Raw genomic sequence first — 140,449 nt, forward strand, 5'->3', positions numbered from 1 at the left:
GAACAAATAGGAACAAATACAATAACAATCATTTTGCTCTGCTTTAAAAGCTCTGATGATCTTCTCTGAAGTCCACTGAGTCTTTCCTTATGAGACCACAATAACATAATGTGCGTATGTAACAAATCACCGTACACGTAACGAGTGCAAGTTGTTATGCGAGGACAGGTAACTTACATTTATTCATATAGCAGACACTTCTCCACAGTGATGTACAACTTGTGGTAAACAAAAGCGCTTTAGATGCAGACTTACAGTTGTCAAAGTACAGTTTGTCGAACCTTTTTTGCTGGTGTACATTACTGGAATTGCTGCGTATAGAATTGAGAGGCGGACAAGAAATGTGAAGATGATCATGACAGATGGTGTGATGCAAATTTATGTAGCTGTCAGAAGATCGGGAGACAAGAGGTTCTGAAATGATGGGTGGATGTAATGCTGAAGGGATTCAGTAGTTTAGGAAAAATACAATTTAGATGGATGTACAGCAGTTTACTCTTCTCCATTCATAATCAAGTGTGAAACGAGGTATGCCTGGTGACTGTGCGGTCATTTTGGTACTACCTGACATTCAGAACTCAGTGTTCACTATCTTTTTAGACCCTACATTGAGAACAGAGGACCGGATGACCCACCGATGTTCCCAGTGTCAGCTGTGCTTTTGTTCGGAGGTATTGTAGTCAATGAAAATACAACAGGAAGAATATCTATTTTTAGAGAAACAATATGCTATTTCACATCACTGCCTTCTCAGCGCAGTACCCCTTTAAGTACATGGATGTTGTATAAATGTGAGCTGCCCTTAATCCCCTGCAAAGGAACATGGCTCGTCTTCTCCGAACAGAGAGCACTTAATAAGTGACGCGCTCCAGGCTTGTGGTGGTGGGGGAGGGCGGTGACACGTATCAAAGAATAGAGCTGGAACCCCGAGTATAATTTCAAGTAAGTACTGCAGCCACAAAATCTTCCGCGCTGACAACCTGTCCTTACAGTGTGACCTCCAGTTGTCTGTCACGCAGATACAGAATGACCCAAGAGCGACACGTCGGTCACAGTGTGCGATGCATTTCAGAAGTCAAGGATGACGAAAGCACTGTGATAAGCAAAAAAGTTACACACAAGGACAGGTGGCAGTACGTGTTGCCAATCTATTCGGAGTATGAGGCAAACGGCTTCACGAATGTTCTGGGAGGTGACTTTGGGTGGTGTCTGCTCCTGTTGGCAAAAATTTTGTTAAAGCTCATGGAGAACTCAGCTATGGTTGGGGGTGGAAACAACTGTGTTCTTATCATAGGGACCCTTTGCTATAACTCGTTGTCATTTTACTGTGATGGTTTATTTTTTTATCTCAGTGTTCAGCTGAGACTTTTATCCAAATGGATTGTCATTTTGGGCCATCTATAACATGTATACTTTTTTACCGGAGTAAGATTAAGACCTTTACAGGGCCCACTGGAAGTAAAGTAAATTGCTATATTGTTATCAGCATTACTGGTACATTTTTCCATGAAACTTAGTAGTGGCTGTTGATACAGCTTGCAACAGAGATTTAGAACATTTCTCAAGGTTAGAGCAGCAGGATCACTTGGATCTGAACCAGTGAAAACCTGGTTGTGTGTGTGTGTGTGTGTGGGGGGAGGACTCTGAATGGGTACTCTGTGCTATATCTTTTGTGTCTAATGTGTTCAAAATAATGTCGCTAATGAGCATCCATCAATAGTAGCCCAGCGACCACCCGGACATGGCAGGTATAATTTTTTCCCATATCAGTGGCAACAGGAGCTAGACATGTCATGGGCACATAGGATCAGGTAACCCAAACATTTCTTAACTGGCACTATGAGTTCACTATAGGCAGCCCAAATTTTGAAGGGTGATGCCTACATATTGTGACATTTTAAATAACCAATGAAAATATTGAAAATGGCACATTTTCAGGTTTTAGGACCATAGGCCAGGGCTTAAAAACAACGTCGCCAAAAGGTACACTCTCACAAAATGCCATATACACGTTCTTTGACCCATTTTGTCCCAGGAGGCGACGACAATAATAAAAGGACAACAAACGGAATTTCTTGTGTACACAAAGAGGGGAACACGCAAAGGCGCGCACACACCTGTGCACACGCACTGAGCGCACGCTCACAAACAAGGCAGAGGAGAAGCACGTGCGCGCGCACCCTGCGGCGGGCTTCCTGTGGGTCTGGCGGAGCCGCGCTTCCTTCGGTGTTTGTCGACCGCGGTTAACTCTTTAGGGCACCACGGTGGGGTAGCCGGACTGCTTCGCTTCGGTTCACTGCCGTAAAGTATGACTTTGAAATGGGCTCCGTCGTAATCGGAAGGGAAAATCACGGCTCACTGTTACTGTAACCAATCTGCCGCGTGTCGGTTATTAAAATAACGATTAATTTAATAACATGTACGGACACGCAGTTCACCGTGGTTGTCGCACGGCACTAGACTAGTGAAATCCCAGAAGTGGTGAAATTTCACAGCCGATCATGGACCAAACATAAAAACTTCAGTCGTTAATCGTGCGAGCCGACGGCAGCGACTGATGTCGCGTGCCTTACTCGTAGTTATACTATATAGACAGCGCTTCGAATCCGTGCTAAATGCTCTTATTCTGGCTACATTTGCATTTATAGACTATAATAATGAGTTTATGTTAGGAAAGGGCATTCCCTTTTGAGACGAATAATGAATAAATACTAACAGCGTGCCTCGCAAAGCTCATCCCCCTCGAGCCGTATCTATGGCAACGTTGCGAAAGGTAAACGCTTCCCTTTGTTGTGCGGAGGATTTAGGTCCTACGGGACTGTTGTCAATAATATGACATTAAAGTTAAACTGCTTGTTAATGCGCAGACGGACGTTTTCCACTTTCCCCCCGTTGCTGAAGCACAAGAACACAGCAGCCATGCATTGCCAAGGTCACTGCTCCCCCGAACAGCTGGGCTGAGCTCTCCCACAATGCACCGCGCGGAAGAGTGCCGCTCCGCACGTATACCTCCTCGTCCCGTGTGTGTGTGTGTGTGAGAGAGAGAGAGAGGCGGGGGTTGAGAGCGCGCAGGCATATTTTGTAACATAATATGTGTAAATATAAATATTTTTGGATATGGTCTGGAAAAAAACGTCAGATCAAATATTTCCCTTGACAAACAAGAGGTTACAATGAACTTGCGCTGTTTCTTCACTGCTTATGAAATGCGCAAAAATCAGTAATACGATAAAATTGGGAGAATTTTGAAGGTTTTGCCACAGAGTAACTAGCTTTCGCATTCCAGAGAGGCAGCTGTCCTTACATGAAGGTGTGTGGAAAAAATACGTTAATATGCAGTGTGGCTCTAGAAAGAACACGTCAGTGGCGTGTGATGATGGCTGTGGTCATCGCCGATGGAGGAGGAGGAGGAGAGAGTAGAGCAGCTGAGACTGCGGACAGCGGGGAAACACCACTGTAATAATGGATATAAATAGTGTGTTTTTAGTGAGAGTGGGAGGGAAGGAGAGATTGATGGGATGGGATGGCAGATACTCTGAACCACTTCAGTGGGAAGATCAGTGGAGAGAGTGGTGGTACAGCTGAGAAATACCACATTCTGCTTGAATATGGGTCATATGGTACTTTTACATTGAGTGCTGAGGTGGTAAAGAGGAACTTTGCAATCCTGCAGAAGATTCTGAGAGTGATCCTCTAGTCAAATCTTGCAGTTTGGTAACCGGAAGATTGCAGGTTTAAGATGCGCTCATTGGTGTTGCCGTGGTACCCTTGAGCCAACTCTGAATGAACCCAGTACAAATACCCACACACACACACACACACACACACATTTTCTGAACCGCTTATTTAATAAAGTTATCAATAATACACACAACCAAAACACACACATTTTCTGAACCGCTTGTCCCGTACAGGGTCGCGGAGCCTACCCAGCAACACAGGACATAAGGCCGGAGGGGGAGGGGACACACCCAGGACGGGACACCAGTCCGTCGCAAGGCACCCCAAGTGGGACTCAAACCCCAGACCCACTGGAGAGCAGGACCCGGTCCAATCCGGTCCAACCCACTGCACCACTGAACCCCCTGACAACCAAAACAATACATTAAAAATCCACAATCAGACAAACCCAACACCATTTTCCTGCAGTTGGTCAACAAAATTACTAAACAACTATTACATAAAATACATTGTCAAGACAAAGTCTTTCCCATAACAATCCCCTTTCTGGCTTCAAAAAATATAACTGACCCATGTCTTCCCCACACCAACATACCCGCAAAAGGACTGTCCCCCAATAGCAGCTCAACCGAAGTCATCATATCATAATACATGCTTCCTTCAAAACAAATAAAATACTTCTAAATTACAGTATAAAACTTGATCATACCCCTACACACATTGACTGAAGCTGCTTGTCCCAGACGGGGTTGTGGTGAGCTGGAGCCTAGCCCGGTGGTGCAGGGTGCGGGGCTGGAGGGGTGAGGGGACACACCCAGGGTGGGACAGCTGTCCATTGCAAGGCACCCCAAGTGGGATTCGAACCCCAGACAGAGCAGGCACAGGCGAAACTCGCAGTGCCACTGCACCCCCCTAATAAAAATACCCTTCTGTATAAATAGGTTCAATACTGTTAGACACTTTTAATAAAATAGAGGTTATGGGTAATAATAATATTAATAATTGTCATTCTCAAAATGATAATTATCTCTTTTAACCATTAGAAATAACTACTTGCCCAATGCAGGATCTCAGCAGTATGGAAACTTTTCCAGATCAACAACAAGAATAGTATACAATAGTATTGTTATTATACTCTTACAGGTTTTGCAGAAATATTAGACATTTTAATAAGTGAAATTTCATCCATTTGAAATTAAACGTTTCCATATTATCAATCGTACATTTGGCAACACAACCAATAAATCTGTAGTCTCATCTATAGAGATCCAGCACAGTGTGTGATGCCTTTCAGCTGGAGTCATTTGCTGCTGTGTAAGAACTATAACCACCCTCCGTGAGAGAACGTAAAAGGCACTCAACTGTTCGTTTTGTTGAGTGGAAGACCTTGATACTGTAAGGATCAAAGACGTTTCTCTTCAAGTGGCCGTACACCTCAGTGGTAATGGGTGTACTGTGAAGGAGGCCACTGTAAACAATGCTCGCTGTTGCTATGGGACCCACAGCAAAAGAAGCACGAGAAGGTCATGTCCAGGCTGGGAACCTGATGGAATGAATGTTGTTCCTAAGCACTTCCTCGAACCCTTCTTAAAAATTTCCTGCTTAGTCATTTTCATCTAAAAACTTGTTATTTTTTTCATGTTCTTGCTCAGAGAATTCTGCTCTTAGTCTTCACAGACGCACAGGATACTTGAGCAATAGATCACTTTGTCCTCCACAGTCCATGAAAATTTTATTGAGTAATACCTGCAGTGAATAAAATGGAAAGTAGCTCTATTGAAAATACTAAAACAATACATTTACAATCAACTTAATACATGTATGTTTGAGATGAGAACATAATTATATTGCATAAATCCAAGTGAAATTCAACAGTCATCGAAAAGCGGTATGATTACGCTGCAATAAAATATTCCAATCTATTTAGACTTCTAACAGACGGTATTCACTCAACATGATTTTTAGTGCTTGTTCAATTTACTTGATTAAAATTAGTTAATGCAACACAATTCTTTTACATTTTGTCTCGACTTAATTTCATTGTGTACAACCCATCTAAATTCACTTAATCCAGTTGTGTTGGGACTATGTGAATAATATTTGTTGGGTCAGTGTATTGCTGAAAGTGAACTGAAAAAGGAAGGCTCTATTAAAAATATATATCTATTTATATAGTATATTGTATTATATATAGTTATAATTTATCATATAGTTTAACATTCTATCACTATTAAATATATATGAATGACAATTAATAAGAAAAATAATTAATAATGTAATGCAGATGGGGGGGTGCGGTGGCGCAGTGGGTTGGACCGCAGTCCTACTCTCCGGTGGGTCTGGGGTTCGAGTCCCGCTTGGGGTGCCTTGTGACGGACTGGCGTCCCGTCCTGGGTGTGTCCCCTTCCCCCTCCGGCCTTACGCCCTGTGTTGCCGGGTAGGCTCCGGTTCCCCGTGACCCCGTAAGGGACAAGCGGTTCTGAAGATGTGTGTGTGTGTGTGTGTAATGCAGATGACATAGGGATACATTTTTTTTTCTGTCTTGTTTTCTTAAAAAAAGAAAACCTCAAGCTTCTTTTCGAGATGATAAAAACAACAAGACAGAAAATGTTGGCTTCAGTGAGTATGTTTCGAGTCTCAACTGTTTGAAAATGCGTTTCCAAGGTTTATCACAGCTTCATTTCTATGGGAAAAAAAAAAATTAGATGAACTTCTGTTGAAATGCTGCCCATGTATTTAGCTTGTATTCAATAAATATCAAGTTTATTCTTCACACATTTTTGTCTCTGCCTTCTGCGAGTTTTTTTTTTTTCCGTTTGCGCGGGAGCAACTTCAAAGCGAGCGAGCGCGCGTGCGCTTTGCAAAACGCTACTGTTGGTGTGGAGAGCGACAACTGAGGGGACCTGGTAACTCAGTAGAAGGTAAGAATTGCAATAAAAATCTGACAGTATTCTGATAAAAGCTTCCCACCTAACTTTAAATACAAGAAATTATATAATTATGTATAAAGTTATAAATTAATAATAACTTTCTTAAATGAAGTGAAAAAAATACAAGAAATTGTGTTTTAAGAAAACCCTACACTTTTTTTTATATAATGTCGATCGTTAACAGATTAGGACAATAGCTTCGCCCAGTGTCGTGATCATCGTATTGCTATCGCGATAGTCGTGACAGTTCCCGCGATCACGATAGTCTCGACAGTGGTTGTGATAGTCGCGATCGCGATAGTCCCAACAGTTCCCGCCGTCGCGATAGTCGCGACAGTGGCCACGACAATTGTGACAGTTGGTTGCTATCGCGATAGTTGCAAGACAGTTTCTGCCGTCACGATAGTCGCGACAGCCAATCGTGATCACAATAGTTGCGACAGTGGCCGCAATAATCGTGACAGTTGGTCGCGATCGCGATAGTCGCGACAGTTGATCGCAATTGCGATAGTCGTGACAGTTGGTCGCGATCGCAATAGTTGTGACAGTTGATCACAATCGCGATAGTCGCGACAGTGGCCGTGATAGTTGCGACAGTCGATGCGATTGCAATAGTCGCGATAGTCAATCGCGATCATGATAATCGTGACAGTTGGTCGCGATCGCGATAGTCGTGACAGTGGCTGTGATTGTCATGACAGTTGATGCGATCGCAATAGTCGCGACAGTGGCTGGGATTGCGATAATTGTGACAGTCGAATGCGATCATGATAATCAGACAGTTGGTCGCAATCGCGATAGTCGCGACAGTGGCCGTTATAGTTGCGACGGTCGATGCGATCGCAATAGTCGCGACAGTGGTCGAGATCGCGATAGTCGTGACAGTCAATCACGATCACGATAATTGTGACAGTTGGTCACTATCGCAATAGTCATGACAGTTGATCGCAATCGTGATAGTCGCGACGGTGGCTGTGATAGTCGCGACAGTCGATGCGATCGCAATAGTTGTGACAGTGGCCGGGATCACGATAGTTGCGACAGTCGATTGCGATCACGATAATCGTGACAGTTGATCGCAATCGTGATAGTCGCGACGGTGGCCGTGATAGTCGCGACAGTCGATGCGATCGCAATAGTTGTGACAGTGGCCGGGATCACGATAGTTGCGACAGTCGATTGCGATCACGATAATCGTGACAGTTGATCGCAATCGTGATAGTCGCGACGGTGGCCGTGATAGTCGCGACAGTCGATGCGATCGCAATAGTTGTGACAGTGGCCGGGATCACGATAGTTGCGACAGTCGATTGCGATCACGATAATCGTGACAGTTGATCGCAATCGTGATAGTCGCGACGGTGGCCGTGATAGTCGCGACAGTCGATGCGATCGCAATAGTTGTGACAGTGGCTGGGATCACGATAGTTGCGACAGTCGATTGCGATCACGATAATCGTGACAGTTGATCGCAATCGTGATAGTCGCGACGGTGGCCGTGATAGTCGTGACAGTTGATGCGATCGCAATAGTCACGACAGTGGCCGGGATCGCTATAATCGTGACAGTTGGTCGCGATTGTGATAGTCGAGACAGTTGATCGCAGTCTCGATAGTCGCAAGAGTGGCTGTGATAGTCATGACAGTCAATGCGATCGCAATAGCGATAACTGTACATTTATAGAAATGTTTATTTCTCAGCTTAATACATTTTTCGTCATTTTGCATGTATTGATTCTGAAGAGTATAAAGGAACTTTTTTGCATTTAAAAACTTCTATAAAAAATATTGGTCTTAATCCCTTTGTCATGGCAGTTTTTGACAAATTGTAATTGTAATACTTTTTTTTGTGTGCATCACATTCCTGAACCATGTGTGTACCATCCTGAACAATTTTACTGTTAATAAAAATGCAGACAGTTAGCATTTTGCCATTACACTGTATGCATGTATTTGAATGGTAAAATGGAATAAATGAATTTCAACAGTGTAACCCAAATAATGTCACTTAGGTATCATTTCGGTATATGCTGTGTACAGTGTTTGTTTTTATTTCACCCACACCCCTTCTTTCACACCTGAGCTCCATGTCTGCTATAAGCGATGAGCACTGAGCCAAGAGGTCCTTACTGGCTTATCGCCTGCTCAGCCTTATGGCTCCATTTGTGCCGGAGATCATGAGTTATGAAATTTTCAGACGGTCTGGGGTGTGTTCTGTGCAGCAGTGCTGCAGTGCAACACACCCAGGGTTTCCACGCAGCCAGGAAGCGACCCTTCAACCTTTGCAGCCTGGGAACCCTGTGTGGAACACACTGAGCGGAGGGGTGTTTTCCCCGTTTCCTGTCGGCGCAGCAGACCTGGGAAATACGTATATATTTATGTATGAGCGCGTTTTGTATGTTTGGGTGGCCGGCTGCGCTCTACAGTGAGAACACTTTGCAATGTTTTGGCTGTGATTCACTGCAGCCTGGAACTGTCGCTGTCACTTTGAACTAAAGCAGTTTTCATAGCAATCACTGCACTGACTCATGGCCATATTGCGCTAGGATGTATCGAATTTTTCCGACGCCCAAAACTATTGCACAAGCACTTCTCCTTTAATTTACCATAAATGAAAATCGGAAATTTGTTAGCCTACTGTTGACAGCGGTGGTTCTCAAAATAATCATGGCTGTTGATGGAACTGAACAGAAGTGCTATCCAGCGGTTCCACCCCCCCCCCCCCGAAACATCTGGTTTGAAACAGTGAGAGAATGAGCAGTAAGTACTGTACTGATTTCGGTTGGAGTTGTTGAAAACAAATCCAGTGAGGAGTCCTCTAGCACCACCTTCTGCTTGCAGTGGCAGGGCAGCTGACTTTTGGCTTGCCTGCAAAACTCAGAGCAGAATGAAATCCAACAGGAGCAGTTTGTAGGCCACCGGAAGAGAGGAGAATGTCTTAGCAAGGAGATACCAGACAGATTGTTGTGTTTGGCCCCTTATTATTATCTATTTATCCATTATGAGACTGTTACACTACTCCACCTCTGCTCACTTGGCAATCCCACGCACAGAAGGTCCTTGGTTCTGGCTTCGATGTGGTGGAACGACCTCCCCCTCTCACTCAGAACTGCTGAATCTTTGTCCACAATTAAAAAGGGTCTTAAAACTCACCTCTTCCGGACTTACTCCACCCACGTTCTCTTAAGTTCATGTAACTGAATTGAATTGAAGGCTTTATTGTACTGCTGTGCAATACAACGAAATTGTTGAATTTTAAACTGTTGAATAACGGATAAACCTTCACGAAACTACTCGTGTAATGTAAAGTAAATGTTTATATTTAAAAAATTGTTAGGAATTTGATTAGGAATCGTCGATATATGAATAAAGTTTTATACAACTATTCCTGTCTTGTAAATTGGTTCATATGTTGGAAAGTAACTAACTGCACTTTAGAATCACAGATGTACGTCGCTTTGGAGAAAAGCATCTGCTAAATGAATAAATGTAAATGTATTAATAATTGCTTGTCAAATGCAGTATTGCAGCTGTTCAGAGCCCTTCCCAGAAGCACAGGGTGTGAGACAGGGCCCACCTTGGATGGGATACCAGTCCATCATCACAGGACAATAGTACACACACACACACACACAGAGTGGATTTCAGTCCCCCGAAACACATGTCTGTGGACTGTGGGAGGAAACCGGAGCACCCAAAAATGGGGAGAACATGCAAAATCCACAAAGTGAGCCATGTTCTAACCCAGGTCCACATCCAGAGCCCATCTTTTGTTGCATTATTTTATTTAGAAGACACTTTTCTCCAAAGCAACTTCCAATGAACTCTATGTAGTGTTATCAGCCCACACACCTTATTCACTGTGGTGACTTACACTGCTAGATACACTACTTACGCTGGGTCACTCATCCATACATCAGTGGAACACACTCTCTCCATCATTCACACACTGTGGATGAGCCTAAACAGCATGTCTTTGGACTGTGCAAGGAAACCAGAGCACCCAGAGCAAACCCATGCGGACACAGGGAGGACATGCAAACTCCACACAGACTGAGTGGGGATCAAACCCATGCCCTCTCGTACCACCCACGCGCAGTGAGAGAGCAGTGCTACCAGCTGTGCCGCTGTGCTACCGGCTGTGTCACACTACCGCCCTTCTTCTTGTTCTGCTTCTTGTTTTTCTCCCTTTCATTATTATTGTGAGTGGTAGTATTAATAGGACATGTCTAGTATTTCTGATTATTCATTTTCTTTATAATTATAAAGTGAGTGTGGGGAAGTTCAGCGTACACTGGCGATGCATCCACATTGAACCACCAGAGGTCATTATTTTCCGACAATAAACTGCGCTCGGTGCTGCTCCAGTCAACGGCTGCAAAGCGTTCAACAGAAAGGGAGGAGCGCACCCCCACACCCGGCGGCATTGCAGTTGTATCATCACACTATATTTGTGCACAGAAAGTTTACTCAGAACAATCAGCTCTACTTTGTACGTGCTGTCTTGTCAATAGTTCTTTCATAGTGCTCATGCTGTGTTGGATTTTTAAAATGTTTTTCTTACTTTTCCCTAAGGAAATGTACCGTAGTAAGAAACAAATAAAAATTTTATAGAAATCATGTTCCTGAAGACATCCGAACTGCAACTGAACTGCCATTTGCGTAGTGGGAATAGCTCATTTCTTGCAATAGAAAGACCTGGGTTCAAAATGCCACCTGCTACCATGGTACCCCTGAGCAAGGTACTTTCTTTGAACTAATAGAGTAAAAATAACCCAGCTGTACACATGGGTAAGTGACAGTCCGTAGTTTAATACATGAAATTAACACTGTACTGTGTACCGGAGCAACAGTAATAATGGAGAACAACAGCAGGTCCCAGGACTCAGAATGATAAACTATATCCGTGCCCTTAACCACTGTCTTACCTGTTTCCTAGAGTGGAGTGTCTTTTTAAACTGATATGTATGAAACAACCACAGCTATGATGCCGTGAAGATGAGATACTACTCTTTGTCATGTACTTTAACCTAAATGAAGTGTCTAATCGGGTGATCAGATGGGCGATTCAAACGCGTTGTCCGTTTCTGTGAAAAGTGACCGTTCCCGTTGCCTGCTTAATGACCAAGTGCCGTCCCGCCGCCCTCATTGTTCTCTTTTTATTCGTCCAGCCCGACTCAAGTTATGTCTGCCAAGCACATGCCTCTCAGAAGCTCTTCTGAGCTCATATCCATTGCTGCGGTAATACTGTCTGTCCATGGCAGCCTCTGCCGCCCCGTTCTCCTTCTGCCCTCACAAATTTCCTCCGACAACGCAGCTCAAAGGCGTCAAGTTTCCGGAATATTTTGCCGTGCTGTTTTGTATGTAGTGCTTTTACTCACATCCTTCCTTTGCGAAACAAGCTGTGCATGTGGGGATCAGTGTTCCATGACAAAGAGGCCATAATGAAAAAGTCGCTCTGCACTGGACGGCAGTCAGTCCCAAGTCCCCAGTTCTCTTGCACGGCACATGTCTGGAAGGCAAGAACTAGCAACGGAACCAAGCTGAAATCCATATGAATACATGGAGAAAATACAAGATATTTAGGCACAGTTGAGTCTGGGGTCGAACCCGCTGCCTAGGAGCTGTGAGCTCGTGTTGTCACCAGCCACTGCCTTCTCAGGCTGCAGCTCCAAACTTCTCTGCAAATTATCTAGATGATCTGTGTGGGACGAGAACAGGTTCTGTTCCTCATTCTGGCACCGGGAGGCGTTTGCTGCAACCGTCGCAGTTTCTGCGCTCGCAGCGGTGTTTGTACAAACGTCACAGTCACGCCTGTTTCTGAGACCACTCCACCCTATGAACCACGCTGATGTTTAATGAGCCACGTCTACAGCTAGACCTCTGCCTTGACCTGTCATTGCAAATTATGGCATAACTGAGATTGTTTTCATATTTTATTCAGTCACGTACCGGAATCCAGCAGAGCAGGAAGAAGGGGCAGGAAAGAGAATGTGAGGGTTTGGCTCGTTATTTGTTTGCTCATGCTGGGCACTTGTGCCATCTGGTTTTGCCATTTATGTCATTGTCTCTCCGCAGCCTAACCGCCTGGATCACATGATCCATCCATCCATCCATCCATCCATCCATCCATCCATCCATCCATCCATCCATCCATCCATCAACATTAACTACTTGCCCATTGCAGGGATTCGGTGGTCCTAAGTCTATCCTAGAAGCATAGGGTGGACGGCAGGGTACACCCTGGATGGGGAGCTAGTCCATTGCAGGGCAATTATACGCGCTCATTCACTCAGACATACGCACACTACTTTAGGACAATTTAGAGTCATAACTTCACCTGAAACCCACATAAACATGGGGAGAACAAGGGGAGACACGCAAACTGAACACAGACCGACTGGGGACCGAACCCACGTCCAATTGCACAGCCCAAGCACTTTAAGCCAGCAGAGCCACCTGCTGCCGGTCAACTGCAAGAAGTGTTTTAGAAAAAGAGAAAGGCGATGAATCATTGCCCAGCTAAGCTTCTTTTTGATGGTTCGAGGCCAGTCTGGTTTTTGTTGGCTGCTTAGTCTTCTTTCGCTGTTTTAGGATCCTGGTTGTTACGGTTCCGGTCAGAATAACGAGGACATTGAATAAATGTCATGTAAATGCATGTGGTGGGAGGTATGTTGCTAACTTTGGCTGTGTCGTGGGCATTGTCTGGAACATCACATTCATCCTCTCAGGTATGTTGTTCTTCATGGGCTAATTATGGTGGAAGTTGAGAGGTGTGCCCTGAGGTGTGGTGTTATGTAGAAACGTGTCTACTGTTCCAACTGTGAACTTCCTCCAGGCTTTTCTCTTTTCTTTGTTTCTTTTTTCTCTCTAAGCCGCTTGGCAAGCCGGAGACACCAGAATGTTTTCCTCCGCAGTTGTTTGTGATCCCCTCCCTTCTCCATCCTATCCCCAACGATGAGCCAATAGCCCCGGTGCCCCGCAAAACTTTGCGTTGTAGCGTTTTGACATTTTTGCCTTCGTTGGGGAAACTCGTATCATTTCCCAGTCCAACAACATCAAAAAGTGGCGTGTGCCTGCATCACCTCGGATTAAGATTCTTCCTTTGGAAGCCTTAAAAAAAAAGTACCTCTCTTTAAGTGGAACGTGACAAAAGCTTTAGTGTTCCACTGGCTGTGTTTGCGACACCTGTTGCTATGAATCTCAGCAGCTGAGAAGTGCAGGTAGCGTTAAAAAAAAGCTCGGTGAATCTGTACAGCCATTATAAATAACTGCTTGTCAAGCGCAGTGTCACAGCGGTCAAGGGCCAATCCCAGACGGACCAGACCGGACGCCAGCTCACTGCAGGGTCATCACATTTGACGCAGTCACGCACTACAGCAAATCTAGAGTCACCGCTTCACCTAAAACTCAAGTCTTTGGACTATGGGAAGAAACTCATACCCAACACAAAAACATAACATTTGAACCCACATGTCAGGAGCAGTGAGGCACTAGTGCTTCTGCCATGCCTGAGCACTGCCTACCCCTATGAGTATGTCCTCTAAGCAGCATTTAGACGAGTTTAGACTGCAAGGTTTTTTTCATTGCTGTTCCTTCATACGCGGAAGGGGAACCGTCCCAGGTGGCTTTTCTGCAGATCAGCAAAGGTGGATTAACGAAATGGCTCAAAGAGTGGAAGCGTGCAATTAAAATGCAGCCCGCATTAAAGAGGAAGAAAGCAAAAGGGAGGAAAGCCCACTTTATCCCGGCTTCCGCACCAGCCGCGCGCCGAATGAACAATCGGTCCTACGTGAAGGCGGTTATGCTCGCCGACAGGCCCCGAGCACCGCAGGTTCTGATTTCACAGGGACTTCAGTTGAATGCAGTTAACATGCCCCGTGTGTCACATCACATCATGCTTTCATTCCACCTATCAAAGCACCTCGCACAGGTCTATAATGCAGTGAGCTCATCTGGGCTTTATTATTGCCATTCTTTCATTGTTCATTTTACCCATTCAAAGTACATTTCAAAGAAGCGGTTTTAAGTTTCTTTAAGTACTTTCCTCAAGTGTACAAAAGCAGTAGCAGTGTCCTCCCAGAGACACGAACCAGCATTCGTCAAGTCACAAGGCTCAGTCCTTAATGACAGCGCCACCTGCTGCCCTAATTGCATTGTTGTTGTCCTTTATTTTTACCTGTCCATTATATCTATAAGTGGGGGCACGGTGGCGCAGCGGGCTCGACTGGGCCCTGCTGCGTGGCGGGTCTGGGGTTCGGGTCCCGCTTGGGGTGCCCTGTGGCAGACTGTTGTCCCATCCTGGGTGTGTCCCCTCCCCCTCCAGCCTTGCGCCCTGTGTTGCTGGGTTAGGTTCGCTGCGACCCCGCTTGGGACAAGCAGCGTGTGTGTGCGCGCGTGCATTACGTCTACAATCGTCGCCCTTTTTCTGTATTCTTCTTGCTTTTTTGTTGCCTGCCCTTAACAGACGTGTCCCTTTTTACCGTCATTTCACTATCAGGAAATGTAAATGAAAACATGTAATTCTGTTCCCCCTTCCACTCAAAGGCTCTGGGTTTGAATCCCACCTTGTGCTGTAGGACCCTCCTTGAGCAATTAAGGTACTGACCCTGAATTGATACGGGACAAATAAACCAGCTCTAAATGGATAAATGACTGTGAGTAGTTTAGTGTAGACGTTTAATATCGTTAATCTCTTTGGAGAGAAGTGTGTGGTTATAACTGAATGGACATACAGTATATACGTACACCACAGGTTTTGTACTGTGGAATATGCCTGAAATGCAACAAGTGCACCGCGAATGACACGATACGAGGACGGTAAGGCGCTCGCGCATGGCAGCATTTCTAGACGAACTGTTTCACTTCTGCTGGGAGGAAGGAGAAAGCAGCAGGCACAGCTTGTGTCCCCCCTGCCTGTGACAGTAAACTACAGGATGAAAAAGTTAGATGTGTTATTGTTTAGATAAAACTCCTCCGCTGCCACCCCGCTGGCTGTTATCCCTTCGCCCTGTAATGGGACATGTTTCGGGATGCGTTCTTGAAGGGCTGGGAACGGGAGCCGCTGAGCGGAGGCCCCTTACGAGAGCTCTTTTCGAACTGTTGAAACAATCTTTGGCTTTCCCTCGACCTGAGCGGAGGAGAGCAACGCACCCCGCAGCGGTCTTCCACAGAGGGGCTCAGTCACCCACGCCAAGGTCTTCTAGGAAGAGACTCGGCTGATGATCTCTTGGAAAAAACTGAAGTCTCCAGGGCATCTTGTCTCCCTGTTGCTCCCTGCTCACTTTTCAGGGACCTCATTGTCTCCAGTGATTTAAAAAATATCAGGCGTGATACTGACTAAATATATGTGAAAGGATATACTAAATATATTTTTCGACAGCTTGCGGCTGTCAATATGAATACGAATAGATGTACAACAGTTTAATAACAACAATTATGGTGACAATAATAATGTGCACTTCATGTATTTAATGTGTACTTGTATACCCTCACTTTTACATTTGCATTAACATTTACATTTATTCATTTAGCTGATGCTTTTCTCCAAAAAGCAACTTACAATGTTAAGCTCCTAACAACTATTTACCCATTTATACAGCTGGACAGTTTTTTTTGGGGGGCTGATTTGACTTTGATTATTCTAGGGAGTACATAGCTTCTATAGTGATTCCCTCACATTTTCCAAAATCAGTTTCTCAGCTGACTTGCACCCGAGCCCAGCCCAGTGGAGACATCACAACCTATGAAGATGTACACGTATGCAGCCCTCACGTTTTCCATGATTACGGGCTTGGCTTTGAAAAGCCTCGCACGTCCGTCTGCTGAGGTCACTGCTGCAGTTGCTATGGCGATGAGTTTTGCCCATAAATTCTGCTGCATGGTGATTCTATTCTGAGACATCGCTGTCATCACTCTCAGACTGAGGTAACAATAATAGCATAATCAAAACCTGCTTCCTCAGCGTCTCACATACACACTCATACACACATTCACACATAGCATCCTGAGCAGTTTCCAGTGTGAGGCAAATAAAAGCTCCTGTTATGTCGAGACAGGCTGAGCACTGCTGGAAATATGCTTATAGTGTGAAATATGATATTTTTTAATAAATTGTGCGTCAAACATAGGCCCTTATCACCTTCAGACAAATCTAAGAATACGTACGGGCAGAGCATGTGCTTGTTTGACAAGAACGTGCTTCGTCTGTGATACGACGCAATAGTATGACGTAATTAATGCAGTAAATTACGTTTGTGGGAACTGCCATTTGACTTGATATTTTTCCATCAGAAGCTGATGCGTACATACACATGCACATACGCCGACAAACTGTTAAAATGGTCCTGTCAAGCGCTGATGATGTGTAAAGTGAAATTTTGCATGTTGGTCATAGCTGCGTCACACCCGGAGGGGCTCATCGGTGATGCTCGCATTGGCCGTGCCCTTTCACCGGGTGGGTGCCGGTGGATCCGAAGAAGAGCGGCATAGATCTCTGGGGGAGCGTAGGCGGGATGCGGTCTGGCGTCTCGCGCCAGTGCGGACGTGTAGTGCCCGTGGCTCTGTTTCTTCTCACATCTCGGTGTGTGTTTCGTGTAGTTGCGCGTGTACGGAGTTCGGGAAGCCTGCATCGAGGGGCGAATGGGTGTGCGTTCGTTGCTCGTTTGCGCGTACGTCACATCTCGCGTGCAGACTATTTATGCCTGTGTTTGTATCTTTAAAATTGTTTGCGTAAGAAGGTTGTTTGAATGTTTGTGCGTTTAAGTATCTGTAGAAACAGCAGCCTGAACATGTGTGTGAATGTATGTATGAGAGTCTATACAGATGGGTGAATGTGTGTGTGTGTGTTTAGGAGGGTGGGAGTGTAGGCTGTTATGCATGCATATTTGTGTGTGGGTCATTGTCTACGGTGTCTGTGTATATTTTCAGGGTTAGGCTCCTAAAGCCCTTGTTATCTATCCTGTGGCAGTGGAGACAGGGGCCCATGGAGTCTGGTGCAGATGGGAAAGGGCTTAATGATCCCAGGAGGCCGTTCCCACGGGACCACCCTGCAGACACACAGGGGCTCAGACATGGCGACCCCTCAGTTGACCCGCACATCGAGTCCCACCAAGCCCGCACCTCTGTGCTCCTCCTTCTCACTGCACCTGATCTTCTCACTCGCTGCTCCCTTACCAAGGCCTCCAAGTACCTCCTTCTCATCATGTGTCCCTTTTCACCTTACACTCCTCTATGTCTGCCATATTTCTCCTCTGTATCCATTTTTTTCATCCCATACTTGTCCTGTTTGTATCACTACCTCATGCTCTTGTGTCTTAGGGTATGCGAAAACAATGCTAGGTTTTAAAAAATAGCCATATGATGTGGAATAAATCCTATTCGCATTCAATAGCGTAGTTTGATTTCCTCTCTTTGCATTAAAGCACATCAGTGTTGTCACGTCCACGCCCACAACTCAACCGACAGCACCCGATGATGCTCCTGCACTTGATTGATCACTCACCCTTTAAAAGACCCTCCTCAGTTCCCATGACTTTGCGGAATCTCGTCAGGGACAACCGCCCTTCTTCGTGACCCTTTGCTCACACGCTTCGCTAGCTCTCGGATCACGTTCTCCGGTTTTCGACTCCTCGCTTCGTTTCCCGACCACATCCACGGATCCTCACTCCTGTCCTGTTCGCCGCTCGACCGACCCTTCGCTAAGTCCCCTGACCTCTCTCATGGCTCTTCGCTCTGACCCTGACCGCCGATCGACCGACCCTTCGCCTGTCCCCGACACCGAGAACTCGCCTCATCCCTCGATTCCGGACAAACGACGCTGCACTTGGGTCCGGCCGTCCAGGGTCCCTATGTTTCGCGTGACAAGCGTACAGGTTAACATGCCATTGGCCACAAGTGTAAATGCAACCGCGGACACTTCCAAAGTAAACAACAAATAAACATTAGTATGAGCCATCTGTAAATGAAACCATGCTATTTCTTAAATATAAACTGGATTGAAACAAAGAAATCCATAACTAAATACGTGCAGCACTGAACAATTGGTATTCTTGTAAAGGAAATATGGAATATAGATTAGTTTTTAAAGACCAAAGTTTTTTATTTGAGCCCATTGCTGTGTTACCGCCCAGGATTTGAACCACACCAGCACCCACAATGCCCTCATCTACCCTGCTCTTGCCTGCAGCGTGGCTAAGCGGCCTACAGGCATCTTCTCTGCTGCTGCGTGGTTGGAGCAGGGATTATCCAGGGAAGTAGGGCAGCCCGGAACAGCCCGGAACAGCCCGGAACAGCGGCCTACAGCCACGTTAGTGGAGTCGATAAAGGGGATTATAACACCACGTGGTTCTAAGGGTGGGACTGGATGAGTTCCATGGGTAGCAGAGCTCCATCAGGCTCAATCCGCTCACCGGTACCTGTTACTCAGTAGGCTATGGTGGAAAACATTAAGCCTGGGTATGTAGATCCAGGACTGGCTGGAACAGTCATCTCATTTTAACAAGACCAAGCAAAAGCATTTTGCCATTTTTTTGCGCTTTCATGTTTGTTTGGTGAAATCAGTAACTGGACAACATGAGTTTTTTGAATGCGGACAAAGTCTTTAGGCAGATGAAGGCTCATCATTCAAACCATGGAGGAGAAGACTGAAGCCTACACTGAGATTGAAAAGCTTATCTTCTTGAGGCCTTCTTCTGTTTCCTGGAAACAACCATAGATTACTAAATCTGGAAGAAGTGTTACCCTCATTGCCTGTTTGTCTGCTTCTGGTTCCCAGTGTTTAGTCTGACCCACCAGAAAATGCCAGAGGACAGGTTCTTCTGGACCTTCTGTGCGTTCTAAGGCCTGTGAATCTGTTACGGCCCGGAGACGGGGTTAAAATCTTGTTGTCTTTTAATTTTATGAGAAACATGAAAAAATTTAGCCAGAGAAAGAATATTAAAGAGGCTTTACTGGTTTAAAGAAACCAGGAGCACTTCATCCTGGGGACTCAGCAGCAAAATGAAGGGTTTAATCTGAAATAATTTTTATAATATCGCTCCGTATCCCAAACTGGGCCTGTTCAGCTTCCCATGCAATGCTTTCCTTTCACGAGTCCCCAGGCATGTGGGACTATAGCCAGACGTTTCTGGTAGGTTCTTGCCTTACGCACGTCCAAGCTGTGTACCTAAGGAACTGTATCTTAAAGAGGGGAGGGTAATTACAGATTCATTCTAATGAAAAACATATTTTATATTGAATCATCTACCAAACAACGACCCATTGTTTTAACATGTGTTTACTTCTGTTTTTTAACAGGTAACCAAGAATTTCCAAAATACAGAAAGTACATGACTTGTGCTGCCAGGGAAGGCAGAAGGCTTGCTTAGTATTGAACCGTTGTCAAAGCCACACACACCACTCAGTCCCTTTTGCTGCTGTGTGACACTAAGACCACACAGTGGTCCAACTCACACCCACATACAAAGAAAAACTGGAATGTGTCAAACTGGTCATTTTAAGGAGGAAAGGGTGGATCACACACACACTGGCTACAGCCGCTTGTCCCAAGTTGGGTTGCGGTGAACCAGAGCCTAACCCGACAACACAGGGTGCAAGGCTGGAGGGGGAGGGGACACACCCTGGACGGGACGCCAGCCTGCCGCAAGGTCTCCTAAGCAGGACTGGAACCCCTCACCCACCACATGGCAGGCCCCGGCCAAACCCGCTGCGCCACTGTGCCCCCCAGAAGGTGGCTCAGTGAAGCTATTAAAAAGCCACAGAGCTGCTTTGAACGCAGACTGGTGCTTATATAAGGATCCCACCAGCAGCCTAGACAAATGCACAGACAGATGTCACAGATCCTTTTTCATGAGGACAGTCACACTCTCACAATGATTACAGTTAGACATAATGAAAAGCCATGGTTTACAGCCAAACTAAGGCTGTAAACTAACAGAATACAGCAAAGACTTTGCACTGGCAACAGAGTATATATTCTAAAACAATACATTTATTGAAGCATCACCAATTACCTCTCTTTATGTTATCTCATCATCTATGGTCATATTACTTAAGTAACAACAGAGGAGCAGGAGCATAGTAAGAGTCACCACCTTTGCACTTGAATTACTCACATTGAAATCCCTCCTCCTACTGTAGTACTCAAGGTACTTAACCTGAATTGCTCCAGTGATTTATCCTTCTGCATAAATGGGTAAATCACTGTAAGGAGCTTAACATTTAGTTGCTTTGGAAAAATCCACCGGCTAAATGAATAAATGTATGTAAATATGGACATATACATCCCTGTAAATAACTGTTTTGTCCTTGTTACATATACTTTGTTTATAGTAACTATATCAGTGTCTGATTTCATGCTTCATAACTTCATGATTTTCATGAATTGGAAATGCCAAACTGCCCATAGTGTGTACACGAACTGAACTGCTTGTATATGTATTATTTATGACCATTAAATATAATAGCATAAGTCAGCATGAAAAGCAAAAATGCAAATTACTGTTGATTTATTTTTTATTTAATCTGAACAATAGAATGGTGAGTGTAACTGTTATACACAAATGATTAAAAGAAATAACAAAAATTAAAGACATGCTTCCTAACAGAACTGTTGATCTGACCCACACCACACTGAAGCACAAGAGGTGTGAAGTACTAAGAATGGGGCAAATATGTGACCAGCAACACAAGGGGTTTGGTATCCACATGAGATTGTTGTTGCCATAGTGATACAGGGGGTGGTTATACCAACGTGACTCCCCTAAAGGGATATTTTGCATCATTCTTACATTGAAAACCGTAAGACTAAGATTACATTTGATACAAACATTTCAACTCTATTCGGAGTTCCTTCAATTCTTGAATTTCATGGAGACAAGTTAAAAATAAGATGTAAATCCTAAATCTGAAATTGAAAAATCAGATTTGACAGGATAGCACTTTGGATACAATTTAAGAGCCCATGAAGGTTTTAGGAAGGTGCTGAGTAGGTCTTATGAAATATGGCCCAGAGTTAATTCTTCATGTGTGGAAGTCATTGTGTTCCATTATTGGATACATGGATCACAGGGTTCATATGAAAGAGAAGACTTTTATACAGGGCTAAACTGGGAAACTAATAATAATAAGCTACTCGAACCTCATACAATAATCTAATAAAATTCTGTATGAAAATAGGCAATCACACATAATTCCACATAAACACCCAAAATGATAAAAGCTAAATAATGAATAAAGTTAAAAAATAAAAAAAAAACAATAACAGCTTTGCAACATTAACTCCAGAAAATGTTTTGATGAACACACTGGGGTAAAAAGTACAGCACAATGGCCAGCTACCAGTTTTTACCAGGTGAATATTCTCATTTTTCTCTTGATATTGTTCTGTAGCAAAGAAAAATAATTTCACATGGTACCTGAAGTATTAAGTGCCTCTGTTCCCAACAACTAGTGCTATATAACACTTCTCTCTGCTAGAGGACCTGTATTGACATAATTCACATCACACACACACACACACACACACACACACACACACATCTTCAGAGCCGCTCGTCCCATATGGGGTCACGGGGAACCGGAGCCTACCCGGCAACACAGGGCGTAAGGCTGGAGGGGGAGGGGACACACCCAGGACGGGACGCCAGTCCGTCGCAAGGTACCCCAAGCGAGACTCGAACCCCAGACCCACCAGACAGCAGGACTGCGGTCCAACCCACTGCGCCACCGCACCCCCCCTATAATTCACATCATTTAGCACATTTCAATCCTGGACTAACACACTATTACATCTAGCTACTCCAGTGTCACTGGTCCTCAAATTCATCTTCATAGTCATAGAGTTCCTCTTGTACTACTGATCATACACTTGCATACAGGAATTTTGCCCCCAGTGAAAAATGAAACAATGTGGAAAGAAAAACTTTGTTATGAAGGAATTGCAATTATATTGTCATCCACTAAGGGTTGCTGCATACCCCACCATCAAGGATAATGGTGACATTTATTGATTTCCCCTTCCCCCATCTTTAGTTGCTCAGCTGGGAAAGGGTCTGTGGGGTGCCAACAGGTTGCCTGCTGCACCAGCACGGGGTTGATGCGGAGCTGACGCATAAGTACGTACGGCTGGGGAGGATGGGGAGGACAGGCAGGGGCAGTGACGACACGCTCACTAATATCAGCTATTCTTAGAACACCATTTTTGGCCTTGTCTGGAATACAGATCTTGATGAACAGCAGTACACAAAGGTCCCGGTTCATTACATGACAGAGTTACAGTAGCACGGCTTCCTAGTAGAGGAGCCTTGGGCTTTCAGAACCATAAATGTACAAAGGAGATATGTTCAGATGCATTGACAGAACTGTACTCAGTATCTAGCATTTTATACATTTCCTGCCAATGAAGTAATTTGGAAGGAACTAACTACAGAGAATATAAATTAAATCTGTACAATTTTACAGAAGTTGAAAAAGCAGAATCGGGGGCGCGGTGGTACAGCAGGTTTGGCCGGGTCCTGCTGTCTGGTGGGTGTGGAGTTCGAGTCCCGTTTGGATGCCCTGCGACGGACTGGCGTCCCATCCCGGGTGTGTCCCCTCCCCCTCCAGCCTTGCGCCCTGAGTTGCCGGGTTAGGCTCCGGTTCACCGCGACCCCACTTGGGATAAGCTGCTTCAGACAATGTGTGTGTGTGTGTACAAAAGCAGAAGTCATTTCGATTGGTTGGTGAAAAGGCTGGAAACAAACCGTGTTTTGCGGAAACCCGAATGTACACCGATATTCTTGTCTATGTGATTTACTTGAAAAAAAAAATCCAAATAACTTTTCTTTTTCAACATCAGTTGCAGGTATTGTTATGCATTCACCACAAGCATTAGTACTCAAAGACACTTTTATCCAGTATGGGCAGCAAGTTGTATTTCTAGCTACATACATATTGAGAGCATGAAAAAAGTTTCGCCCTTTCAACGTGGTAGCACTGAGGGACACTGCTTAAGCATGCCATCACTAAGAGCAATATGGTTCCACTTGTTTTTTCACAGCCTTTTAAGATTTAAATGATGCTCTAATCCCATATTTCAAGAAATGACCTGGTGACTCCACCTTCTGCCTTTGAAGAACTTGTTTGCCTGGGCTTGTTTCATAATTTCTATCTGCATTCAGACCTGTCTTTCTATGCATGTCATCAATGACATTTTATGACCTCAAATAATTCAGTCCTAATTTGAAAGGTTAGTACTACCTGAATAGTTTCAATTCACTGTCTTTCTCAGGGGGGGGTGCGGTGGGTTGGACCAGGTCCTGCTCTCTGGTGGGTCTGGGGTTCGAATCCCGCTTGGGGTGCCTTGCGACGGACTGGCGTCCCATCCCGGGTGTGTCCCCTCCCCCTCCGGCCTTACGCCCTGAGTTGCCGGGTAGGCTCCGGTTCCCCGCGACCCCGTATGGGACAAGACAAGGGGTTCAGAAAGTGTGTGTGTGTGTGTCTTTCTCTAAACCTGGGTTGATGGTCCCCTTGGAGGTCTGTGGGTAGGCTTCAGGGGGCCTGTGAAGCAGGGACTTGCTTTGAAAATAGCACTAAGAAAATCAAAAGAAAAAAACAAAATTATTGCTATCCCTGCCATGATTCTGTGTCAAGGTGATACGTTTTCAGTGCAGTAAACTGAGCGCAGTTTTTTTTCTGAATTTTTACGGACATTCGTAGTGGTTTTCTTAGCTTTCTTCGGATTCCGACAGCGGTCTGTGGCCAATAAATGGTTAAGAACCTCTGAGATAAAGAAAGAACTGCAGAAAGGAGTCTTAGATAAGAACAGGTGGTTTTGATAGCAGTTACAATGGAATTCTCAAATACAGACAAGCTCACACCCTGCGTGTGGACAAAAAGAGCAGTTTATGCATTGTGTCCCAAGGGACTGCCAGGTGCTGGGCACTGCCTTGATCCACACAAGCGTCTGACCTTGAGCAAAGGGCCTGTAAACAGAAGTGAAGGAGACACAAGGATGGTCACAAGCACCGTCACATGTTTGCCACTTGAGGAATGCCTAATGATGCATGTGGCCATTCCAGCATGAGCAGTAAAGGAGCTGGGAGTTTTGGAGACTTTCTTGCACACGTGACACTCAGTTCATGCCATGGGGGGGGCCTGCAGCTGCTGATACAGTGCTTCTATCTTTATTACATATTAGCCCAAGAGGGCAGCTTAATAGCTCAAAGAGCACAGCAGCTAGATCCAGGACTGGGGTTTCAAAACTGGCAAAGACTTGCCTGGAAGCTGGTTCTGCTGGATTTCTAGTACATAACAAAACGTATTGTTCAGGGAAACTGAAATGTAGGTTTGGAGATTTGTTTTCACGTGTATACCCTGCAGCGGACTAGGATCCCAACTAGAGTGTCCTCTGCCTTTCCCTCAACGACCAAAACGGATAAGGATCAATTGAAAATGGATGGATGGACAGGTTACCTTACCGGATGCACCTTGGATGCTTTGTACCTACATTGGACCACGTTCCAAAGTGCATATGTGTAATATTATTATTCACTTTAATACCTCAGCACCTCCCTTCAGCCTTTGGTAACATACCTCAAACCACTAGACCAGTATTGTTACCCATTTATGTTTATCTGACACATTTCTTTATTTGGATGGACTATTTCCTTTGTTTTGTGTTCTTCTAGGCACTCCACTGTAGGTTACCTTGCCTTCACAGCCACACTTTGCTGCGGTATACATTGGTTTCCTTCCAAGGATATGATGAGTTGGCAGTACATCTTGTGAAATTTGGCTATGCCCTGATAAGTAAGTATTTCAACGAGACTTTGCCACCTTTGATTATTGAAGCATGAAAAATTCAGGCAAAGTCACATCGATGCAAGTTAAGTTGTTTGTGATGTGTTGCAGAGTTAATGCTGACCAAAAAGTTCAACCTCAAACCCCAGGCCAGTCTCCCTGGTTGCTGGAGTGCTGGGATCAAAGACAAGCTGGTTTGAGGGGTGTTTGTGCGGACAAGGCGGTGCAGAGAGTGCGGTTCTGTGTTGTCGTCATCTTTGGCACTGGGGTTTGTTGTTTGCTTCATGAAGGCTTTCCCTGTTTTGAGTTTGTGCAGGAAAAGCCACAGAATGTTCTTTTAAGACAAAGCAAAAAAAAAAAAAAAAAAAAAGGAACATTTAGTATCACTGCAAGAATATCAGCTGAAAAATATTCAGTAACTGGCAGAAATGATGCACCTACTCCAGTGTGTTTACTAAGTGTTTGGTCATACACTGGATGGAAATAGAAGTGGAAAGAAAAACAATTTTTGCTGAGCAGAGAACCAGATGAGCTCGGGCACTTTAGCGAAATTCGTCGTGACTCATTAATAAAGGGAAGGAAGGAAAATGTGGCCAATCTACAACAAGAGTGCTATAGTATTATAACATTTACGCAGAGGAGTCACGAAAACTGTGGAAGGGATAAAGGAAAGGCAAAGGAAGGCTGAATGAAGGATGAAGGGAGACTGACCTCTGAAAGAATGTGATCTTTGAGTTGGGAGCGAGGAGAAGTGGGCGTGGCACGGAGGGCGTGATGCTCTCAGCCAATGGCAGGCAGCCCTGTGCTTCTCATTAGCGTAGCATGGTTTTACCCCAGGTGGCTGGGTTACCTCCGGCTTTGTACCATCCGTCACACATTTGACAGCCCCTCTTGTGTAACTTCATGTTGCACAACATATCTTTTTCTTCTGTTTTTTTGTACGTTTTCCACTAGGGTAGGCAGCATGTACGTGTGTGTGTCCATGTGCAGGACTGCGTGGGTGCTCGTATGCTGGACTTCTCAGGTTACAAATTCCTTGTCCGCCCTGACAGTACGAGAACAACTGTGAGGTGTTGTTAAGAACAACTTTGAGCCAACTCCCATTTGTGCACATCAGCTGGGTCAGCAGGAATCTCAGATGAAAGGTATGTGATGTACTGACATCATCTCTCCCTTAAGCATTTACTGTACCCACCACCTTATAGGATCTCATTGAATCAGAACCAAGCAACTTTTCACTTCTCACTCAGCCTACAAGAATTGCAGGAATGTTTCGCCTTAACTCCTGAAATATACTTTTAACAGTCAGATGCATAAGCAAAATGATTCATCACCATTGGAAAGAACCAGGGACATGTAAACAGGCTCTGATTTGATTATGCAACCGAAAAAAGGTGATATCAGAAACGCTGGAACAGAAACAGCCAATCGGAGTGGCAGGGGGTGTGGGGAATCAATGCAAGGTCTGTGGGTTCATCAGCAGTGCATGCCAAGATTTTTCTGACGGAACCACAACTCAAGGAATAGCACACATGCTGAGCTCTTGCCTTCCTAATATTAGAGATGTAAAAGAAAGGGAGTAAAAGAAGGAATGATGAGAAATTATTAAATTATGAGAGGTCTGATTTTGTTGATAATGCCCACTTTTAGAGGGGTGTGGTGTGGTGTGGTGTGGTGTGGTGTGGTGTGGTGTGGTGTGGTGTGGTGTGGTGTGGTGTGGTGTGGTGTGGTGTGGTGTGGTGTGGTGTGGTGTGGTGTGGTGTGGTGTGGTGTGGTGTGGTGTGGTGTGGTGTGGTGTGGTGTGGTGTGGTGTGGTGTGGTGTGGTGTGGTGTGGTGTGGTGTGGTGTGGTGTGGTGTGGTGTGGTGTGGTGTGGTGTGGTGTGGTGTGGTGTGGTGGGTTTGGCCAGTGCCCACTATGTAGCAGGTCTGGGGTTCGAGCCCTGCTTGGGGTGCCTTGTGGTGGACTGGTGTCCCATCCAGGGAGGGACCCCCCTTTGGCCTTGCGCCCTGTTTTTGCCAGATCAGGTTCAGGACGAGCGGTTGTAGACGTTGGTTGTTCTCTTTTATGCAACTTATTATTCTCTGGAGATCTCAGTTAAGACATGATTCCCATAATGAACAAGGCAAAGGGTAAAAAACTGCTCCAGTTCCTATGAGTAATGTGTTTGTGTTATGTTGCATAAACAAAGCATACAGGGCAGTTTTCTATGCAGCATACCAAAATCTAAGCGCATACACATTGTTCCTGCATTTCATATCATGTTTAATGTTGGAAAAAGCACATCATGAATCGTCATAAGTTCCTCTTGATTCTTAAACAAACTATACAGTTACAAATACCTCACTATTTGAATGGCTGGCTCGGTTATTACTAGCTGAAATTTTAAACAAACATTTGAGAGGAAATTTCAAGATGGGCCCTAAATTATGAAATATACCAAATCTGGCCACAAATGCGCACACGCACTCTACAATCTCTACAGACCAAGCTGAAAAACAAGCAGTAGAACCTAGATAAGGTGTTTGAGACGTGCAGTAGTGGTGGGGTTATGGACTCAGACTTGTACCCTGAAATTTAACCCTAAATCTCAGCACTAACTCTCCTGTTCTATCCTTGGGAAAGGTGCACAGCTTGAACTTCTCCGCTAAAATACACAGCTGTTTAAATGAATAAAACTGTAAAATTGAGGAGGATACAACTGTCAGAAAAGCAACAGAAGGGTAATATGCTAAATTGGGATGTTAGCCAAAAAAAACCGGCTGAAATTGGTTGTGCGCCAGTCCCTTCATTTCGTCTGGGGTGCATTAAATACCTGGGTCAACAAAGGCGTCACAAGGCCAGGAATCACACGTTAAGGTCAAGTAAAACTGTAACCTGTTAGAAGCAGAGCTCATATGACCTCGTGTTCTGCCTGAATTGTGGATTATGTGGTTTTAGCTGATAAAAGCACGAACAGCAAAAGTGACATTGTGAAGCATTAACTTTGCATTGTTGCAAGAGAAGGTAAACATGTAATTGCTCTGCAGTTGATTATGAAGGCCATACTGTTATCAGGTGGGCTGGTAGCCCATGCCAGATATATCCCTAGTTACAAACCGCCTCCGTCAGCTCTCTGCCCTCGCAAAGCATTAACTGAAAAAACATATTGTCCTCTGTTACCCTGGTGTAACTGGTGCTCTGGCACTCACGCAACGTGCTTTGCTGCTTCTCTGTAATGGATAGAGCAAAGGCAAAGGAAGGCAGATACTGAAAGCGCATGGTCTTATTTGAAGCTTACCTCTTCTATATGTATTGCTCACCCACCTTTATGCACCTCTTGACACAAGTCTGAAAAATCCTAAAAAAAAAACTAACTCAGAATACAATCAAACTCTAAGCACAGATAATATTTTCTTAGGTCAGCAGGAAAATTTTTAAACGCACATTTACGTTTACATTTATTCATTTAGCAGACGCTTTTCTCCAACGCGACGTACATCTCCTTGAGAAAATACAATTTTTGCATTACATTAGGAGAAAGAGAGACGTAGGTGCAGACATGTGATTCTTAAGTAAACCTAGTTTGTTCCCACTTTATGCACCGATGTTCATCGCTCGAGTAGGTGCACAAAACTCCAGATAGACTAATCCTGATCACCAAGGTACACAAACATTTACATACAATACAGGAGTAGCAACTGTGTAAAGGCTTATCTGGGCATGATCAACAAACTTAACACATCCCTGACTGTATGATACTAATTAAATTCCAAAATACTCAACTCCTGGCCCCAGTAGAAATATGATACACCCCTAAGCCTAAACAAGCTTTGAGATTCATGCTCAGCTTTCCCTGCTTTTTCAAGCCGCTTTCCCGTACATCTCAGCCTGTTATTACAGCTCAAACCACAAATCTCCAGCTGACCTTGTCATTTCCCATCTTCAGATCCCTTGAGGTTTGTACCAGATGTCCTCAGAGCCCAAGGGTAAGAGGTAGGTGTACACAGATGGGTTTGTAAGTGGTCATACAGCAGCGTGGCGACTTTTTTCCCAGCCTGCTCTTCATGCCATTCAGAGCTTGTATCTCCAGGTTAAAGTTTTACACACCAGATATTTTGATATTGTGCTTTTTCCAGTATTGATACAACTGTCAGCATTGTCTCTTCCCATTTTGTCCCCCTCCCTGGGAACAAAACTCATTTGATCCCTTCTCCCCCCCAGGAACAAGACACACTCAAACCATTAATATTATTAATTATTCACATAATTGACACAACAATTGTATGAACCTTCAGGCTCAAAAACAAGTGCATATGTGCCGGCAACATTGGGACTGAGTGCGTTTACGCACAGGTATGAACAAGTACAGGTTCATTTGCTGAATCCGTGAATCTGCTTTCACAAAACAGACGCAAAAAAGCGGTGTTTCCGTGTTCAGACACATCTCTGAGCCCTGGATTAATGGATTCCTTAGAGAAGTTGCACGCTGCTCGGGGATTCACTGTTCCCATCCCTTTGGACAGGACCTATGCATTGTTGAACCAAGACAACAACAGCGGCCCGAGAGTTAGGTTACCTCTTGCTGATGTGTAAATGTTTGGAGATGCCTCCGGTTCACAGTCGACAATGGGGTTAGGGTTAATGAGCTGCAGAGCACCTCATGTCCGGATCCGGCAGGAGAGCAGAATGAAAAGAACAGCAGAGCAACGCCACCCAGCAAGTATCTGAAATACATCTTTGTCAAATTTTGCAAATTTGTGTCAATGCCAGTGAATAAATTTGCAGAGGAATGATGTGCTAGATGATGTTCTATTCATGCAAATTCAACGGAGTGGAACAGATCAACCCTTTGTACCGCAATTCTGCATACAGGTCTACTGCAGAGTTACAGAAGTGTGGGATGGTACCATGAAAGAGTTTAACGGAATGGAATTTGCTGTTCAAAATGTCACATCCAATAAACGAGCCATAACAACATTTTTCGATAACCTCCCGCACCCTACCCCAGAGTTCCATATTCCTTCCACATTCTCACGCTTTTGCCCGAGGGGTAACAAAAAGAGCACTCATGCTTTACCCTCAACCCTCTGCAGTCAAACTGTGACTCGTGCTCTGACCCGCACCACATGGGTCTTACACCGCGACTCGACGCCTTTTCGGGACTTAATACCGTGCTATGTGTTGCAAAAATATGTCATTGTTTGATTGCTAACAAAGGGATAAAAAGATTTTCTTCTCTGGTTTTATTTAATTAGGAGATAACATCAGAGTCAATTTATTATATTATCCATTTTTAGGACTACATGTAAAATGCTTATTGAAATTTGGGACAACTGTGTGAGTATGAAAGACATTATACTTGCATGTCTTATATATGTGCATAAAATATTAATGGTTTTATGTACCTTGGTTCTAAAGTTCATAAATCAATCTGTAACTTCAAAGTATTTCAGTGTATGCACTAAGGCAAAGGGTGTGTTTTTCTTTGTTTTGACTTTGTGTGGCAGACATCAGAAGATTTTACTGTATAATGGTGACACAGCAATTTCAGTCCGACTGGTGTTCAAACTGCTGACTCACTGTGTGGTTTTCATACAGGACAGTTTACACAAAGGGTCTCCCTTTAACTCTGCCCGTTTTGTAATGATTTCTCCATCGTTCTCCGACGTCTTATCTTTGTTGGAAATTCTCCTCAGCCTTTCGCTATAAACATGGAGCGGATCCTGTTTGGGTTACTGCCGGCCAACAGCTGCCACTGAAAGCTCTGTGTTTCGAACGAGCATGGGAACTAGAGAAGGGGTAATAGTGGAAGAAGGTAGTGCCTCCAGCTCCCTACTGCTGCTACCTCCCTCCCTTATGCCCAAAACTACCAATTCTCACGACACCAAACACCGTACTGCATTGTCGAAGACCTTTCCTGTGTCCCAGTTACTGGGGTCACATGACCCCCTATCGCTTTCGTGGAGCAACTCCAGACTGTGTGTACAGACAGCCTTTCATGGCACAGTGCACATCTACTGATGAATAAAGTCTCTATTTTGCTTATCTTCATAAATACATTCTTTCAGTGAACGTCTTCTTGCGATCTCATTTTATTTATTGCACGGTGAATTTTTACACATGCACTTTGTTTCATCAGGAGTTTTATTTGAATGTTTCACTATCGCAGAACAAACTCCAAATAGGATGGTCAACTTTAGCATATGGGGAAAAAGGATCAACACTTACAGCTTAGTTTCCGCTTGCACCACTGAGGACTGAGTGGGTATCGTTACATCTGTGACTCACACAATTATTAACACTTTTCCATCTGTGAATGAATATACACAGTGAGGCCTTGTGAAATCATACAGTTGGTATAGGACACATTTTTAAATATATGAAATTCATTTTAAGGATTGTTATGCAGTGTATATGCCAATAATTTCAACAATGTATTCATTTTCAGCAACATTAATATCAGTAAATATAAATTTCATGTAATATAACTGATGGAGTACATTTTACAATAGACTACAGTATAATTGAAATATTTAAGATAAGTAATATGTAAACCCTCACCTTCTAACACCCTGAAATAAATACAGGTATCACCTGTAATACAGATCTAATTTGTTTCTGAAATTGGTTAGTATAGCAAGAGTCTGTAAACTGGAAGGTTGGACCTCATGGATATGCCCAAATATTTCCACAAACACCCTGTAAAAACTTAAAAACAGTCTGAAGAAGTAGTGATCAAAACATTAGGATGATAAAATAAGATAACCATTAAAATAATAAAGAAGGAGAGAAGGAAGGGAAATTAACAAAAATTAAATTAGGGTAGAAATTTCATTTTTTACTAAACTGCTGTACAGTACATGTAAACATACAGAAGATTTACACTGTATATTTACATTTACATTTATTAATTTAGCTGATGCTTTTCTCCAAAACAACATACATCTCAAAGAACAGTACAGAGTGCATTACCAACAGAAGGAGAGATTTGGATGCAAACACATGATTCTTGAAAATGGTCAGTTTGTTTCATACAACACTATGAGTAGTTGAATATAGGCTTTTACATTATGAAATAAATTGTTTTTTTTTTTAAATTTAACATAACAAAGACATCAACCTTTATTGAGAACTTAGGGTTCAGGGGAGAAGTGAATCTGAACAAGGTGAGTTTTGAAACCCCTCTTAATATAGAGAGGTACGTGAACAAAAACACAAAGAATAAAAGGGAAGCATTTCTCAAAACTGTAATAACACAACTTGCAAAAAGCAAGCTACATTAAGAAGAGTTTACCATAGATAGTTGAAAAGTCTGCATCTCACTGGCTCATGACTTCTATGTCATCCTGGAAAAATATGCCTTAAACACCAGGAGAAAGGTTTGTATAATGGGAGCAAAAACTCCGTATACTGAACATGGATACAACATTTATAGGACCGTTATACTGAAAGACCGTAAACTGGGAGTCTGCATACCAGGATATACCTGCATACTGATGTATAATCCCTGTGACATTTTGCCTTATTTGAAGCACATTTTAACTGAAGGGGCATTGCTGGTGAACATTACTGACACTAAGTCAAGTCTCCTGAGAACGAGGAGCAGCGATGAAGCAGGTATGTGTGGTTTGATGGAGACATTGCCATCCCTACCCTGTGTTTTTACGGAAAGCTCGTGTTTCAGGATTATACACTATGCCTCCAGTCTGTACTACAGAAACACTCTGCCACAGCAGGATTGGGAGGACGATGTGTTCGTTGTGTTTTTTAACACCATGTTTGCAGCAGAATGGCCTACAAATTAACGTTCTTGTGCAAAAGCTTCCAAAGATGTTTCAAGGAAACCAGAAGATTGTTTTCTGCAGATGATACTTGCAGAAATACTGCTGGGCTGGTGAGGTATGTCTGATAATTTACAACCAGAAAGACTGCGCTTTGTTCTTCATGGGCAATAAGAGCAGGACTTTCATATTCATGTACTGAATACCTGTGAGTTCAGGTGGGCGAACTGTCTGGGGGGGGGCAGCCTCGGTGGGGTCAGATGGAAACATAACAAAGTAAATTAAAGAACAAAAAACAACTGTTGGCGATGGGAGTTGAAGGACAGAGAGCTTCTGATTGGACCTCTGCATTTTTTTTTCTGTCCTTCCAGCTTCTTGAACGTCATATTTTTGGCCGGCTCAAATAAAAACACACATATCCTCGTTTCATACATACCTAGATGCATATAATTTGAGTTCCTAGGTTATTTGAGTGTTACCTCAGGAATGAACATGTTGAAAACAGGAAGAGTGTAGGTTTTCAGCTGAATTGCATGTCTCTGGGCTCCCTGACCATTGACCCCTATAATATTATTTACAAAGTGGTGAAGGATTCTCAAAATTCCAGATGTATACAAGTCTCTTAGACTACCATTGACCTTGCCTCCACAAACACAGGTTTCTGTTGTTATGTGAATTATTATCTTGCCTCAAGGACCGAAGATAACATATTCCAGCTGTAGTCCAGCATCCAAGTCACCTCACAACTGACAGCTAATAAGTTTACTTTGGGTAACAGTCCAAGTGTTCGTCTGGAATGAAAACTTCATACACGCATGCCTCAAGACAACTAATGAATTACTGATCCTGCTTCAATGAAGAGATAGTTAACAAGTGCCGTGCTTGTGATTCGCTCCAACACCAGGCCCATAATAACTGGCAAGCAGGGACAGTCTGGGCCAAAGTCCAGTGATATCCTCCCTGCTCCCACCGCTGTCCTTGCCATTGATGAATTTCCTTCATTGTCCTACCCCAAAGACATCTGTACACGAAAACATACACACACCTGCTGGGTTGCCAGAAAGGCAATATCCTGCTGCAGCAGATAGCATGCTGCTTAAGGACATGGACTTAAGGTTGCCACTTACTCCGAAGTGCTCCACTGAGAATACCCAGCGGTATAATGCGTGAAACACTGTAAATTAGACTGGATACAAGCATCATCTAAGCGAGAAATTAATAATGAACAAGGCACAATCTTGGTTACACTCGATTTTTCGTCATTCCATGTTGCCATGGGTGAGGACTGCGGTCTGACATGACATGACATGGCGGACCCAGGGTTGTGAGGCAATGAATGGAGAGGCTCCCTTCAGCCACTGGGCTCTCATTCTCCAGTCCTATAGACTAGTATAGCTCTCCTACATTCTGGCCTGGAGTCACCTGCTTTACATTTACATTAACATTTGACAGAAAAACCACAGCAATTTTCATGTTACCTCCATAAAATACACTGAATAATAATAAAAAAACCCCTAACATTAGCCAACACTAACCCAATTTATAAATTTAACAAAATCTTCAATGTGCATGACACCCTTTTTCCTAGTCTGTTTCGGAATTTTTCTTGACGAGGTGCCAAAAATGAAAAGTTGTTATAGTCAAAATTTTCTTCAGATATATTATGAAAATACTAATTACAAACATTTGACTCGCAGAAAGCAAGCAGACTCTCGCACAACGTAAACATGAGGAGAATTAAGCAGTACAGTACAGCAGCCACAATCCCGGAGGTTTTTAGAGAACACATTTGGATTTAGTTTCTAATCTTCAAATGAAATACAGGATAACGCTAATGACGAACAGTAACTTCAATAAGCAATTTACAGCTGAGGTACAGCAAAGAGGAGCACTTCACACTACTAGTAGTAACAGAGAAGTGCTGCTGCTGGGAGCGAAAGGAAAGGCGTTAACATCGAGACCAAGTGAAGTGGAGATAATGAGTACTTCATTAATAACTACACAGTATCTGTACGCGTATGTCCCGAAAAGCAGTTGTTAGACAAGGCATATTATTTATAGTTTTTAGTGGAAAACCCGAAAAAATTGTTATACGTTCTAGTTTACATTCATTGCCGCAGTTTATTATGCTGTGTGTTGACTTCCTTGGGCATCATGAATAGGTGTTGAATTCTACACAAAAACGCAAAAAAAACCCCATAATTTCAGTGTATGTTTCATAAACCAGGTGTCCCAACGGGGTTCTCATTGGTGAAATATTATAATTTTAGTGACAGTTCACGATACTCAAGCAGTATAAAACTCTACAAGAAAACCAGAGGCAGAGAGAGCTTTACACATTATAACACAACTTGCTCCGCCCTTGATGACATCACGGGAGTTGCCCGGGTTTTTCTTTCCGCCGGAGCCCGCGTGTGTGCCTCATACGGTCGGAACATTACGCACGCGGAGGTTGCGCCTAGGATCTCTCTGACCCTCGCGCGCACGAACCTGGACCATAGACTGCGTGGCGCTGCGCTCGAGCTTGACGGTAGACGCGAAGAGTAGAAAGAAAGACACAAGTTGGTTTGTCTCGGAGACTGAGAGTTAAGAAAGTCGTAAAGTAAAGATGAGTTTGGAAGAAGGAGGGAAGGCAGCGGCGAACGGTGATGCCCTGGGTAACGGCGAGACGAAACACGGCGCCAAGAGCGCGGAGTCCTTAGCGGACAGGCTGAAGAGGATCGCCAAGGCCAACCTGCTGGTGATCCTCACCGTGGCCGGCGTGATCGTGGGCGTCCTGATCGGGCTCGGCGTGCGCAGCGCCGGACTTAGCAGGACTCAGGTCATCTACTTCGGTTTCCCTGGGGAGATCCTAATCCGCCTCCTCAAGATGATCATCATCCCGCTGGTGGTGTGCAGCTTGGTGTCCGGGGCCGCCAGTCTCGACCCCCGGGCGCTGGGCAAGCTGGGCGGCTGGGCCATGCTCTTCTTCCTGGTGACCACTCTGCTGGCCTCGGCCATTGGGGTGGTCATGGCCTTCATCATCCAGCCGGGCTCGGTCACCGTGTCCACGGCCGGGCTTTCGGGGATGGAGGGTGGGGTGCCTCAGTCCAAGGAGGTGGTGGATTCCTTCCTGGACCTCATACGGTGAGTGAGGATGCGTCACACAACAGTCGCTTTTGGTGCGCAAAGTACACGTACCGTTAGGCGCGCTGTACGCGGACAAGAATGAGCGCATGCATGGCACTGTTTTGCGTGGCGCATCGCATGGCATGGTCTTCTCTGATTCCGTTCTGCTACAATTACAGTGGTTTGTCCATTAACGTTTGTATTATTCAGGGAAATATATAGGAAACTTTTAAAACTGTTTCGAAGTACTCGGTACAGGACTGCACTCGTTTTTATTCATCTGTGTTCGGGAGATTTTCCTAGTGTTTGTGTGTTTAAAAAATTTACGATGTTTCGGGGTCACGGGTGTGGAGCGCGAGATAATAGACGGAGAGTGAGAACTAGTAACTAGTGTAACCTGAGTCTCTGAATCGTTGTTGGTTAACGTTGCCACACAGCGCGAAGTCATAACTTTTAGCATTTACGTAAAACTTCTTTGCCAGCGGGAAGAGAGAACGTACAGCTGTAAATAGGCGATAGTATTTTCATGTGCTGTGTGTTAAACGTGGAACGCGGCCATCTTCGTTCCGGTGACACGCATCACCAGTCCGACGCGTGCCGCTGCAGTCGAGCGCCTCATGTAAGCGCGCGCACAGTTGCGTCAGATGGAACTCCGCGTGCAGGGCCGGATTGGCGGTTTAATCCTGTCCTCGTGCCCTGCGGCGCCGAGTCTTGAATCGCACGACTCCAGAAACGGCGTCTCGCGAGGCAGTACTGTGTCATTCATTGTTTGTTACATTTTCCCGGAGATACAGATAAATTCGCCCGAGTTCTGTAGTTCTCCCCCCCAATTTTAGTTGTTTAAGTTACCACAGAGACTGTAGTCATCGTGACGTCAGACGTCTCTTTTCCATACATAGCGTATTTAAAACAATTAGGTCGTTAAATTTTTTTTTAAAAAACGCATTCGTAGTTTCTTCTATGAAGTAAGAATGACCAGATTTTTGTCAGTGGTCTGTAAGTAATTCAGGACACAGTGCTGACTATTATTTTATGATGGATTAGTGGACTAATAAGTTGTCCTGAGAGGAGCTGCCTGCGACCTCCTGCACAACATATGGAAAAAGGTTTAAATATGCTCAAACTCGTCTTTTCTAAGTCTTTCACTCTCTCGTGAGACATTAATGATTGATATTTTTTTCATGCTGCGGTGCGTTTGGCAGCCTTTTTCCTGCCACTTTGGTGCTCTGTGCACATGACATTGATAGGGATGGTTATTGTGTTGACTAGGGCAGAAAGTCACCTGGCAAAAGCTGCTTCACAATAAAAATGGTGCTTCTCAATCGCTGTGAGACAAGTCACTATTCCTGTGAAACTTGAACAGCAGATCAGATGCCAGCTGTGTCTTCCACGTTAAATTCACGTGTAACACTTCACACTTCGACACTTGGCCGCGTGCTGCTTCTTACGTTTTTAAGATCATTCTTATGTCTGGAAAGGTCAGAGTTATCAATGTTGTTTCATTTGGTTAGGGCTGCGTTGTTGCTGTTAAGTAGCAAACAACTTACTTTAAAAGGAAGTGGACCTCTAAAAATGAACAATGATGCGTTCTTTTCAGTGTTGCATCATGTTAGTTAACCGTTAACGTTAACGTTAGTTAAACGTTATTAGCATAACGTTTTTCAGTGCTTCCAGGTTAACTAGTGGACTTTAATTTAGATTTTAATAACAGAACAGATGGGGACTTTAGGTTGGCCAATGTATGAATGAACTGTGTTCACTTGACCTTCTCTCCCACTGACTTGTTCAGGGTCAAGGGACTTGTATTACGCACAGGTTTCACACATGCGTGTACCACATCGTCCCTTAGTGTCATGCCCTACTGCTATTATACAGAAGGGTTGATGCACGGCCGTGGCAGCAATGCAGTCGCGGACTCGGCATTCTGCTCTTTCTTTTTCAGCAATGCCACAGTACTGGTGTTTGCCGACATTGTAGCCATAGCACAGCAATGTTGACCATATAGCCCATGGGGCACCACACCTAATTGCAGTGCAATTCTTTTATCAATGACAGAGTGAAGCCAACCTTTCCCTGATGCGCTGGGTTGACACCAGAGATTCCCCTTAGCAAACACCAAAAAGGCACTTTGAACCTCAGCCTACTTTATTCCCTTTTTCGGTTCATGGTACACAATATACAGTCACTTCTTTCATGTTGCTAAAATGGGGCTAGACTAGAGATATAATAGTTTTATACTGTAATTGTTTACTCTAGTAAGTAAACCTGTTGGTTGCTGCTCCTCATTTTGCATTTGCCTTCCCTTTAGTGCCAGTGAACAGTTTAGGTTAAATTAGGTTATTTATTGGATTGGAAGATTTTCAGATGCGTCATGTGGAAGAGATTGTAGTGTTTTAGCATTAGCCTTCTTCTTTCTAACCGGTGCGCTCTACTGGTTTGGTGTTTTATTTATAGCTTCGTGTAGAGACAATGGGTACTGTTTGATTCCAAGTCCTCGCAGAGATTGAGTGCTAAAGAAGGCGACGATCGCTTGAGGGGTTCGTGTCGTTCTGGCTGGCAGAGCGCTCCCTTGCCCACCTTTCGTTTGTGCAGTGAAAGAACCTTGCCTGAAAACTCAGTGTAATACAGTGGTGCTTTCACATTATTTTGCCTGATGTCCTCTTTCTGTATTGGTAGCGTGACTCGTTCTCTTCCACCTTCCGGTTAGATAAGGCGTTTCCCCTTTTGAGCCCCAACCTATGCAATAGAAAAGTGTGTAATTTTTTTTTTTTTTGCGTTTTGTGCATGCAATGTAGTCTAGCAACATTCCCAAATATGTACAAAAAAAATTACCCAAATGACAGTGACCAATAACCAGTTTGCAGCAGCAGAATGGTATTTCTGAAATCATTTTTTTCATAATTTTTTGTATAGCTGACATTTTATCTAGGAAAAAAAATGTAACACATTTAAACAGCTGAATATGTGTAGAGGAATCATGCAAGTTGAGAATGTTGTTCAAGGGGTACAACACCAGGGTCCATTCTGGGATCTGAATAGGTAAGTTGCAAGGCTGTGTGCGTTTAGCTTCCAAACTGCCTCCAACCCAGACTCGGTAGGCTTAGTTATTGAGGACTCTACTGTCATGCAGGGTCTGGGCTACTGCTACTCTTTGTTGCTCCCATCTGAGTCATTTCTAGTACGTATGGGTTTCTTTACCAGTCTCGCCAAACGGCTGCCAGAAACCACCCTGGCTGACACGGATACCGTGGGGACGACTGGGCTGTCAACATTTGTTGCTTTGAACAAACTAAACTTGACAGCACCCAGATAAGGGGCCGGGCAGAGTTTGCTCCAGCTGATAGGAGCTGTATATACAGCAAGCTCAGGACGGATTTCACTCTGGCTGATGCAACACGGCGTCCTGGTTAGAGGTGGTGACAAAGGAAGGAGGGGCATCTACACCTGCAAGAATGCATGATCATAGATGGGTATGCATGTAGTTCCCCCTTGTGGGTTTCATGTGAAGCCTACCTGGCATGTATTAATAAGATTGTACACTATCTTGGTAAGTGTAGTACCAGCTCCTGTCTGGCTGCCTGCAGACTTGGCCATGTGTGCCCAGTGTATAACCACCTGCTGTCTGCTCTACAGACAGCTACTCATGGAGGCTTAGCTTGGACTTTACACCTGATCAATACGGACGTGTTAATTTACGCTTCAATGCTTTGCATTTTAAAGCTATAAATGCATTTATTGTGACCCATAAATTGGTCTTGGTGTTTGATAATTTACCATACATCCTGCAGTTTAGGAGGATGATATATTGTGCCAGCATCTATTCTGGTTTTCAGGACATGTGGAAATGAGGTGAGAGACCAGAGTGGCCCAGGCTTGCCCGTGACGGCCCCAAAAGACAGCCAAGCGCTGCGATAATGGGACTATTAGCTCCTCCATCCTGAGGATATGATGTGACAAGAATGGAGATTGATATTCTCCTCCTACATTAAACACTGTAGGAACTGATGTCCTCTACAGGTACACACAAGTACAGCTTGTGGCATTTTGAGTTCAAATAGAATGAGGGTAGTTGTCATTTATGAAATCAGCTTTCACTCGACCCATCGGTGGTTTCTGTGTTAATAGGAAAATATGTTAATGCAATGAATGTGCTCTGATATTTGTGTATTGCTAAACATCTTGCACTCTGGGCTGTGTTTTTATCCTGTTTTATTTTTTTGTCTTTCAGGAACATTTTCCCCTCCAACCTGGTGGCGGCAGCATTTCAATCGGTGAGTCGCCTAAAGATCAACACATCTACAGGCTTTCCTTGCTCAACACCTATAATTTTTTCTTGTTAAATGGGAAGACGGGGAATAACATGCATTGGGAGTAATAATGGAAAAAGCTAAATGAAAGTTTTATGTGAGGATACAGTAGCTTGTGGTTGATTGGAAGTAAATCAGAAAATTAATGTGGTGCATAACTAGAGCTTGATGTTTAGGTTTGCAAGTATTTAGTAAATACCTTTGTCATACATATCTAAGTAAGTTAATATGTCAAAAATTTAAATCAAGCAAAGTGAGCTGGGTATTTCAGCTGTGGCAATTTTAGATTTGTTTTTATTAATAAGCATATGTTTTATGTAAGACCTACAAGTTTATTGCTTAATATCCAGAGCAAAACTGGAGTAGGAGTGTCAGTTGATGTAAAAAAGTAATATGTAATTTTTCCTTCTGCAGTATGCTACCAGCTACAAAATTGTAAAAACTGAGAAGAACATCACAGACAAATTTGGCATCACCTTGAACTACACCGTGGAAAAGGTTAGTAATGTGAAGGGTGTGAATAGGCTCTGGGCTTATGGCAAGTTTGTCAAAAAACTTGGGTGACTACATTTTCTTTAGTATGTGTATCTGTCATCACTTTGCGTTTGTGCACATTTTCAAATATGTGTGGAAGCTTTCCTTGCTGCTTTCCTGTGTTTCCATGTGCTGTGGCTTGAAAATTGAAAGGTCATAAATTAGTGTATGATGACAAATTTGGTCCATATCAGCTAATTTCTGATCCAAATATTCAAACAAATTTTGGAGTATTTGTTCAGCACCAGTTTAATTATCTAATCCAATCATTTGGTCAGATTATCATTAGTTGGGTGATTATAAAATTTTTATTGTTTATGTCAGGGACAATGCAATGAGGCCCTTCTGTGTTTGACTCTGGGTAGGTGCCTTTTGGCATGGATGTGGATGGCATGAACATCCTGGGACTGGTGGTGTTTGCCATCGTGTTTGGTGTGGCGCTGCGCAAGCTGGGCGAAGAGGGCGAGATCCTCATAAAGTTCTTCAACTCTTTCAACGAGGCTACCATGGTTCTGGTGTCCTGGATCATGTGGTGAGAATCTACACAGCTGCACACATTGGAATATCAGAGTAGTTTTACTTTTTATGGCACTTATGCACACATTTAAAGAAAACTCTACATTTCATGTATAGAAATAGTTGCAACTTTAAAAATTTAACTTTGAACCATATTGTAAGTAAAATTATACAAAATAAAAATACATTGTCACCACAAACTCCTATTCAGTAGAGATCGTTGATTCAATAAACAAGCTCTGCATTCATCGTCTCGCTCATCACCAACATTCAGGAACATTAGACACGAGATGTAAACACTGATGAGCTGAATTAAGGTGGTACACCACCAATATTCTGTGTTATACTGGGTGCATTTTACTGACATTTATAGGCTTGGATGGTAAACACACAGGTCACACTCATTCCATGACAGATGTATAAGGAAACGCTATTGAAATAAAACCAGAAATTCCTGTATCTTTGAAAGTTCTTAACTCAGGTGCTCATAATATGAATAACCAGTCTATTGACCAAAGGGTCCATAACAGTGATGTAAGTTTATACATTAACCTGTGTTGAGTATGTGACTGTAAGAGACGAGGCAGGAGACAGGAAATGCAGTCGCCTGTAGCTGTGGGCTTTTATTTGCCTAGACAGCGGAGAAGGACGGAGATGGGGAAAGGGGGAGCAGGGAACAGGTAGGGGAAGGTTTCGTGCTGGCTGGGAGAGTCGGGTCGATCAGGACGTGGGCTTCGTGTCAGGGATCTGGTCTGCGGTCGTCTCGGTCTGGTTCTCCTCCTCGGTCCATTCTCTCTACTGCTGGGCACCGGGGAAGAAATAGGGGATGAAATCAGCCCCAGCTGTGGCTGCTTTAACCCCGTCTCCGCCCCCTCCCCGGGCAGCCTCGGCGTGCTACAGTGACTTTCTGAAATGGTTTTTTTTTGTCAGGGTTGTAATGGTTGCTAACCATTACTTTCTCTTTTCTCTGTCTCAGGTACGCTCCCTTTGGTATCATGTTCTTGGTTGCAGCAAAGATAGTGGAGATGGAAGATGTGGGCAAGCTGTTTGCGAGCCTTGGCAAATACATTGCCTGCTGCATTATTGGCCACGTGCTGCACGGCCTGCTTGTCTTGCCGCTCATCTACTTTGCCATCACACGCAAAAACCCCTACACTTTCTTGTGGGGGCTTGTTACTGCCCTGGCCACTGCCTTTGGGACCTCCTCCAGGTATGTACTGCTAGAGGGCTCTATTGCTTAGACCTTGCTGTTTACTGCATATTCCCCCCCCCACCACCACCTCTAAGATGTCTCTGCTCATCTAATTGACTCGTCGTCCTTTAGTTCTGCCACACTACCACTGATGATGAAGTGTGTGGAGGAGAAGAATGGAGTGTCAAAGCACATAAGTCGATTCATCCTCCCGATCGGGGCCACTGTCAACATGGATGGAGCTGCACTCTTCCAGTGCGTGGCTGCGGTCTTCATCGCCCAGCTGAACGGTTACTCGCTCAACTTCATCCAGGTCATCACAATCTTGTGAGTGTCAAGTCCTTAGCCTTCCTAAATGTTCTTATGCTAAGGAGGCTGTCATTTCTAATAATAGCTGTAATAATCAATGAAATCCATGAACAAAAATTGTTCCAGGTGACTGAAGTCAGAGCTTATCGCACAAATTTTAAAACAAATTTTTAAAAACATCTTATGTAACTAAATAGAGAATGGAGATCTTAAGTGCTGTTCAGGTTACTGGATTTAATTCCTCTTGTTGAAGTGGTTGCTGTATCATACCTGAACTCGGTGTGTGCTTAGAGAGCTGGTACTTTCAGGATGTCTAAGTATTAAATCCTGACTTTGTCCTGCTCATCGTTCAGAGTGACAGCCACAGCTTCCAGTGTTGGAGCAGCTGGGATCCCTGCAGGAGGCGTACTGACCTTGGCCATCATCCTGGAAGCTATAGGCCTACCAACCAATGACATCTCCCTCATTCTTGCTGTGGACTGGCTAGTGTGAGTCTGGAGTGGGGTTGGGGGGTATGCCAGGTGGTTGGGTGTTTGCTGGCAGGGGGGATGCATTAGATAAGGGATGAGCTACATTATATGAGAAAGGAGGAGTTGACCGCTGTTTTACCTGAGGTACAAAGAAAAAGACTGGCTGAGACAGCATGGCAGTGGTTCATTCACACAGGTGTGGTTGTTTTTAGTGTTCTGTGTATGAGGAAAATCCTGAGTTCATCCTAACCCCCCCTCATGTCTTTTTCACACAGTGATCGCACGTGCACAGTTATCAATGTGGAGGGCGACGCCTTTGGTGCAGGGCTACTCCAGCACTTTGTGGACCGCACAGCCCATTCAGACAAGGGGGTAGAACCCAGTGAGAGCAGGCTGGATGAGGTTGTCGCCACCAAGGCGGAGGGCTCGCCCCTAATTGCCAAAAGCAAGAAGGAGTTGGAGTTGGAGGAGGACGAGTTGACACGGTCTGCTGCTGTGCAGGAGTCTATGATGTAGGAGGGGAGTGTGGGCTGTTCCCTGTTGGAAAGACAGTAACTACCCCTTGCTTTTCTTGACCAAATTCACATAGGATACTGATACAGGAAGAGGAGGGCATCTTTGCTGATTGGAGAACAGATGCACAATGTTTTTTTAATATATTTTTATTTTTAAATTGTCAATATTTATTAGAAGCCAGTGAGGTGATCTGAAATCTGGACCTGACCCCTCTTATGTTGATTTTCCTTTGTATTTCATTTTGGGAGCTCCTCTCTGTCCTGTCTTAATCATCAGTTTTCTCATGCTTTTTCCCTAATTTATAGGTTATATATAATATATTTTTTTTTTTTCTTAAATAAGCACCAAAAAATTATATGGGTAGACACTTATGTGGGGACCACTGTATTTGAGCTGTACAGCATTTCAGTGGGTCATCTTGTGCTGTGGGCTCATTTCAGCCTTTGTGCATTTTCATATGCAGGCAAACCTATGAAGGTCCCCGAACATATGATTCTACATGGGATATTGGTAGCATACTAGTGTTACCGGGGGCCTCAGGTATGAGGCTTTTTTTTTTTTTTTTTTTTTTTTCCCCCCCCTCCTTTCTTTTGAATAAATCTATTCAGTGAAAAGGCACCCTACACATTTATTGCCAACCATTTAAGTTTCAGGTACATTGTTGCTTTTTCAACACAAGATGATGTCGCCATGAATTTTGTGATGACTGAAAAGGGAATGTTGGGTCCGTTTTTGATGAGAATGAATTTAAGTGTGGTGTCGAGACTGCAGTGGTGCAGGGTAATATTTCACGCTTATGTACTTATTGTGATATTTCCTCTGCATGTCCTGTTGTCATAGTCCGAAACACAGTGGTGGTGTTCGATGACTACCGCTCTATCTGAAATTAACCACTCCGTTTTTTGGGGAAGTAAAGCAGTACTGTACACATGGTTATTTAAAACATAAATGCTGAAGATCTTGGGTTCATTAATTCATGGAACTCATCCTGGTTCTGACATTTGAAAGATTACCTTTTTAAATTACTTTTAAAATGAAGGTGTGGTTTTAAATTACTTTAATTGCTGTTGCTGAGGACCTTTTATATTTCGTTAAAGGCAGTGTATGTTGTTTGTTCTGCCTTTTTTTTTTTTTTTTTTTTTTCTTTTTTTGGGTGACCCTTAATTGTTTGTGCACAAATTCAGTGTATCCAAAACTGTGTGAGAAGTCATTGCCATCTGGCAATGAGGTGTTTTCCTTCCTGAAATGAAAAGAGCTTGTTGGTGAACAGGAAAACACTTCTGCACCCTGGAACTCGAAGTGACACATTTACAGTTACTCAGTCAGCGGACACTTGTTGCTAAAGCGACATACAATCAGCTGCCCCTACTTCTACACAGTGTAGAAAACTGTGGCCCTCAAGTTTGTCTGATCTTTTCACGCTGTAATGTCTGCTTTGTTGTTCAGATGCTTCTGTAAATGTCTTGAATCAACTTATCATGGGTGCTATCAATCAAGCTTAATTATTCCAAGAATCACTCCCTATCTGAGCAGTCATCCTGAACCTTGGGCCTCTGTTACTAGTTTGTACTGCAGGAAGTGCTGGATTTGTGCTGCTCTTTACCTGTATGCTAGAACCTACTTTTGTAGGTTTTACTTGAAGGACGGTTACCTGTTACCATGTGTGTCTTGTCTGCATGGCCACCTCCATCCAAGTGTTTTTTTTTTTTTTAAAAGTCATTTTATGATATTCCCCCTGTGGTACTATTTTTTCTATATATGTCAGTGTTCCAAAGCTTGTTTAAAAAAGAAACACAATTCCATGGGTTTGTTAGTGTGTGAAATGCCTGGGAGGAGGGGCCTGTTTCTGTATGTCATTGTGTCACATGTGAAGATGTCCAAAGAGATCAATCGCACACCAGGGAATCGGCCTTGGGTGACCAATTTCACTGGCTGTAAAATAAAACTTTCATTTTCTCATTGTATGTCATGTTTTGTCTGACTCATTTTTCCATGCTCATTTTCCCCTTTGAGGAAAAATGTATGATGAAGGACAACACTGGCATGTACATTTACATTTATTCACTTAGCAGACACTTTTCTCCAAAGTGACTTCCAATGAACTCTATGTAGTGTTTTTCAGCCCACACACCTTATTCACTGTGGTGACTTACACTGCTAGATACACTACTTAAAATGGGTCACTCATCCATGCATCAGTGGAACACATTCTCTGTGTCACTCTCACACTATGGGGGGAACCTGAACAGCATATCTTTGGACTGTGGGAGGAAACCGGAGCACCCGGAGTAAACCCACACAGACAGCAGGGATCAAACCCATGTTCTCTTGCACCAGCAGACAGCAGGGCTACTCGCTGTGCAACCGTATATAAAATGTGGCTTGTAGGTGTGGCTCATATTTGACTGCTGTGTTTGCACCTGCTCTACATTTCTACTGACTCTTAACAGAGCCCTTGTGTGTATGAGAGGGGTGTGGTCAAAAGCTTAATTATGTCAGTATATGACAACTAGGGCCATGTATTTGCATCTCAGCTCAACCTTTTTTTTTTTTTTTTTTTTTTTTTTAAACTGATCCAGCAGATGTCATAGCCTTAGCGACCAATCAGAGCAGTTTACTGCAGCATGGTAAACACACCCGCTGTGTCCGCAGCGGGCCCCCACCCCAGCAGTAAGTACACGTTGCAGTGCAGTTCGAGGTCACGTGGACTTCCTGTCAGCTGAGCACTTGTTTGAGCCATGCCAAAGGGAGCACACCATTAAAACAAAGACTGGCTGGATCTGACGAAGCTCAGGACGCACTTTACCGTGGGGATGCTGACCACGCAGTCTCCCGTTAGGAGCTGCAGCGCCTACAGAACTGCAAAGGGCTACACTTGATTGTGACCTGTCAAGAACAGGATGTGTATTTCCTGTCTGCAGATCAAGTAATTTGGTGTAAAATACGGTTTGCTGTTAAAGCAAATGTGTGTATAAAGCACTGTGTGTGATGTACTGAAAGCATAAGAAACAGTTTGTCACATGTAGTATTTACACATGAACAGAACTTCAATGCGACTGTTGGATTCTGTGTCTCCTGCCACCTGTTGGTCATCTTGGCGAATTACAGGGAGTGGCGGGAGCCTAATGAATTTTTACTATGTTAATTACATTGGCTTTTTACTGCTCATACTTAAGTTTACATTTTGTATGCAATCAGAATCACTATCATGTCACAGCACAGTTCAGCAACAAATAATGTACGTCTCCAGCTAACACTAATATCTTTAACGCTGAATAAACACATTTGGACCAGAACTGATTGTCAAATAAAAGGAAGTACTTTCTTTATTGTGAGAGTTTCAGGCATAAAATGAAAACATAAAAAACTGCAAAAAAAAAAAAAAAAAAAAAAAAAAAAAAAAAAGAGCAATTTCACAACTTTTTACACCCAGTTGCTTAAACAGTCTACATCTGACAATGAGAAGGCAACACTTTGAAGAAACAGGATCATGTGTACTTTAGAGGAATGACAGGGTCACATCAGCTAATACTAGATACTGAGGTACCTGGACATGCTGCTAAAACACGAACCAGTGCTAGAGGATCAAAACTTTCTATTCAAGTGTCACTGCCTGCACAACATGTGGCAAAGTGTCCTACAATAACTGGGTGCTGATCTAATGTGGAAAATGTACATCTCATACCATGATGTATGAGTTAAGATTGTGCAACATCTCAAAAAAGTGAAACCGTGCAAAGTAAAGTAAAATAACACCCATATACACAGATCAGCTATATTTATTGTTCTCAGTGCTAAGTGAGGTTCAGCATTCGTTATTCTATTGCAGTACTGCTTGTCAAGTGCAGGGTCTGGAGCCTATCCCAGAAATGCATGGTGCGAAAGAGGGAACACCCTGGACAGGACCCCAGTCCATCACAGGGCAATTGCACAAACTCGTACACTACAAATAATCTAGAGTGACCAATTCGCCCGAAACACACGTCTTCGGACTGTGGGAGGACATGCAAACTCCACACAAACTGAGTGGGATCTGAACCCATGTCCGAACGCACGGCCTTTGAGCTGTGAGACACCAGCGCCACCCGCTGTGCAAACCATGCCGCCCACTTTGTGCTTTCAGTGCAATGCACACAGGTTTTCAGAGAACATCACTTCTGCAGGATCCAAAGACCCACAGCTACAAGATATATAATTTAGTAAGTGTTCAGCTGCACTTTTCCAATTACCACACTTCTCCCTGTCTGACCTTCCAGTCCCCATACATGCCCTTTGGGAACGGCGACGGACAAACGAAGGGAGGGAGACAGACGGCCGACCGCTCGCAATCTCCAGTCAGTTTGAAAGCGATGGAGTGTTGGAGGAGGGGGGATTTGTAGAACTTCCTGATGTTGTGCAACACCTCACGATCGGCGCTTCTGCTCGTCTACAGTTTTCGCTCTGTGCTCTTTGAAGGCACGCGCACCTGTGACACTTCTCAGGACGAAGTGTCTCCTCGAGGCTGAAGAGGTTCCAGCACTGAAGTCAGCGAGCAAACTGTCCGCTATGGGAACTGCACAGAGGGGTGCTCCTAAACGACACACACACACACACACACACACACACACACACAGTATGGCACAAATTACTGACGACACCCTGCTCCCTCGACTCTGTTGGCACGGGAAAAGTTACAGTCGACTTCTGTCCAGTTTCTTCCTCGTCGGGTTGGGGTACTGAGGGTTCTCGATGACACCCTCGCCAAATTTGAGCTCCAAGAAGGCGCGGTGATTGTTGGGTCCGTAGGCAGTGATCCCTGCAAACTGCATGGGCACCAGGGGCTGCAGGAAGTGCTCGGGGAACTCCATGTCCTGCTTGTGCTCTGTCCACGTATCCTTAGTCATGACGCCGTTTCGGGGGTAGAAGGGCCACAGGTCCACGTGCAGGTGGTTGGTCTCGCTGTACTGCACCCGGTAGAAGTCGCCCTCCACCGCGCGTTCCCACACGTAGCCGTTGGCGTCCACCAGGGAGCCGGTGTCCAGGCTCTTCAGGTAGTCGCAGTTGGGCACGTCCTCCAGGTAGATGCCCAGGTCCACGTCGTAATCCCACGGGATGATGTCCTGGTGGCGGGCTGCACCCAGCAGTGAGCCGCCCTCCAGCCAGTAGCGCACCCCTGAACTCTCGAGGATGCCGATGACATACTTGGCTGTCTCACGGAGGGCGCGCAGACAGCACGGTGGGGTCCAGCGCTCCAGGTAGAGGTACTCGGGGGTGTCATCCTTCACCGTCCCAAAGCAGCGAGGTGTCTCCTTGCCACAGCCGAACCACTGCTCCTTGCCGTCGGGCTGGAGGACTCGCTTGATGCCAAAGTCACGCATGAGGCGACTGGTGGCGTCCCGTATCCGGGTCTCTGTCTTCCACTGGTTGTGGGCGGAGCTAAAAAGGGGGCGGTGACTAGCAGCAAAGCAGGGCCCTTCGAGCAGCTTGACCTTCCAGCCCCGGAGGGAGGTCTGGATGAAGAGGGATGTCAGCAGGGGGCGTGCCAGCGGGGTGGACAGGTTGAAGAGGTCTTCGGTTCGGATCAGCACCACCGCATCCCCACGCAGGGCGGTGCACACGCTGCCGCTGCTGCCCGAGGCGGCGGTGGTGTACGTGGCCGTCCACTCCCTCAGGCTGACCCGGAGGTGGAGGCACTGGGCTGCCGAGCGAGCCAACACCGGCGCTGCCACCAGCCGCACGGGCCCGCCCCCTTCGCCCTCCAGCTCCCGGATGAGTCGCTCCAGCTGCCGACCGTGCTCCAGCTCCACTCCATCCGGCACCAACAGAACGTACTCTGTCTGCACGTGAAACTCGGGCCGGTGGGCTTGCGGGGGTTGCTCCGGACTGGGCGCCAGCACCAGGAGTCGGGCTCCTTCGGGCAGCGACAGGGGTGGGTAAGGCGGGTTGTCGGCAACCGCCAGGAAGGGGATCTCGGGCCGCTGCTGCAGGAAAGAACGGGCCACGTCACCCACGTAGTTCTCAAAGTCCTCAAACTCCCGCACCACCACTGTGATCCGAGGGCTGCGGCTGCCGCTGCCTCCTCCTGTCCCCGCTCCGATGGCCCCGTCCCCAGCCAGCCCCCCGGCAGCCCCGAGCCCCGAGATGGGGAGGGCAGCTTTTTTGGGATAGGCCTTCCCTGAATCCCGGCGCTTCTCCATCATCTGCTGCTGGGCCCGGGACACATAGTAGAGAATGAGAAGGTTCAGCGCTATAGCTCCAGTGAGCAGGCCCTGGCAGAAACTGATGCGCATCGTACGTCCTGCTTGTCAACACCAGATGTGAGCGAATCTAAAAATGTGCATAAAGCCAATGCTCGCCCGGACAGAGATGATCCCACTTTAAGTGGTGCGCAAATGGATTCCCTGAGCTGAATCCAGAGCAGAAGGCAGCTGAAGTGTACTGTCAAGCCGCAGAGCGTGTACTCGGCAAGGTGCGGCAGCAGCAGCTCGGCCTCTCAGGCTGGTCCATTCTGCCCAGCTACGAACCCCTTTGTCCTGGAAATCACCAGTTGCAGTGGAAAGTTTGAGTCCCCTTTTCTACTCTGCAGGCGGAAGACACTGTAGCTGCATTTTTTTTTGCTCAGCCGCTCATTAGGACGACCAAAGTTTCGGACATCTTCAGCATCTTCAGCACCCTTTGCCTGTTCTTTGTAATGCTGTCATTACTGAAGGTGTTTCTGTCAACAGCTGGAACATCTGTAACACAGAAAGAGATCAGAAAGTCGCACAAAAAAAGTGATCTGAGACTTGTCCAACAACCCATTTTACCCGTCATCCTGCCAGTTGCACAGTACTGGAACCCTCTCAGTCTCTATCAGAGAGGCTCTCTAGTATTTAGAATTTCTTTACATCATACATTATGAGGTTTAAGGTTCTGTACATGGTGCCAGCATAAAGCAGGTAGTTTAATAAGCTGGTGCCTTTGTCGAAACAAACAAAACCTTCGCTGTGTAAAGTTTACCGAAGGTTTAAAAACTTCCCTTCAAAGGCGAGGACACTGTTCTTATGGCAGCACTACAGCTGCGCTGCATTTCTCCAGTAACAGAGACGTCACACCGACACCACAGTAACTAATAAGGATGCAACACTTACAGCTGAACACTGCCTGATTTTTATTGCATTACATTGTATTATCTGTTTAATTTTCTATTTTTATACTTAAGTGTTGTGTTTTATATTGTTGTCTAAAGAACTCAGGGAGTAAGAATATAATTTCATTATATTGCACAGCAGTACAATGACAATAAAATCTTCAATTCAATTAGCACATGTTTTTTTTTTCCAAAGCGACTTACAACAAACATTATGTAGTGTACTAGCCCGCACATCTTATTCCCCATGGTGACTTACACTGCTAGATACACTACTTACACTGGGTCAGTCATCCATACATCAGTGGAACACACACACTATGGGGGAACCTGAACAGCGCATCTTTGGACTGTGGGAGGAAACCAGAGCACCCAGAGGAAACCCACACAGAGGGAGAACATGCAAACTCCACACAGACTGAACGGGGATCGAACCCACGTCCTTTCGCACCACAGAGGCACAGAGAGACAGACACACGGACACTTCCCTGTATGTCCAATAAAATATGAACTGACGCACAACAACGAATTAACACACCTGACTAACATTTGAGCGGAGAGAAAAAAAAAAAGATTATTTTTGCTGACTGTCGGCTGGTTTCGCAAATATGAGTTAATTTTGCATCCCAAAGCTCTTTATCTCATCGGTAAATTATGAAAAAAACGTGTTTAACACGACGATTAGTCTAGACACACCGACCGAGTTGATTAGAAATCAGATGCGCTGAATCTTTCACCTATTGAATTTCTTCCATTTCAGTGAGGAAATCGTGCTGTAACAATTACATTCGGTTCACCCACGTGCATGCATGCAATTATATTGTATCTTTGACAAAAAAGAATAGATAGCACGATGATGATGATGATACTCACATTGTGCTCTACATATGTAAACGGACTAATAAATATAAATCAATGGACACGGTGACGTTACGCCGGTGCGGCTCAGTCTAACACTGTAACAGCCCGCATCGCATGCATTGCAAGCAAGGGCAGGACACGACACACGTCCGACCGGCGAAAAGAGCACATTTACCACGAACAAAAGCGCTAGGCCAAGATTCACGTACGTTAGAGCAGAAAACCGGGAAACGCTTTCCTTGCAAATCCCGTGTTTTTAATTTTTCTTTCGCCTCTAAAGGTACATTTCGCGAACTGCACCCTACGCCTCTTTGCTTCGGAAATGAGGAAAGCGGTGGGATCACTATATGGCAGGAAGTTGCCGCCCTGGTAACCGCTGCTAACGCCGTTCTACTTTTGCCATGTGTATCACTATCTTGCAGCCTTCCTGTGCGCGTGAGATCACAATGTGGCAGGAAGCTGCCGCCCTGGCTACCGCTGGTAACGCCGTTATGTACAGTATTTACAATACCAATTCTGCTCGCAAGGATCACTATTTTCCAGCCATCCCGAATCCAGTGAGATCACAATGTGGCAGGAAGCTACCGCCCTGGTCGTCGCTCCTATCACAGTCTTCCTTCGCTGGAGCGACTCCGCTCGTCGGGGATCACTATTATGCAGTGATCCTCGTTCCTTATGACTCCCTGCGTTTCTCTTTCGCGACAGAGTGGGTGAGGGAGAGGAAGAAAGGGAGCGAATCCGCGCTGGCATTCCGGGGAAAAAAAGGGGGCTTCTCCTGCCGTTATTCTCCTGCTATCCTACCGCCTTGTCCCGGGCGACTGCTCGACTTAGCGACGTAATGGAGGCGGAAAGGTCTGGCGGAGGAGCGGGCGCCACGAACCCGAGCTCCGGCGGAGGAGGAGGAGGGAGCGGCGTGGGGCGCAACCCCAACGGGCCCAAAGCTGTTCCGGGGCCGGCAGCGGCGGCGGCTGCGGCTGCCGCAGCGGCAGCGGCTGCTCCTCCTCCTCCATTGGCGGCGGCAGCGGCGGCGGCGGCGGCGGCGACGACAGGGGGCGCGGCGGGGGGCTCATCCCAAGTGCGGGAGCCGCAGGACGGCGAGGCGGGCCTGTCTCTGCCCGGCATCCTGCACTTCATCCAGTACGAGTGGAGCCGCTTCCAGGCCGAAAAATACCGGTGGGAAGCGGAGCGGGACGAACTGCGGGTAATACGGCATGATGGCATAATATAATAATGGGGCCCGGGTCGCTCGCCGCCGCCGCCGGCGGCTCTTCTTCGTAGTCTTGGTCTTTCTCCCTCCTCCCTGTCTCTCTCTGTCGTTTCCCACTGTGTGTGTGTGTGAGTGAGTGACAGAGAGAGAGAGCGCGATACAAGGACGGAACCCTAACTCTTCATTTAAAATTTAACCGCTCAGTGCTCCCGTGTCAGTGTTATTTTACAGCTAGTAGTTGCGGTGCTAAGGCTTAAGGTAATTGTGAAGTAGTAGACTAGTCTGTCACAGTCAGTTACATCGGTGCTACATTGTCTGTCACACTCTGTGGACAAGTCCGTGTGATGATGATGATGATGGTGTGGAGACAACTGTGGTTAGAGTTACTGCCTTCCAAAGGTCACGGGTTCGAGCCCCACCTCTGGCTGTACCTGCTCTAGTACCCCTTGAGTTACAAGACAAGGTACTTACCCTCTTGTCGCAGTAAAATTACCCAGCTGTATGGGTGAGTAATTGTAAGTGGCTCAACATAGATTGTAAGCTGGTTTGGAGAAAAGCATCAGCTAAATGGGAAAAAATGTAAATGTTAGCGCAGCACTGTTACACTGATGCAGTGTTGCTGTTACACTGTTACAGTGTTGGATGTTGCGCACACTGTTTCTGGGTGAAGTGTGGACAATTGTGTATGAACACCAGGAACTGCAGTCCAGCAGTATTTTCTGTGGTCCAGTTGTGTGTCTGTTCTGTATGACAGATGCATATTAAAACTATTAGTCCTGAAGGAAAGTGTGTGAGGCTACGTTCACACACGTGACACGGTAGGGGCGGAATTCACTGGAATAAATAGACGGCACTGTGGGACAAGTGTGAAAGTGTGCTAGTAGAAGGTGTACTCGCAATTAGAAAGGGGTTCAGAGTGACAGTGGGACGACTTCCAAAGCTGTGTGTGTGTGTGTGTGTGTGTGTGTGTGTGTGTGTGTACTGTAAGGTGTGTGTACAGTCTGACCCCAATAGAGGTCATTGTAGCTGCCCAGGTGAACATTTACTTGTCAGATCTCTAACTTGTTCCACTCTGTTTACCTGAATGTCCAACAGACAGGAGCTTAAATGGACGTACTCTCTTCTCTCACATGTTCCTGTTATACTCTTGTGGTTCAAGTTACAGCCTGAAGGTTGCTGGTTCAAGTCCTGAGAGCCTCTACTACCGTTATTAATTCCTCACTTTGAAGTATTTATTCAGAGTGACCTACAATATTTGACCCATTTAAACAGCAACATCTTACTGGAGCGGTTTGGATTAAGAACCTTGATCAAGGGTACTAGATCAGGAGTGAGGAGTGGGATTTGAACTGACAACCTTGAGGTTACAAGGCCGGCGGTACTGTTGCACACTTCTGGGTGCTTGACCTAAACTGGTCGTGTGAAAGGTACCGCTGTGTAAATCAGCGCAGTTGTAAGGTGACGTAGGTAGGGCTTTCTGGGCCGAAAGCCCGTGATCTCATTATCTACTGGTTTTGAGAGACACCTAGATTAGTTTGTGTCATATTTCAGCTCGAGTCCCATTTGTAACTGGCAGCGAATCCAGCACGCTAGAGAAACAGGGCTGACGTATCCATTAAAGCCATGTCTGTGCTTTTTGCTGTTGCTGGACACTTGAATCAGCGTGTGTACAAATGATCACCTCTCCTTGCTGGGCCTTTAGGTGGCAGAGCAGTTATGCCAGAAGTATTAATAATATTGTGTGTATTATTAATATTGCTGTAAAATGTAACAATTTGCCTAATTTTGAACCCTTGTCTTCAATATATCTTTTCAAAAAAAATCTTTGTAGTCTTTAATAAAAATTAGAACAAAATAATAAATGCTTAGTTCTTACAATAAGAGCAACACTTGGAGTAATCTTGCAGTAAAATATTTAGTTCTCTCGACAAGTTTGGATTAAATCATTGAACCAGCCATGTACGCACATCGACAGGCTCGGAGAATAAGAAAACAGCAGCAGACCCCGATACTCTTTTTAAATTCGGTTTGATAGTTGCCCTAATTTAGCAACATCCCTATTTCCCTAGACTGTTGTGGTTTAAATTGCGAACGTTTATTCATACACACAGTTAACCAGTTATGTGTCAGATGGTGGATTTCACTTGTCCACACAACAGGGACACAACTCTCTGATTTAAACCTCATAATTTTGGTTGTTGAGTGTAACAGGTCAGGGGTCATGGCACAGTTCCCCCCCCACCCCTGAAATAGACGAATAAGAATGTGTGGTGGGATGACTAGTGTCTCAGAAGGCCCCAGTGGACCTCCACGCTGTCTCCGTCCTGGACTTACAGCTTGTAGGTTTCCTGCTCAAATCCCAGGGTGGCTTGTGGGGTTGGAGCCTTGGTGGAGATATTTGTCCAGTGAAAATAGTCCACTGTATAAATGTTTAAATCATTGAACTCCACAAAAGAGTCAAGTATCGTTCCACTGTAGCTCTGTGCTAACATTTATCATGTAAAAAAAATTCACTTGAGTAAAAGTGACAGCTTACAAAAATAATTTTTAACATACATATCGTAATGCACGTTGGACACGGTCACTAACTTGAATGCCATAAATGATTTCTCCTTCCCCATACAAAAGGGGAGAACTGGTATGAAAGCTGCTTTTTCTTTCTTTCTTTTAAATGAGACTGACTTTAAAGAAGCATTTGTTTTGTCAGAATATCCACACAAGGTTTATTCAAGTTTCAAGTTCATTGTCATAGATACATGTATCATGAAAATCTTCCTGAATGCTTCTCCACAGACTATGAGCAAGGACAATAGGAATACTGCACAAACAAAACAATGACGAACAAAACAGTGTCAATGATAGTCGATAACAATAACAGCAGTGACAGCAATAACAAATAATGGTAACAGTCAGAGAACTCGGAACGAGAGAATGAGAATGCTTGAAGTGACATTAAAGTGAAGTGAAATGAATTCTCCGGGTTTATTATGCGTACGGAACCACTGTCCTCCGAAAACAGAGCGTGCGCAGCTCCCGCAAAACCCTTTCCCACAAAGAGAAGATCTGTGTCCCAGAAAAGTCCCCTGCTCTACATGCTCTAGGAGTGCGGGTCTTGGGGGAATCGATGGTGCGTGCCACAGTCTGGATGAGTGTCCTTGACCTTGTTGTAGTGGAGAGAGAGCGAAGGAGCGACTGTTCGAACCTGCTGTCGCTCGACCCCGGCTGACCGGAGGAGGTGCCAAGACGACCACTCGGGGGGCCAGATGCGCTCTTTGATTATCAGGGCGGGGAAGATCAAGCAAAGTCAGAGTGGAAGACAGAACACAGGGACTTCATGGAAGGGAGCGCGGGTACACAAGGGGCTTTTCGGGGCTTCGCTACGTGTCCCACGTACAGCCTGTGTGAACATGAGCTGTTAAAGGTTGTACGATGGTTCCCCCTGTACTAATTTGCTTCTGAAAAACTGGGTGCTTAAATAATATATTCTATTAGTAATTACACTTTGTTCCAACCCCATCCCAAGTACACCCCAAAATCACCCTAAATGATGCTTAATATAGGTAAAAAGTTGTTCCATTTCATTATAATGATGTCATCATCATTACAAATAATGATGTCATAGAGCAGACTTATTGCGATCGTGCGCTGGCTGGAGGAAGTCAAAAGCAGTGGCATTAGATGGGTGGTGGGGCTGACAGTCAACAGTCTGGATTGAATTTTAGTTTTTGAGGAAATGTTTTTATTTTGTTATTTTAAATTAGTTTTAATGTCACTTGAAGTTAATAATAAAGAATAGTTTTTTTTTTTTTTTTTTTTTTTTAAATTTTATTTTATTTTAGCTGTACCCTAGTTTGGTTACACTGTTGAAACACAAATATATCAAAGGCTCTCTGTAATATTAAGGCATTATTGACTTTTGAGTAAAAGTAACAAAACTGCCAGTGCCAATAGTGTTTGTTAGTCAAGGAGACAATGTAATTGGTTGCTTAGTAGTTTTTGTAAATGGCCAATTGATGCAGCTGGGTGTTAAGTACCTAGTTTAACGTGGTACATGAGCAGCTGTGAGGAGGCCTTACCCTGCCATCCCTCTGGTTACATGTTCATGTCCTGAACTGCTGCGCTACCACTCTCTTATTTACAGTGTGTTACTTGAAGAATTAGCAGCACGCTTAAAAGGCACTGCAGTGAACCAGTGCTCCAGAGGTCATACTTTGAAAGCAATTGATTGGAGATAATTTGGGTTGCGTGACACGTTTTGTTTTATTACTTGGGGTGGGGGGTGTTTGCTGCGCTGTCACTGAAACAGCGTGTACCGTGGTACAGCAGCACGGACCCTTGGCTGAAGAAGGCAGGGTATCATGGGTGGAATAGGAGCGTGGGATGTGGCCCGCACGTTCGCCGCAGAAGTGCGAGTGGAGGACATGGGCACTGAGCGCAAGTTTATGCTTGTTCCCAAATTCCCACAATTCCTCGACGTGAAAAAACATCAATGAGAATTCCAGTCCTCCTACTCCTGCCTCGCTCCTAGATGACTTTTTCGGAGGGTTACCTGCTCATTCGACCTGTGTTCCTTCGCAAATATACGGCTCTTTCAGGCACTGTGCTCTTGTGTATCTTAACGCACCCACGGAAATTATTTTGCCTGGCCCTTTCCTGATCGCCTTACCTTTGTTACTGTCGATGTGGTATAATTTTGGGGGAGCTGCCCTTTTTTTATTGAGCCCGATGGCTCAAAGTTTCACATTCTCTTCAGTCAGATTTGTGCAAACTGATGCAGTGCAGCTCAGGTGTGTGAGATAGATATTTTCCAGTTTATTTTTAAATTCTATTTCATTTCAACAGATGTCAAACTGGAGATTAGGGCCACCTTAATTCACTCCTCTTCCACAGTGTTCACCTCTTCTGTATGGTGTTTGAGTGTTGGTGATCAATAATAATATGACTATTAGTACACATGATTGCAGGATGAACTGGTCAGCAATATGCTGAACAGCAATTTGTGGAGTGAAGGTAATTTTATTTTTAATGATTTAAAATTAGTTTTAATTTAAAGTAGCTTGAAGTTAATAAAAAAGGTTAGGGTTATGTATTGCTATATTACCTTTTTTTTTTTTTTTTAACACAACCTAACATAAATAAATTGAGTATTATCTGTTTTATTAATGTTTTATTGATTGTTAATTAGCAGTAAAAGTGGCCTCGGAGCTGCGAACGGAATTTCGGGTCCCAACTGCATTCATGAGGTGAAGAGCCAGTTTACTTCCCCTTCTGAGACGTGAACCTTCTCCCTTCTGGATTTATGCCCGCCCCACACACAGAGAACACATGGGGGCTGTGCGTGACGCCACTATGCTCTGCCACCCTCTGGCGTTGAGAGCGCTCTTCTCCGCAGACACACTTCTCCAGGAGCTTCCCGGTGCCGCTCGGGACAGCCTGCTCTGCTCTCTGTCTTTCCTCCGGCTCAGCGCCTCATTGCTTTGTCGTTAGGCCTTCGCGGAGCTCTTGATTAAATTTTGGCCCCAAGCCGACAAATCTTGAATGTCCTGAAACTGTATGGGAGATTTTGTTTGCGCTGGAAAAGAGAACAGGCGTCCACGTTAGCAGTTAGCAAACATCTTTATCTGCTCTGTGGCTGTAGTCCTGATTGTCTTTTGTGTTTCGCTCCAGTTTGTGTAATTAATCATATTCTGTTTAATAGTTCCTGAACACCTTTCCATTGACTCGGTAGCAAATTCAGCATTAATTTACATTTTTTGTATTTATGAGCACAGATGAAGTGTGAACCCACACTAACACACTTGTGACAGTTAAGTAAGCGGGATACCATCACGCACGGTGTCTGCAGAACCTCAAGGCAAAACCCTAAGCAGCAACAGGCTTATTCAGTCTCTACTGTTGTCCTTTCTAGTCTTATGATGATTTTTGAGTTGTTTGGCTGCGACCGAAGAGATCGGTCATCGCCGGAGAGGTCTGTGCACGTTGAGATGGCGCTGCGAGGTACAGTTTGAGCTAGATTACGCCTAGAAGGTCTCGGAATTAAATAACACTTACAGTTGGGATCCTCCAGTAAAATGTCACTAGTCCAGGACCGGGGTTAATCTGTCTCTGGAGAAAAAGCCATTTATGTACTGTCTGGGTAAGGCAGAGCACTGAGCTTCAGATTTTGAAACCTGTGATATACCTGCCTGGCTTTATTGAGGTATTTTTGTGTGCATCGGATACTTTGTGCGTGTGCAGGGAAGCAGAGCTGGCCTTCTGCACAACTCTGCAGCGATGGGCAAGGCGCTGACGGAAGGGGACGCGAGAGGAGAAATCTAAATGGACTGGGAAGCAATCGCCTCGGGCAGTTGTGCCGTCCTTGTGGGAGGAGGTGTGGGGAATGGGGGTGGCAGAGCTGGAGAGCAAAGAAGACATGGAGAGAAATTCTCCTAACAAATGTCTGAGCAGCTGAGGGCAAGTGCAGAGTTCCTGTGCGGCTGCCGCACTCGGGGAGACCAATACGTGGAAATTGATCTGTGGTCCAATAGAAGGCAGTGAGACATAAACCCACGTCAAGAGCTGTGTTAATGCGGAAATGTGAAGTTTTACATCGTAAGGTAAAAAACAGCATCACTGTAGGCGTTTATTCGGGTTATTCTCAGGCACCGTGTCTTCCTGTCTCTTCTGGAGCAGTTCCCAGAGCTGTAGGACACCTGCGGTTCGCATTGCTTTCACTCTCCTCTCTGCTTTATCCCATATACATGTGTTCCCTTGTTCTAAGTAAGTTGTCTTGGAAGCAGCAGTCAGGTGAGTCTAGTAACATGTCATAAAAATGATAGTTTTGACAGCCCGTATGTTATTGTTGTGGGTTCTCAACGTGTTGTGTGTCTTCACGGTGTCTCCAGGCTCAGGTGGCCTTCCTGCAGGGCGAGCGCAAGGGCCAGGAGAACATGAAGCAGGACCTGGTGAGGAGGATCAAGATGCTGGAGTATGCACTCAAGCAGGAGAGGTATGAGAAGAGGGGTAGTGAGAGAAATGTGGGAGGGTCAAGGTGACAACAGGTGGAGCCCAAGGCAGAATGTGGAGGCAGGGCTTGTTGAGTAGGGTGGGGTTTAGTGACCATGTATGACTGATCACCTTTCTAGCTGTTGATGTGCTTTTCCTCAGGGCCAAGCATCAGAAGCTTAAGGCTGGTAATGAGCAGAACCCTGGAGAGAAGAAAACAGAGACTGAGTCAGAAAAAGGTGAGGAATCACCTACTGGGGAGGCCATGTGCTCTTGCATGTAAACCAGGATGTTGTGAGTCAGTTGTAAAGGAGGCCAAACATTGATCACATTTACAATTATTCATTTAGCAGACGCTTTTCTCCAAAGCGACATACAAGTGAGAGTAAACAAAAGTGCATTTCACCACAGATGAAGAGAGACAGACATGCGATTGCTGAAGCACAGTTATTTTTGAGTTGCTGCACATAGAATTGATGGGAGTTGTTAGGAAATTAATGTCTCTTTCAGAGAGTGTGGATACAGAATATGCTGGTGTTGACACTCACAAAGGTTGCAGGTTCAAATCCCACCTACTGCTGTAGTGCCTTTGAGAATGGTAATTGCCGTAAATTACTCCAGTGAAAATACCCAGCCGAATAAATGCGTAAATCAGTGTAAGCAGCTTAACATTGGTAAGTTGCTTTGTAGAAAAGTTGACTTTTCTACAACATGGGTGCGCTGCGACATGTAACCCCTTCCTCAGCTTTGATATGGCAACTTCTACTCAGCTGGAATAGTAGTAGAAGTGCCAGTTTTTAAAAAAAAAAAAAAGGGGGAAGATCTCCCCCCCAACTCTTGTCCCTGTGCCCTTGACCTTTGCCTCTCTGTGGCACACTTTGCAGCAGCACCCCTTGCCGATGTGTCCAGATCTGCCTGAGATGTGCCGTTGCTCTCTGTTGCATCACATCGTTTTGCATTTGACTGTTTCTCGCAGTCTCCAACGGGCCGGCAGAGACAGACACAGAGCCAGGCAATCAGATGTCCTGGAAGGAGGGTCGTCAGCTTCTGCGCAAGTACGACCACCTTTCGAAAGTCCTCACGGGTGGCCTAGACACAGGGGTTCTTTGGGCCTCATCTTGGGGCCTTTGCTGTGATACAGTTCTTCTGCTGTCTTTAAATCGCTGATCACCCCAGGCACTGAAAGGAAGACATGTTATTAAGCGTTAGTAAAAATCCGTTTGACACAGTGTGTAAGGACTTCGATTGAAAAACTTCAGATACTGAGTCTGGAGACCTCTGACCTTTTATATTTTCAATTATATGAATTTAAAAGTTAAGTTGTATGATTCTTTTGCAACACGTGCAGCCTTCCACTAACAGAGCTCCAACCTTTTATTTGCAGTATAGTGAATTTGTACCATTATATTACATATGAGGTTTATAGTGTGTGCAAGTGTGTGTATAATGTATGTAGAATATGCAGTCATATGTAGTGTCTCATTCAAATGAGAATATAAAGTATCTGTACCCTTCAGTTGTGAAATGTGTGTGAAAGGTGATGCTCCACCCAACTACAGGTATTTGGAAGAAGTGGGCTACTCGGACACCATTCTGGACATGCGCTCCAAGCGTGTGCGGTCCCTGCTGGGTCGCAGCAGCCCCGAAGCCAACGGGCCACCACCGGCAGAGCCCCCTCCAGAGCCAGAGCCGGAGCCACGTGGGGGGGAGTCCCTGCTGGTCCGCCAGATCGAGGAGCAGATCAAGAGGTGGGAGAGGATGAGCAAAGTCAAACATCTAAATGAACGTATATCTTTTGAAGTATGTTCTGGCTCTGTAATTGTGGAAATGTTAGGGGTAAAAACCTGTGTGTGTGCACGTGCATGTCTGCCTGGCCGCCTTTCCAGGAACGCTGGGAAAGAGAGCTCCAAGGAGCGTGCGGGCGGCTCTCTGCTAGACAAGCTGCCCTTCCTACACGGCTGCGAGGATGAGGATGAGGAGGACAGCGACGAAGAGGACGACTTCCAGGGCGTCGCCACCGACTGCATCGACGGGCCTCGCAAGAGCAAGAAGGCGCGCGTCAAGGTCTGTGAATTCATTTCACTTCACTTCAGTGTCACTTCAAGGTCGCTTCCGCTGAGATGGAAGCCCATCCCGTATGCCTGATGTCCGTAAAGAGACTTGTCGTGTCACTTGTGTGTCTCACCTGGAAGTAGCTGTGACTTAGCAACCTGTGTCAAAGGCCACACAGCTATTGAGCGCTTAGTTGAGTGCACAGCGAGGACGGCGTTGGATGCGCTCACACTCTTAGTGTGTCTGTTTTACTGTTTGCTTTCAGGTGGAGTGTTAACACTTTCCTGTTGCAAGGATGCCCTGCTGAAAGTATAGTAGTTTTGTAAATAGTGTGACATTGTAGGGAGGGCAGCGCTATGGTGAAGGACACACAGAAGGACCTTGCTGTTGTACTCTTGAGAAAGGTAGATAGCCTGAAATACCCTAGTAAAAATACCCAGCTCTATTAATAGGTATGGTTTTTGCTCTGAGGTCTCACTTAAATTTTGATTATAATAGGGTGACAGTTGGTAGTGTAGTGGTTGGAGTTACTGCCTTTGGACCCAAAGGTCGCAGGTTTGATTCCCCACCTCCAGCTGTAGTATCTTTGAGCAAGGTGCTTACCCTAAATTGCTCCAGTAAAATTACCCAGCTGTATAAATAGGTAAGTGTAAGCTTGTGATAATTATAACCTCAACATTGTAAGTTGCTTTGAAAAGTGCCAGCTAAATGGATGAATGTAATAGTGGAAAGAGTTTTTCCATTATGAAATAGTACTGTAAAAAAAAAAAAAAAAGTAATTGTTTGGATGTTCTTTAGTGTGGTGGGATGAATGCATTTTATGTTGTTTTGTGTGTGTGCAGCTTGGGGCTGAACCCATGACAGCAGATCTGGACCCTGAGGATGAAGAGGACGAAGATGACTCGGAGGATGCCCTGAGCGAGTTTGACTTCCTTGGCTCAGGAGAGGAGGGTGAGGGGGCTGGAGAGGCACGCATCTCGGGGGATGGCCGAGAGCTAGGTCTGTTGTGATTAATACCGAAACTAATACCCCTTCCTTATCTGTTTGTATGTTTATTACGTTTCGATTTGAGGCTCTCTTCTGTTAGATGCGTTTTCTTTTGTGTGTATTTAGTCTTCTGGCATCTTGCCTTTCTGTCTGTATTTCCTCTCTTTGTCCATATGGCTGTCCATATGTCTGTTTTCCTCTGTTGGCCTGTGTGTCCTCGGGCTGCAGCGCTGATATGTTTGTCCTTTTTTTAACGGAACAGAGAACCGCAGGAACAAGCTGCAGGGCATGATGTCGGATTTCCCGGCCAAACCCTCCCCACCCCCCTCCGTCCCGGGACAGTCTCGCGTCAGTGAAGGTATGACTCCATTCGCCCGTTTGTTCACATGAAATGCTTCTGTGACCTTATTTTATCAGCACATGTCTTTGGAGTCCAGACTGAGTAAAATCCAAATTAGAATGTAGAATTTTATTTGCGTGCTGTATAACAATGACTGACTCGTTCGTTGTTCTATTTCACTTCGCCTTTAGGGGGAGCTCTGGGCTTCTCTTCAGACGTCTTCATCTTGGACACTGTTGGGGGCGGTGACATGAACTTGGGCGAGCTTGCTGACCTTACTGTTGCCAATGACAACGACCTCACCATTGATGTGAGTGTGACTTCCCTTACCATTATACCATGGTACAAATGGAGGTACTAGCTGGCAGTTTGTACGTGCGCTTGTCCTTGCCTTACTTTTGCGCATGTCTGTAGCTGCAGGACAACCGGGAGGAGTTCAAGAAGACGTGGAACCCACGCTTCACACTGCGCAGCCACTTTGATGCCATCCGTGCACTGACCTTTCACCCAAGTCAGGCTGTTCTGTTGACAGCCTCTGAGGACGGAACACTGAAGCTCTGGAACCTCAACAAGGCCATGCACTCAAAAAAGTATATAGTTTACCTACATGGATATGTGTGTACATGTCACAGGCTATAGTTTGTGTGTATGTGTTTACTTGTACATCTATACATGTTTGCATTAATATAAAATTAATATTAGTTCCATGATTTCTCAAAGTCACAGTCAATAAAAGCGTCCCACGATTGGTCCCTTCGATGCTGCTTAGGTTCTGTAAAAGTCTAGAATATAGCCATGTACCTGTAATAAGTAAAACCATACTTCAGACTTAACACACACACTTTCTGAACCGCTTGTCCCATACGGGGTCACGGGGAACTGGAGCCTAACCCGGCAATACAGGGTATAAGGCTGGAGGGGGAGAGACACACTCAGGATGGGACGCCAGTCCGTCGCAAGGCACCCCAAGTGGGACTTGAACCCCAGACCCACTGGAGAGCAGGACCCGGTCAAACCCACTGCGCTACCACACCCCCCCAGACTTTTAATTTAATTTAATAAAAATGTTAAGTTAAATTAAAACTGTTTTAAAATGGCTGAAAATAGAAATGTAAGCACAGTTGAGACTGGAGGGCTCACAACTTATTTTGTTCATAACTTGAGAGTCAGTTTTAGTCCTAAGTCAAAAACCAACGAAAGCTTAATGCAGACATCTCGTTAATGATTTTGTGGGTTATGTTCCGTTTTAAAAAAAAAAAAAATCTTTGGGATACATTAAAATTAGAAATAACTAAAATGACTGAAAATATGTTGTTGCCACAAACTCCTATTCAGTGTCAATTCATCTTGCAAACACTTGCAGTTTTCCTCAACTTGTTATGGATAACCAATGTTCACAAACACCAAACGAGCTGTAAATATAAGAAGCCAGCGTACAACTTGAGGAAGGCATTTTAATTTTTCATTAAAAATTACCCTGTATTTTCCGCAGAAATGCTGCACTGGATGTTGAGCCCATCTACACCTTCAGAGCCCACAGGTAAGTTCCCCCATCGCCCACTGTCTTTCCCTCTCCAAACTGGATTTGGAGCTATGACTGGATCATTGAGCTGCATATTCACCGGTCCCTGCTGTCTGCTTACAGTGGGGCCGTGCTATCACTGGCCATGGGACAGGACGGGGAATCGTGCTACAGCGGTGGTCTGGATGGGACTGTCCGTGGCTGGAAGATCCCTGACCTCAACGTTGACCCTTACGACAATTATGGTTAGTTTGAACACTATTTGTTCATCCCACAAAGACAATGCATTGTCCTGGTTGTTGCAATGTCCGTAAAGTACTTTGAGGTATAAACTTTGCCTCTTGCCACCTACAGTTGTTAATTTGTTGTTTTAACTCATGTTTTCATCTAGAGAGTTCAGAATTGTACCCATTTATACAGCAGGGTAATTAACTGGAGTAATCCAGGCTGTGTACCTTTCTGAACAAAACTACAGCAGTAGTAGGGAGTGGGGCTTCAGCCAACAGCTTTCAGGGTACAAGTCTGTATCCTTAGTCACTGTACTGGATTCTACCATGGATTTCATATATTATTCCTGTACGGACATTAAAGCACACAGCACAGCGCGTCTCTGTTGTGTCAGTACATGAAAATCGTAGCGAGGCTGGTGCTCACACCCTGAAAACAAACAAGTACTTGGCAAATCAGTGTTTTTCGGGGCTGTTCCTACCACTAGGTGGCACGTTTGCCCAGTGAAAGTGGACCCATGAAGGTGCTGCCAGCGAGGGAAACGGACACGTTCGGGAATTTTCCAAGTGATGCTTTTTTTTTAAATGTTTATTTTGTTGAAACTTTTTATAGATCCGGGGATTGAAAGCAGTTTGTTGGCGGGACATGAGGATGCTGTCTGGGACCTGACGTACTCCGCCATTTGCCAGCGGCTGGCGTCCTGCTCAGCTGATGGAACGGTGCGCATCTGGGACCCCCAGAGCTCCACCCCCTGCCTCTCTGTTTTCAACAAGGAGAAGGGTGAGCCTCTCTTAGTGTGTGTGCGTGTGCGTGTTTTTCTGAGGTTCATTCTGGGCTCCCTTTGATTCATACTGCTCGTCACCAGTCTGACTCCTCTTCACTTTCCCAGAGCATGGGATCCCGACCTCAGTGGCCTTTGTGAACTCGGACCCCTCCCAGGTGGTGGTGTCCTTCGACCGGGGCGAGACGCTGCTGTACGACCTCAACACGGAACAGAGCATTGTGGCTCTGGAGAGTCAGACCAAGGAGGGTCAGTATGAGAGTCTATGGTTTGGTATCCCTTAGGAGTGTAGGGTTTAGCATCACCATCCATATGAGCATTAATGTTACGTTAATATATTTATCTGACAGCTTCCTCCCAGGCTGCTTACCACGTTAAGGTTGTATACTAAACTGCTTACAATTATTTGTCCATTTGTGTAGATGGAAAATTTGAACTGTACCAGTTCAGGGTGAGTACCTTGCTCAAACCAGCTACAGTGGATTATGGTAATTTGAACCCAGGTCCTTCTGATTGCAAGTTGATGTCTCTAACTACGATGCTACATAAAGCCCTTAACTGAAGTTTACACCAAAACAGTATTGGAAAGAGCAGCTTTCTTAGATGATTCCTTTTCCAGCGTGACTTACAGAACTTCACCCATTTCAGCAGCAGGGTATTTCACTGACACAAAGGACGGAGAGTGTCTTTCTCAGAGGGACTACAGCTGTAGATGAGAGAGGGGCTTGAACTGACAACCATCAAGCCATCTAGTCCATTCCCTTTACTGTTGGGCTACCAGTTACACTACTTTGACACATTAAAGACAGACCTGAAAATGGTTGTTTGCTGTTGAACCCTTAAGAGAGGTACTTTTTAAGTTGAATTGTTTTAGTAAAAAAAATATCCAGCTTTATACGCTATGACTTACTTATCAGAAAAACTCCAGTAGCGGGGCAGTACTTTTGTATAGTGGCCACTGAGCAGGCTTTTGGATGGATATTACTCATTCAGACGATACGTGTAACTTGTTCAAGCGTAAATTACAAGATTTAGCTCACATTTAGTCATGGTATTAAGCATACGTGACTGTAAGCAGTTTGTCTTTATTGTACCTGATTGGACCGAGGAACCGAGGAATTGGACCAAGGTAAAGGATGCTCGGGCATTGGATGTTTTATATTCTGCAGTTGTCCCCCTCAGGAGGTGGTCCAGGAAGGGTTCTTCTGTGACGTGGATGGTGTTTGGTGGCTTTAATAACTTCTAAGAAGCTATTTTTTGATGTCAGTGTCTTGTGCTGAGTTCTGCAAGAAAAGAGATTGGAGCATTAAACCCAAAAGATATAGTCTAGGTGACTAAACGAGGGTAGAAAACATATGAAATATATTAACGAAAATTTGTCAACACTTCAGTATTAAATCTGAGTGAAAATTTTTTAAATTTTTTTTTTATTAAATTGTAGTGCTGTAACTGTCAGATGCTTCACATATTTAGCATTGCTAAATATAAATGTATATAACAGAGCACAGGAATATCCAGCCTCCCCTTGTTTTCGCTGTGCCTGGGGTATAATGCAGCGTTGCGTTAAAGTGCAACAGAATTGTGGGAAGCCCTCACAAAGTTATTTTTACAAACACCATCACTACGCCTTAGAACATGTTGCCTCGGTCTGTCGGAATCAGTGCTCATCATTTGCTGTTTGTCGCCCCCCGCAGGTAGCGAGTTGATCAACCGCGTTGCGAGCCACCCGTCTCAGCCCATCTCCGTCACGGCCCATGAGAACCGCACCATACGCTTCCTGGACAACAAGAGTGGTCAGTGAGCGGCTCACACCCTCAGTAACCTCAGTAAACTCTGACCCACCTGTACACTTTGTCTGACCACACCTTTGCCCCCCCACATTTTGAAACACATGACACCTTCAGACAGCGCACAAAAAAGCAGGCAGTCTCAGTGGTACAATCACATCTCCATCAAACATAAAATAGAATTCACTGGTTGGACACTGAACAAGGATGTACTGTTTGTGGTAACTGGTGATAAAAGCTGATTGACTGTACTCCCTCTGTTTCCACAGGAAAGGTGCTTCACTCCATGGTGGCTCACCTGGATGCGGTAACCTGCCTGACCACCGACCCCAAAGGCACTTACCTCATTTCCGGCAGTAAGTGCCACGCCATCTTGTTCTTAATGTCGCTTCGTCTCCCACTTGCCACGCTACCCCCATTCGGAAGCCATAACCCCAGATGTGGTCCTAGCTAGAGTGTTATGTTTAATATTCGTACTGAAGAAATTATGTTTTTCTCCAAAGCAAGTTTCTGGATATGTTTTGCGATTCAATCACATTAAATGCTTTGCTCAGAGGTATAGCAGAGTGCTTCCTTGTACAGAATCACCTCCTGTAGTTTACATGTTCTAAAATTAAATGAAGAGTGAGACAAACACATGCTTTCCTGTAACACTGTTTGTTTGCTTCCCACCACAGGCCACGACTGCTCGGTGCGGCTGTGGACGTTGGATAGCCGGACTTGCGTGCAGGAGATCACGGCTCACAGGAAGAAGCACGATGAGGCGATCCACGACGTGGCCTTCCACCCGTCGCAGCCTTTCATCGCGAGCGCCGGCGCGGACGCCCTCGCCAAGATCTTTGTCTGAAAACCGGGCTTTAGTCTGCTGTTCATTGCCCAAACTCTGTATTCACACTACTAACAAACTCTCTCCCTCTCTGACACACACAGACACACATACTATAACACAGACATGTTGGGGTGGGAGTGCACGAGGTGTTCTATACCCTCATGTGCTCTCCCTCCCAACCTCAAGATCAGTGGTTTGTATTCTGATATCAAGTTTGCTTTTATAACCGCTAGTGTTACTGCTCTTTTTATCAGTAAGGTTTCCTCTACACTACGAAATGCATTTTCAGTTCTTTCGACGTTTGGGGTGTTTGAATGACGTGTGTGTCCTGCCTGCTCGTTACTGACAAACGGTGACCTTAGGGAGGGTCGAACAGGAGGCGAGGGCTTATCACAAAAAGTATGAGAGTCGACCTATTCAGCTTGGCGCTCCGGTCAAGGCTTGCTTTCGTAAAACAAAATGTTGAAACCACTTGGTGCAATTGATGGTAAATATGGTCCATGTATATTACAAATGTATGCATTTTAACATATCCATGACAATTAAGGCAATTGCTGAAAGTAGCACATTTCACTTTTTGAGACAGCTCACAGCTGAAAGTCTTCTTAGCCGATGCCTTGAAATGAGTATCTGTCTTTAAATTCTCCATCAAGGGAAAGCCTGAATGTTTTTGCCAAGTATTATGGTCCCATTATTTCAAGCAAATTATTTGTGCGATTTAATAGAGGAAATTCTTTTGTTTTTATGTTTATGGCCAAAAAAATATAAAATAGAAATAGGATAACATTTTGTGCTATGGATGAAAAATGGTGCCAAATCTGCGCCAATAGAGAAGGGTCATCGATTTTTTTGGGAGGGTTGATGGGAGGCAGGTGTTGTGTATGTGGAGGAATGTTCCCCTCACACCTACACACATCAGTAAACTGTCCTTTAGAGGCATATCTTCGAACCTCCAGCCTTTAGCCCTCCAACTCCTTAGTGTTTACTGCTGGTCAATATTCCAGGATGGTGGTCGGCTCGATGCACCAGGTGTGTTGTCATTATTGCGTGTGTTTGTGACATTATCAGTTTTGCTACAATGTCGAGTCAGTAAAGGGAAATGATGGTAGGATGGTAAATGGGCCAGAAAGCAAGATGGACGTGTGTGCGTTGTGTGTTTGGTGTGTGTGTGTAATGTAATCTCCTACTGTCTGATCTGTATATAGCGTGTTCTCGGTTAATCTTGGTGCTAAAATCATGTCTGAATCAGGGACCTGTTGGGGTGCAAACGGTGTTTTCCTTTCATATAGGACCTGCAGTCCGCTTGGCTCGAACTGTGGCAGAAATCAGTCTACAGCCACCAGGGATGTTGGTGTGAGTTCGTGCCCAGATACAGGCAATCCAAAACTAACATTAGGAAAGGCTTATTGCTTAAAATACAAGTTTTTATTGGATTTTTTATTTTTTTTTTTCCTCCCCCCCCCCTTTGTAGAAAACTTTTCCTTTGTTTCATCAGGAAAGTTCTCGAATTCTTCTTGTGGATGTGTAGCTGTCCTGCGTCAAAGGCTGTACAGTTCTTCACTGGTGTATTCGGGCACCCAGGGCCTTCTGACTGACAAAAGCTGCTTCCTTGAAAAACAGAAAATGCCACCACATGGTTGGCCCACTAACATTATTTGTAATAAACATGCATGAACAGAACTGTAAATATGAAGTATGGTATGAGACGGGGGGCTCTTTAGGGCAGTCCAGTGGAACGTCATGGTCGTTCTCATGCTACAGGTCCCGCTGCTGCTCCAGCCTCTCTGCCTTCACAGCATATCAGAGCTGATGGACGCGACACTCAAGTCACACATCGGAAGTATCGCGACACAAGTTGCTGTAATACGGCGGGAGTCTGAATCTGATCACAACACTAGAGTGGTTGCGTTATGAATGGGAAGCACTACAGGGATCGCTACAGAAGTAAAACCTTAAAAATGTGTAAAAGTCCAAGAGCGGTTGTCTTGTCGGTCAATGGCTCGCCGCTTCTGGATCTCAGTAAAACGCTCCTGAGTGAAACACTGGTTGAGTGGACAATACCATGCTGAGTGTTTGACCTCTAACATTCGACTTAGTCCACTGTGGGACTGATGGGGCAGTCGGAGGTCCTGACAGTCATGGCTCTGATTTGTGTTTTTTTTTTTTTTTTTTTTTCTTTCTTTCTTTCTTTCCGAGTGGAAGGGAAAATCCTGCTGGTGGCTCTTACGGTTGTGGAAACCCATTAAAATGCAGCCATGAGACTGTCGCGGTGGCACGGCAGGGCGGTCCGGGTCGGTAACCGTCCCTGTGGGCCTCCTCCCTCCCTGCCAAATTCACGGAAAGGAAGAGGTCTCGCATGCAGACTGGCTCATTACTGGGGCCGCTGGAGCAGCCGCATGGGACAGAGTCGGCACTGAGGTCACTTTTTTCCCCTATTGGGCTTTATGCTCCCATTCGAATGTGACACAGCTCATTTGTTACAGTTCAGTGTAAACCACCTTTTCTCCTGTACAGTTAAACATTTAGGATGCCCCCCTTAGCATTTACTTCATGGGCTCAGCAGGAGGAAGAGTTTACAGTATCTCTCTCCAGATTCATCTAATTTATATACAATTTTGTTAGTTTTTAATTGTAAAGGCCTTGATGGTTTTCCACAAGTTGTTGAGCGTGCTGTTTTTTTTTTTTTCTTTTTCTTTTTTTTTGTGCATCTCTTTTCTGCACGTTTGTATCCTGCTGTTGAACCCTCAACACCTTTCTGTCATCGGCCTTCTTTTCAAATCGGCATCCAGATGCAATATTCAACATAACCAAGATTAGACAAATCAATATAAATTGACAGGTGGCAAAAAAAAAGATATCATGTTGTAAATGTCCGATCATTTCCTTTTTTCAGTTATTTTTCTTTCCTTTATTATTGTTATTAATATTATGATTAAGATGTAATAATGCTGTAGTACCTTCAGTGTATTTCGAGTGTATCATTCTTTTTAAGTAGGCTTAGAACTTGCTTGTGAATGATAAATTGCAATGTAAAACTTTCGAAAATGAGAAAAACGGGATAACGCAACAGACTACGAAAGTAACAGTCCAAGGCCAAGGTAAAAGGGCTCTTGTTTCTTTGTGTTTTATTATTTTTTTAATAGCAACTTATCACTGTGTGATATTTTGTACATCATATTAAGCTGTATTCATACGATTTCCTGTAACCACAAGGGACAAGAGGCCTGTTCTTTATTTATTTGTCTTTTCTTTAGGCTTTTTGTAATGCAGTCAGGCTTGTATCAGATTATATATTTTCCTTTTACTCTTTGATTTTTGTTTACTTAGCGGGTCTTATATGTTGTTAAGGAAAAGCTTCATAATGTAAAACAATAAAGATTTTGTACATAGAATGTTAATTGCTTGAGTTTTTATTTAAATCTGGAATCCTTTAAAGTGAATTATATTAATGTAACGTGTACTTATTTACCCATCTATCCAATATCAACAACTGCTTGTTCAGTGCAGGGTCCTGGTGGTCCACACACTATCCTGCAAGCACTGGGCATGAGACTAGGTACACCCTGGACAGGATGCCATGAAGTGTATCATCACAAGGCAATCATACACAGACACACACTAACAAAGGGCTGTTTAGAGTCACTAATTCACCTGAAACCAAACCCATCATATGGTGGAATGAGAGGAGAGTGAAAAAGAGTGCCAGTGGCTGTGGGCTGCGTGAACACAAAATCCATACACACTTTGGAAGAGAAAAAAAAAAAAATCCAAGCAGGTGTCTCATTTGTGACAATGAAATTGAAAGTGTTGTTTTTTTTTTTTTTTTTTTTTTTTCTGTGCTCTGCTGTCATGTCACATGTTTCGCTGGAGTGGGACGTAGATCCATCAACGGTCGTGCTTGACGCATTAATGTTATTACAAGGTAAGGAAAACACGCTGTCTGAAGCTGCTTGTCCCAGGTGGGGTCGCGGCAAGCTGGAGCCTAACCCGGCAACCCAGGGCGCAAGCCTGGAGGGGGAGGGGACGTACCCAGGATTGGATCCCAGTCCGTTGCAAGGCACCCCAAGCAGGTCTCGAACCCCAAACCCACCAGAGTGCAGGCACAACCCAAACCTGCTGTGCCACCGCACCCCCATGTAAGACAAAATGAACGTGGATAAAGTTTTTTTTCTTCAACGAATTACCAAGAAAATGTCGGATTGCCCCTTCTGAATGACGCTGCGTCTCTGTACAGCAGGTCGCCTTTCGGTAGCAGATAAGCACCGAAGAACTAGGTTTTTAATTTGCAAGTCCTTCTGAGATAACCTGGGTTTCTGTGACCTGCTGTCATGGATACTGTACCTAATTGTTTCTACGTGGGTCACGTAATTGCCAATTTCACGCACTGGTTACAGCAACAGAGGACTGACGGCACAAAACTCGGGACACAGACTGACATTAAGTATTACCTGACACCTCATTTCACCAAAACGTACAACCTACAATTACTTACCCATTGAGACAGCTGGGTAATTTTGAGTATAACAGTCAAAGAACCTTGATGAAGGGAACTACGGCAGGTATGGGCATTCAAACCCTGGTCCTTTCATTGTATATACAGATAGGGCAGGTCAGGACAGGATAAGAAAGACTTTATTAATCCCTGCGGAGAAATTTACACACAGCAGCTCAACAGGACAACATGGCATTTCACGTGACATGATACATACGTTACACAGTTACGCCAAACAAAATACCAAATAGTAACTAATAAATAAAATAAATAATAGAAACAAATGAAATAATAGCAAATAAAATCAACATTTACAGGTTACAGTTATAGTGGAAGAGGGGGGTGCAGTGGCGCAGTGGGTTTGACCGGGTCCTGCTCTCCGGTGGGTCTGGGGTTCGAGTCCCGCTTGGGGTGCCTTGCGATGGACTGGCGTCCCGTCCTGGGTGTGTCCCCTCTCCTTCTAGCCTTGTGCCCTGAGTTGCCAGGTTAGGCCCCAGTGTCATGACTCAAGGTGCTCAGTGCCCCCATCACCTCCTTGAGGAGCCAACATAATGGCCTCATAATATGACACACAACGTGCAGTATATATAAGAAGTTAGTCTCCCCTCTTTATTCCATTTCTCCGATGTTGCTTTACCGTTAAATCTGGTCAGTTTCTAATCTAATGTACAGGTACCCTGTGAAAGTAGCACATGTCCAAAATGCTCTGCCTTACCAACAGCTGACAGCCGGTTTTTGTGGAGGGCTGCTATATTTTTCAAAATACAGTGCCAGCCCATTTTAACGTTGGGGGGGGGGGGTGTCCGCACAACAGTCGCTCCGCAGTCAAACTGAAAACGAAGTCAACAAGAACAAAGCTATTCACTGTGGACACTGTTTACTCTGCTACTCATTTATTACAACTCATTCATTCACATCTTGAATGTTCCTGAAAGTGACCATAATTATTACAGCCATAATTCCTGTGGGTTTGGGGAGGGTGACACCCCGTCCAGCGCGTTTAAAAACAGGTTAAATTTGGTATCGGTCATATGTTCACCCTCTTGCCTCCGTCGACTCACACAAATGTTTTAAAAGGTTTACACACGCCTGGTAGGCATCTGCACACTGCGGACGGAGCCTGGGCTCAGGGCTGGGTGCCACACGCTGTCCTGACGCCAGCAAGGCAGCGAGGGGACGTTGGGGACGGCGCTCCTTGTCCCTCCTGGCGAGCGGACCCGATACGGAGGCTGTGCGTGCAGTACCAGTGTAAAGTCCGAGTACGCTTGGTGGAAACTGGTTTTTGTCCACGAGGCTGTTGGCTTGGAAAAGAGATCAGTAGCAGCGTCTTCCCGACTCCCCTGGAGCAGTTTTCAGAGAAGTGGGACACTTATAGGTGGCTGTGCTTTCAGTCTCCTGTCCGCCTTGTCCCGTAGAGGTTCTCCCCAGGGTGCCCAGGTGGACTCACACTTTTCACTGGTTCTGTACGTCTGAAGGGGGGTGTGGTGGCGCAGCGGCGCAGTGGGTTGGACCAGGTCCTGCTCTCCGGTGGGTCTGGGGTTCGAGTCCCGCTTGGGGTGCCCTGCGACGGACTGGCATCCCGTCCTGGGTGTGTCCCCTCCCCCTCCAGCCTTACGCCCTGTGTTGCCGTGTTAGGCTCCGGCTCCCTGCGACCCTGTATGGGACAAGCGGGTCAGAAAGTGTGTGTGTGTGTGTGTGTGTGTGTCTGTCTGTCTGAAGACTCCGGTTCAGAATAGCCCTATTACGCATTTAGTGAAGCGGTCAGAACTGCTACCTTGAATCTGACGGACCCGGGTTCAAATCCCATTCCCCATATAGTACCCTTGAGCGAGGTACTTACCCTGAATAATTCCAGTGAAAATAACCCAGCTGTACCAATGAGTCAATCGCTGTAAGTTTGCTCCTGAGATGAGCGTCAGCGAAATTAACAAATGTTTAATGGTGCTTTAGACTAATGTGTGTCGCTTTGTTAGCAGTCAGCCTGCTGGCCTCCTCCCCCTCGCGCACAGGTGCGGGTTCGGGAAGCCGCTCTCCGGCAGGGGGTCTCGCTTGGGATCGAACCCCTGCGCGGACGGCAAGGCAGGGAGAGGGACGAGAGGGGGAGGTCCGAGGGGCGGCTCGTGGGACGGGCGCGGACGCGGGGCCAAGAGACGGAGACGCGGAGGGGCTTGTCCCGTCTCCTCCAGGCTGCGGGAGCAGGAAAGGGAGGCCTTCTTCAGGGCAGGAAAGCCAAGGGAAGTAAACAAGACACACCGCCTGCGCACACAGCCTTGCGAAGAAGGGCACAGGGAGTGGAGTGGAGTGGAGTGGAGGGGAGGGAGGGCTGGCGGGATGGGTGGAGTCAGGGGAATGGGGGTGGAGTCAACCGTGACATCACAATGTATCCGTAACCCATGCCTCGTGCTCATTGGCCGAGAGGAGCTGCCCATCATCCGACTTCCTCCTCGGGTCTGACAAAGTTCAGAAAGTGCAGAAGTGGAGGCAGAGCTGAGGGAGGGACCTGTACATACACACACACACACACACACACACACACACGCGCGCGCGCACAATCACACACACACGGGCAAGAAACTGAAACAGAGCGTGACTTGTAAAGCAAGCCCAACCGGGCCTTTTTCTCTCTCCTCCGCTCACATAGTTTCCTGCTGCACAAGGAAGCCATTTTGTAGGGCAAAATTATTCATCTTTTCCCTTCCTTTTTCTTTTTTTTTCGCCCCTCCTGAGCCACATTTTGCTCCTCTGCTCAAGTTTGGACTTTCTCCTCTGAGGATCTGCGTGTGAGAGGCAGACGGAGGAAGGGCGCAGCGCGGCGTGCGGCCCCAAGTCCTCCGCGGTCTCCTTCTCCGCTTTTGCTTCTTTCACACAGAAGAGGAATAGAGAAGAAAGAGTAAAGTGAGAGGCACGGCGCGGGGGAACAAAAGCGGACTGTCCGGTCTTTCGCGCCCGTCAGGGCGGGAGGGGCTGCCTAGGTCCGGGCCGAGAGAGCGCGCGTTTTCATTCCGGCACACAGTTAACCTAAGGCTCCTTCGCCCACCAACATCAGCAGGATGACCCATGCTAGCCCATGCCTGCCCTCGGGCCTTCTCTCACCCATCTTCTTCCCCCTGGGCGGCCCCTCGCCCCCAGGCTCCCTGGTGGTCCAGCAGGGGATCCCCATCGCCGTGGCGCCCGCTGCCCCTCAACCCGGGTTACCGTCGTCGGACTGCACGCCCGGCCCGGGGCCCGGCGGCGCCGCGCCGCCCCCGGGGCACGGCGCCCCGGCCGGGGTGTCCTTCATCATCCAGATCGGGTTGACCCGGGAGTCGGTGCTGCTGCCGCAGTCCGCCGACCTGGCCTACGTCAAGCAAGTCGCCTGCTCCATTGTAGACCAGAAGGTGAGCCTTCTTGCCGTGCCCCCTCCGCCCCTCCCCTACGTGCCTGCTGGGAATCACGGCGCAGCGGCATGCGGAGTGCGTGCGGGACCGCCGTTGGTTGCCGTGCGTGTTTCCGTGGGCCGGGTCGCTACAGACAAATACATGCGATAAGAGCTTCTTGCACCTGATAGAAGCCAGCGAAGGTCTTCTTATTCGGAAAATAAGGGGTGTGCTGCGCGCTGCCCGGCCTCTGCTTTTCCTCACTTATTATCCTTTCATTAATTCATTAACTGAATCGTACGACTGCCTTTAACGCACTTTCACCTTAGTGCATGTGAGTGTTGAGGGCGGTCGCCCCTGCGGTCTCCAGCTGGCTTTATGTGTGGAAACATCTCATACCCGATGGCCGCAGGCATTGACACACAGTCAGTTTTACCTGGTGGACACATACCAGTACAGCGTGCTGTGAAATGTGAAGGTGGCAGAACATCTCTCTCTCTCTCTCTCTTGCCGGGTTTCTACAGGTGACTAATCTGAGGAGGACAGAGATTGTTTTATGAAGCAATCAGCGATAAACTTCAAGTGGTTCCAAAACCGAGGAAAGAAATGAAAATGTGTTATAGGCTGTTCCACAGCAATAATGCGTTATTCATTGTTTTGTTTACCGAAGCAATCAAAGGAAAGAAACAAGATGTAATCCAATCTATAGCAGTCTACCACCTGATCCCGATCCGTGATGCGCACGCATCGCACGTTGCCGAACATACGCGGATGCTGAACGCCAACATTTGCCACGGGTGCCTGTCTGGGGGCATTCGCTCGGTCTTTATGCTGATGACTCTTTCCATGATTGTTTCACTGGAGGCATCAGAACTGAGCAAAAGCAAGATTTACAAGACTGGATTGCATCTTCCCTGGGTATGCCCCTACAAGGGAAGGAAGTCTCTTTACATACGCAGCTTCTGATATCGCATGCCTTCTCTTTGATGAACATGTTTACATTGGATGGACGCAGCAGTCAGTCAGCAAATCACAGCTGTGGCTCCGATAAATATTTAGTATGCTTGACTGGACTTCTCTTTGGACCCACCGCGAAGTTATCTTGCACTTTTTAATCTCATGTATAAAAATGGCGTTAACTTCTCTCTGCCGTCAGCCGTCACGATGGGGCTGCAAATCGACGCAGTTTCATTGTCCTGTCACGACTGACAGCGGCATGCGTTTCCTTTGCAGTGAAAGACGAGCAGCTACCTTCTGTTGGAGTGTGGTCTTTGTGTATTAAACCACCAGACGGACCATAACTTCCTCTAATAGTACCGTGTTTATGGGTCCGCTGCCGAGCGCCCGCCAGCCAGCGTGGTACTCATCAGTGCTGCTCCCGGGCGACCTCCTCATCTGACTAACTTCGACAGAAGCAGGTCTTCACTTTAGGGCGATAGAGTATGGCACGAACTGCCCTGTCTCCCTGCATCGCTGGCCTAAACTGCTCGATCGTGGTGAGTCATGGCCTGCCTTGTTTATTCAGTGCCTGCTGTGTTCCACCAGAACTTCTTTCCATTCATTTGCAGGCTGCTGTAGCTGCTCATTTCCCCTTTGAAGCGATAAAGCAGCACTGCTGGCAGCCTGTTGCCCCCCTGTGTGCTGCATTTGATTTGAATAATTTATTCATTAATTTGTGGACCCTTCTGACACCCTTCCTCTCTGCCTGGCGCTGTCGGTCGTCCCCGAAGGAAACGTACCTGGTTTCTGACCTGTGACTTCAGAACATCATGAAGCCTGCTTGAACAAGGGGTGGGCTGAAGATCTCAGGCGCTCACGTTTGGTACAGAAATATGGAACAGAGAACTGTTACCCTGCTGGGATTCCCCAGTTCATTTTCTCTTTGCTTGAGTTCACATGGGGACATTACCCAGTACAAATGTGGCTGCTGAAACTGTGCAGTGGTACCTGTGTTCATTTGAATTTGAAAGGTGGACCAAAAGATGACCTGCCAACGCTGCTCTGTAATCACCACGCTCACCACACGAGGTTTTCGTTAGGAGTCTGTCAGTGCAAGCTTCAGAGAAGACGTTGGACAATGTCTGCGTGTGGGAGACAGACAGAATGTGTGTGCGTGATCATTCGCTCCATTAGCTGCTTTTCCGCTTTCACTTTTGTCCCTTTGAGTTCAGAGGAACTGAGCTCCCTCTGAAGTGGGGACAAACATGGGTGGGGAAAGGAGGGACTGTGTTTCGGTACAGCGTGCTGAACATGGGACTTCAATGGAAAACATAAAAGCAGGATTGAGGCATCCGGTGTGACCCTGTCCAACCCGTCAGTCACTATGGCACCCGAAGTGCCGTGGTGAGGGCTGGTGAGTCCACCTCTCCACCCTCATTTGTAATTGTTACGCTAACCTGTTTGCTGATCCAGAGATAATTTACCAGCGAGATGAGTCATAGGCCCTCGCTTTAGACCTCCTTTATGCCTGTTCTCCTTGTGTTGCACAAGTGTAGGGTCTCAGTGGACGGACTCCCCATCAGCCCCTCCGGTACAATGACATGCTCTGTTATATTATTATATAACAGTCAGACATTGTCCGGGCAGCCAATTTTGTCTCTGCTACGTGTGAGTGGGAACTATCGAGCGGGAAAATGAAATTTCTATAGCCGAGGTGATCCGTGGTATCTGAGATGACCGCTGGAAATGCACCTGCCACCGTCTGTACAAGAAGCTGCAGGGTGCCGGCAGTGAGACAGAGACGGCGTTGTCTCCTATTGTCACGATGACTTGTCGTGTGTGGAGTCGTGAACCTCATAGTTTGTCAGAGGGTCTCCATGCCTTCAAGGTGCAGTGCAGAGAAAACTAAGAAAGAAATAATAAAATGTGTCTCAGAGGCTAAGCATGCATTGCTCTTTGTAAGGCTTCTGTATGTTTAAAAGCTTCCTGTGGACTCACACTGACCGAAGCTGCTTGTTGCGGCAAGCTGGAGCCTAACCCGGCAACACAGGGTGTAAGGCTGAAGGGGGAGGGGACACACCCAGGACGTGATGCCAGTCTGTCGCAAGGCACCCCAAGCAGGACTCGAACCCCAGACCCACCAGAGAGCAGGACCTGGCCAAACCCGCTGCATCACCGCACCCCTCTCCCTGTGAACTCAGCATTGTGGAAATGTTGTCTACCTTTTCCAGTTGTCTTTTCATGCAGTGATTACTACTTAATATCTTATGAACACCTGCTTTCCTCTTCTGCTGCTGCCTGAGTTCATGGGTCCCACCTCAATTCCTTCCTGCTATTGCTACAGCAGAGTCTCAACTCAAACTCTGGGGCATTTGTATATCAGTATGGATTGTTTTCCTTGATTTCCTGGATTTATTTTGCTCCGGCACCAGTGCAAAATTGAAACGAAACACAATGCAATAATTCCACTCAAAGAGAATCAGATGTTACAAATAGAAATGAACCATCAAGGAAAGGTTAGAACAAAGAAACAAAATTATAGACTGCTGTTCCTTTCAGAAGACACAGGTTTAAATTCTTGCTTGCTTTATAAATCCAATCCTGAGTAAACAGGCAATGGCTGATGGCAACCCCTAGATTAGTGAATTTTGATTGCGTGCGTCATTGCCATCAGCTTTCCAAATGTCCAGATAGATTGAGAGACACAAGGCCACCTCCTAGAGCAAGATCTCTGCTTGCTGGGGAAATATCTGTGTTGAGATGGCTCTGATCCTCACAGGTGCTTCCCCAACCCATGTGCTCCTCGACTCAGGCTTCGGCAAAAAAATCCCTGGCTCTGCATGGTTTCCACCTCCGTTCCGGAATGACCAGTTCCTTTATCTGCCCCTGGAGGAGAGAGGCCTGGGAATGCAGGCGCGTTCCTGATCTCCTGTTTACAAACTTCGGCAAGGCTGCAAGCGCGGCTGCTCCGTGGGCGGCCGCAGACCGATACCTTTGATAAAAACCACATCCTGACGTTCTGGCTGTCATTGTTGTCACATTGTGATGGCAGACACCTCTATCCGAAACAGCTTGTATAACTTAGTGTTGTGTTTTTATCCATCCGTTTACCGATAGTCTGAATATTTGACTAGTGCCCTTCAGGGTTAAGCAAACTGCTGTTCAGTTGATACTACCAACTTGGGAATTCTTTACATAAGTATGATACTGATTTTTTTGTGATAATGGAAAAATATGGGGAAGATGATGGTGGAGGACAGACAAAGGCAAGATGCTCTTGCCTTTCTGGGTGTCTGTGGATAGCCGACTCTCTTTGCTCAAGTCTGGCTCATAGCTCTGGAGCCACCGAGAACCTGAAAGACTTTATGAAACTCTCAGAACACCCATGGGATGGATGAAAGCTGTGCAGGAATACTGGTGTGTCAGGTCTAAAAAGGGGCCTTGGTTCTTGTCTTTAAGAGTTCAGTAACTCAGCAACTAAATCCAAGTCATTCTTCATTATCTCACTGTGAATTACCTTAGTAGTAGTAGCTTTGAGGTATTTACTCACATAACCTCTCAGTCATCTTTCCTTTGTAGACAACTGCCATTCATGCTTCCTAGTACTGACATCATGGTGCAATCTAATTCTTTAATTAATGTACCAGGTCTTTCTGCATTATTGTCCTTTAGTTTCTTAGCTGGGACTTCAGTTCAAATCTACTTAGAATTTAAGCTTCTTCAGGGTCTTGATAAACATAAATTGAGCAAAACAGAGTGGTTTAGGTCAGGTCTATGGGAGTTGGACTGAATTTGTAACTGTGCCACTGTGGACATCAAAACCAGGACTGGTGCACCATAGCGTGTCATGCCAGCATGATGCAGAGAATGAAAAGATGTCATTTTCTTGTGTCGCTAAGGTGGAGTTGCTGCAAGATGATTGCCCAACCCCCGCTATACCAAACTCCTGACTCCAAACAACTTGCCTCATGGCCCTTCCTTCAGGCTCAGTGCAAAGCGGTGTAACACAATGCCACTGTGTCCTGGGCTCGGACAGTTGCCCATCCGCCTCATTTGCATTACAGTGGAACAGCTTTGCATTAGCGGATTGTGTTTCCTGCCTCTGTCTACTCTTTTGCCAGAGGCGAGGGTTTCCATTTGACTATTCAAAACTGCTGTTGAACATGTCGGCATTCCAACAGGAACAGGAAGCTGACAGCTGCCCCTCGGGTCAAAGATCAAGAGGGGAACCGGGTCGCGCTGTGTCTACAGCGCCTCTGCTGGGTCTGTTGTTGATATCCGATCTGCAGCTAGCATTGACCATTGATAAAGCGGAAGTAGGAAGAGAGCTATCTTAGCATCTTTCCGCCCTCAGTTGTATGCAATCTACCTGAGAGATCAGTCCTGCTGAAGAAGGACTTTACAGAAACCAACCAAAAAGTAGACTTTTCATTTTTTCTCCTTTTAAATGGTTGACTCTTAAACCATGAATTATATTCAGGTTTGACTTCGTAGATCTGCTTTTTTTTCCCCTCAAACTAACGGAATGCTATTTATTTCCTGCTGTCTCTGTGCCAGGTTGCACAACTGATGGTTCATAATGTGCACCAGGACAGGGTGTGTTATTCACATTGTGTTACACTGATGTTTTCCATTGTTGTGAAGATTTTAAAGAGAAGCAAGTTGAGCTGCGAGCTTGGGGCTTGTTACCTGAAAGCTCTGGGTTTCAGAAACCGATGAATGTTACCTCAGCATTCCAGAACCAAAATTCAGACAGTTGTTTAAGGCACAATCTCCAGAGTGAGAGGTCTTTCCAGAAGAATGAACAACAACAGAAGCATGAAATAAAATGAAAAATTCCATAAATTAAACACTAGCCCCCCTACAGGTTAGAGTACACCTACAATATTGTGATCACTGTGTGATGATTTTGATGGCCCATCTGTTTACCTTGCTGTCCTTCCATTGTCCATTGTCAACATGATACCTTACATACTCATCAAAGGGTAAATTGTTCTTATTAGCATATTGAAATAAGTGAAGTGGGGGCACGGTGGCGCAGTGGGTTGGACCGGATCCTGCTCTCTGGTGGGTCTGGGGTTCGAGTCCCGCTTGGGGTGCCTTGCGGCGGACTGGTGTCCCGTCCTGGGTGTGTCCCCTCCCCCTCCGGCCTTACGCCCTGTGTTGCCGGGTAGGCTCCGGTTACCCCGCGACCCTGTCTGGGACAAGCGGTTCAGAAAGTGTGTGTGTGTGAAATAAGTGACGACATTTACACCTAATTTTAAATTGGTACTTTCTGTTTGATTTCCTCTTTTTCACACTTTTCTGTTTGTAGTAGATAACATGACTTGCTTGGGTAAAGAATAATTCTTATCAAAGTAGGTCCTTAAACAAGCATGGCATTAATTATCACTCCATGCCACAGTCTATGTTGTTCCTTGTCTATTACCTTTTAAATATGGAAGCACTTAAGTTGATTGGTATGAATGGTAGGTTTTTGCCAGCCTATTCTGCTCCAGGGCTTGAAGAAAGAGAAGAGCAGTGTAACGAAAGCTGTCCTGTAATCCTAATAGAGCAGTGACATTGGGCGGTTTTATGCAACACCTTCTTTAAATTCAAAGACTAACTGCGGAGAGTTGTACACATTATAGGACACAGCACAACATCATTGTATTATATGTAGGAATTAAGATCTTAGAGATGCTTTAAAAAGAGAACACTTTTAACGGGACAAAGATGAAAGTTTCCTCAACACCTTCTTTGAGATGAGATTAAGCAATGGAACAGCAGTTTTCACTCCAGCCACTGTGCCTTTTGGAATGCAGTTACCAAAACAGTGCATATTTACACTTTCCTCTTCAGCATTTTTTTATGTTTATATGCTACATTGCACTCAGATGTGTCATAATATGCTCTTTCATGAGGTCACAAATGGTTGGTGTTTCTGGGGGCAGCGGAAGGACATGGACCACATAGAATTTTATTTATGTGCAGAGTGTCTGTCACAGGTTGCTTCTCTCTGGTGAGTCACACATTAGGGACAACCAGACAGACACACACATACAAACACTGAGTTGTTAAGTAAATTTATCATTAGTAGACTGTAAACACATATTTTAAGTTTCGCTGTTAGAAAAAGGGCTAACTTGAGAATATGACCTTCATTCCTGAATTTCTACATAAGTAAAAAGGATGGGTCTAGCAGAAGAAGGACAGAGAAAGTAATGACAGTAGGAAGATTCAACAAAAAAGATGCAAAGGACCAAAGAAGTCATATGTTTGCATGGTCATGAGTAAAATAGCTCAAGTTCCTTAGCTAAATAAAGCTACTAAAGAGGGCTCCAAATCACAGACCAAAATTGGTAACTATTTTCTCCAGCGTGTGAAGTGGCTTTCTGGAAATGGGAAAAGAAGTTGTTTTTCTTGCACAGCTGAAATCAGACTTTATGTTTCCAGAGCACATCAGTAAATGGATTCAGATTTTAAAAACTACCTGAACGCTAGCAGTGTTAGAGCTGAAGGAGAAGTAGTTATACACCAGAAATGTAGATCTTCAATTATCTTCATCAATCATGAAGAGGAAGAAAGCTGGAGAGCTGGATCTGTTAATGAGGAAGAGGAGGACCTGTTGAACGTCTGATGATCAGTGCCCGTCTTAGGCCATGATGAGCAATAGCCAGGATAGACCCATGGGTGTGGCCTGTCTGGTAGTGTGGGCATAGCTGGTGGTGTGACCATGTGAGCATGTCCAGAGAATATCTATATATAGAAAAAGTGTGTGGACAACACGACAATATGGGTCCAGCGTAGACATGAATAGGGGTGCCACTGTCAATGTCAGCCATCGTGCTTTTTCCATCATGAGCTACTCTCCAGCTCTGGTAATTCTGGAGGGAAGTGGGAAGGCATGGGAAGGCTCAGACTCTACATCTTTAGGTAAACACTTGCACTCTGGGCTTGATTTGAGGGACCGAGCCAGAATCACTGAGGTTTAAAATGTTTTATAAACAAAGAGCAGTATGGCTGTCACAATGAGGCTATTCAGAAGCTGAACAGAGTAGCTGGCCTTGATCGTGGGACTGTAAGCCATTCCATTCTCCACCCTCCTCTTGTCACGTACCATGAATCAAGCTGCTTAACACCATGGCATGATCCAGGTACTCCCGATCGGCTTACCAGCACATTGGCCTCTCGCAAAGCCCGCTGCAGTTCCTCACCTGACCCCTTCCTTTCTGCTGTGATCTCTCTTCACCTCACCACTTATTGAGCAAAAAAATGGAGGTGCATTTCTTCTGAAGTGCAGTTTGACATCAGTCCTGGAGCAAACGTGGATCTGTTTTGAACTCTGCTTTTCATTTTAACAAGAGTTAGTCCTGGATGCTTCTCTTCAGTCTTCTTTATTTAATTAAAATCAACAAAGAGAAGGCATGCGGTGGCACGACTTCTGGTACACTGTGTGCCTTAGTTTGCACATAATGAAAATCCTGATCTCCTCAAAACGATGCCTAACCTCAACTGCCTCAACAGCATGGATGTAATAGTTTGACATGCAAAGCAATGCAGCAAGCACAGAAGACGAAACTTGTGTGAAAATGCCTCTGAACCTGACTGCGCTCCTGCTGCCGATATCAAGTTATCACAGAAGATAAACTGAACGTCACTTTCAGTTTAAGTGAAGTGTTTCATCTGACCACTGAACCTGACAGCCAAGTTCCTGGTGTGTTGGATCTTTTGTTGGCTCGTGATCGAGGGTGCCCCTGGTATACAAGGATCTGCTGTAGCAAGTTTTAGTCCCCTGTGCCAGGTTGCGGAAAACAGGTGTGTCCCCACTGGTGTTTCCTAACACATCAATCCTAGTTCTCCATGAAGCCTTTCACTGTGAAAACAAACATGCAAGTAAGGAAATCACTAAACTCAGACTGGATCTGTGCTAACTTCACCATTCAGGTTAGGGATGTCTTTGAGTCACACACACTCCTACACGGAAAATCGGCCGACAGGTGTGCGTAATGGAGACAGTGGGAGGACAGGCATTTGCCCGCAGGTGATCTAATCTTTTGCTTTTTTTCTGAAGAATACTACTGTACTGCATGGTTATGAAGGAACCGGGTCACATTTCTCTTTTACTTGCTACGTCTGTAATGACAGAAACCTTCCACGATGTCTTTGTCCAGATCTGATTTGTCTCCCACACTTGTGAAATAGAACTCATGACACTGGGCAGACAACGTGGTCTGAGGAGCATGACAGTACAAGTCAGATCGCTGATGACATTCGCTGTCTGTAGCAAACACCCAGGTGTATGGCGCAGCGCTTCACTCGGTTATAATGCACATATGCCATACAGCAAATCCACTCAGCACCTGGATTTTACATGTACACTATATACAGTGCTGCTTGAAACTGCATGAACCCTATAGGGATGGTCATTATTCTGCCATAAACATTACCATACACTTATAAAATATAAATCCTAAATCTTTAAAACAGAAGGAATACACGATTATGATTTATATCCCTGATTCTACTTACCCATTTTTGCACCTGCACTACTTCTGTTTTTCTAATACACATGTGATTTCCTTGAAAACAAAATACGTAATTGGTAAGTACATACCTATTATGTCAGATATGAAAGACTGCCTCTGATTCCAAAAATTTTCGTGGTAACATTAAGGGACACAAAGGGTTGACATACTTCCAAGCAGCACTGTATATACATGGGTTCCCAAACCAATGTATATGACGGTGTGTTTTTATGTGTTCATCGTGAGTGTGCGAGTGTGTTCAACATGTCAGCGTGTGTCCATGTTTCTTTCCTTATTGGTCAGCACAGTGGTTTTCAGGACCCGTGTGAAAAGTTTGTACCTCCGTTTCCCCTGTTTCCATGATGAACACATTGTGGCTTTGCTGATTTGCCCTCTTTTCTCTCAATGGCATAATAACAGTAAACTTTGTCACAATAAATATAACTGAGGCCCACACAATCAAGTCTTGTATTTACATTTATCCACTTTGAATATTTCCACTTTGCAGCTGGTGCTTGAGTGTTTAAGAAGCTCAAGCTGAATCATTTGCTTTCTATTTTGCAAAGTATTCCACTTAAATTGCTCCAATTAATATTTCATTATGGGGATGACTGATGTACTGATGACTAATGTAGTGTGGTAGTGTGGAATAAGTGGTGCGTCGGGTACATGTACAGCACTCAGAGGGAAACTGCTTTCTGAAAAAGACCACCGCTGAATGAAACCTGTAATCTGGCTCCAGATACTAGATCTCACCTCCCTTTTACGGGAATAGAGGCAATGAATGAAAAAAAGAACCCGGAGTGGAAAGGAACATCCACTGAGCGTAAACCCGAGGACTCTCGCACAACAGCACAAACAGGAAGATGAGGTGGCAGCTATGAGCAAGGCTGTCAGTGTGAACATTCGCAAGGCCTTCCTTTGTTCAGTGTGGCCTTCTCACTGTCAGGCATCTGGCTGGCGGGCGGACCTTGGCTCCCTCAGCCACTGTGAGCCTCCCATCCTGCTACTTCTTGTCCTACACAAAGCTTCCCGTTATCCCCTGCAGGCCCCCATCCCTTGCCAGGCCTTTCTCCTCGATGCCAAGCGCTAATTAGGAGTCTTCCTGCTCTGCTCGCATGGTCACATTATCTCAAAGGCATTGTTGCATCAGAACAACAAGTGGGCCTTTGCCAAAATCCAGTTGTGTTGTGGTGTAGATCTCCCTACTATAGGACCCAAGCTAAGGCAAGAGGCAGTGCTACTGCTCTGCACCTCACTGGACACACCTTGGTTTTTAATGGTATAAATGAAGTGAGAAATTTTGCTCAATAACTCACCAGATGTGTTGAAATATTGAGCCTTGGAAACAGCTACATCACTTTATCCCACATGATTATCGTAACACCTGTGACAAAAACAGAAGGCTTTTGGAGATGATCAAAGTGCTGTCACCGGTGGATGAAAAAGTAGTGAAAAAGACCTGAAATTGTTACCTTGAAAGTGAGTAGGTTAACAGCCCGTGTTGAGTGACACTGGTATATATCATTTAATAAAGCCAGTGTAACATCTTGACACGTTCTTGAAAAGTGCCACGGCCACACCCATTTTCTTCAACTTCTGCCCATGTGATGAGAAGATGATGATCATACCCTTCAGCTACCTTGTGTAATGGACCCCTGTGCTCCGCGATGGAGAAAATGGGTGGGAACTTCTCTCAGAGTGCCGTCCTCCTTATCCCACATCAGCATGCTGTTGCGTTGGACTTTCCAGCTTCGTTGACATTCCTGCTGCCGTCTTCTCCTTCGTCGTTGTGACCTCACTGTGCTATAAATAGGAGTACGTCGGAGAGAATTTGTTCCATCACACACAGCACACAATGGGTTCAGAAATCCCACACAATGGGTTCAGAAATTCCCCACAATCCATTGCAGGGTAGTATAGGTCCTAATGAAGGTATCACCATGACGTCTATAGAGTCCTTCCATGTGTTGCGTGTTTCATGGTCCTGCCGAGATCTCCCAGGCAACGTCTCATTAAAGCCCCTTAATGTCAGTCCCATCAGGCCAGTGTGGCTTCGGGGATTTCTATTTACCTTCTCAAACAGGGGTCGTTCTGATCGAGCATTTGCAATGTACAATATCACCAAGAAAAAAGCATTCTTTATTTCTCTCTGTTATGAGTAAGAGAATTCATGTGACTATAGAATCTGAATGAGCTACAGTGCTAATAGAGGTCTTGAGTCCTTTGGCTTGTTTTTCGTCTACAGATTACAGTAAGAAACACAAAGCAGCTATCTGGTTTTGCAGAGGTGTCTAAAATGAGAGACCCAGTTGGGTTTTCAGATAGAGGCAGGTGCCTAAATACACAGTGATGCCAGGGAGCTTGGGTGGAGAGGCACTAAAAAGCCCGTGTTGTACTTCTATTTGACCATGTCTGGGGTGCAGAGGGGCTGTGAATTATGCACTTGCTGCTCCAGCCGCACCTTTACTCCACGCTCCAAGTGTAACTGGCAGAATGTGCAAGCGTGAATTAAACTAAATCATCTCTGGCTCTGCAGGGGGCGTAGTAGTGAGACCCGACACATTGCAGTCAGCAGACTCTTCATCACACTCCTTACCTTGAACTGATAACGGTAAAAATTACCCACTGAATGAATGGGTAAATCATTGTATGTAGCTCAGTGTACAAACCTACCATTGTAAGTTGCTTTGGAGAAAAATGTGAGTTAAATGAATAAATAATAATTCGGAATTTTTGCTGGCGGGCAGAATTAGGAGTAGTAGTAGGCCAGTTATTTTTGTTTAAAGGTACATGCATGCAAGTGATTAATGAAAATCTAAAATAAATAATGTTTTTTTTCAATTCTTTAACAGTCCAGCAGGATGTCACAAGCAGTGGCTGGTCAAATGGATTCCCGATGAAATCTTTTCCAAGCTGTAGTCAAGGTGCCCTTGACCGCAAAGATTAACCCTCAGTTTGCACTTCCATCTGTGCTTTTGCATGATGGACCTTGTTTTGTGGTTCTGCCCAATCTTATCTCATAAATGTATTGTTCCTGGAGGGTGTGGTGGCGTGGTGGGTTGGACCACAGTCCTGCTCTCCGTTGGGTCTGGGGTTCGAGTCCCACTCGGGGTGCCTTGCGACGGACTGGCGTCCCGTCCTGGGTGTGTCCCCTCCCCCTCCGGCCTTACGCCCTGTGTTACCGGGTAGGCTCCGGTTCCCCGCGACCCCATATGGGACAAGCGGTTCAGAAAGTGTGTGTGTGTGTGTATATTGTTCCTCCTGCAGAATCACTTCTGCAACAGGCCTGCGCTTCCCTCTTCTGGAGGACTGGCCAAAGCCCCCCCCAGGTTGCTCACCTTGTCTTGGTTTGTGCCATGTGTACTTTTTTTATTTTTAATTTAATTTTTTCTCCTCTCCAAAAAAATCACGCAGTAAAGAATGTGCCTGCTGACAGCCTGTTATTGCAGTATGAGTGGAAATACAGGTTTTGTAATGTGGGGAAGGCGATGTCATCTACCCACACACACACATACACACACACACACACACCCAGTGACACAAACCATGCATGGGATTTGTTTGCTTTACAGATAATCTTATCTGTGGCAATTTGCATGTCATTTGGCCTACATGTCAGGTGAAGATGACATTAAGAAGAGGTGCTCTGGGCCATGGCAACAAGATTTGAACCCTTGGCGGTACTGATGAAGCTTCGGTCATATGGGTCTAGTCAGCACTTCACATGGTTAGGTTGCTCTAATGACACAGCTGTGTTATAGTCACAGGGTGTTACAAGGTGTAAATCTGATAAACCAGAACTGAGTCTTTCTCTCACACCTCCAGGACACTGTTTTTACATTTACATGTAATCAATTAACAGATGCTTTTCTTCAAAGTGACATACTCAGAGAACAATACAAGAAGCGCATTGCATCGATTAGTTTTTATTGACTGCCCCACATTATAGGTCTCATCCGGGTCTGATACCTTGGTAGAAACCTGCTCACAAAGCTGGATGGACTTCCTCAGGGGTTTACAGCTTGATTCTGGGTGGTGGGGGTGGGTGTTTGGGGCAAGTGCATCCACAGTCTCTGTTGACAAACCAAAAAGCCTGTTTGGCCTCACACAGGATCAGTTAATGGACCAAACGTTAAATAGCAATCCATCTTTTTCATGTACACATTTTCTTGTGTTCGGGTTGATTGATGAATAATTAAAGCAAATGGAAAGCAAGAGGAAAACAACATCAACATCAGAGAGCGTTAAAAGACACGAACTAGGTCACAGTGTTTATGCTGTAATTTCCATCTAATTAGGACACGTGCGCTTAGTCAGACTCTGGCACTGCTGAGGGTGCGAGGATGTCTCTTCACATGACGGGTTGGTCAGGTGACACGGCACGAACAGACCAATGAAACCAGCAAGGCGATGCCTGTTACCTCGACGGGTGCCTCTGTGTGTGAATAGACGGCACTGTGGGCTCAGGTTTCGGTCTTGGACATGCTGTTCCAGCACACTGTGCCTAAGTAAGGATATGGAGGTTGTCAGGGTGTGTGTGTGTGTGTGTGTGTGTGTGTGTGTGTGTGGGTGTTTTCTGGATCAGCATGCACTTGGGCCCTTATTTAGTCAGTTTACTTGAGTCTGAGTGAAAGACGCAGTGCTACACTCAACAACTGGCTGTTTGCATGTGCCTCAACTGGTGTGTGTTTTGATTTGTGTGTATGTGTGGGTCTTCCATCCATCATCCACTACTGTGCCTCCCTGCCAGGCAGTGACTTGCATTTTTTGTACATAAGCAGCTCAGGATAGAGGGGAGGGGGTGTCTCGTGCTTGCTGGGAAGGAGGTGAAAGCCCCCATTGTGCGGCCAGTCCAGGCGTGGGGGGGGGGGGGTGCGGGACGGAGTCCTACAAACGCATAAATCATTCATTCTCTCCACAGCTCGGTGAGCCTGGCTCCCGTGCAGGAGCACAACCAACCCCCTCCCCAAGGCCCTCTCGCACTGCCGTTCCGCCGTAGCGCTGTACTGAGAACTCTGCTGTCCATATTTTAGTCCTGGGGAGCTCATGCGTAAATCACGCAATGATTTGTCACAGCAGTGATTTGACAAGAGAGTGGAAACCACGTGGCAACTAGAGCAGCCGTGATGCTGCGGAAGCGCTGTCCTTCGGCTCAGCAAACTGTGTGCAGCCTGGCTGCCCCACCGGGGTGTGTGGGCTTTACTGGCCTAGGTGGCCGTAGCGGTTCCATGCAGAGATCCTCTTACTCGGCCCATGCTTTCGCTTTATTGCTGCACACCGTCCCTTGGGTTCCAAGCGTGAAAAGAAAGGAAAGAATGCGTCCATTATGACACAGGAGGCGGGACTCCAGGCCTGTTGGGGAACGGGCTCCACCCTGAGATGTTGCTTTTTGCAGTGCAGAGCAGCCTGCAGGGAGATTTTATGGGGCACCCGCACTGTGGATGTTCTGGTTCCTTGGGTAAAATGACTACGTTTATTGATTTAGGTGACACTTTTCTCCAAAGCAGCTTACAAAATTAAGCTACTCACAGTTACTTACCCGTTTATACAGCTGGGTAGTTTTTACTTAAACAATTTCGGGAAAGTACCTTGCTCAAGGGTACTACTGCTAGAGGTGAGACGAAGCTGCGACCTTGGGGTACAAAGGCAGCAGTTCTAACCTCTACATTGCCAGCTGTCCCTAGAATAGACTAGAATCACGAAAGACCAGAAGTCCGGTTGATTCTGATCTGGATAAGTTGGTCGTCAGTAGATGAACAGGTTGAGTGTAGACTGGTTACACAAAGGGTGGCGCAATGGGTTTGGGTGGGGTCTGCTGTGTGTTGGGGGTTCAAGTCCTGCTTTGGGTGCCTTGCGGCCGACTGGCGTCCCGTCCTGGGTGTGTCCCCTCCCCCTCCACCCTTGTGGCCTGTGTTGCTGGTTTAGGCTCCGGTTCGCTGTGACTCTGCTTGGGACAAGCGGTTTCAGACATTGTGTGTGTGTGGTTACACACATTGGACCGAGTAGTCAAACATACTACTGTGACAAGAAGCACGTGGTTGGATTCACGTACAGCACCGATGAGAAATGTGAGCCTGCATGGGACAAAGTGGACTGAATACTGAATGCAAAGTCACACACAAGTTTCCTACATCTCTGAGTACTCCTGCAGAAGATCTGAGTACACACAGTGCCTCATTTCCTCACCAAACTTGTTTAGCAAACGCCTTGTGAACAAAACTAGTTTCCAGCAGCTGGACTCAAAGCAAGACTTGTACTGTATGTTTTACCTCATCTAGAGAAGCTTGTTTCTGTGTAGCTTGCCTAGCGTCAGATTTTTCCCCCGAATTTACATCCTCCCAGCGGCAATCTGCCTGCATTTACGATCTGCCTTTTTCAGTAAGGCAGATACTGAAGAGGTCGCAACAAGATCCGAAAATGAAAATCAAGTGCTGGCTTTAAACTACAGATATTTCTCCTTTGATGTGCCTGTTGTTCGCTTGATGGTCAGGCTACCACGCCGAATGCCAGTTACTATCATTATCTCGTCTACCTTCAATCTTTCCTCCCTTTCAGATGTTTTCAGTGTTGTTTTTTATAGCTCTGAAAGGTCTGCTTCCTCTTGAAGGAGCCTCACCGGCGAGAGCAGAATCCCTCTCTTTTTCGAACGGCGAGGTGAACGGGCGCCTGCGACGGACGCACGTTACCGCAGTGTGCCGCATGAAGTGAAACCGCTGCGCCGAAGTGCTCCGCTCTCTTCTCCTGAGCAGCGGGTGCAGGTTCGAGGAGTAAACACATGCTCTCTTGGGATTCGGCAGTGCAGCCTGTGCGAGCGTTTGCGCATCAACAGATGCGGCAGCACCTCCGTCGCTCCCTCCTGTGCATAACAGGATGCTGCAGACCGTTGATGCTCAGTGAAGCTTTTCACCGCCTCACATTTTCTTAATAAATACCCGCAGATGCCCACAGCTCAGTGTCACATGCTCACAGCATCACCGCTCCACCCGTCTTGGTCTTTCCTCAAGTTTCGGTGCCCTAGTAGGGTAAAAGGGCCTCAGCCATGCGAGATCACTGCTGTCGAATACAGTCCAAAGATGAATTACAGGCTCTACCGCCGAAATCTGAAGAATTATTATATTTTCTTATCTGATGCTTTAATGCAAAACAGATTATGATTTCTACCCATTATTACACATGAATGTGTTACCAGAAGTAAAATAACCGGACCTCTCCCTGGCCCTGAGCCCCCGAATCGACACTATACGAGTTACAAGGCTGTGCCCTTACCATAGTGCTTTCCATGATGTTATGTGGTGTAAGGAAGAAGGACCTGCGGAACTGACTTCAGTATTCGAAGGACTGATAGTTACGTGCCAGACAACCTCCCTGGGTGTGAGCCATGTGAGCTGCAAAGTCTAAAAGGCACTCAGCAACTCAGCAAACTACTTGAGAGCAATTACATTAGTGTATACATAGCGGCACTTGAGCGCTTCCAGACAGATAGGGACACAAGGTCCTGCTTCTCTGCAAGCAAATGGGCAGGACCAGGACCAAGGCAACCCGCCATGTTACCAGATCAGCGTGTTTCCTCCAGGAAGCGTATTGTATTTACCGTGGGTTTAACAAAGCAGCAGAACCGTGTTGTGTTACCGACGCTGTAAATACCTGGGTGGGGTGCGTCTCCGCCGAGAGGAGGGGGTTACGCTGGCACGAAGGAGTCGACAATGAACTGTAGCGCTTGAATTATTCATAGGCCTCACTTCCTCTTATGATGCCTTCTAGAGATGTAATGAGTAATGCGGGGGAATAAAGGTAAGCCACAAAAACCAGAAGTGTCTGGCACGCTTCGTGTTTCAAAATGCTGCCATTTTCGTCCTGCTCTACAGCTTCAGGGAGCGGCGATAAGTTTCCGCATCCTCGTCGACATGCAAGTTAGCCTCAACTTGTCCCAGACAGGATGTTTCAAAATGCTTTTAGCAGCCAGAAAATGTAATGACGGTACAGTGACAGCAGCTGGTGTAGTGCTTAGGGCTGTCGCCTTGCGCTTGAAGGGCCCAGGGCTCAACCGCCCTTCCTGCTGCAGAAGCCTTGATCAAACTACTTACCCTGAGCCGACACAGTAAAAGTTACCCAGCTGTATAAATGGGTAAATAATTGTAAATCACTTTGGAGAAAATTCTCAGCTCGATGAATACATGTAAATATTCAGCAGTAAAACAGCGGTGTGTTAACTCAAAGCCAAGGGAAAAGATCTCACCTTCTTCCTGTTCCACAAACAGTTTAACACCATCGATTTCGTGGCACAGGTGTCTAGTCTGTCCTGTCTGCCACTTGCATGACCATATTATCCCTGTGTGTGTCACTCTCCCTTTGCGGTTAATAGCACCGGGGCCTGTTGGGAATTATCGTGCTGCAATCGTTGGATTCGGTGAATCACACGAATGAATAGCTTTAAATGCCGAATGCAAATTCTTTCCGTAACAGCTGTTTGGAGCTGAAGCTGGTGTTTGGCATTGCGACACAGCCTAAACCCATTCATGGTTAGAAGCGTTCGTGCAGTGCCTGAAAGAGGCACTGTATAATTTATAGTGTTCATAATAGAGATGTGAATGGGTAACTCAATACCTGCTTACAAAAGTGGCTTTTGAAATGCTAATCAGGCTCCAAGATGAGACTTTTCAGTAACAAGTATGTGGAGTCCATTCCTTTGTCAAAACTTCAGGAAAATACTAGAAAAGGTATTCTTGTGCTATTGTTCCTACATTACATTTCATTGATTTACGAAACACCTTAATGACAAATGCCAGTGTATAATAAGGCATAGACCAGAGCTCACAGAGTATAAGACATATGAAGCTCTCCCAAGAAATCATGAACTGTATTGGTAAATTTGTCATTTGTCTTCCTATGCCAAAATGCAAAACTGCTTTGACTTCATAAGAACTGTGAGAAACAGCAATTTTATATGAATACAATACTTTTCTGCGAAGAACAGGGGGTAGCACAGTGGGTAAAGGTATAGATGTCTTCACAGCTTGTTAGGCCTGCCTGAAATCCCTCTGATTTACCTTCAAGAAAGGTTCAAGTGCATCAGTAAGGCTCTTTGGTTCTTGTGTTCACACACCTACAGTAAGTCTGCTCTTACGACACCTTCCTGAGGTTTAGTGACTCATCTAGGGTGGCCCGGGCCCCTGAGGTCGAGGAGGTTACCGAAAATGTTGCAAGATGTGCTCCTCCCTGCCCTTTTCACCCAATAATTACTGAAAATGTGTTTACATAAAAATCACATAAATGTCACTCTGAAGTGTGTTGAAGAGAGTCATCGTTTCAATCTCACGGGCTGTTTTTGCACAGCCTGATGAATTACGTTAGACTGTGCTGTATTAACTGAACACTGATGGGGACGTTGCTTGGCTGGAACAAATCTGTGCCTCTGTTGCTGCCCCCGAGGAAGTGCTGGGGTGATAAGGGCGCAAAGGGAAGGGAGGCTTAGTTTAACAGGAAAAGGTGACAGCAGACAAGCTGATTCCACTATGTTACTTAGGAAAGAGGGCTACAGATCCTTTGGAATGTTGTGATGGGAAGGGACACGTCTCCTTCCTGACCTGTCCCCATCTGACCCCAGCTAAGAGCTGTTTTATAGACTATTCCCGTTTGATAGGCAATTCCATTATTGCTGTTTCCCGAATCCTGTGTTAGCACAATGATACATAAAATCACTGTCCCTATGTTTCATCATAATGATGTGTGCTGGATTGCTGTGGAACTATACCCTTTTTCCTGGAAATAAAGAAAGGAGACATAGAAGAGAATCACATCCAACCAGCCTAACGCTCTTACCGTATCCCTACATGTGTAATAGCTGTGTATATTTACCCAACGCTTTTCTCCAAAACAACTTACAATATTAAGGCTCCAGTTATTTACCCATTTATACAGCTGCATAAAACTTTACCAGAATATCAACAATTCCCAGTCACCTTCCTAATAATTTTTTTTTTTGAGATACATATAAACATTTTCGTTACATTGCAGGAGTGGCTTTGTAAGGGATTGATCTGAGCATGATCATGGACATGTATACCTTACAGCATGAATATTATTTATTTATTGACTTATCCTTATATACAACTCATTCAGGTCAGCACCTTGGTCAGGGCTACTACAGGAAGAGGTTTGTTTCGAACTTGGGTTCTTCGAGTGAAAGGCAGCGTCTCTAATAATCATACTATTACCTGTATTCGTAAAGTAAATGATAATTGAAAATACCCAGTGGAGAGTGTCTCTCTGGATTTCCCTCTCTTCACAGACACAGAGCCACCAGCTTTTCAGCAGATTGCCACAAATACCATAAATATTTTTCCTTCTGGAGTAAGTTTCAAATACAAGTTTTTTTTCTAGAAGAATAACCTAATTAATTTTTCTTTGACATGGCACTTTCCAGCAGCAAGAAGTTTGGAAACTCTTGCTAACGGCCAACATTAATCCTAATGAGGCAGCTAACGATTTACAGTAGGTGGTTAATAAGGGTTTAAGAGATGTACACGGAAATCTTTGTTGTCAGGTAAAGATATCTGGAAAGCGCATAGCGAAGGTGGAATTCCCATCGTTATGTGGGGAACGCAGCCCTCGCGTCTCCTGTATATCTGAGCCATGGTCACAACCTCGGCGGCTGCATTTTTATGGCGGTCATGCACACTGGGTTCCAGCCAAGGCCTGATCACCAAGGCCAGATACTGCAGGGCTGTTTTGAAAAGCCTGGGGTCTCAGGACTGTGAGCTGATTGTCATCACTGCCAACCACACTATAGTGTAGCTTGCTGCTGTCTTTCACTCTTATTTCTTTTTCTGTCACTGATGGGTCATAATCATAAATGACTGTCATAAAACGAGCTCGGTAGTCAGTGTTCTGTTGGGTCCTCCCACCACCTCCGCGTCTCTGTTACAGATGATAGGAAAAACTGTCACCTCTCCTGCTCGGTGGACACGAAGGCAATGGGAGAACTGGAGGACATTAAATATTAATGCAAGTGCTTTGACGGACAAGACGGATGGTCAGCGTACCATGGTTGTCTGCTTTTGACCGATGTTATCATAATGCTTCGCTCGTGACCCGCGGTGGCAGCAGACGTATCAGATTCTCCTTATAGCAAGAAGGGATATGTAACATTACACTGTTACATGATCGTATGCCCTTGGTGGATTTCAATATCAAGCAGCGTTTACTTCTTTTTCACATGAGGCTGACCATACCTTATAGACGTAAAATCCCGTTTCATCAAAGTATCATTCATTCCTCATGTTTTAACCCAAGATTGGAGTTTTCTTATAATTTCCATCATGTGCTTTGTGTTAATCCAACACTTGAGTGGGACTGATAATGTCCACTGATGGATGGTTTTTCCTTAAAGCTCAGGGTTGGGGTTAGGGTTAGGCTTTGTAGAACATGCTTGGTTGCCGTTTATTTAGACACAACAACACATGTCCTTTTGCGTGATGCTTGTTAACAAGGATGAGCTGATGGGGAGGGATCTCAGGATAAGCAAACTCTGCCCCTTCCTCTTCCATGTCCCGCCTCCACCTCTCTCACTCTACCCCATTCTCCTTCCTCTGTATAACCCTGCCTCCATCAACCCCACATGCAGCTGGTGAAGGGGTAGAACAGAAAACCCCCTGGGTACCACTCAAGCGAGACGCAATAATAAATGATCATTTGTACTTGGTTCCTTAGAGGATACACCTGGGAACTTTATTAAGTAACATGGCCCTCTTTTATCTTAACGGCACCTTATATCTTTAAGCGTATTGGTGAGGATGGTAATATGAACAATTCCTGATGTTGTATGAGTCTGATTTTGCACGGTTTGATATATTTTGCGTACCCTTTGGACATTCTCTCTGAAAGCAATGCTGCATCAAATTTTCATTACCGACTATCTGTTTGTGATGAACATCTGTTATCCGATGCAATAATTGGATTACAAGAAGTCTCCCTTGTTGCGTTTCTGTGTCTTGCAGTTTCCGGAGTGCGGATTCTACGGAATTTATGACAAAATTCTCCTTTTCAAGCACGACACAGCCACCAACAACATCCTGCAGCTAATCAAGAGTGCGAGTGACATCCAGGAGGGAGACCTCATTGAAGTGGTGCTCTCGGGTGGGTGTCAGGTCCCCCCCGCTTCTGCTCTTCTTCCCATCCCACCCCTTCCATCTTCCCAGCATTTCTCCTTCCAGTCTTCTTCCACTTAGATGTCAATAAGCTCATCAGCTATACTTCCTGGAGGTCCAATCTTCAACCGTAGGCAGATCGCTGATGTTTATGATACCAAATCCAGTTGTATTGTACGAGATATTTTAGATTTTCATTTACTTCAAATAATTAATATGTTTGAGAACTGGATTTTGTCCATGTTAGCTCTTTGAAAGCAAATGGGTTCTATGTGCTTCTTTCCTCCCTCTCTTTCAGCAGTGAAGCCAAGACTAGAGGGAATTTCTGAGAATCGTATATAAAACATAAGTTTCATAAAATCAGGAAGCCAGAGTTCTGGATACACTGACAAAAAGAAACTAAACATAAGGTCTTATTTCTTTTCCCATGTCTCTTTCCCCCCCCACTCTTTAATCTTAATCTTTATCCATTTAATCTGTGATGTTGTTGATGTTCTCAACATTGGTGTCACACTTTCTGAGCGTAAATGAACGGACCCGTATAACAGAGCAATTAAACATAAACATGAGTCATTACTTGTTAGTCAACCCTTACGCTTAGGAAGCAGCACAAATAAGAGTACAAAATGATGGTAAATCAAAATTCTAATACCTTCGAAATCTTTACAGAAGCCTTAATTTACAGTACAACTCAGGCACTCGTTCTCACTGTTGATCTGTCTTTAACAGGAAAGGAATTTGTTAGCTGTCTAGTTATAAACTGAGTCTCATCTGAATATGAGACTTCTTTCCAACTTTCCCACCTAGGTTAGAAGGGTGTTTGTCACAGGGGGCCAAGTAATTAACAATAATTGTAAATATAATTCATATAATAATAATAATATATGATTCCAAATGTTAATAATAACAAAATCAACAAACAAATAAGTAAATAAATAGTTTGCTGTCTTTAAAACACGAAAGGAAGATCAGATTGATCCGGCTGACTCATTTACTCTCCACAGCAATGGAAGATCCGTGAGCTGGTAGTGCTACTGACCTAATATAAGTTAGCTGTTCTACACCTGTAAATCAATCATGACATTTACATTTATTCATTTAGCACATTCCGTCCTGGGTGTGTCCCCTCCCTCTTCAGCCTTGTGCCCTGTGTTGCTGGGTTAGGCTCCGAGACAAGCGGTTTCAGACAATGTGTGTGTGTGTGTGTGTGTGTGTGTGTGTGTGTGCGTGCGTGCATTTAGCACATTAGATGTCAATGACTTATCAATCAATCAATCAATCATCCTTCAGAACTGACAGTCCACTACTGTGTCCTCTTTGTACCGAAAGTGTATTTAGATGTGACTTTACATTTTAGATAAAACAAGATTGCGTCACAATGAATCAATGCACACCGAGGGGCCCCATGAGGGCCTCAGGGTCCACGCCCAGCTGCGCTCTCACGGCTGAAAGTTTCCACTCCCATCTTCTTTTCTGTTCCTGTGCAGCGCTGCTGAAGATACTTTACTCAGCCTTCTTTGTGTCGGTTCTCATAAGGCATGACAACACACTGCTGCTCTCAGACATGTAAGGACAATGACACTTTTTCTGGTTTAAATGTGGTGGGAGAGAAAAAAAGACTCTCTGAAAGGCCTCACGGTGTAAGACGAACGGTTCCCACAACCGGTTCCTCCTTTCGTACGTCAAATTTGTTACTGTTCTGATGACAGTCCACATCTGCTGTGGGAATGGGAAGTACCCCCAGGTAGACACACAGACACAGGACGCAGTTTGACATGTCACAGAAACACTTTTTTCTGGGTCTTCACTCAAGACTATGATTGCAACTCCTTACCCACAATTCTCTAAGGATGATTCTTTGCCAGTTTCCAGCATGTTCTGTTAGCAATTGCAAATAAAACAGAATTCACGCACACCTCCTTTGATTCATCTACAATCGTCCGCAATCGAAGTGTCCGCTCGTAACAGCATGGTGAGGAAGCATATCTATCTGCAAATCATCCTGGTGCAGAAGGGATGCCATGAGAGAGAAAAAGAGAGCTTTGGCTTGGCACAGAACTGAAATCTGTATTATTGGCATTTGAGACTGGACATGGTCTGTCTACTCTGTGTATCCCTTGCTGTGGTGTCACCAAATAGACCCATTTTATTGACAGGTCAATGAAGATGTTCTTCTACAGTTCATTGACCTCTTTATTTTTCTTACAGCGGCCGCCACCTTTGAGGATTTCCAGATCCGACCGCACGCCCTGAACGTGCACTCATACCGTGCGCCGGCCTTCTGCGACCACTGTGGAGAGATGCTGTTTGGCCTGGTGCGGCAGGGCCTTAAATGCGACGGTAAAATGCAACTGACCATGTCCATGTTTTATGTCCGTAACACCGGACATTGTCCAGATATTTGTGTGCCTGAGTGCCAGAGCACAGCGGGTTTGCGAGGTCTCTTCGGATCATAAATTCCTGAGGAACCTTGAAGGTATGATCATCACGGCAACCTGATTCATATTGCTGCTCGGTGAAAAGTGGTAAAGTGGTTGTAACAGAGAAGGGTGGTACTTTTAAACCCTAGGAATAAGAAAAAGTACTTTTGACACACACCTTATTCAGTAAGTAGAAGGCCTCTGCCAGAACATTTGTTTTTCTTGCCAAGAGTTTAAAAGTATGATCCTTCTTATTTTAAAATTTTTTTTCTTTAAAACTGCTGCTGTGAATATCATTTCATTTTTACTCTAACTGAGCTATTTGACTAACAACTCCTGTCTAATTACCTGTTTCAACAATTAAATAAGGTTAACAGTCTGGAAACTGCATTATAATCATAGGCCGAAGTTGTAAAATGTCATTTTGTTACGGTGTGAACGCGGCATCTTTCCAAAGCGTTCCGTTCCTGTACAAAGATATAAGAAATAACAGCCCCTTCACAAACATTTCTCTTGCTCTCTGGCTCCCCCACAGGCTGTGGCCTGAACTACCACAAGCGCTGCGCCTTCAGCATTCCCAACAACTGCAGCGGTGCACGTAAGCGGCGCCTCTCCACCACCTCGCTGACCAGCACCCAGTCCCTGCGGCTGTCCACCTCCGAGTCGATCAGCAGCGGCAGCACATCCGCCGAAGACGTCGCCTTGGTGACGTCACACACGCAAAGGGTACTGGCTTCCCAGCAAGCGTGCGCTCATCCGCTCGGCACAATGGCCGAAGATTCCTTTTCCTGTTAGTTAACAACAGCACTGTGATTCTGGTATTTTGTCAAGCATGTGAAAGCTGGGCAAGCACGTCAAAGCTCCTTTAAGCTGGAAATATCTTGGCAGTAACAGTACCAATGTAAAGTATGGGGAAAGCTGGTAGCATTAATGGTTAGAGCTGCTGTCTTTGGCCCCAAAGGTCGCAGGTTCGAATCCCACCTCCAGATATAGTACCCATGAGCAAGGTGCTTGTTGCTCCAGTAAAATTACCCTGCTGTGTAAACGGGTAAGCATTGTAAGGTGCTTTGGAGAAAAGTGTCAGCTAAATGAATAAATATAAAGTGTGAGCACACATGATGGAAAACAACTATTTCCACAGGACATTTGGTTAATGGATCTGACAAGTAAATGCTTTGTGTTCCCAGCTGTTCTGCAGCAGGACATGTGTGGGTCTCTTTGCTTTTATTCTTCCGTTCAGTTTGCCCCATACCAGTATTGGTCAGGTTGCCGAAGTGTACTTCACACTGATACTGCATGCACAGACGCTGTGAGTCCCACTCAAGTGTCAAAGTGACTGGTCTCTCCAACAGTAGCTCTGTGAATGACCTCGAAGGCTGGTGACCTCACAGCTGACCCTTTTATCTCTGATCTCCCATCTCCTCAAGCCTCGGACCCCCAGCGAGGCACGCCGCTTCTACACAGGCCGCCCCGTACACCTGGACAAGATCCTGATGAGCAAAGTGAAGGTGCCCCACACGTTCGCCGTGCACTCGTACACGCGACCCACCGTGTGCCAGTACTGCAAGCGCCTGCTCAGGGGCCTCTTCCGCCAGGGGCTACAGTGCAAGGGTCAGTTTTGGGGAAGAGAGCTCTTCATTTCCGCCTTCTTAGATCAGTTGTGTGTGCTTGCACTGGGTAATCCAGACTGGATTTTGTGGCAAATGTTCTTTTCTATTTTCTCGTGTCTTTGGGCAGACTGCAAGTTCAACTGTCACAAGCGCTGTGCGTATAAGGTGCCCAATGACTGCTTAGGGGAGACCATCGGAGGTAAAGTAGAAATGAATCAGCAGTGTGTGTGTGTGTGTGTGTGTGTGTGTGTTAAAATCTAAATTGGATAGGTATATAAATGCTTTGCAAGTGACAGTGTGCGTCACTTTGGGGCTTATTTGTGACTGCCCCCCACACCCCCCTACCTTGCAGATATGCTAAGCCCCACTGTGGACCAGGAGGTTCCCATGGAGTACACTAGTGAATCCCCCCTGATTGATGATCCAGATGACACCTGCAGCATCCCAGGCTCCTTTTCCCCCAGCACCTTCTCAGACAGCAGCCAGAGCGGCACTAGTGAAGACCAGAGGTGAGCACCATTTTTGCCCTCTTGCATTCCAATAAGAAAAATTCTAATTTAGAATGTTATTTTTGTAAATTTAGCTCAAATATCAGTCAGCTTGTACTCCAAGAAAAACAAGGAGCTAAAATAAGGTGAAGAAATAGATATAAATAAATCTAGATTAATAACATCAGTTTTAAATGTGGGCAGCATGGCGGCACAGTGAATAGTACCAGTGCCAGGTCCGGCTCATACTGTGCTGTTAGCATGTTCCTTTTTGGTTTTTTTCTGGGTGCTCTGGTTTCCTCCCAAAGTCCAAAACCATGTCTGTCAGATTAATCGGTGACTCTAAATTGCTCTTCGTGTGTGAATGGGTGTGACTACCCTGTCACGGACTGGTGTCCCATCCAGGTATACCCTGCCACACACACTGTCCTTCTAGGAGAGGCTCTGGATCATTGAAAATCTGCACTGGATAATTAGTTGTTGATAATGAACGACTTTTAATAATAAAACTCATTCTCACTCGCTTGCTGACTTTTCTAAGATGTTTGCCCGAGTCAGGGTCGTGGAGGTGCAGAGCTTACCCCAGAAGCACAGGGACATAAGGTCAAGTAGGAAACACCCTGGATGAGACACCAGCCCATGACAGTTAAAGCATAAAAATTCAGGGGCCACCAGTAGCAGAGTGGTTACAGCTGCTGCCTCTAGACTCAGAGGTTGTAGTCCCACTGCCTGCTGCGATACTCTTGAGCAATGTACTTACCCTGGATTGCTTAAATAAAAATTACCCAGCTGTAAACATGGGAAAATCATTTTAAACTGCTGAAGCCTGTAAACTGCTTTGGAGAAAAGCATGAGCTAAATTCAAAAAGTAATAAATTTGAACTAGAATGAAATATCCATAGAATGAAAATTCCCTTTGAAACACACACACACGCACACACACTGATCCTGGCTCCCTCCCCCTCCAGCTCCATGGGTTACATCCCCCTCATGAGGGTGGTCCAGTCTGTGAGGCAGACGACCCGTCGCTCCAGCACGGCCATCAAAGAAGGCTGGATGGTACACTACAGCAACAAGGACACACTGGTAATGGAGCAGCCTGTCCTCCATCCAGACTCCAGCTGAACACGCGTGTTGAGACTGACACCTCATTACTCACTTGTTCTCTATCAGTCCATCCCCAGCTTGGCTTTTCCACCTTCCTCTCTCTGCCTCTGTCGGTGTACCAGTTCTGCTGTGTCCCTCGATTCTGCCCATCAATAATAAAACACAATGATAAAACAGTAAAACTGTCCCAGGAAATACAATGTGAAGATTATTTTTTTTATTATGTTCTCCCTTTTGTCTCTTTGTTCACAATGCAATTTTTTTTTTGTCATTATTGGAGGGTCAATTCCTCTTTTGTTGCTGTGGTCTCTTGAAGTTCTACATAGAAAAGAAACCTGTTTTTCTCAGATGCCTTTCTTCATTCACTCTTTCTTTAAATTCTTCCTTTCTCCTTTTCTCCCTCCTGGCTCTTCCTCTTTCCTGTCTCTCAGCTGCCCCCAAGCCGCTTGCTCGCTTTCGTCTCCTTTGGGACGCTGGTCTCTCTGAACTGCCGCAGAGCTCTCCCGAACTCTGACCCCTGACCTATCCTCTCCTGCCCCCCCACACGCAGAGGAAGAGGCATTACTGGCGTCTTGACTGCAAATGCATCATCCTCTTCCAGAACGACACCACCAACAAGTACTATAAGGTAGGTAGTGTCCAGTGTCCAGTGTCCACCCACACAGACCTGTATGTGACAGCACCGGATGTGCAGCCATAGTATTATACCTCATTAAAATGTTAAGCAATTTATTTCTTCATCATTAGCCATCAGGGGCCATTAAGGCACGGTGGGCAGAGCTGCTGTCTCATAGCACCTGGGCTATTTGGGTGTTGGTTTGTATCCAACTCAGTCTATGTGGAGTTTGTAGGAGTCAGACGTCCTATCCAAGGTGTGCCCTGATTAGCCTTGCGCTCTGTTCTTCCGGGATAGGCACCTGACCACCACAACCCTTAGTTGGACAAACACTGAATGAAAAGTGAAGATGTAAGTGATTGCTAGACCCACATCATTTACCATATTTTGGGATTCTAGACTTATTTCCTCTACATTGCAGATTTTTTATGTGCCATACATTTTTATGACATCTGAAATTTGGAGATATCTTCATAACACTGAAGAAGGGGCCCTAAGTGCATGTTCCCGTATATGTGATATGCTAAGGCATGTTTGTACTGTGGAGGATTTAAAAGTTTCTTATCGTGTCATGCTGTACTTGAGTAAAAGAACAAGCCAAAAGCAAAGACGTTTTCTGGGAAACAGCCAGGTAAGAACACAAAAACCTTTTCAGAGAAAACAACAAAGAGAAGCAACAGGTAAGTGTCGCACAGAGCAGACTGGAGACCCAGGTGTGGACCCAATTGCAGGATCGTTGATTATAAAGCTATTCAGGACAAGGGAATACTCTCAGTTGGAGACAAGTGTGGTTCAACCCGAGGTGCAAACGGGGTTTGAAGGGAGAATCCGAAGACATGGTCGATGACGCGAAGCGAGGTTTGATACTGTGGGAAACAGGAACAGGGACAAGAAGATGGGCGAGGGAGCAAGGAGCAGGGTACACGTATGAGGACGGGTTAGGCGATGAGAAAGAATCGTGGACACAGGAGGGACGGTTGTCTCTAGGAGATTCCGCGATGGGGAAGGAGCTGGGGATGGTTTTATGGATGAATGCTCCGATTGCGGACAGGTGCCTCATCAGAGTGAGGTGCTGCTGATTGAGGTGCATGCGTAGTCGTGACAGTAACAAGTCCAAACACAATCCAAGCAAAAAACAACAACAAAAAACAGTGTTATTGTCACACTTCTCCAGCCTGCATGCAGGAGCTTTTCAGGGGTTGATCAGGGTCAGACTGGCGCTTGTGAGACTTAATGAACCCATCCTTGGGGTAGCTGTCAATCAAAGGCAGGGGGTGTGGTCACTGTCACCACCTGCCGCTGTGCTTTGGAATTTAATCTGTTTCAATATAATAATTGAAGCATTTCAAAATTGTATTTTGGCATTTTATTTCAAGTAAAATACATATTGTTGTTTTTTGCTCATAAAAACATCTTGGTAAGTTACCAAGAGGGTGCATGACAGTTCACTCTTGAATTTTGTAGGTAATATAATGTAATATAATGTAATTTTCAGTTAATATAATGTAATATCTTGGCATGTGCTACATGACACTTTGTCTTCTCTGGTTTGAACTCTGAGTTAGATGAGAATTTTAAAACATTGTATAGCTCTTTAAAAGCTCATCTGTAATTTCTCTCTGTTACTTAACTTTGAATTCAGCAAGGCTGTTGTGATCTCTGATCTATGTACGTCTTGGGCATTAGCATTCTCTGCAAGTGCTTACTGACAGTTGAGGCACTTAATTAGATGCATGAAGATGAAGATGGTGATGGACTCTGACTCTGACCACCTCTGCTTCTTGCTTTCCTTAGGAAATCCCTCTCAGTGAGATCTTGGAGGTGTGTCCTGCTGGGGATTTCACACTCGTCCCTCCAGGAACCAATCCCCACTGCTTTGAGATCGTCACTGACACCATGCGTTACTTTGTGGGGGAGGACCCCAATCCCAACACCCCCGGCAATCCCTCCTTCTCTGGCTCTTCCGAACTCCCAGGCTGCTCTTCATCCCCCAGCAGTGTTACACCAAACAGTGGCATTGGGCGGGAGGTGGCCAAGGCGTGGGAGAGCGCCATCCGCCAGGCTCTCATGCCTGTCATCTTCCAAGATGCACCCACAGTACAAGGACACACCCCCCACAGTAAGTTCACTTATTATTGACATTTTGTTATTGAAAATGACAGCTGCATAAAAATGTACACAAGACCTTATCTAAACCACAATGCTTTATTTTTAACCAGATGACATATTTTGCAAAAATTCTCTTTTAATTAAAAATCCAAATCATGGCACACAGTTGGATTTCTCTCACAAATATGACTTACCATGGTTCTTTGCTGTGATGTACAGGACAGGCCTCTGTGAGCATTTCCGTGTCCAACAGTCAGATCCAGGAGAATGTGGTGAGTTTCTTATCTGTCCAAAAGAGGCAACGCAGCGGAAAAACTCTATTCATAAATATATAACTGGCACATTATGCTGCTGTTGACACAGAACAGGCACACCTATTAGGCCTGCCCAAATTTTACTGGCTGTGGATCAAAGATTGTTGTATATTCAGTCCTTTTCACAGCTTGCACTTTAGAAACAGAATTACAGTGCATGTTTATTTGGAACGGGTCTAGTGTGCATCTGAATGGGACTCCTACGCAGGACATGTAGTAACCCTGAAATCATCAATGAAGCATGGATTGATGAGCGCAGAGATTTCATCAGTGATTATGGTCTCTCCTCAAGGACATCGGTATGGTGTATCAGATCTTTGCTGATGAGGTGTTGGGCTCTGGGCAGTTTGGAGTGGTGTATGGCGGTAAGTTTATCGTATTCTTTCATTATCTGTGACAAAAAGTGACCATCAGAAACACATAGAGTGATCCGCAAAAGCCTCTTTGGAGTTTATAGGTAATTTTTTCTCCTGTCACGCCCTCGTGTTCCTCCTCCTGTTTGCCGCTCCTCTCTCAGGGAAGCACAGGAAGACGGGTCGGGATGTGGCCGTGAAGGTGATCGACAAGCTCCGTTTCCCCACCAAGCAGGAGAGCCAGCTAAGGAACGAGGTCGCCATCCTGCAGGTGACCACCAGGGAGGGTCAGAGAGCACTGCACTGCGGGGTCTTGGAGAGTCCTTTAGCGGGGTCTGCTCAGGATCTGAAGCTTTTCATAGCGATCAACCTCAGTCTTTGTCACTCAAGGACCTTCTTATTAATGACTAGACTAACATGACCAACACTTTTATCCCAATTCTGTCTTCTCTCGGGCGTGCAGAGCCTGAGACACCTGGGCATTGTGAACCTGGAGTGCATGTTCGAGACACCCGAGAAGGTATTTGTGGTGATGGAGAAGCTGCACGGCGACATGCTGGAGATGATCCTGTCCAGCGAAAAGGGCCGGCTGCCCGAGAGGCTCACCAAATTCCTCATCACGCAGGTCAGCGCTTCTCTACACACCCGCCGCTCGTGCACTAGGGGAGTTCATTAACAAGGACCACGTTTTAGTCTTACATTTACACACTAATACATGTACACACGAATATGAGTCTTTTACAGGGAAGAAGAATAAAGCGGGGAAACCATGAAATATTTTTAACATCTGATACTATCATGATTTCTTTTTTTTTTTTTTTACATCTAATAGTAAAATTTTCCAGTGTAGCATTTGTTTATGTTCATGCAATTTTGCTTAAATGTCTGGCTTCAGTTATCAAATAATATAAACCATGGCTTAGCTTTGATGTTTAAAATTGCCTGTGACATTGTGTAATCAACAGCTGGAAGCAGGGAGTGTTTTAAATTGATGGACTTTGTGTGAGCCCTGTGTAGGGTAACACACTTCAATGAAGTACATTCAACACAACATGAATGCAACTGCCAGGAAACATGAGATCAAATAATGGTGCAGAAAATAGGCTTTATTGGTATATTATGTTATTTAGTTATGTTTCTTAATGATTATACATGGACAGAGGAACAGATAAGAGAAATTAATTAAATGAAAGAGGAGCAGAAAGGCAGAAATGGGAGTAAGTGAAATAAAATGGAAAATCTAATTGTCATATTTAGTTTCTTAAAGTTTTCTGCAAGGCTAGTTCTTGAATGTATTATTATGCAATCAACATATTATCATTCATTACATGGAGTGAGAATAGACTGAGGTAAAACTGGGGTGCAGCCAGAGAAAATGTGTAAAGGAGAATGATGCTCCCTGTGCATCTGCCGATGTATGTATGTGTGTGTGAAGTAGTTGGGTCATTCTTTCCCCAGCGACCCCCCTCCCTGCCTTATTGTGTGGGTGTGTCTGTGTTTGTTTTCCTTTGTGCTGCCCTTGCGCTCTCTGGCCAAAAGGCCTTCCTGTAACACCCACCACCTGACATCCTCCCTCTCTATAGATCCTGGTTGCTCTAAGGCACCTGCACTTTAAGAACATCGTCCACTGTGACCTGAAGCCCGAGAACGTGCTGCTGGCCTCGGCTGACCCCTTCCCCCAGGTACACGCACCTATAACCCCTCACGCAGACCCCACGGCAGCAGGCAGTAAGGTGGAGATGTGCACTTACACTGCTGCTTGAAAGCGTGTGAGACCTATATGAATGGTCATTATTCTTGTATAAAATATTAACATAAACTTAATATTGCTGACATTTAAACCTTGAATCTTAAACATATAACATGAATAAATGATTATGATTTACACACCTGATTCTACTTGGTTTAACTAATACAACTTCTCGTTCACTTATTTTTCCACCTGAACTACTTCTGCGTTTCTACTGCATACATGATTTCCTCTAAACCTACATATGCAATTGGTCATTACACACCTATTATGTCACATGAGAAAAACTGTTTCTCATTAAATTTCCATTTTGTAGTAAAGCTAAGGGACACAAGGGGTTTGCATACTTTTCTTGTCAGGAAGAAAGTGTGAAAAGCAAATATCCTGACTGCTCGTGTTACGAATATTTGAATTAACATTTTTCAGTTTATTCGTTAATAGGATTTTCTTCACCTATGTATTCAGTTAAATACCTGTTTGTAATGGAGAAAACGCAAGCTGTATTTTCACAACCAGCCAATAGGTGTCAGTAATATGCACCCAAGTGGAAAAGAAATGTAAGACCACCTTAATTAAACTTGTTTTTGCAGAGATTACAGACTATTAAAAATTCTTTTTGATGTGCAAACAAATAAAAATATGGACAGAATTCAATTCCTGACAATGTTCATAAGCTGCGGAGTCAGCATACACATATTTAATGATCTAATATAGTGGCCTTCTTCTCCTGCTTCTGTACCTTCCAGGTGAAACTGTGTGACTTTGGCTTTGCACGGATCATCGGCGAGAAATCATTCCGCAGGTCCGTGGTGGGGACTCCTGCCTACCTGGCCCCTGAGGTGTTGCTCAACCAGGGCTACAACCGCTCGCTGGATATGTGGTCTGTGGGTGTCATCATGTACGTCAGTCTGAGCGGCACGTTCCCCTTCAATGAGGACGAGGACATCAATGACCAGATCCACAATGCAGCCTTCATGTACCCCCCCAATCCCTGGAAGCACATCTCCCCTGAAGGTACTTGTGTGCATGCGCACACACAAACAAAGTACACTACACCCAAACAGGGTACATCTAGCTTTTATGGCAAAAGTACCCTATTTCCAGTCTGTGGCTAGAAATTTAACTTCTGAAAGATTACAGAGGATTGCACTGGTCTCACCTGTGAAGTGATGCTCCTTACCAGTTCACCTTCATCCTGCAGCATCCTGGTTTTGCAAGAAGCTATCTTTTCTAATGCTGACATTTCCACAGCTTTGAGGAGGGCCCACAGATAATGAGGAAAAGCTCACGCACTTATTTGTGTGTATTGAAGTTTCCTTTTCTTTCTACAGCAATTGATCTCATTAACAACCTGCTGCAGGTGAAAATGAGGAAACGTTACAGTGTGGATAAGAGCCTTAGCCATGCGTATCTGCAGGTACTCACCCGTCTCTTTACTCCTGATTTAACACACACACACACACACACACACACACACACACACACACTCACACACTCACACTCATTCACTCACTCTTTATGCTTGTGTCTACATGTATGTTGACAAATTTGTAGACATGACACCTACTGCTCTCTAGGTCCATTTTCAGCTGAAGTGTGTGTTGTATCTGTCCCTGCAGCAGCAAAGAAGAGGTTTCACACAATATAAGACGTACCACAGTGAGAAGTATGATGCGGCATACGCATGATGTGAAAATGAAAGTTCACGTTGTTACATTTTCCTCTCACCCACTTGCTCGCTCTGTGCTTTTGCTGTCATCCCTTCCTATTTCACTCTTCCCTTTCTCTGTCCAAACTCACCCCCTCCATGGCCCCATCTCCGCTTGTCTCCGCTTGTCTCCGCTTGTCTCTGCTCATCTCCCAGGACTACCAGACGTGGCTGGACCTGCGGGAGCTGGAGATGAAGCTGGGTGAGCGCTATATCACCCATGAGAGCGATGACAACCGGTGGCAGCAGTTTGCACAGGAGCACACTCTGCAGTACCCTGCCCACCTGGTTCCCCCGCCACGTGCTTCTGATGAGGAGGAGGCCGAGGACGATACTGATATGCAAGGCTTGACCGAACGGGTCAGCATCCTCTAAGACGACGGGGAGGATGATGACCACCATGTGTTGCAGCCCCTCTGACTGTTCTGGACCTGTTGCCCTTAGGGCCCCTGACTGTTATCTCCTCTCCCGTCAAGTCATCTTTGGTGCAATCAGCATCATTTCCTGGCTGTCTTAGCTGACCTTTAAACCATTCTCAGTGTAGAAAAGCAATACTATTCTCTAGATCCCGGTATCCCAAAAGGCTCTGACCCCCATGTCCCCAAGCACTCAATATGACGTAGCAGCCGGGAGGGACTCGCTCTGTACCCCAGCGGCTCTGTGACACACCGAGAGAGTGTTGTAGTGTGAACTCCATGCACTGCTGATGAATGAGTGGAACTGGAGATGAGACAAAGTCAAGGAGATACACTGTACTGGTCTTGATGAACCACTCTCATTCAATTGTCATGTCAGGGAAAATTCCATTTCATTCAAAATATTCAGAAAGTGACTGCTGCCACCACTCTGAGCAGCAGAGGGCGATGTGGCACAATTTACAATAGGGCAACTTGGGGGTGGGCTTATGAGGACTGCTTTGGGGTCTTTATAAGGTAGATTTTTTCAATTAATCACAAGTCCTTCATCAGCAATTTATTTCTCCTTGTGAACTGTAGTGTGTTGCCCAGTAAAAGGACAATGAAGTTTTTCTATACTAAATGTGTGAATGATGAAGAAAGTATGTCTCTGCTTCATCCCATCAAGCTCAAATAGAGTACCGTAAACCAGCAAATACTGTATCTATCTGTATTTCTTTTCTGAGGGAAACCTGAACAAAGCCGGGCGGTGGCATCACTGCGCTCTGAAGAATTTCAGAGAGCTTCCTTCCGTTGATGTAATGTTCTGGTTGTGTTTTTTTTCTCCGAGATGTGCGTTGCTTTAGAGAAAAGCACCTGCTAAATGAATGAATGTACTGTATGTAAATGAATAAATGCAACTGAAACTGCTAGTTAAAAAAATTTCCTACAAAGACCGTTTCACTTCAGCATCAGTAAAAGACGTGTATGATGTTGATGCCCATAATGATACATCACCCTCACACACGCACTGTTTATAACCGCTTGTCCTGGTGAACCGGAGCCTAACCCGGCAACAGAAGGCGCAAAGCTGGGGGGGAGGGGACACACCCTGGTCCGCCGCAAGGCACCCCAAGCAGGACGCGAGCCCCAGACCCACCACAGAGCAGACCTCGGCCAAGCCTGCTGCGCCACTGCGCCCGCCCCCTGCATCACCTTCAGTGGAGCACATTTCAAATGAAGGTTTACTCACACTTGGTGAAGACACCCATTCTGGTTTGCAGTAGCAGGGAGAGAAACGCAGCCCTGTAACCTGACGTCCAAAATTTAATCAGTTCTTAATCTGGTCAGTTTCTTAATCTGAGCTGCAAAAGTAATCTATGAACTGGGGAAAAAAAAACATAAAAAAGGAGAGGTAAAACGGTATTGATTTCTTCCCAGAGGGAGACATGAAAAGGACAGTTGTTTGTTCACCCCACTTCCACTCCTCCCCTCACCCCCCCCGCCACACAAACAAGATCAATAAAAACACCTTAAAGCTTGTTGCCATCGCATACTTCTGTACTGTATCCATTTAAAAGCCACCAAGTACTTAAATGGGAAATCAAAATGAAAGCAGTGCCATCTTTATCACGACTGCAGGCAACACGTTCATGGCTGGGGGAAACCCTAACTTCCCTCATGATGAGAAGAAGAGATAATAATGATATAGATGATAATAACTTCCATGAAACAAGGTGGACATGCTGAGTGGCAGTGTGGTGGTGGGATTGCAGAGATATGGATTTTGCATATTCAAAGATGTCATTAAAGCCACTGCTTTCTCCTGTCAAGCAGAGTCTTGGAGAGAAAAATTTGACTCAAAAGAATGCGCTATTCTTTAACAGCCACAGGCCACCACAGACAAACCCGTATGGTTGGTCCATGCAATTTCCAGCGTACTGTGCTTATGTTAATGTGTGAGAATTCGGACAATGTGCTCTGATTTCCCACAACTAGATGTGAGAAAAAAACATATATTTTGAATACTTCAATAAAATTTAAATAGATTTTTTTTTTAAAAAAAAAACATGAAACTACTCTGTTGGTTTGAGTTATGTAAATTATTTGCTTTTTCGATTCACACCTCCAATTCTGAAAAAAAGGCATGGACTACTTGATGTGGACAGGTACATACATGAGACAGAGGATTCAGTCCCCAGGGGGACATTAGAAGCAGGGGAAGAAGGCGGCGGAAAGACCTGGGTAGGATGCCAGCCTTTGCGAACACATGACACTTCTGACTCATCTATATAAAGGTCTGTGGGCAACACTAATCTGATAAGTTTTAACCGCGTAGGAGTCATCTAAAACTTTCCTGGCCAATTGTAATTTGAAAGTTCCCCCACATTGTGCTGTAATGAGATGGAAGTCGTCAGTGATGTTTTCGCTTAATTTTACATTTTTCCGTTAATCTGATTAAAAAAAACAAAACAATGCATTCATGTAAGAACTGATAACACATGCAGTAAAAGAATGAATACAAGGGAGATTAAATGATTGTATGGAACAACACACATGATTGGATGTTTGTGTTTATCTCCCCGCAGGCTGAGTAATAAGACAAAGCAGTATAAAAGATGAGTGTATTCATGTGATGTACTGCCATTTAATTATCACATCATCAGGATCAGCATGGCACCTGCGTCATGAGAGAGATCCCCATGTGGTTGAAGAAGCCCAAGCAAAAGCCACATCACCTGTACTATTACAGAAGTGCGACAAATTCGAGTGACAGATGCAACTGTAATAAACCAATTTGTTTTCAGCTTTCAGTTGAATTAACAGTTATTTATCTCATGCACTTATAATGTTTGAGTTGTTCGACAGTGTGGAACTTACAATGATTCACCAATTTATTCAGCATGGTGTTCATACCATATTGTGTCAAGGAAAGAACCTTGTTCAAGGGTTCTGGAAGATGAGCGGGATTCGAACCTGCGCCCTTCAGATTATAAGGTGACGGCTCTGACAGGATACTACTTCCCGTTCACGGTTTTTGTAGGACTTTGTATTTCCAGACCACATGGCAGTTCAATGATTTTGATACATCCTAATTAAAATGACCATGATGCTTAAAAGCACGATAAGCAGAACAGCCCATTCATCTCAGAATAGCTTTCTGTGCGACTGTAATCAATACATGGCCAGTTTTCTGCTGGAGTTAAATTTATTCTTTTAATACGGCTTACAATTTTCTGCAGTTTCTTAGCTCGGCTTCACTATGACAGGATAAATTTAGCACAAATAACGTGAGACAAATCTTCATTTGCGTCCGAGACAGAGAGGAAGGGTCAAACAAATGTGTATTTACAGGGAACAAAACAGAACTCCGTTGCGTTTTACTGCTTTCTATGACGGCTGCGCCACACTCGAGGCTTTCTGACAGCGCTCATCTTGGCTCACTGAAGGATCATCGCTGAGCAAGGCACTGAAAGCAGAAAGAAGCAGGAATGAAGGGCAGGAAAACATGGAAAGGCAAGAAAATCCCAGTAAATACATGATGCCAAAGGACACATGAGTGCAGCTCCTTACAGCAGATTCACAGACTTGATTGAAAAAATTCCTCTGATTCTCTGGTTATGCTATTCAACCTGAGAGTTATTAAAATATTGGCTGAAACGGTACTACGAAGGCATGTACTTCTCGTTTAAAACTTCATAGTGGGTCCAGTGGAATTTATATTGTGTTCTGTTGACAGCGCCCTTAAAAGCAATAAACATGATAATTACTTACAAATGCTGGGGAACTGGTGGTGCATCCTAAAATTAGAGGTGGAAAAAAATAACTGACCATAGATGAATATGGGAACCATAGCGCCAGCAGTCAGCTGGTGACTCTCAGTAGATGCGTGTGGAGCAAGAAAGCTGTAGAGGAATATAAACAAAAACATGGTGCTCGCTAACTGGGGGGGGGGTCAGTGTGGCTCCAGTGCCAGTATACATTAACTGCACTAATTTTACTGCAGCACTGTATGACAGCAAGAGAGCTGAAGCTTTATTTGTAGGCCTTTCAGATGATGGACACCATTAGCCAAATAGAACAACCGCTGGGTGGAACTGCTGACGTTTTTATGGATGAGCCAAAGCAGTTTGTCAAATTGAGACCAGGGAAAGCTGAGAATTATCTCTGGTGCTGCTTTTCAACGATTCAGATTTGATACTCCATCAAATTTCACGACTTGTGTTTGCCCTTGCATGAAGAGGACTGTGAATTGGTACTGTTGCTCCCTGACCTCTGAAAGATGATGATGCAGGTTGACAAAATCCAGAAGTAACAGCTGACAGAAAGAAGTTGAGAGAAATCTGATCTCAAGAATATGAAGAAGCGTAGACCATAACCAAGGACACTGTTCAGTTTGCTGCAGAATGTTACTTTAATTTTTTTTTTTTTTTTTGAACTTACGCCCTTTTTTGCCTTATTTGGTCAAGAAAAAGGCTGTGGGGTCTGGGGATTGTGGGGGCTCTTCTGAATCAACAGCAGCTGTTGAGGGAGGGGTGAAGACACTGTTGGTGACACTGACACCGTCACGCTCCCACCCCCACACAAAGCAGACACACCCGTAGCAGATCGAGGAGCAGTGGTATAAAGGGCTGCACCAAACACATCTGCTCGTTGAACCTCAGTCAAGCATACTGCAACCATAGCACCAGCGCTTTCTCTGCGAGTTCCCCGCTGTCATTGTTCCCTTGTCTACTTACCCCATACCTACATCTCCCTGGTTTCCCGACCTACGGCTTTTCTTATGGACCACGACTTTTGGATTCTCCTCGGAACGACGTCCGTTCCTTGGTGACCTACTGCCTGTCCCTTGACTACGTTATTTTGCCTGCCCCTTGTTTGCCCATGTCTCCTAGTAAACAAGTGCACCTGCAATTGGATCTGTCACCTCTCTGCCTGTCGGCGAGCATGGCAGACACTGAGCCAAACCTACTGTCACGCCCACACCCGCTGACACGTCGGGAACAACTGTGTCTGATCAAGCAGGCACCTGGAAGCCCCAGAAGTGTGGAACCTTCTAGAGAAACCGCAGTGCTCTATCCCCGTGTTTGCTTCCTTGTCACTGCTTTCCTGGTTTTTCGATTCCTTTGCTTTGTTCTATCGATTTCGACTCTGTGTATTCCCCCTGGACAACGTTTGCCGTTCACCTGTCCTTTGACTACCTGTTTACCTTCCCCTTTTCAAATGAAAGGATGAGCCCGCACCTGAGTCAGTTTCTCACCTTGCAACCTCCACCATGACAGAAGGTTCCGCCTCTACCGTGGAGCTTGTCCACCTGCACTGTGCTGCCTCAGTGCAGGGTGCCCTGCTGGGAGCCCACAAACAAGCCTTGAAGCGGGTTGAAAGGATGCTCCATGGACAGTTTTCGGCCCTCCAATCCAGTAGCCTCATACAAACCACGAAGTAAGCTGGCAAAGCCCCTCCTGGAGTAGACACTTCCGTGGACCCCCCAGACCCGCATCTGGCCACCCCTGAAAGGTACGATGGGTTGCTGGACAACTGGCAGAGTTTTCTCATGCGATGCGAGCTAGTATTTTCCAGCAACCCCACAGACCTACTGCTCGAATGAGACCAAAACAGCACACCTGATGGCGCTCCTGACAGGACCTGTGTGACGGTGGGCTGGTGCACCCGTACGAAAACTGCCTACGCTGACTTCCCTAAGAAGTTCGAGGCGGTCTTTGACCACTCGCTCTCTGCCTGTGTCATCAGCGACCACCTTCTACGGATCCATCAAGGCAACTGCTCAGTGGCTGAAGAAGTGCTAGAGTTCTGGACCTTGGCTAGGCACAGTGGTCAAATCCAGCGTCCCTCATGGCATGTTTTGGAATGGGCTCCAACCCTGCCTCCAGGTAGAATTTGCTTATCGTGGGGAGGAGTTGACCCTCGATCGCTTCATTGAGACCACCGTGGCGGTGGTCAGCCTTGCCCATGAACGAACCCCGGGGCGCTTGCCGAAGGCACCGGCGGCTTTTTACTTGGGTGAAGGCCCTGAACCCCTGAAGGTTAGGCAAAAGAGGCTGAACCTCAACGAACGACGGCACAGATTCCAAGACTGCTTGCTCCTCCACTGCAGTGTTCCTGGTCACTTTCGGTCTTCCTGCCCTGTGCAACCCCCACGAGAACACCATGAGGACCCACAGATCAGTCGTTCTCATCAGTCAGGGCAGCTTACTGTGCCGATAACAGTTAGCTGGCCTGGGAACCAGATTAGCACCTGTACGCTAGTGGACTATGGGACAGCCGGGGGTTTTATGGACGCAGGGTTTGCACGGGCTAATGGCATCCCTGGTCAGGTGTGTGACGTAACGTTACAAGTGAGTACTCTGGATGGGCAACCTCTGGGGTCAAGGGTTGCAGAGTCCTGCATGAGGACCCTCTTTGTGATGATAGGAGCATGCCATCAGGACGACATGGTGTTTTTTATCCTCCATGCTTGCGATATCCCCATCATCCTGGGCTTCCCCAGGTTGGTGCGCCATGATCCAGTGTTCTGGTGTAGCACAGGGGGACTAGTTGCCTGGGGACCACAATGTGGGATTTCCTGTCTGCACCTTCCCTGTCCTGCCACCTTCACAGAAGGGTTAGAAGGGGCTCCCCAGGCAGAGATCTCCCACGAGTATGATGATCTCCGAGAGGTCTTCAGTAAGGCCCAGGCTGCTGCATTCCGTCTACCTCAGCCTTGGGACTGTGTTATTGACCTCGCGCTAGGGACCACGCTGCCCTGAGGCCGCATATACCCTTTGTCCTTTCCTGAAGAGAAGGCCATGCAGGATTACATCGCTGAGGCTTTGGCTGCGGGAATCATTCAGCCGTCCACATCGCCTGCATCCGTGGGGTTTTTCTTCATTGAGAATCAAAACGGGGGAGTTACATCCCTGCATCAATTACTGGGGCCTGAACGCCATCACAATCCGCTAAAGACACCCACTACCCCTCATTACTGCAGCCCTCAAGAGAGTCCATGGGGCAACTATTTTCAGCAAATTAGATCTGAGGAGCACTTACAGTACAATCTCATCCGTATTCGCAAGGGAGACGAGTGGCAAACCACTTTCAGTACCACCCTAGGCCACTATGAATATTGCATCATGCCATTTGGCCTGTCTAATGCTCCCTCAGTGTTCCAGGCATTCAAGAACCATGTGCTTGGGGATCTTGTCAACAAATCTGTACTGGTGTACCTCAACAACATCCTGATCTTCTGCTGGACTAAGAAGCAGCATGTGAGGCAGGTGAAGACAGCATTGCGACAGCTGCTTCAAAACCGCCTCTATGTCAAGGCGGAGAAACGCCTGTTTCACTGGCTGCAGGTGTCTTTCCTGGGTTACAGATCCAGCAGGAATGGAGTAGCCATGGATCCTGAGAAGGTCTGTGCGGGGTTGGAGTGGCCCTGACCCACCACCGTGAAGGCACTTCAGTGTTTTCTGGGGTTTGCTAGTTTTTACCACAGGTTCATCAGGGTCTTCGGTACCATTGCCGCCCCGCTCATGGCTCTCACCGCGAGCAACGGATCCCACCTACTCTGGAACGAACCCACTGATCGCGCCTTCTGGGAACTGCAAGACAGGTTCACCACTGCTCCCGTGCTGAGGGACCCCGACCCCCCCTTTCCATTCATGGTTGAGGTAGATGCCTTGCTCGTGGGGGTAGAGGCAGTCCTCTCCCAGTGACAGGGAGAACTGCCGAATCTGTACCCCTGCGCGTATTTCTCCCGCAAGCTGTCTCCAGCTGAGAGGAGCTACGAGATTGGCAACTGGGAATTGCAGGCAATTAAGCTAGCGCTCTAGGAGTGGAAGCATTTGCTGGAAGGTGCTGTGCATCTCTTCCTGGTCCTCGCAGACTATCGAAACCTTGAGTACCACCAAAAGGCCCGCTGGCTCAACACATGTCAAGCCCTCTGGGTGCTGTTTTACACCTGGTTCAGATTCATTGTGTCCTATCGGCCCAGCCCCAGGTATACCAAAGCAGATGTCTTGTCACAACTGACCCAGAGCCCACGTTGGGAACCCCCGAATGGATCCTGTTTGAAGACTGCATGGTTGCCCCGGTCAGATGACAGTTATTCTATGAACTGCAGGAAGCCCAGGCCTCAGAGGCCGGACCCTCTGAAAAGCCTGACGACAAGGAGTATGTGCCAACAAGCATGAGGCCATCCCTCCTGTGGTCTGCACATGATTTCCCCCGCAGCAGCACACTGGTGCGTCTGCCAGACCCTCTCCATCCTGCAGGGGTGCTTCTGGTGGCCCTTGATGCCAGACGATGCTCGGGAGTATGCGGAAGCTTGCACCACCTGTGCCAAAGTCCGAACCCCAACACTAAAGCCCACAGGTATGTTAGAGCCCTTGCTGAGACCTTCCTGTTCTTGCACCCATTTGGTGGTCGATTTTCTTGTCGACCTGCCCTCGTCCATTTACATTTATTCACTTAGCAGACCCTTTTGCCCAAAACAACTTACAACAGATACTATGTAGTGTTACTATCCCACACACCTCATTCACTAAGGTGACTACATTGCTAGATATACTACTTACAAGGGGTTACTTATCCATGCATCAATGAAACACACTCACTCCGTGACACTCACACACTATGGGAGAACCTGAACAGCATGTCTTTAGACTGTGGGAGGAAACCAGAGCACCCAGAGGAAACCCACACAGACATGGGGAGAACATGCAAACTCCACACAGACTGAGCAGGGATCAAACCCACGTTCTCTCGCACCACCCAGGCACTGTGAGACAGCAGCACTACTTGCTGTACCACAATGCCATCCGAGGTGAAGACCACAATACTTACCTTGATTGACTGTTTCTCGAAAGCCTGTCACCTGATCCCGTTCCACAAGCTGCTTTCTGCCTTGGAGACAGCTGAGCTCTTGTTTCACCTGGTGTTCCAGCTGTTTGGGCTGCCTGAGGACATCGTCTCCGACTGGGGACCACAGTTCACTTCCAGGCACTGAGGGTCCTTCTGGGACAGGTTGGGGGTTAAGGTAACCCTGACATTGGGGTACCATCCTCAAACTAATGGCTAAGTAAAGCACCTGCAACAGGAAGCCTCTAGATATCTCAACACGTATTGTGCCCAATAACAGCATCAATGGGATCGGTTCCTGCCCTGGGGGGAATATGCCCACAACGTTCTCTCCCATACCTCCATGGGTTTATTGCCTTTCCAATGCGTGTTGGGGTATCAGCCTGCGTTTTTTCCTTGGCAAACTCCTCCAAGCCAGGTCCCCGTGGTAAACGACTGGCACCAGGAGAGTTGCGAGACGTGACATTCTGTCCAAGACCCCCTCTGGGAGAGCACTGCAAGGTACAAACGACAGGCGGATCAGCAGCGACGTACCCTTTCATTTGAGCTGGGACAAAGGGTGTGGCTCTCCACCTGGAACCTGAAGTTACATCTGCCCTCCAAGAAGCTCAACCCCTGATAAATCGGGCCCAATGTCCATCACATACAAACTCCAACCTCCCCCCCCAGGATGCGCATTCACCCCACCTTTCATGTGTCCCTGCTGAAGCCATGTGGGACCTCTTTTCTTCGACCATGTGCTTACATGACGCCTACTGCGCCGGTGCAGGTGGACAGGGGACCACCCTACACTATACGGGCCTTGCTTGATTCCTGGTGATGGATGGGGCTGATGGAGTATCTGGTAGACTGGGAGGGGTATGGGCCAAAGGAGCAGTCTTGGGTGGCCGCTTGGGACATTTTGGACCCTGCACTAATCCTTGATTTCCACAGAAACCACTCAGACTGACTGGTGCCTTGACTTCGGGGGTGCCTGTACGAGGGGGGGGTACTATCACGCTTGCACCCGCTGACACATCGGGAACACCTGCATCTGATCAAGCGGGCATGGCATGAAAGGACAACCCAGAAGCCCCACAAGCACGGAACCTCATAGAGTAACAGCAGTGCTCTGTCCCTGTGTTTGCGTCCTTGTCACTGCTTTCCTGGTTTTTTCAATTCCTTTGCTTCTTTCTACCGACTTTGACTCTGTGTATTCCCCCAATGTTCGCCATTCGACCAACCTTCGCCTGCCCTCCGACTACCCTTTTGCCTGTACTTTGTTGAATAAAAGGACAAGCCTGCATCTGAATCTGTTGCTCGACTTGCAACCTCCATGATACTTACATTACACCAGAGCAGTGTTTTCTGGAGAGGTTTTGTGAACAAATCTGAGCAAATTCCTTTTTGTACAAACTTGTAATACTTTCATTTTGAGTGTAAAGTTTCCTGCCCCATAATGTTGCTCTCTCTAAATAACAGGAAATCATTTCATCATATAGCTCAAGGGGAAGCACCCCCAAAATCAGCTTTTCAGAGTTGGGATGTCTAATAATACTAACTTCACACATTCAGATTGCTTCCTGAAAATAAAATTTGAGCAAGATGCAGACATCATTTTAGTTGAACATCAGATCTATTTATCCAGCTCTGTCACCTAAAGCTGTGAGTTATCCTCTGCTCTTCCCTACTTTGTATTTGTGTAAAGTTGGATTTTCTGCTTTGTTAACATGACACCTACATCTAAAAATGACAAATACAGACTTGGGGATCTCCACATTAGTTTCATCTCAACACAAGCAGTTTGCGTTAAAGTGTGTTTTGTTACTGAACATTACAATGTCATTATTTTACCTTTATTTCTTTTAGTTTTTTTCAACTTTTTTTTGTAAAGTAACATACATGTAAAACATTTGTGATATATCAGTCATTAGAAAGACATACTGCATTTGCTCTCACTTAGATAAAATAGCATGATCACTGCCCTCAAAAAATTACCTTTGCCCTGAAGGGGGTTTGTGGGTCAGACTACCATATCAAAAGGGGATGATTGATTATTGACAGTCTACAAAATGCTGCAAAAAAATGGTTTTCTCATACATCTCCCTTGATGCTGTGAAAATCTGGAATCACTGAAAGAGTTTGCTTAAACTGGTAAGAACAGACCACAGCACCAAACAATTAAAGAGGGGGAAAAAATAATAAGTTGATGCTTTACAATTGCATGCAGTTCCAAGAACATTAAGAAAAAAACAAAAAAGATGCACTGTGAGGGTAGGGACAAAGACAGCAGGGTTGTGTTTCTCATGAAAAATGACTCAGAGGAGCTCAGCGGTTGGGACTGCTTCCCCTTTAGCTGAACTCTCCTATGTGAACTTTCAGGAAAGGGCAGCTGTTAAGAAGCCGTTGCTGGGGCCTAAAGCAATGGGATATTGTGGATGACACGCAGCACATCAGCGAGCCAGGGGACGTAAGTGAAGGATCTGCTTTGGCCCGAGTTGAATCGGTCACAGGAGGACAAACGTCAGTTGCCTTTGTTGTTTTGCTTCCCAGATGTAACACTGACCACCATTTTTGCACCGTAGACGATTGTCTTGCTTCAGGGCAGTCGACCTTCTCATCCCCTCAGACTGTCACTATGTATACATATCCTGCTATAGTCACAAGGTGCTTCTGTGTTCCAAATGTGTTAGTGTTTCTTACTCTCAAACATGGCTTCACCTTCACTCAGTATCCTATAAATAAACCGGCTAGACTAATTTCGCAGGCGCATAATGTCTCCAGATAATTTGTACGTTTTTCACTGTAAACTTTACCATAGCGTTAGAATTAAGTTTAATTTATTTGTTGTTCACTATTCTTAATTTTAGTATTGGTTGTCATTCTCTTGGTTGACATTCTGCAGGTGGTATAGTTGCACAGGTAATAACACTGCTGTCATTTAGGAATTTAACCAAAAATCAAAATTCCAAGTATTCACAAGGAACCAAACTGGCTCAAATACGATTACAAAGAGAGAAAAGTAAAACACAGCAACCAACAGAAAAATATTTACAGGAAGGAAAGGGAAAAGGAGTAGAACGACAGAGAAGTTCCGAGCCCTGGTGTCCTTAAGAGATACTTAATTAGGGTTAACAGCTCACACATGGTGCCTATTTCTCCTTAATGAACAATCATCAGGAGTGTCCATAGCAGTGTCTGGCCACCATTGCACAGTATAACTTAGTAACAGAAGAGTTTACATTTACATTGTTCTCCATGGTTCTGGGTGTAAAAAATTGTTGAGAAGCCATTTTCTACCAAGGTTCATTGGTGCCAATAGTAAAGACGAAAGAAGCTAACTAAATTTTAAAAAAAAAAAACTTTAATGTTTTAAAAATCAAATTAAGCTCTTTCTATTTCTGCTCAGCTACTTAGATAACATAAAAAACACCCTGATATGTGATTACACAGTGAAGCATTTAACTTGCGACTCAATGTGCAAGACACCGGATGTGGATAAGCCGCTTTTACGTTGGGTAATTTCCTCATTCTTTATTTAACCATTTAATGTAGCCATTTCTCATGTAGCAATAATGTGCCCTGAAATGGAAAACATACAATAATATGTAACCATGTGAGTTTTTTTGTGGTTTTAATTTTGTTTTTGCAAATACATTTCTAATAAATCCAAATAGAAATGCTCTGTCCAAACAACATATTACAATGTTATAACAAATCTTACTAAATTTAGCATTGTAACTTACTATATTAGCTTTGTAACGTAATGCTTGTGTTCCAGTGACAGTTGTACTCTCTCACAGTCGCATACACATACACTCGATCCATATCTGCAATGTTTTTATCAATGAAAAATAAAACGTTCAGTCGTACTTACAATACAACTTCCATTACTGTCAAAATACATGTAGATACCAGTTTAATTTTTTAAACATATTTTACAAGGCTTTTTGTTTCCTCAGTGTTGTTTTTTACTGTTATCATTACCTCATTCTCGATCTTTCCATTGGACTTCGTATACATACAGCGTTGCGTCCAAAACTCATTTAACAAACCTTCACCTTAGAGAGTTACCTGTCATGCTTTGCATACCAATGTAAGGTTTATAGAGCTCCTGCTTTTTATTAAAATGACTGTATGAGCATTGCAATAATCACTGGTGATAGCAATTGTGAAAGTAGTTTTTTATCCCCCATTCATACCAATTTTTTTCTGTTATGTTCCCATTTTATTTAGATCCTTAAGGCTGTTTCATTCCTCTGAGATTGTCTCTTCTTCATCAGTGACCCTGCTGCACCCCCCATGCCCGGTGGAGTCTCACACACTCATATATCCACCATAAGTTTAATATCCTTTATATGAGCCAAATGTGCAACTGTGACTGCAGCACAAACCTACTTATGAATGCTTTCTGACATACACCCACCCCTGTCATAAACAGTATTTTTTCATATTTATACACTTTCAGTGCATTGTCATTGCAGACCTTTATTTTCCACACATTTATATAGCTCATAAAAATAGGTTAGTATGTTAACTGGAAACATGTACATAAGGGTATTTAACCTTTTATCAGATTTTTGCATTTTCCTTTTGCACATTAGTTACATGCATAATTTTCTGTGTGTTTGGGAAGTGCTTCATGCCTTACGTGTTGCCCTAATTTAGTCCCAGCAGCTACAGTTTTACCACAGTACAGAACAAGGCAAAGTGTCAGTGAATGCAGTGTGTTTGGTGGGAGTGGTGGTGGAGGTTGCGTGGCATTTTCTTTTCTATTGCAGAAAAGACAGCTCATGAAAACAAATAACATTTTGTACAATGGTGAAACAATTTTCCAATGGTGGAAGCTCACTGTGGCTACAGACCAATATGAGGATGGGTTTTGTGGCCAGACACATTTCAGTAAACTAAGATCCATGTTACTGGAGCTACATACACCACTGCTGTCCTGCACAGCTCACTCTGAAAGTGAATTAAACATATGCTATACTGAATCTGACATAGAAAATGTCAAGCGCTCTCGCTGGCCCACGCAGATGTCAAAGACAGAATATGAGCTAAAAAAACCTTCCTGCTAAGTCCATTGCTTGTATGCACAGTACAGGTTGCAAGACAGTCTTCTGATGGCATGTACTGCACATTTTTCACATCATATAAAATTTTAAGCTCATACTTAACTATTAAATGCATAGTCATACATGCATAAAACATGAGTATAAATATTTCATTGCAGTAACATGTTACATCATGGAAATATGTAAAAACACACATGTAGAAAGTAATCTTTTTTGTTGCAACTGAAATTCTTGGGTCAGTAAGGATGCATTTGCATTATAACCCTGTGCAACAAAAACAGTTTAGCTAATTAATATTTACACTGGGCTCAGGTGAGTTACACATTTCTAATATGATACCCTTGTTGGGATGGTTTTACTCATTGATCCAGATAATGGGGTAACTCATTTCCTGGTGGGTGAGTGGCAGCTCCTTCCCCCATATTTTGTTTCCAGTAAATGGAAGATATAAAAAATGAACATTAAAAATTATTTTCTGAAATAACAGCTCCCTCTAACCGTGGAGAAGAGCCTATTTGAAGTCTAAATCATAGGCCCGTGGGACACCTTGCAGTCAATGCATTGAACACATCCACTGTGGGTCACTCAACACATAGGGGCGTCCGTCAGACTGTCTTCTCATCTGCTGAATTGAGTCCATACAAAAAGGACAGACAGGCATCAAAAGTGTCCCCAGCCCTTTTTTCAAAAAAAAAAAAAAAAAAAACAGGCTATAGGCATGTGCCATTTTTTTTTTTGTTTTGATCCATTAGTTTTCAGCAATTCCATGTTTAATGTGTGGTGTCAGTCACTCCTCAGTCACTCCCTGGACTATCACCAGTCCATCAATGCACACACAGCAATTTGGAGTCACGGATTTACCTGACCAGAGAGAAAATATAGCACACAGAAATCCTTAAGACCCTGAAAAGTGCTAAGAGACACAGCACATCCTCTACACTGTGTGATGGTAGTATTATCTGCTGACCTATGAAACCACCCATCATTCACTGCCAAGACAAGAAATTTTCATCTCTGTTGAACATCTTGATCATGTTTCGTAGCATAACGGCTGCCAGATTAAATGTACAGAACATATTCAAGTAGTGCTTTTTTCTTTCAGTATCACCTCTTTAAGTCTCATCCTGAGCATCATAGATCCCGCCCCCAAAAAAACTGAAAGAACATATTCATTGCTACAAAAATGAATAAATACATCTTATGTTACACAATAAGAAGGGGGGTGCAGTGGGTTGGACCACAGTCCTGCTCTCCCGTGGGTCTGGGGTTCGAGTCCCGCTTGGGGTGCCTTGCGACGGACTGGCGTCCCGTCCTGGGTGTGTCCCCTCCCCCTCCGGCCTTACGCCCTGTGTTACCAGGTTAGGCTCCGGTTCCCTGCGACCCTGTATGGGACAAGCAGTTCTGAAAATGTGTGTGTGTGTGTGTTACACAATAAATTGTCAGCAAAATAGTGTGCCACTTCAGAATACGCACAATACTGTCTAACTAAACATGTACAATATAAAACTGCATGCATCTCATTTAAAACTTATGTTCAGCATTAGACCATCTCCAGATTTGAAATAAGCTCAAGTTTGACCTCACGAGGTGAGTGTGCAGCATAACGTGTACAAACAAATGAGTTCTTTCACTGACACAGATGCTTCAAGCAAGCACAAAAACATTACTCTGTTCTACAGTGGAACTGTCAAACAGTGCAGGCAGAAACCTGCACGTGCAAACCAGAGATCTTAAAGCACTAGACCAAAAAAACAGGATGTGTGTTTTTTTTTTTTTTTTTAAATCTAGGAGTGAAGATGCTATCAGTTTTCTGGAAGTCAGCAAAGTTCTGGGTGAGGGAGGCCTAAAGCATTCCTACATATGATCACACAAGTTATTGTTAACAATGTTTATTGATTCAGATCTCTGATCAAGAGAACATATCTTTTATTTTGCTGCCTAGACAGCAGTTATCCTAGAAAGAAGGACTTTCGCACAGCTGTACATTTCACCATGGTGAGGGTCTCAAGGGTACACAAGAAAAAAAAGGACCCTTCAGACAGTAATGTCTGAATCTTTACCAATTATGCAAACTTTGCAGTCTATACTACCCAAGAAAACATTTTTACTTATGCCAGCATTTCAGACTTACAGTGAAGAATATAAGATTTAGAGATATTTTTGTGCTGGTGACATTCAGGATGTGATAAGGCAGGGAATGGCAGTAACCACCCTTTGTCGTGACTTCCTCTTTACGCAAAGAAAATGTACATTATGCAATCAAGACAGTAATAAGCACTACCACCCCCCAAAACACAGGAATAACCCCCAGAACCAATACAGCTAGATATTTGAAAGCAACACTAACATCTCCCAGGGTACAAGTCTGGGCTTTTATTGAGTCCTTCATGGAATGATTAGATGCACCTGGAGTCATTATCCCATTAGCAGGCTGTATTATCCTGGGTGCAGCTGCCAGTCTGTGGAGTGGGTGTGGCCAAGGCTTCCATAGTAACAAATTAGTGTTTATCAGTCAGCCCTTTAACAAACAATTCCCTGGATATAATTGATTCAGTAATTATTCAATTTAAATAATGAATACAGCATCAATTTTCAGTTGAAAAATTAAAAATACAAAGGTCTCCTTTACACATGTTCCTCCTCTTAGAAAGTTTTTTTCAAGGCTGAATTTTTTTTAACCTGTCCTTGACTGACAGATTTATCTTAAAATGATTTGAAGTGTATTCCTTTCTTAATGAATAACTCAGTCAAGGTTAATTAATTAGAAGTTCGTCTGGAAAAAGACAGTGTGACAGCTTTTAAGATGCAAAAACGTTTGAGCAGATAACCTGTCGTAACCCAGCAATAAAGCTTTTAGGATATATTTCTATCTTGGTAGTTTTATTGACTCCATCCATAAAAATTAAGGCTTCCTACCTCATGACATCCAAGTTAAACTGTCTTGCCACAAGTTACTTGTCATCTGCGGTGGGAGATGCTTATTTTGTTTTGCCTTGTTTTGAGTGCAGTGTAAAAAAGGCTAACATGGTGGTGCCATCTGTGTTGGAGCTTGTATATGAAGGGTATGAAATCCCAAGAACACTACATGGTGGCAGTGGTGACAGAAAAGATCACTGAACATACAGTCCCAGCGGATGAACCAGCTGTAGACTGTGAGTATGGCATTTTCCCGTAAAGAAATTCACTGTGTGCTGCTGTCGTAGGTACATTCAAGCTGAAATCACTCAACAACATGATTGTGGCAACAGTTGTGATAACCATTGTCTCCCGGTATCCCTGTTTTCTTGTTCCTCCTCTGTACACCCAACTCTGCTCTCCTGGCTCCTGACCTTCGACTTTCTTCTCTGATTACGACTCTGGCTATTTCCCTCGTTATCACGTCTGTGCATCGGTGACCTCCTGCCTGTTTTTTTGGCTATGTTTTTTAGCCACTTCTTTGATTCACAGAAACAATAAACCATCACCTGCTATTGGGTCTGATTCCTCCCTTCCTTGTGGCCGCAATGACAATCAGTGCTAATCTCGAGGAAGCCTTTAAGCTGTTCAAGTAGAAAATGCTATTGGTGTGTGAGGATAATGGTATCATGAACGGTCCTGATAGCAGTTGGTCATGAAGGCCTACGGAGACTGAACGCGTCCGGCCTGTCGGATGACGAGCAAAAACCACCCGAAAAATTATGGGAGTTCTTCGAAAAGCAATTGAAGGTTGATGTGAATTTCAAGATTCACAGATTAAGCTTAATGCAGTATCAACAGTGGTAAAATGAAACCCTTTAAGAGTTTGTCATTACAGCCCGCCCGCAAGCACAGTTGTGTGAATTCTCTGACGGTGAAATGCAGGAGGGAATTGTCTAGCTTGTCATAATGAGCACGCCGATGGATAACTTCTGCAAGGAGCTGTTGGGAAAAGAAAAAGGCCTAACACTTCAGGAAATGGTCATGGAAGGAAGAACACATGAAACTGCTCTCATTGGCACCCAACAGTTACAGACTCCACAGGAAAAGAAAATTGATCACATCGGAATGAAAAATCCATGTGGCAGATGTGGACTATACCACAAAACCTGCTCATGCCTGGCATATAAGGACATTTGCAAGGGCTGTGGGAAGAAGGGTCATTGGAAGAAGATGTGTCAATCCAAAAAAGCAAGAGATGGTAATAAGAGATGAAACAGGCCTGAGAAGAGAAATGACAGGAAGAAGAAGGGCACCAAGAGAGTTGATGCTGTGAGGGTAAGCAATGGTAGTTTCAAGGCAACCGATGACAGCTCAGAAGCTCCAGAGACGAATTTGCCAAAAAATTTCACAGCATAGTCATACACAGCACAGAGGCTAACACCCGAGACGAAGGTTATACAACAATTAGAATCAAATATCCTGGCTGCAACAAGTCAAAACTAATGAAGATAAAAATAGATCCAGGTGCACAAGGGAATACACTCCTACTCTGTACATTCTGACAAATGTATGGCAGCATTGAACCGAAAGAAGTCCTCAAACCAATGATGTCTTACAGCAGTCACTCCATACCATGTCTGGGGAAGCTCCCCATGCAATGCAAGTACGATAACTCCGGTTGGGTAAACACAAAACTCCATGTCGTGGATGCTAATGGCCCAGTGTTCCTTGGGTTACCCATGTGCACTGCCCTGAATCTATTTACTTTCAATTGCCATCTCGAAGACACAGGAAAAGCCCTACTGGAGATAAACGCTAGAGAAGATCTTGTGAAATTACACCCAGCGCAGTTCAACAAACATTGCCTGTCTAAACCACTTGTCCCATACAGGGTCGCGGGAAGCCGGAGCCTAACCTGGCAACACAGGGCGTAAGGCTGGAGGGGGAGGGGACACACCCAGGACGGGACGCCAGTCTGTCGCAAGGCACCCCAAGCGGGACTCGAACCCCAGACCCACGGGAGAGCAGGACTGTGCAATTTAACACGATCGGTAAATTAGAGAGCCCAGCGTGAATCATCTTGAAGAAAGACGCAGGGCCACATGTTGATCACCCAAGAAAATTCAACATCAATCTTAAACCAAAAATCAAGGATGAGCTCTGTCACACTGAGAAACTAGGGGTCATCAAGAAAGTGAGAGAACACACAGACTGGTGTTCCAGTATGGTATGCAGCCTCCAGAAAGACGGGCCCCTCCGTTTGTGTCTGGACCCTAAGAGACTTAATGAAGTGATTAAAAGATTTCCTCACAAAACCCCTACACTAGAAGAAATAAATCCAGATTTCCATGGGGCAAGGCTGTTCAGCAAGCTCGACGCTAAAGCTGGGTACTCGAGTGTCCAGCTAGATTAACAATCACAGGTGCTTACTACATTCCGCCTACTCCTAGGGCATTATTGCTTCACGCGCCTACCCTTTGGGCTCAACATAAGCCAAGACATATTTCAGCAGTGCACGGACGAAATTTTGCATATGACATTTGCATATTTGGCAAGACAGAAGATGAGCACGAGAAATGCCTACTGTTACTCCTTGAAAGGGTAAAGGAGACAGGGCTGGTGTTCAACTCGGACAAATGCTTCACAAATCAGAGTTGAGTTGCATTCTTTGGGAACGTTTACAGCAAAAATGGAATCTCACCAGACCCAGACAAAGTAAAAGATATAAAAAAACATGACTATCCCACAGAACAAGGAAGACCTCCGACGCTTTCTAGGATTACTGACATACATGAATTCTTTCATACCAAGCTTGAGCCAGAAATCTGTGAGTCTGTGTGAGTTATTGAAAAAGGAAACGCCATATGACTGATCAGAAGATCACCAATGATATGTTCGAGGATGCAATATCAGAGCACTCTAGTATGGCATATTTTGATACCATGAGTCCAGTGACACTCGAAGTTGATGCCTTACTGAAATGACTGGGTACAGCATTCACATCAAAGACTCTAACACCTATCCAAGCAAATTATAGCAAAATGGAACGTAAAATGTTTGCACTTGTGCATGGAATAGAGAGTTTACATACCTACCTCTATGGCCAAGGCTATGACTTCGCCGTCACATATAAGCCAGGGCATCAGATGATCCTGTCCTATACACTATCGCGACTGCCAAACCCAGAGGACAACATTGCAGTGGAGATGGAAACAACTGTCCACGCAGCCACCTTTGAACTCATACATTTCAGCACCAAGAAACAGAACGAGTCGAAGGCTAACACTCAACGGTGCCCCATCCTCAATGCACTTGTTGAGGTGGTGTATCAGGGATGGCCTGAGAAACTCACAGAGCTACCCAATGATCTAAGAATATTTTGACCATATTGAGACACAATGGGCATTGATAAAAGTGTTCTCTTGAAAGGATAGCAAGTTATCATTCCGGAAAGGATGAGGCATGATATCCTTACACAGCTTCACTGGAGCCATCTTGGTATCGAGAAAACAAGATGGCTTGTAAGGGATTCTGTTTACTGGAACATGAGCAAGGATATTGAGAGGATTGTAAAGGCATGTTGATTCTGTCAAGAAGACCAAGATCAAAATAGAAAAGAACCAATGATTGAGAATGAGGTGCCATTGAAAGCATGGCAGATGCTGACAGATCTTTTTGAGATTAAAGGAAAGCAATTCATTATCAGTGCGGATTACTACTCAAAATATCCATTCATAAAGGAACTACAAAGTCCAGTGACATCCAAGTTTGTCACGAATGTCTTCAAAGAGTTGTGTGGCATGCTCGAGAGGCCTGACCAAATAAGATTTGACAATGGCCCACAATACTCAACAACAGAATTCAGTAATTTCTGAAAAAAATGTGATATAAGACACACAATGTCGTTGCCCCACTTTCCTCAGTCCAATGGTTTTATCGAGTGCCAAGTCTGAACTGTGAAGTAATGCATCAAAAAATGCATGAAGGCTTGAGAAAGCATATCACAAGCTCTTCTCAACATTCGTGCTACTCTAGTTGACAACAAACTCCTGTCCCCTGCTGAGATGCTGTTAGGCATAACTATTGCTACACTTCTCCCATCGTGAAAAGGAGTTGTAGATGACAATGTCAAGAAAAGACTCATGCAAAGAAGTGAGAGGATGAAACACCAGTACGATGCCCATGCCAGGAAAGATCCACTTCTACCAATGTACCAAGGCCAAGAAATGACCTAGACAATTCCAGAAGAACCTGGACCCCTGCAAAAGTCATAACTGAATGCCCAAAACCAAGGTCATATGTACAAGTTTGTAGAAATATCTGTGTTGGATCTTATATAGGAAGCGTCTTGAAACCCCAAGAACACTGCAATCCTTGTTTCTCATGTAACACTTGTGCTCAGTTATCCACGTCTTTAAAGACCTTTTAATTTTACCACCACGAAAAAGCTTGCAAGGGCAAATTAAAAAATAAACCACATATGTAGATAGGGGTGTAATTCTGCTTTTCACTTATGTAGTTCTGCCTTAAGTAATTACCGATGATCACAGCTGAACAACAGATGCAGCCATAGCACATAAAATTAGGGTTAATGTGGAGAGGACTTTGGAAAGATGATGTGGTTTACCCTTGATAAGATGGTCCCTCAAGTTTGCAACGCGTCTGTATGCAAAACTCGGCTGGAAAGAACATCAATATGGGGGTCACCACTGAGAATGTGCCAAAAGTGGGTTATTTTGCTCCTTACAAAGATAGACAGGGGCCATATGTGCTTGCCATATGAACAGGTGCAGGCCAAGAGAGTTTTGTTTTGGGTCCAAAAGATAAGTTATATCAGCTGTGCAAACTTTCCCAAACACCATGTACCAAAGTTCTCTTTATAGCCCCATATAGACTTGCTGTAGTTGGTTTTTTTTGTTCACTTCTATGCGTTGAGATGAACATTGTTCAGTTGTCCTGTTGCAAGTGCTTTTTTCTTTGGGCATAATCTGCTTGAAGTGGTATTGTAGCCATCTTGGAGTCGTTCTCACCATTTTGTTATTATTACTGTTTTAAATTGTTGAGCCATTAGCGATGATATCACTCGCCTCAGAAATGTACACGAGTCATAGTTCTCGCTACATACAGGTATGCTGATGAACGCTTCCTGCCAAAATGTGTCTGTCCCAAAAAATAAAACACAGATGCACTGGCTGAAGCTGCTGCTCCCCAAGCAGGGTTGTGGTGAGCTGGAGCCTAGCCTGGCAACACAGGGCATGGGGCTGGAGGGAGAGGGGACACACCCAGGGCGGGACGCCAGTCTGTCACAAGGCACCCCAAGGCGGACTTGAACCCTAGACTCACCAGAGAGCAGACACAGGCCAAACCCACCATGCCACTGCACCCTCCTTTCTTACTGTATAATGTTACATAATTAAATTTGCAGTGATTCACCCATTTATACAGCAGGGGGTTGCAGGGCATTCCTGGGGATTTGAACCAGCTGCCTGCTTCACTACTGCAGCCCCCTAAAAATAAAAGTAACCATATACAAAAAAAAAAATTATAAAATACACACACACACACACATTTTCTGAACCGCTTGTCCCATACGGGGTCGCGGGGAACCAGAGCCAACCTAGCAACACAGGGCGCAAGGCCGGAGGGGGAGGGGACACACCCAGGATGGGACACCAGTCCGTTGCAAGGCACCCCAAGCGGGACTCAAACCCCAGACCCACCGGAGAGGAGGACTGTGGTCCAACCCACTGCGCCACCGCACCCCCTTCCAATTATAAAATAAAATTATATATATGGTTGTATATTTGGTTTTATATATATATATATATATATATATATATATATATATTTTTTTTTTTAAGTATTTCAGGAAGCTTGTGTGTGTGTTCCCATCTTTGTTTAAATTTACATAATCAAGGGCTTTTTGAGCACCCAAGCCCTTTACTTTATTATATTGTTTACATTTTTTATTAATTTAGCAGACACTTTGCTCCAAAGTGATATACATCTCTGAGAACAAAACTTTTGTGCGTCTTCCATTTTTTTCCCCTTTTTCTAAAAATGTTGTAACAACTGTTCCCAAGAGATCCACCCAAAGACTGAGAGCTCTGCAGAGCAGGATCTGAGGAACTGGTTTATTAAGACATGCAATATGCAGCACTTGGCCCCTGGCTGTTCCTGGCAGCTCTTTCTCTATAGTCAACATATGCAGGGATTTAGCGTCCTTTGAGGGTTAGTTAAAGGAGGTTTTCCCTCTTTCTGACCGCACCATTATCTCCAGGACAACAAGGCTGCAGTGTCTCTTTTTTAATGCTGGAAGCTGAAACGCAGGGCGCAGGAATCAGTGAAAGCATCCTCTCTGGTTCAGAGCTTTTGGACCCAAGTTGTAAATTACAGGGGAGGCACACAGCATTGGGGAAGGGGCAGGTTACCTGGCGACCCGGAGATTCTCGGCACAGTGCCGCAGAACATGCCAAAATAGACACTATAAAGAGTGGTATAATTACAAATGGCATAGTAGTAGTTATTGAACACACAGCTGAGGCACAAGTACTTGTCTGTTACTTTTTAAAATGGAATAGATCACATTTCTGCATTCTTCCTTCTACACCCCCAACCCTTTACGGCTGGAAAGAAAGGATGCTGGAAATGTTTTGAAGGGCTACTTTCATTTTTAGGGAACAGCAGCTTCTTTCATGCCTTTTTTCAAGCTGATGAGGCGATGGGGTTAGGACATCATGAGCACCATACGCAGGACCATGGGCGGTGGTGAGAACTTGTGATGGATGGATATGTTATTGCTGAGGTTGGGGGTGGCTTAATGTAATTATCTTCATAACGTCTGTTCAAAACTTCAGAAACAATTAAGAAAAAACATGACAGCCTATTGGCTCAAGCAGCTTTTCCCATCACACCACCAAACGTTTTGAGTCCAACAAATTATAAGCTGCATACAGACAGGGGTTTAAATATTGTACTTAAGTAGCTTTTGCTGAATGTGTTTGAGAACAAACACATCATTTTATAAATTTTACTTTAGTTACATTTGGTTGTTTTTTAAAACTTACTTTGTTAATGTAACAGAACAATTGTAGCATAGAATATAATCACTTGTTGCACATGACGGAAATCATTCAGTGGATTTTGTTATGATAATTGCAATTTTACATTTGATTGCATCTTCAGTGGTAAGAAAAATGAGTTTCTGTGGTTCTTCGGCCCTCACCACCTATGCTGGGTTTTACTCTAACATTTGTCTGACTCTCCAGCATACAGAATTTGAATGCTATATAATTTCCAAAATAAATCCTCAAAGAAATGTGAGTAGAAACATTTGAAATACTGTATGCATGCTAACACCTTTTACAGTCTGACTGTACTGTACAAATGAATGAGCTACCTGTCTCATTTTCTAAAGATGTACTATTAGTTGTTCTTGCATGTGAACAATTGTCAATTTCTTAAATTTAAGAATTCTTTGAATTCTTAATTAGTTCTTAATTCAACCACAAAGGCAAATGCACCTCCAGTGGAGCTCTCTAAAGAACAACTAAAGTTTCGCTTCCTGTGATATCTTCATTTGAATTTTATAAGATGACAATGGCTTATCTTTAGCAAAATTAACTTCTGATTCTTCTGAAATAATTACATGTTCTTTTCTATGTTTTAAGTATCTTGGTCACCACAGTGGTTAAACACAGTCTAATTTACACGTTTTTGTTTAGCTGACACTTTTCTCCTAAGCAACTTATTGGGTATGTGGACTAAGGAAGTTACTCAAATCACTGGGTAATTTTTACTGTATTAGTTCAAGGGTAAGCACCTTGCTCAAGGGAATGGAATGTGGATCCTTCACAGCAGTTCTAATCACTAAGCTACAAGGACATTAGCTCAGATGGTTACTAATTCAAGTCCCAAGAGGAGCCCTCCTATTGTACCATATAGAAAAATTTCATTGAAATGTGCTGCTGTATAAATGGGCATAAATTTATGAAATATTTCAAGTAATTGTCTATCTCAGCTGGCTTGCAGGTCCATTAAAACTAATCACATCTCTGTTATCTATGATTTATTAGCTGAAATTACTTAAAAGCTTCCAAATCAACAGTAGCTGTCAGAGCAAATGACCATTCAAGACAATTTCTGACGGGCACTTTTTTAAAGGCTGCTCTAATCTTGTGAGGATGTGTAACACTAATGGTGAGATACGCAACTTATCACCTGTCTGGAAGTGCATGCAGGCTACAAAGAACGTATCGGTTAAGAAAACATACTTGTTCCTGGACCATGTCCAACCAGGGGTCCTGCTATAGTCATTGAGAACCTAGCAATTCACCCGAAATGTTTCACTGAATAAGTGAGATTTAGCAACACAGTAGTAGTAACAATAACATTCCTGCCAAAACTTAATGTGTAATTCCGTTTGGAAAAAAAGGAATTAACTTCACATGATTTGGAATATAATATGTTAAATTCAGACTGTAAAGGAGCCTTATTTCAAACAGAAAATGCCTCAGTCATCCTCTGAAGGTGCATATTAAAGACCATTGTTGATTTTCCTAATGCTTCCATCTTCACAATAAAACACTGTACTCAGCAACTCAACAGGGGGTGCAGTGGTGCAGTCCTGGTCCTGCTCTTCGGTGGGTTTGGGGTTCAAGTCCCGGTTGGGGTGCCTTGCGACGGACTGGCGTCCCACCCTGAGTGTGTCCCCTCCCCCTCCAGCCCTATGCCCTGTGTTGCCAGGTTAGGCTCTGGCTCCCTGCAACCCCGTGTGGGACAAGCAGTTTGGACTCAGCAACTCAGTCCTTGATTGTCATTTCTAGTATTGTGCTGTTTAGAATTAACTTTTTTTTCTGAGATTTAGATTACAACATAAGGAATACATAAAGAAATTGATCAAAAATACTTTATTTCAGCAAACACTATGCCTTGCTGTTCATTAATGTGGACTGGAATCATTGAACCAGTTCAGGTTAACAATCTTGGATTCGTTTTGGTATTTAAACCTGGCAGGGTAAGGTTTAATAAATTAATTCTGACACACACATTCTAGATGTTCCCTTGAGGAATTCAAGTTCAAGTTCAGTTTCTGGCATCTCTAAGCCAGATGTAACAAATGGTGTATTGATACACAATATACCATACTAATATTAAAAATTGTACAGTATGTGAATGCATGGCAATGTCATATTATTAAAAATTACTTTGCATATACACACACACACACACACATTGACTGAAACCACTTGTCCCGAGCAGGGTCGCGGTGAGCAGGAGCCTAGCCTGGCAACACAGGGCGCAAGGCTAGAGGATACACCCAGGACAGGACAGCAGTATGCCCCAGGGCACCCGAAGCGGGACTCGAACCCCAGACCCACCCGAGAGCAGGTACAGGCCAAACCCGCTGTGCCACTACACCCCCCTTACTTAGTATACAATGCTACATAATTAAATTCACAATGATTCACCCATTTATACAGCAGGGGGTTGCAGGGCATTCCTGGGGATTTGAACCAAGCAAGTTCAGATAATAAGGTGCTAGACCTTTCTTCTTTGCTACCTGACCTACGCATATATCACTTATGATAAATGTATTTTCCACTTCACTTTTCCTCTTGATTTAACACTAAGGCTTTTGATACGTGACAGTACGTGTCAGGTAATAATTTTTTTAATACCTTAGTTTTAATTTGTGGTGATCCCATTGTGTAGTTTCAAAACACTTTCATTTTACAATGCATGATTGCTGGCAATCAGTCAAAGAATCGGACTGAAATTTATATTCCTATCCCTGTTTTTACCCCCCACTGATGATTAGTCTGTTAATTATGTTTGTCCCGCAGCATTTACTAAGGAAGAAATGTTTGAATATTGGTGTTCTGTTGGTATACATGGAAAGCCCGGTGGTCACATGTGGTGTTTAAAGGCCAAATTAACATGAAAGATTAAAAACAGGTTGGCTCAATTTCTTCCTCTCATACTTGATTAAAGTCACATTTGATGCTCCTGAAATGCACCGCAAGCAGCGTGCTTGCGTGTACTTTGAAACTGTTTAATACGAATAATTTGGACAAAAGATACTGGAACCCCGTTATTCTCATCAGCTGGGTCTCGCAGCACTGTGCTGTTTCTCATTTGGTTTAATTGGTACAGGGTAATGCGCTGAAAGGCAGCGGCTTGTTGCCGAGAGCGGGCCCTCCGACCACAGGGGCTCCAGGAGGTAGATTGTTCTGGGCCGGGGAGCAGCGTTGTCCTCCATGTCCGAGACGCATTGTCACCAGTCTCCTGGGACGCCGCCTCCCTCCCTTTGTTTGCCAGCTCCATTTGTTTTCAAGAAGAGTCTTCCCCAGGGTGGGCAATGTGAAAGCAGGGTGATTAGCAATTCATCTGAAGTGTGGCAATCACGTGAATGTTGCTGTGCGCTCACTTTGACGTCTGAGCGCACCTGGAATCGAGCTGCGGTAAAGACCACCTACGCGTCGTGCGTCTGAAACGGGTTCATCCATTTTCAAGATTCACCGAGGGCAGTTTCGTTTTCAACTTTGCAAAACTAAATCAACTTCCCTACCGATGCTTTCGTTTTCAAGGTAAACCCAGCAAATTAGATTTTTATTTACCTTCTAGATTTCCTATCCGAATCAATTTGATGAACACGATTGTACAGAGATTCCACACACGAAAAATATACTATTAATTCCTGTTAATGGGGCACCAGGTGCCTAGCTTCACCTCAGAGTCAAAATACCTGTGTTTGAATTCCCCTTCCACCCTTAGGTACTCTTGATGAAGCTAATTTTTCCCCTGAATGGATAGTTACAAAATGCCTATAAATGGATTATACTGTATAAGCAGCAGTATAATTAACCACATGTACCTTTTTTTCACTGTGTAAAATCCAGTTTGGCGAGGGAAGTTAGAAATGACTATAATAACCCTTGAATAGAGGGAAGCTAAAGCTATATGAGGATGTTGTGGCACAGTGGGTAGAGCCAGCGCCTCACAGCTCCTGAGCTACTTGGTGGGTGTAGGGTTTGAGCTTAGCTCTGGCTGCGTGAAGTTTGCATGTTTCTCCATGGGATTGCACCCCCTCACACATCCATGCAAGAAGCCGCCGTCAAACCGCTTCCGTTCCTCCCCTGCCTTGCTAACTACGTGAGCGGTTGCTATGAATTGGGATTGACTCACCGGCACTTCTACTGCCAAACACACACATATGCAGTATATACACACACGGTATGAACCCCGTAAGCGATCAGCTGAATAATGAATAATTCTGAAAAAGTACAGAAGATGCATTTGATTAGTTCTTGAAATGTCATAGCTGACATTTGCAAAATAGCGGTTTTTAGGCTCTCTCTCTTTCGTCAGACAGAAAAAAAAGTTTGCCCGGTTTGCTTCCTGTGTGCTAAACGGTGGGCTTTGTGACTCATGTGGTGGGATCTGGCCTGGGACTGCTTGGGGACCTCGGCCAACGTGATAAAATAGCAAAACGCAGCACCATCCTTCACGTGCTCACGAAATTAATTATAACAGTTATCGACACCACTGTAGCTTATTGTGGCTTACAGTAGAAAGCTCACCACCCTGAGAAATTTTCGTTCCAAGCCTCCTAAGACTACAGGAAATTCCTGTCTCCCGGTGGATTTCCTGAGACATCTGTGTTTAATAGGGAAAAAACACGTGGCCTAAACAACCTGCCCCTCCGCCTTGTGATATGTGCTGATAGATACGATCTGATGTCATGGGCTCATACACACACGCGCTTATTCTATAACCACCTGCGTGGGAGTTTTATTTTTTTTTTCTTAACCATATTTTTTCCTGACATTTTATTAATAACCCATTCATCTGTTTTTCAGGGGAAATGGCAAATGCTTCACAGTAGAGAGGCACTACCATGAATGGGGCTTTCTGTTCATCTGCTGGAAAAAACATTCAAATTCCCGAAAGGGGGTTTTCTCGTAGGACAGTTTTCAACAATCGAGAGTCTCATTTGTGGTTGAACTGGGGGGCTGCCTGGAGTGTACAGTTTCGCTCTCAACTTCTGCAGAACCAGCAGCGCTATAACACCTTCTCACGGAGTCATCATCTGGGGGGGAGCGGCTCCACTCCAGCGCCAACACTAGCAAGACTGGACATCTGGATACAGAGTAGCATCTAGTCACAGTTGCAAGGTGACTAGATGTCTCACAGCAGCCCACCTACTGAATCTCCTAAACAGCCTCTTGTCATTTCCTCCACACGTTCATTGTTGAGTGAATATACTGTATGTATGTTTGCTGCTTTCTGAACATGGCCTCTTACCTTTTTTTATGAAATACAGTGATGACCCCTGACTGTTTGTGCCAAGAACAGAATAGCGCGTGTCATGTGCAGACGGAAGCAAGAGCGGTTTTTCTTAATCACGAGCAGATGGTTTGTCAGACACGTAGAGCGTGCCAAGCCTTCGCAGAGCTGCGAATGCACTGCGGTTCTGTGCTCCACCTGCCTATGTGGTAAATTTGCTCTAAGCTGAGGTGTAGAGCTCTTGTGTTCG

The 140,449-nt window shown here is 45.0% G+C and overlaps 4 protein-coding genes and 1 long non-coding RNA gene across 10 annotated transcripts; 4 read left to right on the forward strand and 1 right to left on the reverse strand.

The window, feature by feature from the left end:
- The first annotated feature begins 26,420 nt into the window (after positions 1 to 26,420).
- LOC108932325 (uncharacterized) lies at positions 26,421 to 29,618 on the forward strand. Its single transcript, XR_001965980.1, has 3 exons — positions 26,421 to 26,535; positions 29,318 to 29,364; positions 29,593 to 29,618. It is a non-coding gene; the product is annotated as an uncharacterized LOC108932325 (long non-coding RNA).
- A 5,970-nt stretch (positions 29,619 to 35,588) lies between these two features.
- Positions 35,589 to 46,068, forward strand: slc1a5 (solute carrier family 1 member 5). Its single transcript, XM_018748859.2, has 8 exons — positions 35,589 to 36,278; positions 40,489 to 40,531; positions 40,982 to 41,065; positions 41,467 to 41,633; positions 42,594 to 42,827; positions 42,942 to 43,136; positions 43,472 to 43,606; positions 43,864 to 46,068. Exons 1-8 carry the CDS (start codon positions 35,761 to 35,763, stop codon positions 44,102 to 44,104), a joined length of 1,617 nt encoding a protein of 538 aa, XP_018604375.2. The 5' UTR covers positions 35,589 to 35,760; the 3' UTR covers positions 44,105 to 46,068.
- Positions 46,069 to 48,700: 2,632 nt separating this feature from the next.
- fkrp (fukutin related protein) lies at positions 48,701 to 52,990 on the reverse strand. 3 transcript variants are annotated; one of them, XM_029255514.1, is made up of 2 exons: positions 52,954 to 52,990; positions 48,701 to 50,817 (listed from the first exon to the last, which is right to left on the reverse strand). In XM_029255514.1, exon 2 carries the CDS (start codon positions 50,371 to 50,373, stop codon positions 48,775 to 48,777), a length of 1,599 nt encoding a protein of 532 aa, XP_029111347.1. In that variant the 5' UTR covers positions 50,374 to 50,817; positions 52,954 to 52,990; the 3' UTR covers positions 48,701 to 48,774. The 3 variants fall into 3 exon arrangements, with proteins under 3 accessions (XP_029111347.1, XP_029111345.1, XP_029111346.1); XM_029255512.1 differs by lacking the exon at positions 52,954 to 52,990 and adding an exon at positions 52,283 to 52,353; XM_029255513.1 differs by lacking the exon at positions 52,954 to 52,990 and adding an exon at positions 52,249 to 52,322.
- Positions 52,429 to 72,142, forward strand: strn4 (striatin, calmodulin binding protein 4). 4 transcript variants are annotated; one of them, XR_003797954.1, is made up of 18 exons: positions 52,430 to 53,274; positions 60,165 to 60,268; positions 60,427 to 60,503; positions 61,241 to 61,319; positions 61,824 to 62,012; positions 62,151 to 62,328; positions 63,159 to 63,315; positions 63,566 to 63,661; positions 63,835 to 63,953; positions 64,058 to 64,233; positions 65,136 to 65,183; positions 65,289 to 65,410; positions 66,006 to 66,173; positions 66,283 to 66,423; positions 67,869 to 67,967; positions 68,231 to 68,317; positions 68,639 to 70,143; positions 70,262 to 72,142. XR_003797954.1 is itself a non-coding variant. In XM_029255511.1 (17 exons), exons 1-17 carry the CDS (start codon positions 52,912 to 52,914, stop codon positions 68,806 to 68,808), a joined length of 2,325 nt encoding a protein of 774 aa, XP_029111344.1. In that variant the 5' UTR covers positions 52,429 to 52,911; the 3' UTR covers positions 68,809 to 72,142. The 4 variants fall into 4 exon arrangements, 2 of the variants coding, with proteins under 2 accessions (XP_029111344.1, XP_018603940.2); XR_003797955.1 differs by having other exon boundaries at positions 70,286 to 72,142; XM_029255511.1 differs by having other exon boundaries at positions 52,429 to 53,274; positions 63,159 to 63,267; positions 68,639 to 72,142.
- A 3,089-nt stretch (positions 72,143 to 75,231) lies between these two features.
- prkd2 (protein kinase D2) lies at positions 75,232 to 112,193 on the forward strand. The gene is made up of 18 exons (XM_018748768.2): positions 75,232 to 76,659; positions 98,084 to 98,222; positions 100,442 to 100,573; positions 101,189 to 101,379; positions 102,081 to 102,264; positions 102,391 to 102,462; positions 102,616 to 102,772; positions 103,720 to 103,837; positions 104,409 to 104,486; positions 106,269 to 106,593; positions 106,803 to 106,855; positions 107,190 to 107,262; positions 107,415 to 107,521; positions 107,714 to 107,875; positions 108,834 to 108,932; positions 109,747 to 110,014; positions 110,332 to 110,417; positions 110,865 to 112,193. Exons 1-18 carry the CDS (start codon positions 76,333 to 76,335, stop codon positions 111,081 to 111,083), a joined length of 2,790 nt encoding a protein of 929 aa, XP_018604284.2. The 5' UTR covers positions 75,232 to 76,332; the 3' UTR covers positions 111,084 to 112,193.
- The last annotated feature ends 28,256 nt before the right edge of the window (positions 112,194 to 140,449 follow it).

Source organism: Scleropages formosus, chromosome 10 (genome assembly GCF_900964775.1).
Source record: "Scleropages formosus chromosome 10, fSclFor1.1, whole genome shotgun sequence".
NCBI lineage: Eukaryota > Metazoa > Chordata > Actinopteri > Osteoglossiformes > Osteoglossidae > Scleropages > Scleropages formosus.

Bases quoted from the DNA above. Each gene is read 5' to 3' on its own strand.
- fkrp (XM_029255514.1), bottom strand. From the start codon at position 50,373: ATGCGCATCAGTTTCTGCCAGGGCCTGCTCACTGGAGCTATAGCGCTG.
- strn4 (XM_018748424.2), top strand. From the start codon at position 52,912: ATGGAGGCGGAAAGGTCTGGCGGAGGAGCGGGCGCCACGAACCCGAGC. The intron at 61,320-61,823 runs GTACGACCACCT...ACCCAACTACAG, and splicing joins GGTCGTCAGCTTCTGCGCAA to GTATTTGGAAGAAGTGGGCT. The intron at 67,968-68,230 runs GTCAGTGAGCGG...CTGTTTCCACAG, and splicing joins CTTCCTGGACAACAAGAGTG to GAAAGGTGCTTCACTCCATG.
- prkd2 (XM_018748768.2), top strand. From the start codon at position 76,333: ATGACCCATGCTAGCCCATGCCTGCCCTCGGGCCTTCTCTCACCCATC. The intron at 102,773-103,719 runs GTGAGCACCATT...CTCCCCCTCCAG, and splicing joins GGCACTAGTGAAGACCAGAG to CTCCATGGGTTACATCCCCC. The intron at 103,838-104,408 runs GTAATGGAGCAG...CCCCACACGCAG, and splicing joins ACAGCAACAAGGACACACTG to AGGAAGAGGCATTACTGGCG.
- slc1a5 (XM_018748859.2), top strand. From the start codon at position 35,761: ATGAGTTTGGAAGAAGGAGGGAAGGCAGCGGCGAACGGTGATGCCCTG. The intron at 41,634-42,593 runs GTGAGAATCTAC...TCTCTGTCTCAG, and splicing joins CTGGTGTCCTGGATCATGTG to GTACGCTCCCTTTGGTATCA. The intron at 43,607-43,863 runs GTGAGTCTGGAG...TTTTTCACACAG, and splicing joins CTTGCTGTGGACTGGCTAGT to TGATCGCACGTGCACAGTTA.